The sequence below is a fragment of the Aedes aegypti genome, chromosome 2 (genome assembly GCF_002204515.2).
Source record: "Aedes aegypti strain LVP_AGWG chromosome 2, AaegL5.0 Primary Assembly, whole genome shotgun sequence".
Taxonomy (NCBI): domain Eukaryota; kingdom Metazoa; phylum Arthropoda; class Insecta; order Diptera; family Culicidae; genus Aedes; species Aedes aegypti.
This window is the reverse complement of record NC_035108.1, coordinates 37027572-37171750: the sequence shown is the minus strand read 5'-3', so window position 1 is coordinate 37171750 and position 144179 is coordinate 37027572. Positions and strand designations below refer to the sequence as shown.

The 144179-nt window shown below is 36.4% G+C and overlaps 7 protein-coding genes across 8 annotated transcripts; 4 read left to right on the top strand and 3 right to left on the bottom strand.

Annotated features, from left to right (window-relative positions):
• The first annotated feature begins 6015 nt into the window (after positions 1-6015).
• On the top strand, positions 6016-14226 carry LOC5574844 (60S ribosomal protein L14). The gene is made up of 4 exons (XM_021840567.1): positions 6016-6111; positions 6558-6659; positions 6876-7070; positions 13873-14226. The coding sequence occupies exons 1-4, from the start codon at positions 6109-6111 to the stop codon at positions 14107-14109; spliced, it is 537 nt and encodes a 178-aa protein (XP_021696259.1). The 5' UTR covers positions 6016-6108; the 3' UTR covers positions 14110-14226.
• A 9211-nt stretch (positions 14227-23437) lies between these two features.
• LOC5574845 (clavesin-1) lies at positions 23438-24982 on the bottom strand. The gene is made up of 2 exons (XM_001661619.2): positions 24104-24982; positions 23438-24030 (listed from the first exon to the last, which is right to left on the bottom strand). Exons 1-2 carry the CDS (start codon positions 24788-24790, stop codon positions 23767-23769), a joined length of 951 nt encoding a protein of 316 aa, XP_001661669.2. The 5' UTR covers positions 24791-24982; the 3' UTR covers positions 23438-23766.
• Positions 24983-35781: 10799 nt separating this feature from the next.
• Positions 35782-37219, bottom strand: LOC5574846 (alpha-tocopherol transfer protein-like). Its single transcript, XM_001661618.2, has 2 exons — positions 36467-37219; positions 35782-36402 (listed from the first exon to the last, which is right to left on the bottom strand). Exons 1-2 carry the CDS (start codon positions 36848-36850, stop codon positions 36127-36129), a joined length of 660 nt encoding a protein of 219 aa, XP_001661668.2. The 5' UTR covers positions 36851-37219; the 3' UTR covers positions 35782-36126.
• A 759-nt stretch (positions 37220-37978) lies between these two features.
• Positions 37979-39631, bottom strand: LOC5574847 (clavesin-2). The gene is made up of 2 exons (XM_001661617.2): positions 38765-39631; positions 37979-38692 (listed from the first exon to the last, which is right to left on the bottom strand). Exons 1-2 carry the CDS (start codon positions 39491-39493, stop codon positions 38459-38461), a joined length of 963 nt encoding a protein of 320 aa, XP_001661667.2. The 5' UTR covers positions 39494-39631; the 3' UTR covers positions 37979-38458.
• A 12649-nt stretch (positions 39632-52280) lies between these two features.
• On the top strand, positions 52281-61182 carry LOC5574849 (clavesin-2). The gene is made up of 2 exons (XM_021840566.1): positions 52281-53158; positions 60746-61182. The coding sequence occupies exons 1-2, from the start codon at positions 52439-52441 to the stop codon at positions 61007-61009; spliced, it is 984 nt and encodes a 327-aa protein (XP_021696258.1). The 5' UTR covers positions 52281-52438; the 3' UTR covers positions 61010-61182.
• A 9859-nt stretch (positions 61183-71041) lies between these two features.
• Positions 71042-92059, top strand: LOC5570361 (retinaldehyde-binding protein 1). Of its 2 annotated transcripts, none has more exons than XM_021840564.1 (2): positions 71042-71866; positions 91726-92059. In XM_021840564.1, exons 1-2 carry the CDS (start codon positions 71150-71152, stop codon positions 91993-91995), a joined length of 987 nt encoding a protein of 328 aa, XP_021696256.1. In that variant the 5' UTR covers positions 71042-71149; the 3' UTR covers positions 91996-92059. The 2 variants fall into 2 exon arrangements, with proteins under 2 accessions (XP_021696256.1, XP_021696257.1); XM_021840565.1 differs by lacking the exon at positions 71042-71866 and adding an exon at positions 79161-79919.
• Positions 92060-113902: 21843 nt separating this feature from the next.
• LOC5574840 (alpha-tocopherol transfer protein-like) lies at positions 113903-140136 on the top strand. The gene is made up of 2 exons (XM_001661613.2): positions 113903-114877; positions 139219-140136. The coding sequence occupies exons 1-2, from the start codon at positions 114161-114163 to the stop codon at positions 139495-139497; spliced, it is 996 nt and encodes a 331-aa protein (XP_001661663.1). The 5' UTR covers positions 113903-114160; the 3' UTR covers positions 139498-140136.
• The last annotated feature ends 4043 nt before the right edge of the window (positions 140137-144179 follow it).

Sequence of the window (144179 nt, the reverse complement as noted above, 5' to 3'; positions counted from 1 at the left end):
ATAACATTTACACATTGGCTTCAAAAATATCAAAATTGTAAATTAAATCAACAGAACACTTGTGAAACCTACACGCAAAGAAAATATTATACTAGATGGCTTAAATACTATTCTAAAATCATATTCGATCTATTCACTCATTGCGATGCATTTTAGTAAATTAAGCTTGGTTAGTATAAACGAATTTTATATTGGTAAACGATTATTCGGGAATTATGAATCAAATGCTTAATGCCCTTAAACCCTGTGATATGAATAAAAATAGCCATTTTTTAATAACTGTAAACAAAGCAAGAAAAATTCAACAATGTGGATTTTTGCATGTATCTCATTTATTTCGATATTAATCATATCCAGTTCTGTCTTGTTTTGCTGCCTATTCGATTCGATTAAAATTTATTTTCCGCATCATTGCCGCAGTTGCTTCCATCTTACTCACGCCGACTGGAATGGATGAGGTCTTCCATCAAATTAACTGGAAAAATTTGACAAAATTGTGACGAAATTCCGAACTGAATACGACAAACGAACTTACCTTCATTCGCGATATTACCAATTCCATATTTTCCTTTCAAGTACTGAGATCTTCACCGCTTCCTGAGGCAGCTTTCCTGGGGAAAATGCCCTTCAAAAATGGTGTTTCCGATGCGAGCCAAACACGGCACAATCGCGAAAAGACCGGCTTCGTGGCTGCGGGGGATGATTTAGAATCGGCATTTTCTTAAACACATTTCTGTTTTTTTTTATCAACGAGTTCAACTTAAGCCACAAACTACGAAATTCGAAATGACACAATACTTTGATTAACAAGAGAAACTTGCTAGAATGTGTTTTATTAACGGAAAATTCTAAATAACACGGTGTGACGGAGACTGAACTGAACAAAATGGCTTATATAAGTCCGAAGAGTAGCGTGATTCGCTACATAAGCACAGCAAAAAATAAATCGCGGATAAGCAAGGTAAGGTATTGTAAGGAAGATAATAAGGTGCAATCAAATAATCTATTAATGCAATATTTAATGGTAAGCAGGCTTTGAGAAATGTGAACATGGAAACAAACAAACAAACAACCTTTCAGTTATTGCTCTAATTTTGGATCGCACAGACGTCTCTCAATTTACTACAATGGCGTAGTTGGTAGGTCAAAGTTTAAAAAAATAGAAAATATCTAGCAAAAATGGGTTTTCTGATAGGCAAAGACAGAAATCCCATAAGATGACTTAAATAAGTAGTCTCCGACGGACATGGGCGGAAATGAAATGACGGATTCTGATAACAAAAAAACAGACATTCGTAGAAAGAAAGGTCTCTGATGGACAAAGACAGAGTACCGAGAACTGGATTCTGACGGAAATGGGCAGAAATCCACAACAAAACTGGCCTCTCAGTAGACAGAGTGCGTTTACGGGCAAAAAAAAATCAAGGTAAAAGTCCCATAATTTGAGCGAGTGAAGAGACTGCAATCCCGAGTAAAAATAGTAGTAGTTCGAGTTTCATGTTCAGCAAGCTAATTGATATGAAGTTATGTTGGCATGAAGCTAACTAATGATAAACTAATGAAAGCATGCACTTCTAGCAGCGAAATAGAAGTTGTAGAAGCAATCAGAGTGAATTTGTTTGTATCTCTAAGAGACTAGGTCTACGTAGTGTGTAAAATCCCGTAACCTCTGGGTATCATTATAAGTCTATAGCTGTTCTATACTTTGGACTTAATTCAGTTGTTCACGAAGATCTCACAGCTATGTTTTAGTTGGCTGTTCATTTATAGACCGGAACCACGTTATTTACATAAGAGATAAATCATTTATGAATATTGAACTGTTTTCGATAAAAGTCAATACTGACCTTTGCGAACAATATCAATTAGCAATAAGCAGAAAGTTCAAATTTGGACATGACGGAAATTTTATGGGAAGAAAATATTATCAATGCAGAATACAACGATGAGCTCTTAAAAATACGAAATGTTTTGATTTCGATGAATCAAAGATTTTCGAAACATAAGGCATATGCTGAAAGATAGTAAAATTGTACCTAATAGAAATGTGCGCCCTTGAAAGCATGATAGTTGCCATCATTTATGAAGTTTAATGCACAGACTTTTGAAAGGCATTTGATTAATGGCCCTAACTTAAGGCTGTTGATTTATATTTGCTTTAAGACGTCCAATTTCAGTTGAATCCTGAACGCATTGATGCTCTGTGCTAGAGTTGGTCTTGTAAAATTAGTAAATTTAAACGCTTCGTAAACGAAGAATGAGGTCGACATTACTGTTTGCGTTGTGCTACTACAAACACCAATAAATCGGTGGTCCAACGAGCGAATGGAAAACAATTTTGAATTGATATGCTTTTCTATGCCATTTGTGCAACACAATTATCTAACTTATACAATCAACAAGCCTTAAATCGCGTCTCTCGCATTGTAGATTTCCAGGGGATAAAGAGTTGCTCTACATCATTTATTTTATTTGATTGATAGCAGTTCTGGTTATCGATGCTGTTCAGGATTCAAGTGGTCATAATTGTTTACTCAAAAAGCTCTTGCCGTGTCTTCGGTGGAAACGTAACGGATCAAAATTATCAAAAATCCTGATGCAAAAAAAAGCTGTCTATTTATTAAATAGGAGTTTGAAATAAACGCAAGAGTTTTTCAAATAGTCTTCAACTGTTAACAAAAAAAATCTGTGTCTTATCTATTGTACAATGAAGGAAATATGAATATTTCTTGCTATGCTCTCCTTATTTAGTAGACAGTAGAGAATCAACTTGAAGCATACATTAGGGTTATGCAATCCTGCATCCTAAATGATGAAAAGCATTTGTTGAATTGAAATGTTGAATTAAAGTGAAATTGCAAAGCATTCATGATATCGATAGAAAGGGTTATTACTTCAAAGTTATTGAAAAAGTGCAAAATAACTTTTAAAATGCCAGAAGAGTAGGCTGTCGATCAAATTAGTATAATGATATAATGCTAGTGGTTACTTCGGTATTCTCCGTGAATATTTTTGGTGGCCTCAGTTAACTAAAAAAGCAGGTGATTGCGTCAGCCAGCAAGAACTCTTTCTAATGATCTATGAGATGTCTATCTAATTTATACTGATGTCACAAATGTTGGCTATATGCCAAATTTTGAGTTATGGGGATATCCATTAATAATCCAAAATGTTATTAGGCTACCAATTAAAAGATCAAATCACGAGTTGAGTAATCCATTGAAATTAGAATTATGAAACCGTATTTATACTCCACAGAATCCAGAATATCTGAAATAAATTAAGTGCATACATTATAAATAAAAAAAAATGACACATTTAATTCAATTAAAAAAGAGTAGATAGAAAGGAGAATGTAAGGAAGATAATAAGGTGCAATCAAATAATCTATTAATGCAATATTTAATGGTAAGCAGGCTTTGAGAAATGTGAACATGGAAACAGACAAACAAACAACCTTTCAGTTATTGCTCTAATTTTGGATCGCACAGACGTCTCTCAATTTACTACAGGTATAAAGTATAATAAGCCGGTGAATAATGTTTAAGCTTTCCAAAGATTAAAGGAGTAAAATATTGAAAAAGGCATATATCGTACACTAACTAGTATTTTCGTTTTTCTCCTTGTACGAATGCAAGAGGATGTACGTTACAAGAACATACATTAAACGCAATAATAGCGCTCAGAATAGGCATTCATAAAAAAGTTTAGAGGTGGCAATATGATAAAATATGTCTAAAATTTAAGCTAAGTTCACCTAAAATCTTAACATGAGTATATAAGGCATAAATCAGGTGGTGTCCAAAATAGATTACGGTTTTTGTTCAGTTGATATAATTTGGCCATCTGACGAAACGCACTGGAATGTCGCATGCATATACATGTTATATACACATCCAATAAGCGAAAAAAAATCATAAGTCACATGTAAACTCTTCAAACATTATGATATGATCTTCTTTTTAAGAAATTGAATAGATAGTGAGATAACGCCCCTGTCCAAATTATATTCACATGAGGGTGTCCAAAATGTATATTTGATGTCCGAAATGTATAACAGACAGGCAATTAAAAAAACGCTATTTTGGCACCTATTGCTACAGTTTGTAAGCTTTTTCTCTCCAGAAACTCAGAAAACAATGATACATTAAGCATATAAGTATCATAACATAATAATATATTAGTATCTAAGGCAGCTAATCGATCGCCGTTTTCAGACATATCCTTAGCCTGTCCAAAATACATAATTTACCCTATAGATCGTTGCACGCCTGACCTAGCCTCGAAACTCCATATAAAAAAATATCAACATTTCCAGCAGTGAATGTCAACTCCATATAAAAATTATCTAAACAATTCCAGCAGTGAGTGTCAAAGAGCAGGATAGTCAATAGATTACCTGCTTTGATCTTGTCCACAGTTGTTTGTTTTCTCATTTTATTTTGTATTGGGAATTGCATCTAACTTCAAATATCTTGTAAATGAAAGCTTTAATCGAAAAAATATTTGGTAGGCGTGATAGCCATCATCATCGAGCACAACCGGTACCAAATATTTTTTTTCGAAAATGGTTCCCAATTTTGAGAAATAATTCGTTAGATGTATTTCGCCATACAAATATTTTTCGGGTTACCTTTTAGCGATTTTCCGTGCATAGACACTAGCGCATGTGCGTTACGGTGTGACGTGTAGCAAATCAGGGCATGCATATAACCCATTGAGCGTGATGAAAGAGGGACAGAGCAGGAGAATTTTTCGTGACGTCACCATGCACTCTTCTATAGTGGTTATTATTATGTATGGCGCCAAAAATTCTCGCGCTGGTGATCTCAACAAACGCTTGTAGATCGTCGCAGTTTATTCAAATCGATTTGGTGACTTCTGCGCGTTCATGCCTTGGACAATCAGGAATAATCGCACAGAAGACACCAAAACGATTTGAAGTAGCTGCGGCGATCTACAAGTTTTTTAAGAAGTTTTAAAAACCGCCGTCGCGATAAATAATCGCGCAATGCACAGCAGTGATCCTTTATAGATAGATAAGCGGAAATAAAATGGAATGATTTGTCAACAGACCAGCAGTGTTGCCACATTTTTTTCCGATTCTCATCTGTGTTTTCGGCTGAAAAAATCTTGTTTATCTTAAAGCTAAGTATGCTGTTCAGCTCAAGAAAAGTGCACTTGAAAATTTGAGGTATGGCTTCGTTCTATAATCACTTTAAACCAAAGACAAATTAAAGACCTCCATGTCCCTTGCAGTTACCCAAAATTTCATGGCTCATAAGGTAATCTAGAATGCCGTTCAAAGTGTACTGCGATCTGTCAAACGTGGGTACCTTTTGCACTACCGAGGGACCAAATGCAGTACTAAAAGTGGTACCCAATCTGAGCCCGAGTGGGACGGACCTGCTTAAACTATTCATTTCAATAACAAATCAGCCTTCCCGGTGCGTGGGAAATTTCTCCCCGGGAATGCTCAAGGAAAGCCAATGACACAAGGTTAACATAAATTTCATTTCAAATGGAGATCGATAAGAAAATTTCATGTCCATTTTTCGAAGTAAAGCGAAGTATTCACTTCAACAAAAAAGTAATCGCCTATCTCGATGCGTGGGAAATTTCTTGCAAGAAATGCTCAAGAAAAGCATTTTTCTTTGATCGCAGTACGCAGTTGCAAAGAAATGTCAATTCAAATGGGACTCAATGTAGAAAACTTCTTGCCCATTTCTTGGGCAGAATTTTTTTTTTCTGTTGAAGTGCATACTTCGCTTTTGATGCATGGGAAATTTCTGCAAGGAATCGATCAAGAATGAGCTTTTTTTCTGATCGCAGTACGCAGTTGAAAAGAACTGTCAGTTCAAATGGGAGTCGCTGTAGAAATTTTCTGTAAGGAATCGGCGAGAAATTTCTTTAACGATTCCTGTTCAGCAGCAAATCAGACTTTGAGTTTTGTTTTCAGTGCATTTGCATACAGCCGAAAAGGCTTTTCTCCATTCGACAGCCCCTCTCGCAAGCTTCAGCGCGAAACCAAACGTCACCCGGCTGCCGTCGTTCGAATCCGTTAGGTTGGCAGCAATCATCAACCATTCTCTTTCTTTCCGGTCCAAAATGGTAAGCGAGCAAGTTCTGCGGTCGATTCGCTCGTACCAAAATTGTGTCGAAAATGGATGAAAAGCGGTTCGAGCTGAAGTGTAACCGATTCCGTTGTGAAGAAACTGCGCCGGAATGCTGGAAAACCGGAGTCGTGTGATGGAGTTTGGGGGAATTTAGGTGAAAATTCGGTGTTGAGAGTTCTGATTGTGATTTCTGTGTGATAGAGCCTTCCACATGTGTTTACCTGTCAAAGTGAGACTGACCAAGCTGGAAGCGGATTCCTCGGTTGAAAGTTGAAAATCCGCGTAAGCTGTTTGAATTTAGTTAAACCGGGACCGGTTTTGGCAGATCTTCACAACGGAAATCGACGATGCGTGTTGGAATACGAGCAAATTGTGACGCGAATCTGCTGAAAGGGAAAACGGTTATATTGACCCTATTGTGTTATTGTCCTTTGATTGCAGACCTTCACACGTTTTGTGGAGACTGGCCGCGTGGCCAAATGCGCCAGTGGAAAATACAAGGGAAAACTTGTCGCTATCGTCAATGTGATTGACCAAAATCGGGTAAGTTATCTTAAGCTTAATTTCGTTGCGATTGTTAGCCTTAAATCTCTCTAGCGTGATGAAGTATTCCCACAGAGGAAACTAGAAGATTAGGAAGAGCCGCCTGATTCATGTTTGAAGACAAATCTTCCAGTACTGAAACCCGTACCGTAAAGGCTTCCTTAGAAGTTCCGTACGTTGGATGGTCGAACTGACGGGTTTCTGCTTCCCTTGTAGGTGCTCATCGATGGCCCAACCACCGGAGTTCCCCGCCAGCAGTACCCCGTGAACCACCTGCACCTGACCAAGTACCGGGTGAAGTTCCCGTACACCGCCAAGTCCAAGGTGGTCCGCAAGGCGCTGGAAGCGTACAACCTGAAGGAGAAATTCTCGACCACCAGATGGCAGGAACGCGCCGCCGCCAAGGCTAAGGTAAGAATCGGGCCCAAGTGTTATTTTACAAGTTTGAGGAGCGAAATTCAAATGATGAACCACTTAATAATAATTTCATTGATAGGAAAGGCCGACTGATTCACACATGAAGCCACTTAATTCTGAAACTGTTCAGAGAAAGTAGCAATCTTTAGTTCTATTCGATCAGTTTGATATTGCACGCGATAACTGACCCGCGTTTTGTATTAAAAATATCCATATAACAAAAAAAAAATGACCGCGATAATCGCCACTTATGCTAACACGGGAGGTCCCTAATATCTATTTTAACCAAAATGATCTCTAAGGCCACATTTATCCTTATTCTGCTTGCCGCGAATGGGATAAAATTGTAGGCTCCAGAGGCTTGTGTTGTGCGACTTTTCCACAGATATTTTTAGCATGATTTTTGGACCCCAGGAATTACACTGATTTTGTTAACAAAAGTGTTCAAAGCACTAACAAAAAACTACACTGCCCATAAACGCATAATTGTCACATGTGAATAGCAAATCCAGCAAACATGGGACTGACATGCGTTTATGGTATATCTTCATTCTGTGGTATCAGTTTGAATTTTCATCAGTTGGTTCACTTGTACGAGTTTACTGAATTTAAGTCCCGGGCAAAGAGGACAACTAAAAATTTAAGCATATTTGTACAGAAAGTATGATAACTTTCAAAATAAAATTTTGAAGGTTTGGCGAGCCACATATTTTTTTTTTACGATTGTTCAATCTTCTAACTAGTCATGAAATTCACGCCAAAACCAATGTTTTTTTGGAATTATGAATTTGCAACCAAAAGTGTCCGAGCATCCCTAACCTCTGTAGTACTTCGAAACATTTGTCGAGTGATTTCTTAAGTAAAATATCCATGAAATATTCAAAGGTTTATAATAGGTTTCACATATATTGATCCAACAAATTTGGAAAACTTCCACGATATATCCTTCACTGAGCCAGAAATTGCGTACGAATTTCATAAGAGAACGCTTGTGAATTGATTTCTTGACTGGTTTTCTCTCTTTCATAAGATTCTTATGAAACACAAAACGTCCGATATTCACAAGAAATTCTTGTCGTTATCATTAGTGATCTTATGAATATCTTTATTTTCCTTAATTCAAAGAGCGATTCTCTAAATACATAATGGTCCTAAAGAATTCCATAATTGATATCTATGATCCTTCATAAGAGTATCTTATGATATTATGCCTATTTGTATTATGAACGCAATGATCGATGGAAGTTCACAAGTTTTTCTTATGAGTCTCATTAGATGCTTCTTATGTATTTATTCCAAAAGAATTTCGTATGAAATTCTTACGTGGTTTTTGATAGGAAGTCGACTGTTTTTCACAAGTGTTACTAATCATTGTCATAGGCGCGCTTATGAATCTCAATCGTGAATATTTTGTTATTAGCATCTCTCCACGTAATCCATAAGATTTTCGTATAAAATTGTTTAGAAAATCGCACTCCATTAGATTGTCTTATGAATGCCAATGATCAATGCGTTTGATATTCAAAAAGAGTTTCTTATGGAATTCTATCTGTCTATGTAATGTGTTATTTCATAAGTCTGTTGTGGAATATTATAAGATTCTCGAATGAAGAACAAAATACTTCTTATGTCGTTATTCCATAAGAATTTCTTATGTATCTCATACGTTACGTTTCCTCAGTGTAGAGACTTCCCTGGAAAATTCCTTGAATACATCCTGGAAAATTTCTCAAACGATCCTTGATTACTGAACACACTACGTTTGAACCAAACGATTATAACAATCGAATATTCATCGTTTGAGATGAGTACCTATTTCTTTCGCCCTGACAGCTGTAGGAATGCTGTGGTTAGCTATTTTGTTTACCAAACTTTGAATGGTTCGTCGCTTCAAGCGTCTACATTATTTTCTTCTACTTGAAAATTTTTCATATTAATTGAAAATATTTTATTTATAAGCATGTTTATAAATCTTTGTTTGTATCTCACAAATAATTGTTCATCAGTTTATCATGATTTAATCGCTTATCAAAGTGAATTCTGTGATCCATTGATCCTCCCCATTAACAAACATCCCTCCCAGTAATATTTGTGGAGATCCCACCTCACTGTTATTGACCCTGTTTAAATAGAGACACTGAATTATACACACTGAAGACGATTATTGCCAATCCCAGCCGAACTTCTAGTTGATGCTTTGTAAATCTTCACTGGCTTTGGTCAATCACGGAATAGCAACCATTGATATGTGTAGTCAGTCTAAGCTAAGCTGTGCGCTGAACTAATAAGCTATGTTGTTTTAATGAAAATGTATCATTATTTTTAAAAATATAATGATATAATACCCTTCTTTCAGTCAAATCGCAAAATTTGAACAAACGATATATTTAATTTTGCACAAAATATTGATGCACCCTTCTTTCAGTCTTCTTTAGCTAATGCTAGAGGTAAAATGTTCCAAGGAGAGCCTATCCAGGTTTTTTAAAAGGGATCGTTCAAATATTACTAACGATAATGTGCCAATGTTTACCAACACAGGAAAAGTTCTAGAAAATTGCCAGACGAAGTCCAGAAAATCGCTGCGCACGTGGTGATCGATCTTTGTCATATTCTGTTCAAGTGATGATAAACTGATGTTGCGGAATAAAATTGTTGCAACAAGAATAGGAGATGACAATGTCTTTGTTGCTGCGTGTTGGGTGACAATTTATTCACTGCTTGCAATAAAAAAAAAATTTTTTGGTCATTTATGAAAAGAAATTTAAAAGTTGCGGCAACAAATCTGATTTCCGTTTTTTTATTTACCCTTATAGTAGTGCTTCGGTGTATGGCCAAACAAAATCGTACTTGAAGTCGTTTGGAATAGTAAAAATTTTCGTAATTAACTTTTTTTTTGCTTATAATGAAACCGGGAATATTTTTGAAACTCCGGGAAAAAACCGGGAGAAAACCGGGAATTCGAAATTGACTTTTCACTGGCCACCCTGCCATTTGACATAATGATCATTCAGTGACTAGTGACTAGTGATGTATCGAACATGAGCTGAGCATGTTTCATAGTCGCGGCACGTTCAGAATCCTTCAAGTTCTTAGATCGATTTCTTCAACAGATGTTTCCACTAATTCTTCCATAGATTCCTCCTGCTGTTAAACCACCAGATCTTGCTGAGTTTCTCACAGGAATCCTTCCAATTCATTTCAGACTGTTTGAGGAAATTAGTTCGTTTGTTTCTCGAATTTCTCCAAGATTTGCAGTACCTATATCTATTGAGAACTCTTTCAGGAATTTCTCAACAACAGGGATTATATTCGCATATTTTTCAAACATTAGAGTTAGAGTTCAAACGTTACTTCGGAATTTTTATCAGGAGCTTACTTACAAATATGGCCAGTTTATTTTTCTAAGATTAGGGTAACCAATATATTTTGGACCCCCTGGGCCGTTTTCCTGCAAATTTCCCAGTTTGAATCGAAAGACCAACTCAATTTGCATGCCATTTAGAAAGATTGGATTATTCCGAACTTGCATCAACCTTTTGTGCATGGAAAATGTGTTTATTTTATCTGAAAATAATTTAATTTAATCGGTTCATCCAATCCATGCAACCATTACAACACGTTACACACAGAAATTGAAGCCGTCAGAAATTTTTCAAATGTAAACAAAAACTTTTTTCAAATTTCTGAACTAAGAGCGAAGAGTTCTTTGGTTTTCCATTGTCAATCGATTAATTAGACTACGGGCAAGCATATTATACAACCAGTGTCGTGGACTTTGACGCCAAACGATAAAAAATGCTGGGGGTCCAAAATATATACTTTGAGGGTCCAAAATGTATTGTTGTGTCCTACAGGACCGTTTGGGCATTTTTATCTTATTTGGGCATTTTCATCTCGTAGATGAAGTTTTTCTCTACATTTTATCATGTTCTTTAACTTGGTTACGCTGTGCAATTGATTAATCGGAACAAAAAACTAAAATCACTTCCTTAGGGGGTCCAAAATACGACTGTTACCCTATACCGGGTACCCCCGTTGGTTTGACCACATTTAATCTGAACACTTTTTAATCTGTACCCCGCTAATTTGCACATCGTTCAGATTAAAAATGATTCAAACGTCATTTAGCTCATGGAACGGAGTGAAGTGAGATGGAACGCTGTGGAACGGAACGCATAATCAAAACAAAACAGTGAAAGAGGTAACCAGAAACACGTTTCTAGGGTGACTAAATGTTCAAATTAAAAATGACCCCCGCTGGTTTGCATGAGGTACCGTTCAAATTAGCAGGGGTGCACGGTACTCAGGAAGTTCTCCTCTTCTGAAGATCATAATATTCCTCAACAAAATTTCGTTGGGAATTCCAGAAAATCCTTGGAAGCTAAAATTTCCGGAATTGGGTTTGAAGGTATCTGCCCGATAATTCATTGACAGTTTGTGAGATTACTTGGAGATACTCATTGAAAACTTTTTGAGGAGTTCCTCCGAGTTCTGCTAGAGGCCCGACAAATTCAAGAGGTACCGTCAACGTACCAGTATCCGTCTATGTTCCAGTAGTCCACCCTCTCGTAACACATTTTGCATGGATTTTTTTAAATTTTATATGAGCTGTAACATCTCAAGGACACGCCCACCCATTCACTTCAGCGTTATGAAATTTGTGCATGGGCTCTAAGTACGGTATTTTTATCTTTATTAACGAGATTTTTAGCCCTGAGCTAGTCCATCTCGGGACCAACGGCTTTACTTCCCTTCCAAAGGTTTTACTTCCCTTCCAAAGGAAGTCGTCACCATAACTGTTTAACATCACAAATGACTATCTCAGAGATGGGATTCGATTCCAGGTCCACGGCGTGAGTTCTAACCACTACACCAGGCCCGTCCCCTTAAGTACGACGTGCTGCTTTCATTCATGGTGATGATAATCACATCAAATGTCAGAAAAATTAGATACAAAATTAGGTCGAAAAGCTATCGGACAACATGAACACTTTCGTGAAATTTAGTGAATACAATATTTTACAATTTTACAATTTTCTGATTACTTTGTCGAAAAAAAGAATCTTCCACAAAAAAGGAATTTCAGGGAAAATATTAGAAAAAAATACTGAAGAAATATTGGAGAAACAAGCGGAAAAATACGATAGGGAATTAAAAAAGGAATTTTCGATAAATCTCTTGAAATTCCTCGATATGATTCTCTAAAAAAGTTCTTGGGTTTCTTTTTTATGGTGATGAACGTATGCGCTAAAAATCACCTTAATAAAGGAAAAAAAAAGTTCTTTGGTAATGGCTGGAATTTTACCTTGAAAAAGAAATATTGAAAATACAAGAAAAAAGCCCTTCCACTACAAGCATCTTGATAATGTTGCGTCTTATATTCAAACAATTGTATAACCAGAAAGCGGAAAATGTCAAAAATTGTTGTTTTTTTTCCAGATATTTGTGAAATTATATCTGAGATAGTTTGAAAAACTTTCGCAACCTAAATTCACTTTTGATCGCCAATACGAGTGCATCCTCTTTTATTTGACACTTGAAACCTTCAAATGAGTATGATCAATATGTAATCTAACGCAAAGCTAAAATGCGAAGATGGCGCTGTCCTAGAATAGTGATTAGCGCATCCTAGTCGAAGTAACTTGTGATAACTTTGTAAGAAAAATCGCCACAATCATTTTACTGATATTGACAATTTCAAGCACAGGGAAGCGTAAACATTCATTTGAATTTGCAAACCTTCCCTTCATCATATCATCTGGTCTTGAATAAATGCCCAAGAAAAAGATATCTGACAGGTGTATTTGAGTAAAGTAAAAGCTTTTGCTCAGTTTATTCATACGATCTAAAACATACCTACCAAACCAACAAAATTGAGTCGACACCCTGTTTCTCAAACAATGTCTAATGTAAAATGTCCATGAATTATTCAAAATTCCATTTGATGTTTTACAACAGCAATTATGCCTGGAATTCCCCGACCAACCAACACAAATTTTCAGATTCTGCAATGTTTTTCAAAAAATACTTTCAGAAAATCTTGCCAGATGTTATCGAGGGTTTTCTTTTTTTGTTTTTTTTTCTAATTAACTTTGCAATTTATCTAAAAACTCCTCGACGACTCTCCAAATTCCAGGAAAGATTCTTTGAGAAATTCTTGCAAGAGTTCTGCGAAATCTACTACAGAAATTTTATCGAAGTTTACTGATTTCTTATAAAAATACCCGAATTATTTAAGAAATATTTTGCAACAATCCTGGAAGAATTTTAATACGAATCTTTGGAGTGATATTTTAAAGTATTCCCAGAATAGCCTCAGGCTACAAACCTCGTTATTAAAGATAGTAATAATAATGGATCTTCCATAAACCACGTGGACATTTCTGGGAACCCCCGGAGGCCTGGTCAATTTTACTAACAATCCAAGATAAATGACCGCCTGGTTTATTGACAGCCTAGTGGGGTATCCTGGGTTTATTCACAAATTTCATAACGCCAAAAATGGTAATTTTTAACACCTAATCCACCCCTCTAATAATGCATTTTGTTAGAATATTTTCCAAAAAGAAGAAACATTGGGAGAATACCTTAATTCTCGTCTATTAGTCAAAAATTCTATGAAATTAATTAAATTAAATTATTTGATAATTTTATAAAAAATCAAACAATTATCTGTTAAACAGAAAGATTAAGATTGCTACTATCTCAACGCTATTCCTTCGCTCAATCCCAATTGCAGCTAACCGAACAGCAACTAACCCAATGCATTTTATCTTTTGTCTCTCCCTCCCAACAGCGTTGCAATCTGACCGACTTCGATCGGTTCAAGCTGCGTCTGGCCCGTTCCGAGCGCAACCGCATCGTCAGCGCCCAGTTCAAGAAGCTGAAGAAGGAGGTCGTCAACAACGGTATGCTGTTCGGCAAGCCAGTCAAGGGCACGAAGCCACTGCCGAAGCGACGCAACCCCATCCCGAAGAAGGAGGGCAAGAAGAAGCGCGTCCGGAAGAACAAGAAGGCCCCGGCCAAGAAGTGAACAACTTCTTACCGCTGAGTGGAAGGGGGTGTTTTACTATTACGTGCGGATGTGTGTACTGAAGAAATGGGAGAATATACATAATTGCTAAAAAGTAAACAAACTAGTTACGCTTAATATAGGATGAAATAAGTGTTATTATTCGAAACCAAAATGCGGAATATCTTTCCATTTCCACCGTCTCGTCTCGCGCAGCGTCGAAGTTTGTCGTCTGATTCGATTTCTAGGGAGCTAAAAGATAAAGAGGTTTAACAATTGACAGGGCTGGTAGCAGGTCACTTTTTAGAGGATTGCATTGGTCTCTATTTTTTATGAAAGGTCTCTACAAGTCTATATTTATGACTAAAATGGTCTCTAAAATCTCGTTCTTCCTTATTTCGCTTGCAGTGAATTCCGATGCAAAATTTTACAAGCTCCAGAGAAACCTTTAGAAACTATTACGCGGTTATTCAACTAAATTTTCAAAATATCTTGTCAGATATCTCGAGGAAAACCTTCAGGAATTATCCTAATGATTTCTCCAGTGATTTTATCTGGAATACTTTTATGGATCGAAGAAATTCTAAAGATTCAATTCCTCCGGAATGCCAGCGATTTTTCGAAGGTTGTCAGTTTAAGAAGCAAAGAAACTTGCTCCAAGAAATCTTTGAACACATTAACTGTAGTAGCAGTCAATTCTCCATACCTCGATACCTATCGAGCTACAGAACACAAAACTAGTGCAAATGCGATTCAAGGGATCATCAAGGAAGCCATGAAAATCAATTTTCATTGTGGTTCTCTAACTCGATATCGAGACACCGAATATCAAGTAAGGGAGAGTTGACTGTACTTCCAGTAATTTCCCTGATTTCCTCATTGATTACTGTGGATCTTTTTTTAAGATTATTCTAGGTTGTCCTTATTCCAACGCCAATCCTTCATTAGAATTCTTCATCTTTTACTCCAGGAGATCTTTCAAACTTTCCTATATAGGGTAGATGTACCAATAGTGGAGTTTAGCAATTTTAGTGATATTTCTTCAGTTTTAAAGCAATTTGAACGCTCTTTTCAACTATTCCGTGTATCAACAAGCCAAGACGTCGATTGTCAGTGTCGGTTCTGTGGCTAATGTTATAAAATCAGTGAAAACGGCACTACCGCAACTATAGGAACACCCACAACTAAGTGAACACTTACCCTACAAAACAGTCTTCCAAGATAATTCTCCAAGCTTCATTGAGTTTTTGAAGAAATTCGCGCAGTGATTTTTCCCTGGATACATTATAAAAATTCCTACGCCTACAAAAGTCAGGATACATCCTTGAGAAATATATCTAAGAATTCTTCTTCTTGGCATTAACGTCCTCACTGGGACGTTCTTCTTCACAATTTCTTTGTCAGCTCGAAGGTTGAAGTGTGCTCTCGACCTCCGTATCTCAATATCTAGTTAGAGAACCATAGTAAAATTTAGTGTTCATGGCTGCCTCGATGGCCCCTTGAATCGCAACCTATTTGCACTGGTTTAGTATTCTGTACACGATTTCCCTAACTCGATGGTCCCTTCACTATCGAATCGATCCTATAACATTTCCCCGAATACCACTACCCCGAAAACCATCACCCCGAAAGTCAATACCCCGAATGGTCAAGTATCCCGAGAACCATTACCCCGAATAGTCCGTTACCCCGAATATCATTTCCCCGAATTTTCTTGGCACGAAAATTTCAAAATGAAGATACGACAAATTAATCCCATTTACCTATTTCATAGAATTTTGATTTTCATATGAATTCATGTTCTTCATGTTATCAAAGATTTATTATTCTTTTAATCAACAGTTATTCTTCATGGGCCAAGTGAGAACCCAAATCTTACTCACAGGCGTGTATTGGATTTTGTGAGAATGGTTGTGTTCACAGCAATAAATCATTTTTCGAACTGATGATAATGCTGACATGTTAATATTAGATACCTTTCCCGCCCTCTTTCAAAAGCGTTATATTATTTGGTAATGCCTAATTATATTCTTATATTGCTGGAGGCAATGCGAATTCAACATATTCTAAAATGGCATTAGACAACGGTCAGATGAAAATGTTAACTAATATTATACTGACCACTATTTCAAAAGTACATCGCTAAAGAACAGCCTATGAAAAAAGAAGAAAAAATCACTGTTTAAAACGTCAATAATTATGATGCCAACAATCACTTTGCTAGTGAGCGGTTCCACAGAAAATGACGACTTTTTTCCCAAATTTCATTTTTATATTTTTTGATTTGGATGAAATTTTGCACATGCTTTCTTTATGCCCAAAAATGCCTTTTTGCATCATCGGCTCGCCATTTTGACTCTAGCCTTACTTTTGAGAAGGGCCTAAGAAAAAAAGCCTTAATAATTTTCAAAAAAATATAACTTAGAAACGGTTTGTCCGATCAGTTTGGTGCCTTCCGCAAAGTTTTAGGTTATTGTTGGGACTATCTGGAAAAAATATACACTGTAAAAAAAATGTTGTATTTTTTTATATATCGAAAATAAAGCTTAAAAATCAATTTTCTCAAAAATCTTATTTTTTATATGTTAAAGTAGACAAAAAATTAAGTCTTTTGCACAGTGGGTCAAGATGGAGAAATCATGGACAAAAAAGTTATGATTTTTTAGAAGTCAGTAAGGCTAGAGTCAAAATGGCGAGCCGATGATGCAAAAAGGCATTTTTGGGCATAAAGAAAGCATGTGCAAAAGTTCATCCAAATCAAAAAATACAAAAGTAAACCGACATTCGAATTCGAATGGAACCGCTCTAGTGCAACTTCCGAAAGAATAGCCAAACACTAAAAGAAGGACAAATCTCTTGTTGGAAATTGTAATACTGACAAGATGTAATACAGACCAGTAATGCAGGGGCTTATTTTCATTTATTTTCTGAAGTCACTGTCAACTTTGAATTTCGCTCAAGACAATTTTGTCAGTTGATTTTTTTACCGCTATCGCTCAAACTTCAACTCAAACGGTAGAACTCGAAAGAACAGCCTATAAATCAAAGAAGGAATAATCATTGATTAAAATTTTTACACTGGGGTGGTGTTTGATATCTTAAAGGTGGTTATTTTCGGGAAAGTAGGAAACCAGACCCCATTCTTGGCTCACTTCGGAAGTGGGGTTTTTTAAAAGCTAGAGCGCTCATATTTGGCCACAATATGCATCGTACTGAAACGCTTTTTACAGCAATGTTTCAGACAATTCTACCGAGAAAAACCCCCATGCCAAAGTGAATCAGGGAAGAGCCCAAATGGTTCTGCACCCTATGTTTCAACAAAAAATAGGTTGTAGAGTTTTAGTATACTTTGTTTTGACTGTGCATACTTGGTTAAACTCATTAAACAAGATTAAAATACATAACGCGAGATAATGCTCAATCAGCATTTACTTATCTGTGTTTGTTGAATATTTACCATAGCATTCGTTGTCGTCCCATGTTACAGTATTCGATATGCAGAAGGAGAAAACCTTATCTGCGTAATTTTTTAAAACTGAAGAAACGATTCTCCGGAAATTCATATGCTCTGAAGGCCGGGAAAGTTCGCAATGTAATGAGCAAATTGAAAGATTATTTATGCTGCGGATGGGACCTTTTTCCCAATATATTTGAATGGATGACCAACTTCTGACACAAATGCTTCAGTTAAGTTTTCAGGAAAGGCAAAACAATATTATAGCCTTATAGCCTTACAACACTGAACAGAATAAATTGCCCACGGGTCGCTTTTCATATTAAAAGATCAAACTTGGAGACCTGGGTCTTGGCTTTTAGTGGGCTTTTTGTAATTTGCACTGAAATTCATAAATAAGCTCTCACTCACTTCAGCAGAAAATTCATGATATTTCCAACACAATTTTTTTTGTCATCGTATGTTTCGCATCGTGTGAAAATTGTCTTAACTTTCACTTTTACAAAATTTTTACTAAATAATATAGTTCTAAAAACAAGTTTGAATTATTGATCAATTTCGCAAAATAGTGGAATGAACAGTTTTATTTTTGTGTTTTTGTTAAATTTGGAGATTTATTATTACTCAAAAGATTGATTTTTTAAAGCTGCTTATTTCCGGCTATCCTATGTATTTCCAAGTTAGGATGTTAATTTTAAGTCAATCCAAGTACTAGAAGCCGAGATTCAATCCTCCAAACTCGACCATTTTGTTTTGATAAAACGACCAACTTGTACTATATTTTGTTCAGTACTATATTGTAGTACAACCTTTCATTAACCTCTTCAGGGGTCTAAGAATTTAAAGAAAAAATAGAATAAGAATGTTACTGTTCAAACCACTGAAACTCAGAGTGTTAATACGAGCCTAAATTACTGATCCATAATAGTAGAATGATAATGAACTACAAATATATATATACAAGATAAGCCTTATATTTTTTCGGCTTTGGGGGGGGGGTTGTTTGACCCCCAAAACCCCCCTTGGTTGCGCCACTGTTTCCAGCACTTTATAAGGCCTCCAAGGACCGAAAGTTTTGTTGTTTATGGTTAATTCTGTTGCTGTTTGTTTTTTGTACCCTACATTTATGAAAAAGCGAATTATAAATTAGATCCCAGTTATTTGGTTAACATTTTCACTGTCCGGCCATAGAAGACTTGCAATGATTTACAAAAAAGGTGGCTTTTCATTGGAATTCTACATTTTCTAATAAATTTTGCATTGTGATTGATGCAAAACTTACTGAATTCAACGTACGGAGACTATTCAGCTTAAATTATAAGAAACATTTGTGGCTACACTTGTATAAAATTTAATCGTTTCACATTTTTTTGGTAGATTGTATCAGAGTGAAACTTTTAACAGCTATTGAGCTATTGTTTGTTTCCGTTTAGACATGAAAACGTCATAGTTTGTATAGGGAAAATGTACCAGTTATTTTTAATATGTTTGAATGTTTAAACATCTTTATCTTACTCCTAAAACAAACAAAACTTTTATAAATGTGAATAAATTTAAGTTATCACGTATGGCGAAATAGGGAACCACTATGGCCATAACTGGTACACCTACCCTACACTACAAAAATGTGTTTTGGTATAATCCTGGAATGAGGCTCTGCACTGTTTTGATTTTGTGTTGAATTTTGACGTTTACTGGCCTTGTTGTTTACTAATTTCATGGAAAAGTAAAAGAGAGGGATTGATTTTTGTGCAGAGGCTCATCACGGATAAATAATTTCACACTAAAATGCTTAAAAGTTATACTAAAACCATATTCGGTCTATTCACCCCTTGGAATGCATATAATCGCTTTATACTTTCATAAGTATAATCGGCGTTTAAGATGCATAATGCTTAATGACGCTTAAATGATTATGATCCCGATACGGTTTTGTTTACTTATCAGACTCAAACCAGAACAAAGGAAGGATCGAAATTCAAATAGCTGAAATTTGTCCTCTTTTTCACTCCTTCCTTGACTCCTTCTCACAGACGATGAAGTTTTCCCAGTTAACTTTAATAATAACACGGAAGCTGAAAGTTCTACCACTTTTCATTATGAAAAATCACAAGAAACTAGCAAGAACTTTATTTTTTCTAAAAACGTGTGTTATCCTGCAACAGAAACTTTTAAAAATATCACCAAGTCCAAGGTGTAACACAAGGTAGCTAAAAATCATTGAAATTTATATTTTTCGAAAATGCATGGTAAGGTATAAAATAATAAGCTTTGACATGCTTAATATCCAAAAAAGTGAGAAATGTAATAATTGTTATTCTAATAAGCATTTCCAAAGTTCTCCGTTCTTAATATTGCGCAGTTCCCACCTTATTGGACCCCGCACTTCAGAAGTGCGGGCGGGTTCATAAGTGCGGAAACGTAAAACCCTTTGTTTTCGCCGTTGGCGGGCAAGAAAAGGCAGTGAATCGGTTTCGCGCCAACGAAAATTGTTTACGTTTTATCAAAAGCATGTGCTCTCAGCAGGGTTGCTAGTTTGTTTGTTTCATTTGTTTCACGAAAACTTGCTTGTAAAACATTTGTAAAAGTATGTCAGCCATTTGAAATAGGCTTGTTCGATTATAATTAATTGTGACAATGATGCAGTCAAGTGCAAATCTGCATTTGGATAGCAAAACCAGTGTAATTTGTCGCGTAAATGTACATTTGAAGAACTTTCCATTTGCTTAGAAACATATTGGAACCACTGCTTGGTGACCTTCGAAGTGCGATACACAACTTTCCCAATAATCCATTTATCAAAGCAAAGCACAATATCATTATTCGTTTTTGGAAAATTCAAACTGTCCGGCCATAGAGGACTTCCCCTTATTGCTACAATAGTAATCAAAAAGTACACGAAGAAGTTTTCTGACAAGTTTACGTTTATTATTTTAATGAAAAAAAAGGCTTTGAAAATAATGAAAAATGTCCAAACTGACTGCCCGTTAGCAAAAATGCTAAGGGAGTACCTCATCACTTTAGACATTTAAAGCAAATTAAAAAGAAAATATTTCAGATTTTTAGTACGTAGACACTAGTTCATTTATCGAGTAATCATAACTGGTGAAGTGCAAGTTATTTTTTCTTCACATTCTTATTTTTAGATGCGCTCAGTAAGGAACCATTTTTCAACTATGCTCCTCACTATGCGCAGCAGTTTTAAAACGTTATGTTCAACATACAATCAACCCTCCATAAGTCGACATTGGTTCCCTTCGTCAACTCATCGACACCATCGAGGTATGGAATAGAAATGCTTTGGAAAATTGTTTGAGGGGACCATCATAGTATGGAAAGATTGAAAAATGACGTCCACCATTTTTTTGGGATTTCTACACTTTACTCCCTCCCTTTCCTGTCGCGCTTTTTACGATAATCCAACATTATGCGTGACGCACTCAAAGGATTTACCCTTATTTATTTTTTTCGACCCGAATCTGAGACAATAATTTAATGCCAAATCCGGACCCGATCCGAACCAAAGGAAACTATGTTTTTTTTTCTAGTGAAAATGTATTAACATTCAAAGCTTATTTTCCTTTACACGCCAATGGTGAACGCAAATAGAAAAAAGTTTGCCCGCTTTAGACTTCAGAAAACTTTTTTACATATTTTGCAAACCATATGATGATTTCGATAATTTTGAGAGTTACACTTAATGGCGTTCAGTAACAGTAACTATCACGGATTAAATTATAGATAAAATTCACGTCGCTTAGTAAGCTTCTAATTAAAAAATATGCAATAAAAATCATTACTTAGTGAAGCTTTTATATTTTCCCTTGTACATAAGATCAATAAGTATTTGCTCCCAAAATTTCAGAGCATTGTGTTTTTGTTTTCAATTAATTACAACTGATTGAAATTTCTCCTGTCCTTCGGTTCAGAAAGGGGTATGGGCGCGTTCTACCAACTCGGTCGAGGCAGATTTATTGTGTGAACAAGTTACAACATGAACGTTCTAAAGTTCCAGAATGAAGTGTTATGCTTGTGGTGAGCACTTGAAGATGGGAGGGAAGGTCATTGCTTCATGTTCACGCTTTACTTATACTTCTCTAAAAAGTTCTATAAATAATCGATCCTGAGCTTAACTATTTAAATTAACAGTTGCAAATACAATAGTCGTTCTGAGCTTACCAACATGTCGTCGCGATAATTTTATTCTAATGATCTTTTATCTAGGTATATCCGTCGAACCATTCTGAATGGCCGTGTGAGAATATCACCAAGAACTTATCACATGCAATATTGTCCTACATTTAAACATAAAGGTTTTCGCTCTTTTGGATTCATTTCTTGTTGTTGATAATCAGTTTCAAGTATTGTTATCGTGGGAATCCAAAGAGCGAATTTTGTATGACTTCAGTGTAGGCCAATACTGCAATAAAGCATGTAACAATTACCAACATTTCTTCTCCTTATCCTTTTTTTCATATCTAACCCGCCATTACTACGAGGAACAATTCATCGGAGAGGAAGGATATCCCCTATCATGGCAGCGTAATGGCAGAGAAACAATGAGTACAATTTCCTTTAATCATTTTTATTGCTAATTGCGGTAAATCAGATTAACTAATTATTTAACTAATAACAAACTTGTTCCACAGAGATATTTACAAAACACCACACATAATCCCTTCTTCCCCAAATCCTTAGGCAAAACACTTCACTACCGCTACATGTAACACTGATTCCATGTTCTTTTGACCTTGCATCATTCATACGTGTAGTGGAAGTCTTGAATAGAAGCAAAACTTAAAGAACCCCAGGTCAAAGATGTTGCGTTGCCTACTTCCCTAACTCCAAAACCCCGGTGTGTTATGGAAGGTGTGAATTTTTAAACTTATGCTGGAGACTTGGCCCCTGATCCCTTGTACATCATTCAAATAAAATAAAAATTAATTACAACTGATTGAAATTTGAAAAGCCTTAAGTGCGCAGAGTATGGGGCCTTCATGCTACTTTTGCATGCTGAAAAACACACTAAAACCTGCATAACTTTTTCTTAATGGATTTTGCTGAAATTTTCAGAAGTTCCCGAAAAATTTAGTTGATCATGGTAAACAAATGAATTCCCAAACAGATTTTACACTGCAAAATTAAAGAAAAATGTTACTAACGCAACCTAGCGGACGAATTCCCAAACAGATTTTTCACTGCCAGATAGCCCTCGTTTGTCTGAATAACTTTTCTAGTTCATCAGAATCTTTAGATATAGAACGTTGAAGAAAAAGTGTTATTAGCACCACGTAGTGGACGAATTCCCAAACAGATAGCCCTTGTTCTACTGAACATTTTTGCCAAAAACACCAACCTTCTAGCTCATCAGGATCCTGAGATATCCGTTGAAAGGATGATGTGGCCAATTTTGGTACCCCAAGACAAACCGAAATAACTCCGGAACCACTTGGACCATATTTCCAAAACTTTCAGACCTTAAACAAGAAGATTTTTTTAAGTCTTCGCGAAAGATTCTAAACATTTTATATAAACTTAATCTTCAGTTTTTGATAAAAATTTGAATATATTGTCACCTTTCGTGCTTCCCACGATTTGAACGTGATCGCGCCTCTGGATGAAACTAAGTCTTTTTGATGTTAAAATGCAACTCAACCAACACAAAGAACATAATAGTATCTCTGGAACCAGATGACCAAACAGAAAAATTAGCACAGAATCAAAAAAATACTAAAATTGTTAATAAATTATGCAAAAATACTTCAAAACAAAATAATTATCACGAATTAATTAGGTATTTATTTGGAATTAAAAAAAATGCTTACGTCTGAGGCATTGATAGTTCATGATTAATGTTGTTTATGAATAACTTTCGGAATAATCATTAACACTCTGTTTATCCATCAAGCAAATCTAATGTTCTGTATTAACCCCTAGAAATTTAACAGTACTTAAAATTAATTTTTTCAGATCCGTTGACTTGTTTCGGATCTAAATCCTGGCCAAGAATAATGTTAAGGTTTTGTTTATTACGGATTATGTCGTGACCCTACCAACAAAAATCGTATATGATGTTACTATCATGGACATTCTTGTTATATGCAACATGTTGCATGCAAAATGCGTATATGAACTTTAGGATCCACTTTTAAGTGACAACAAAGACGATCTTCTAGTTAGCTGGAAAAAATATGATAGTAAATATCCATAACTTTAAATTCCGTTTAGTCCACGTTTAGCTTTCGGAACGTGCCAACCATCCCGGAGTCGATTTCCGCATTGGAAGCCGCGGAATCCTTTCCCCATAGATGGGCGTAATGTTCAACATCTATGTCCATGTCATCTAAACCTAGCAGAAAGTCACGTCGCTCTTCCAGTTTCTGCCGCATTTGCCTATTCAAAGCATCCACATCGATTGGACCGCCGTATTCTTTGGGCCAGAGAGATTCCTGCAGGTGCTGTTTCGCTTCTAGAACCGTTGCATGGCACTGAAAAAAAAGGTGAATCAAAGTTGTATTGGCAATGCGCTATCTGTTGAATAATCAAGATTAGAAAACACACCATGATTCTCTCGCGTAGCTTTGCAGTGAGAAAGGTCAGTGCAAAGTTGACGATGGTCAACGCAAACTTTGGCATATTGATTCCATGAATTTGTCGAATTCGTAAAGGCATGGTTTTTGTGAGCATCTGCATGATTGCACTGATTTCCGACAAACCGAAAATTCCCAAAAATTTCAGCGACATGTCGGTATGATCTTCCCAAACGCGCACACCGGCGATTTGAAATTCTTCATCTTCACTCAAAACCTCCAACATCATCATCACAAATCGTAGAATCGTCGTACTGGTGTTCACTTCCGGATTATACCGATTAATGCGAACCAGTATGATGGTCCTACCGTCTTCATCGCGACCAATTGCCGTCAACGGAGTATCCGAGAGAATTTCCTGCATTTCAGGGTCACGCGGGTCCAGCTTTTGAAACCAATGTGGGAATCGTTTTCGCGCAACCAAATACCGCTCAATAGCTTCTCCGGCCTGATGGACTGCAAACTTTCGGAATCGAAGGAATTTGAGCAAGAATTTGGAATCGGTACGACAGTTTTTGATATAGGGGTTTTTCTCGATCCAATCCTTAAGCTGTTCCATGGCCTGTTGTCGTACGTTGTCATCTTCCCGAAGTTCGTCCTTAGCCAGGTTTCGAAACTGATCGGAAAGCTCAAACTTGTACTGATCAATATTGGTCATTGCAAAGCTTTTGAATATAACAACTGATCATTAGATGCGGACCAACACGAAGTAACAACCGCTTTTCGCTTATTACAACGACGTACTAAGAGCCAGATGGGATTTAACTAATCCGCACTTGCACTGAGCGATCGCGAGTATTTCCCCATCGAAGGAGATCAAGTAATCGAGAGTTATAGAAGCCATCGGGTAATCGTAGTGTGGGGGCGATCAGGGGTAGTCCAGTGGCGCTCACGGCCGTAGCAAGGATTTCCAATTGGAAGCTACGAGCGACATCAAACTTGTTTTACGAATTTTAAAGATGCAAAACGATCATTATGCGCATCCTCTTCGTGCTTTTTGCATGAAATGTTAAACTATGAAGATCATTCATATCTTTTTTTCACAGATAGCAAAGTAGAGTCCGAAACGCGTCTTGGTTTTATTTGTTGGGGGAGGGGCGGGGTGAGATTGGAAAGGGCCTAAACAAAATGCTTATAAAATTCATACAAAGTATTTATCAAAATTTTTTTCAGAGACATCTTTAAGATAAAATAAGAATTACTTCCAGATTATAATTACTGAAGTACATATAAGAATTGCTTAATGGATTTCTTCAGAAATTCCTCTAAAAAAGTAAGGATAAATTTTCCAGGAACTTCTCAGAACTTTTTTAAAGTATAATTTGAAAGAATTCACCAGAATTTCAACCAGAGTTATCGCTATAGATTTTACAAAGAATTTTTCGAAAATTCATCGAGCATTATGGAATTTCTTCTATAAATACTTCCGAAACTTTTTCAGCAACTCCTCCAGATTTGTCCAGGATTTTTACTCAGAATATTCCTTGCAGAAACTTGTCCAATCCAAAAAGTGATACTTATTTTGGTGGATATCCTACAGTGTATTTTTTGGTTTGTTAAGGGGTGAATACTCATGAGCCAAGCATAGCATAGCATAGACTGACGGTACATGTCAATGGTTGCTAGTCAGTGATTGATCGGAACTGTTAGCATTGGAGCGGTTCCATTTGAATTCGAATGTCGGTTTACTTTTGTATTTTTTGATTTGGATGAAATTTTGCACAAGGTTTCTTTATGCCCAAAAATGCCTTTTTGCACCATTTTGACTCTAACCTTACTTTTGAGAAGGGCCTAAGAAAAAAAAACCCTTAATAATTTTCAAAAAATTATAACTTAAAAACGGTTTGTCCGATCAGTTTGGTGTCTTCCGCAAAGTTTTAGGTTATTGTTGGGACTATCTGGAAAAAAATATACACTGTAAAAACGTTGTAATTTTTTATATATCGAAAATAAAGCTTAAAAATCAATTTTCTCAAAAATCGTATTTTTGATTTTTTTTATTTTTTTATATGTTAAAGTAGACAAAAAATGAAGTCTTTTGCACAGTGGGTCAAGATGGAGAAATCATGGACAAAAATGTTATGGTTTTTTAAAAAAAGGTGAATTTGTTGAAAATGGTCATAATAAACTTTTCAAATGTTTCGGGTAGCAATTAGCAAAATTTTCTCATATACCTTTTTTGTTGAAAATTTTGCGTACTTTCATAAAATCGGGTCGAAAAGCATTCAAAAAGTTTATTTAGACCATATTGAAAAATCAACCTTTTTTAAAAAATCATAACTTTTTTGTCCATGATTTCTCCATCTTGACCCACTGTGCAAAAGACTTCATTTTTTGTCTACTTTAACATATAAAAAAAATAAAAAAATCAAAAATACGATTTTTGAGAAAATTGATTTTTAAGCTTTATTTTCGATATATAAAAAATTACAACGTTTTTACAGTGTATATTTTTTTCCAGATAGTCCCAACAATAACCTAAAACTTTGCGGAAGACTCCAAACTGATCGGACAAACCGTTTCTAAGTTATATTATAATGACCGAAAATTGAAAATTATATCATAATTTTGTATTAAAATCGCTGTATCTTTAAAACGGTAAAAGTTAGTCTGATTTTTCCGTATACCTTTTTTGTTTTAAATTTTGTGTACTTTCATAACCTTTTTTTAAAAAATCATAACTTTTTTGTCCATGATTTCTCCATCTTGAAACCACTGTGCAAAAGACTTCATTTTTTGTCTACTTTAACATATAAAAAAATAAAAAAAATCAAAAATACGATTTTTGAGAAAATTGATTATTAAGCTTTATTATTGATATATAAAAAATTACAACATTTTTTTTTTACAGTGTATATTTTTTCCAGATAGTCCCAACAATAACCTAAAACTTTGCGGAAGGTACCAAACTGATCGGACAAACCGTTTCTAAGTTATAATTTTTTGACACTTATTAAGGATTTTTATCTTAGGCCCTTCTCAAAAGTAAGGCTAGAGTCAAAATGGCGAGCCGATAATGCAAAAAGGCATTTTTGGGCATAAAGAAAGCATGTGCAAAATTTCATCCAAATAAAAAAATATAAAAATGAAATTTGGGAAAAAAGTCGTCATTTTCTGTGGAACCGCTCATTGCACTTCGATCCAAATGAATGAGGGATGGGACTTTCCGCTTACTCTCGAAGTGCACATTTTAGTAGCTTTCAGCAGCACAGTCAGCTGGGATGGGGAAGGAATATTATTGTGTAGTGATTGTCACTTTTAGAGACCGAGAATACCTCTGCATCTCCAGAATCATCAAGGGAAAGGTGTTGATTAGTGAGGAAGGAAAAAGACCTGGGAGTCTACTTTGGTCGGTTAAGGATGGTACACAAATTGTGTCACGCTAAATTTCAACTTTTTTGAACCCCTCTTCCCCCTTTGTCACATTTTTTTTTGTATGAGTCCTCCAAAATTTTTGTAAGGCTTGTCACGCTTGGCTTGACTCCCTCCCCCCCTAGAAGCGTGACGTAATTTGTGCATGACCCCCTATGCGATCGAAATAAATAATAAATAAATACGAGTATTACTTTAAACTAATTTTGATATTTTATCTCATAACGTAACATAATGATAAAAAGTGTTATCATAAGCATGAAACGAGCTCGCCAGTCGGCAATCCATCTTCGAATGAAAATTAATATCTTTTCGCACTCGCACTACGTGAACCGAACACGATAGGTTTTGTTGCCGCCGCTCATCCCACAGAAACATGCAACGGAATCGAAAGACTGGTGTTTAGAAAAACCTAAATGAAGCATTAGATGAAGTCATGAAAAAAAATGTCTGAAATAACTATGGAAAAGTGTAAATTTGTGGAAAAAAATCATGTTTGAATATTTGGAAGAATCCTAAGAAAACAATTTTTTTTATCTATGGATATAATTCTTATATGAAATCAAATTACATCACAAGATTCTTCTGGCTCATTTCTTATATTATTTTTCCCTAAGATTTCATGAAAGATGCCGAGATCTTATACAGAGTTTTTTTTTAAGAGAACAGCAGGAAAAAATCCTAGGTTAATTCTTGTAAAAATCTCTGATCGAATACATCAGAGTTGCCTGGAGTAATTTCTGCAGGAATCGATTTTTGGTTTTTCCGAGAGGAAAGTTCGAAAATATTTACAGTACAAATTCCTATGAAAATTCCAATAATCGGAAGTATTCTGCAAATGTATATAAGCACAAGGCAACGCTTAATTCTCTGACAACGCCTCTCGTGCTCCCCCTAGCTAGGGCCTAGTTACGGTCATGGTGGCGCTTATCTCAATCGCATATTCTGTTTAACTTTTAGCGTGTCGGCCTGAGCAGATCAGACTACGAGCCGGGCTGCCATGACAATCCCAGATGCACTTGAACTATCAACGCACATGAGTCCGTTCATTCACAATGTCTGCGATTCAGTGTTACATCAATTGTAACAATAGAAAATGTTTTCGGTAATGATTATAATAATTTATTCTATGTGGAAATCGAACTGCTCTGCATTGAATCGAGTCATTAGTGTGGCGGGAATAAGTTGTCATAACGATTTTGCGTTTATTAGGCGTCGTGTCCTTCATGTTTGAAACTGCGCATCGTAATTAGACATTTATTGATATATCTACATAATATTCATTATTTGCTATAACTTCCATGGTTTTATCCACGTTTCGATCTATGATGTACAATGATTTATGAGCTGGCGCTTTCGATTTAAGGTTTGCAGGGAATACTCGGTTCCAATGTATTTAGAATCAACATTCTGGTATGCTTTAATTGTATAAATTAGTTCATCACGTTCAATCAAGCCAGAATGTGAAAAGTTCTAGTTGATATCGTATCGAACTCGATTGCAGAAGGTCACAAACCTGGGGTGACCCGTGGACCCTTTGAGCTTATTTTTTCTCCCATACAGAGCTGGGCCAGTATAATCTAATATGCTTCAAATAATTATATTTGTTATAATTAAAGATAGTTTTGATCCTTGATAGTTTAATTTTTAAATTTTGTTTATTTAAGGCATGTTTAACTGAATTTAGTTAGCGAATTACTGTGAAAAATACAGAATCTCCATACAATATTGCTTATTGGGAAAAAGACGGGGTTGGTGGTCTAATGGCTATCGCTTCTGCTTTGCAAGCAGAAGGTCGTGGGTTCAATCCCAGGCCCGTCCCTTTCACATATTTGTAACACTCTTTCTAATAGCTGTCTTTCTCTATCTCTCTGCGTCATTATGGCGCAAACATCATCGCTAGAATTGAATATATCAAATCATATCGACTTAACCGCTTACCACAGTGGTATCCATACGGTCGAATACCTCATTCATCACTAAAGCACTCCTACCTCCAAGGTAGCTGTGGGAAATGCAGGAGATTCTCCGGTTTTCTAGTAACAACAGCTAACTAATTAACTTCCTTCCTCTCCCCGGTGGACATAAGGACGTGGCCGGCGCCGTTATCAATCGAAAAATATCAAGGATAGTGTGATTGTATATTGAAGATGGAAAAAAGCTAAAACCCAAGCTTCATCTGAGTGGTTCTCTGTGCAATATCACTATCCTGATTGATCACGGAGTAGCAACTACGAAGTGTATGTTCCATCAGTTGATCGTTGATCGATCGACAATATTGCTTATTGGGAAAAATGTTGGCATATATATTTTGGAACTGCTGGGACATTTTCCAACAAATTTCTCCATTCAAATCGAAAGATCAACTTCAATTCGCAAGTTATTTGGAAAGATGGGACTGTTTCACACTTGCAATAACCGTTTGTACATAGACAATGTCTTTATTTTAACTAAAATTTATTTAATACGATCGGTTCTTCCATACAACCGTTACAACACGTTTCATACAGAAATTGAGCCCGACAGAAATTTTTCAAATGCCAACACTATTTTTTATCCGTTTTTTGTTAATCGATTGATTAGACATGCGCGAGCATTTCAAACCAATAGTTTCTTTAACTTTCAAAATGTATTGGATGTCCAAAATTGTAAAAAACAGTGCTTCATAATTGAACTACTTTCGAAGTATTTTGGACTATGTATTATAGTAGATAAAGCTTGGGTCGAATAGCGTCGAAACATGATTTGCGAGTTTTAGCGTGTTTCAAAATAAATGGGAGCACGCTACAATATCTGTTACCTAAAGAAAAATGAAACGAGAGAAGTAGCGACAAGAATAGCCGTTCAAAGAAATATCTCGCAGAGAGCGTTCTCCTACGATTTGAGGATTTGTATTGTGTTCGGGTCGATATGCATGCTTCGCCGTCGTGCCAGTAAAGAGCGAGAGGCTTAGCGCGAAATCGGCCTCGGGTGATTGGCAAACGTACCGTATGTATGGGTTTGTTCACAAATTTCATAACGCCAAAAATGGTCATTTTCGACACCCACCCACCCTAAGGACACCCACCCACCACCTTCAGCGTTATGAAATTTATGAATGGGCCCTATGTATTGTCGCACCGCCACCAAACCGGATCGCGCCAGTGAGATTCGCGACGCGCCTCAACTCGCGCGATTTTGAAATCAGTTTTTTAGTGTGGCGCTGCATTCTTACGATTTTTATGAACACTGCGCACTATTCACATATTAGCTGCGACGCACGGGGCCCGAGAAAACAATAATTATAAATAAATGTTGGTCTTGATTTCTACCGGATACATAATATAATATGCGATCATCGAGAGAAGGGTGGCGATCGAGAGCGTACGAACTACTACACCGGTGAGGATTATATGAGAACGCATTAGTAGGGAACGAATATCAAGAGTGTAGTGGAAACAGGGAACGATTTAAACTGCGATTACCTCGTGTCGGAAAGAAATCGGTTGATTTTCGGGGGGAAAAAACGAGGTCAGACCAGAACGCGTTAATCGGAACGTAGGGTCTGTAAAGGTTCTGAGCCACCACGACCGATGTGGGGTATTTAGAGGTGCGGGCGAACATTAAATTAGTATTTGTGATAACATCAGTTTTGAAGTGGTAGATGTGCAATGCCAACCTCGTCACTGACGTCACTTTTGGAAAGCTGCGAACAAAATTTGTTGCAGCCTTGTCATCACCATCAGCTGATCGTTTTGTTTACATCTTATTCGTGACTAGTGGATACGAGTAACTGACACTGAAGAAGACTGCAAGTGGTGGTCGAAATACGCGTATCTCTCAAAGGTAGGTAAGCTCTTGTATGAAAATCAACAAAATAATAATGATCATGTCACACATTTTTCGATTACTTCCATTGAGATAAGACCTTACCGAAGATTGTTTAATAAGCGATATGTCCATGCCAATTGGGTTTTTAATTTGTATTGATTTTTTTGAGTCCGGAGGAGCAAAGGGAAAGTGGAAAAGCCAGTAAAAACGTTCTACAATTTTACTGACTAAGTCGGTAATTTCCATCACACGTTTTTGTCTCAAGCACCAAAATACTGCTATTAACTTAATCAAGGGTTGCTATTTCCAATACAAGAGAAAAGAAAAATTTTGTATAGAGACTGCAGTATGTTGAAAAAATCGATTTAACCTAAATGTAATCGTGCACTTTTAACCCAATTATATCTAAAATGTAAGTTAGAGTCATATTCTGCATGCATGGTGGATTAAATTACAAAAAGGTTTGATAAATCATACCTTAAATTTCATGTAAAAGTCAATGAAAATAGCGATTTATACAATACAATTTTGGTGACCTAAAGCTAAAAATTGTGACGTTCTGGAACATTTCTGAGAACGGCGTCAGATTCAACAACCCAAAATCTACTGGAGACACATAATTTGATCTTTGGGACACCGAGAAATGCCATTTTTGTTACGCTGTGTAATCGTAAACAAATACCAAAAAATCCGTAGTTGAAAAACCCAGTAACATTTCACCAAAGTCGGTAATCTAAATTGACTGTAGAGGCTCTAAAATACGACCGTTACCCTACTTCACGTTTCAATGCGTATTTCCATAATTTCTCGAAAACTTATTCAAAAAGGCTCAAATCAGAAAAATAAACAAACTTACTTCATCAATCCTACACGCAGCGAACTGGACTATCGAAGTTCTTACATTTTGCCTTATGAAAGGTGGAAAGATTATTACAATGCGAACGCTTTATGTATCGTTCTAGCATCACTCCACATCAAGGCGTCGATAGGCGCGTGGTATACGCCCGGGCCTATAGATCGCAATGTTCTTGGTTCGATTCCAGGTTGCCGCATGAACATTTTTTTTTGTTTTCTAATTTTGGTTCCATAAGACAAAATTATGAATTCCAACCCGATTCCTTGTGGCGAAAGTGTACGTGTTTCGCAGACGAAATTCTACACGTTCCGCTTAAACCAACTCGATTTTTCATTTTCAGATCGTTTAATTTCAGGATTTACAAAACGGCGTAAATAAGATTTTCAACTTCTGCAACCTAACCACCCATGCAACCAAAAGTTCTGGTATAACTTAACAATCGAACTCAGAAGTTCGCAATTAGAATAGATCTAGTTCCGTGGAACTTTATTGCTGATTAATAAGATCGCATGTATGTCAACGGTACTTAATGCTCAAAGATGTACCGATTATAATATTAGAAACCTGAAAGTCCAAACAAAGATCGTTTAAAGTACAAACCGAACTTGACGTGAACTTTTTTGTAACATGACAGAAAATAGCTCAAACTTATCAATAAATTTATTTCAAGCGTTCGCTACTCTTCTAATCAATTGTCTGGAATTCAATTAAAGCACTTCACGACAACTCAACAATTTAATGATTTCTTGGCCGTAACTCTCCTAAAAACATTGGATCTGCTCTATATAACAGCCGTACGTTATCTGCAGCGTACTGCCAGAAATTGAGGCGGATTGATTAACACAAGACTGTTTTGAAGTCATTATCACTTTTGTATAATAAATCATTTCAACGTACCTGTTTTCAGCTGTTTAGTTTAGAAATCTCGATCGAAGCATTTTTGACCATCTGGGAGCTGGGGATTTTTTTTTATTTCCGTACGGGTTTGGGCCGAAAGGTCTCAGATTTTCATGAAACTTTTTCCACTGGCAGAGCTCATCAATATATGAATAAAAAAAATTGAGAAAAATTCAGGGTCGCCTATTTTCCCAGAAAACTCAGTTGGATTTTTTTTGTTTTCCACTGACACTACTTACTTTGTAAAATCCTAACTCAAGAACGAAGCATAATAGAAACAAAGTTTTTTTGTTTATGAAAATGAAAGCAAATTTTCTCAGGAATAAAAAAAAAAATATTAACTGGAAAAAGTTTTCCACAAAATTTTCCACCGTTGAGAAAATTCGTAAAGAAAAGCCGGAAAAACTATGTTCCAATTAGTGGAAAACTTTCAAAATAATATTTTTGAGAAGGTAATTCAATAAGATTTAATCGGACCATATAAGCCTTTTCTTTGGAAACCCATATTTCAATCGAAGCATCGAAAAAACAAAGATTTTTTATCGAAGCAATTGCAAATTTCCTAAAACATCTGAAAAAAAGATATGGGATTGGTTTTAATGAAGTATAGGTCGGAATATCATTAAAACCAATCCCATATCTTTTTTCATAAAAAATTACACCGCTAAGAAAAATTGAAAAAAAAAATTGTTTCTGCCTCAATTTTTCATTACACTGAAAAGGGATTCTTTCTTTTCTATGGAACAAATAAGATTATAATCATTTTTTTTATATTATTTACTCAATTATTCAGTATATAACTTACATTTTCATCTTAATACTATCTATTTTTTCAACCGGGAAGATTGTCTTTGGTTGCTAACGCTAGAAGATTTTCGTTTCTTTGTATTATTAAGAACAAAGCATGCTGTACACTCAGAAACGCGGGAAGTCACAAAATGACTAAATTTTAGTAATTTGTGACTATTTTCTATCTGCTTCTCTTTTATCCTGCAGGGAATTTTATTCCTATTTGTCAATTCACCCTGGTTGAAGCATCGCTAAGCATGAACCCAGTCGAAATGACAGTTAGTGTGAAAATTTACAGCAGAATGAAAGAGAGGCAGATAGAAAATAGTCATTAATGCATAAACTTTAGTAATTTTGTGACTATTTTTATTTCTCAGTGTATTTTCTTGGTTTTCATGTGCATCTGAGAATTCACTAGCAAAAATGCTTCGTTCGTCTTTTGGTATAAATGAATGATATTTTTTTGTTTCAGGAATTGGAACAAGGTTAGAAAATCTTTCCTGAAGAAATTTTTCAGCCTCTAAATAGTCATTTTCAGTTGCATAGACACAGCCCAGTTGAAAAATTGTTTAGCGTTATTAATTTCTGCTGACTTTCTAATACTAGCATCTCTAGCCATTCGCTTAATGTTGCCACCGATACCATCACAAGGACCTTTTCCGTGTGAGGTTGGGAAAAAGTGCCATTCTGCTTTAATTTTAAAAGCATTTTCATGGTTACATACATTTTTGAAATTTGACATTAAGCGAATGGCTAGAGATGCTAGTATTAGAAAGTCAGCAGAAATTAATAACGCCAAACAATTTTTCGATAATTCATTAGTTTGGTATCAGGAAAGCAAGTTAATAATTATTTTCAAAATTTTATTTTGAATCCTCTGTACAGTATAATACCACAGCTAGTTCGTTCCCGTTTATTACATGTTTTGTATGTTTAATTCATCTTTTTTGTAGAAGGAACAGTCACGTATCTGGTTTCAAGGGGTGTTGGGTTAGTATAAGATTTGTAGATACAAGGTTAGTAAATGCTATTGAAATAAGATAATTGTTAAATTTGAATGGCAAAAAGTGCGAAAAGGTTACAACCAAGTTGTGGGCTTATGAGCACAACATAGAAAGATAATTGGGTTAGCAGGAGCATTACTAGCAACAGGCAGTAACAATCCTCTATCCACTATTGAGAAATTAGGGGAAGAGATGAAAGATTGATTTCCAGTGTCTAACAAAGATTAAATAAAGAGCCGAGTAGCGTAGTGACTACACTTTCGCCTTACAAAGCGATTAGAATTGTCTAGTCCCTCGAAGATGCACCACGGAGCAATGTAGAACAATGCAGAGCACAGTTTACATCCTCCGCAATGATCGTAGCACAGAAAAACCGACGTGGCAGCCATCATAACTACCAATTCAAAATATAGTTGTGCGAACAACAAAAACGATACGAGGGCCGCAAGTGAGCCGTTGAGTAACTACAAAATACTATAAATCTTGCGTTCAATATCATAAGGGCGTATCTGCAGTGATCAAATTTCTCTTTTGCTAATTACATGCGCGGGTGACTGTTTTTGGCTGTTATTCTTGATTTAGTAGATAGTTCTCATCGTCCCTTGTCATATTGAATCGAACATTTTTTAGTAAAATTGATTGAACTTCGTATATTAGTCGATTGGGAAAGTCGACAAAAAGAAGTCGATCTTTGCAGACACTTGTATGATACTAAACCTGAGAATTGTGCCCTATTTTACTCTACGATGAAAATAACTCTAGTGTTACGTCTGTTTGTCTTCATAGGTAGCAGTCGAATTCGTTTTTGACCCTATGTTGGAACTGGTGATTCCCGTTCTGAATCACAGTTTCAACCTCAACCCGTTTCAACGGTTCGACCGAACTACAATTTGCTTGACGTTGGTTTTTTATGTGTTGATCCCAGTTCTTAAAAACGAAAATGACACAAATCAACATTACAATAATCGGCAAATCTAACCAAGACAAAACGAACGATGGACATCAATATGAATAAATGAAGAGACTGGTATCCGTTAAATTTAGTAGAAGTGTATTATCAAGACCTTCCGTGCTTTGCCTATGAATTCGTCCTCTTGGCTGGTGTGATGTATCCTACCAGAATCCCGTCAAGGATACGCCTATCTCGTCAAGGACCACTGTATACCTCTGGCCATTCCGGCCATTAACGTAAAGAATGCCAATGATTACACGAAGCACGCAATTCGCCAGTTTATTCAACTTGATTTCAATAAATTTACAACCTACTTAATCAACATTCAGCTTTCGGAAGCTTCCCACTACTCCGAAGGTATCCCTCGTACCGCAAGCACCATCCCCAGACGGACCTCCGTCTTTCCACAACGTTGCGTACTTGGACTGATCAACTTCCATTTGATCCAGTCCCAAAATGATATCACGATTTTTGGTCAAACGTTCTCGAAGCTGCTTCTTGAAGTCGGCTATGGGAGCTTCTCCACCGTACTCCTTGGGTAACATGGACTGCGCCACCATTTTCGTCAGCGACTCCATGGTACGATGACACTGCATCGGGAATGGTGAACATTAATAATCAAGAACACATTATCACTTAATTCTCTGTACTAACATGCACTCGAGCTTTTAGTTTTGCACTTGCGAACCCCAAACACAACTCCGCAACAGCCACCGCATACCTCGGTAGATTCACCGCGTGTACTTCTTTGATCCTCATCGGAATGGTGTGGTTCACAGCGTCTACGAAATTCTTGATATCCGTCAAGGACCATTGAGCGACGTGACTCATCGTCAACCCGGTATCCTCGAACACGTAAACGCACCCTGCGACCTGCATCTTCTCCTCCTCGTAGTAACTTTCCAATATCATCATCATCATCCGGATTTGGTCAACGTTGTTGAACCGCTCCACTTTGAAATTGCCCATCTTGATCATGATCACTAATCGTCCTCGATCGTCGTATCCTAGCGGCAAAATGGGCCAGTCGTCGATCATCTCATCCACCCAAGGTTCGCTCACGTCCAACTTTTGGAACCATTCAGCGAACTTTTGTCGGAGCACTAGATAACGTCCCAGATTTTCACACGCGGCCACATGATTGAACTTCCGCACTCTTAAGAATCTCAACAGAAACGATCCATCCGGTCGACACTTTAGGATGGCAGGGTTTTTTCGCGATCCACTCACGCATTTGGCGCAAAGCTTGCGTACGAATCTCTTCGGATTCGTGAAGCTCTTTTTGAGCTATTTTCCGATACGACTCGGAGAGGGAAAATTCGTAGTCTTCGTATACAGTGGGACATTTTTCCACCCCCGGTGGCTTCATGATGCGTTAACGGATGCTGCCGGAATGAGACTGATTAAATGTGCAAAACAACAGAGCAAGTGCAAATCTGTATGCGCATTAGAGCCGAAACCGGTTTTGGCTTTTTCCACTGTGAACGATCGTTGTTTTCATAGGATGCACATGTTTAATCAGGGTTAATTGTATTAACTGCATTACGTGTCTATGTTTGTATGTATTTTACAAGTGTAATAGGTAATTAAATACCTAGCAACAGTAAAGATGCTTTTGTTTAAGGCTTAAACTTTAGGCGGACATATGGTAGCTTAATTTTCTTCTTTTCCTTTGAAATAGTTGGGGGGAGGGAGTTTAGTTTGGTGACCCCTCTCATAGTCTCCTAGAAAATTTTCATGATATTGAATATGAAATAAAAAAAAATGATATTTTTTTTTTGCTTTAATGATGCACCGTTGGGGAATATTTTGAAGCATGTGAATATCCCTTACAAAACAGCTCAAAACCTTCAAATTACTTTAAATTTCGATTCCCTCGTTAGAATATTTTCAAATTCAAGGAGGAGATGCTTGTATATAGATCTTTCAAATGGTAGGTGTCAAATTCTTTGGCATTTTTTTTTTTTCGTTAATATTGGTTTTAGACATCAATCAATCAACATTGAAGTTCGGAATATCGATAATTTGATACGATTGTTAAAAGCAAATTTCTTAAGTGTTTGCAGCGTGTACCTTTGCAACACATTTCAAACAGAAGCTTCAGATATTTTGTAAAGAATCTTATGGACATTCAGGATTATTTGAAAAAGGTAAAAAATACATAAAAACTATTCAACCGTGATTATCTTTTTTTCTAGTATAATCAATATTTATTTTACGTTCATCGATTCTGAGTATTGAAAAGTACCTACCTGAACATCATATCAAAATTCAAACAATAAAATTGAATTATTAAACTTATAAATATGAGTCACGATTGCCAATCCGTTCCTTGAATTCAAAACTTTGATCAGTTGAAGATTTTAGATCATTCAAATAGATTACAATTTGTTTATAGTGCATATTTTCATTCTCTGTAAACGTTTTCATTTCACATCACTTTAAGTATGCTTATCGAGCTCAAAAGGAGTGTAAACTATAGATTTTTTTGTTCAAGAGTCGGAAGCTTAGACGAATTGTAGTATCAAACTATTCATTATAAAAATTGAGTCGCATTACGATTTGAATATAGAACAACTATCAACAATTAATTCAGCGATTGAAATCTGTGTAAATTCACTGGCCGGTTGTTAGCAAACAATTAAATCAGTCAATTTCCATCCCAAACTCCACGTCCTCGTCTTTGCCCTGGTTCCAGAACCCAGCATAGGGCGCTCCATCGATCTCCAGCTCGTCCAGTAGCAACAAAACTTCCCTGCTGGCCGCCAACCGATCCCTCAAACGCTCGGTAACTTCCCTTGCACACTGCGTGCCACCGTATTCCACCGGCAACAGTTGCACATCCAGCAGCTTGAGGGCGTCCGACAGGTTTGCGTGAAACTGTTGAATAAATCAGTCCGATACATTATCTAGAAACATCACTCGTCAATCTAACAACACACAACAACATACATTGATTCTACGTTTCATCTCGGCACTGGCAAAATTGAGGATGAGATCACCGATTGCTGCTCCAATGCGCGGTAGACCGATCAGGTGCACCTCCTGGACACGTACGGGAAGTGCATGCTTCAAACATTCCATGAAGTTACGAATGTCGGACAGCTTGAACAACGTGAAATGGGCCATTGTGGCGTCCTGACAGTCGATGATCGCCACACCTCCGCCAATTTGAACCTGTTCATCGTCATAGAACGCCTCCATTGCCATATGCGTAAATCGCCCCAAGTGATGGCAGGTGTACTTGGTGGCATCGAAGTTGCGAACCTTGACCAGAGCGATCATTCGTCCGTGCTTGTCAACTCCAAGCGGAAGAGCCCCTTCCGTAGCCAGCAGCTGCTTCATGTACTTGTCCTCGGGGTCCAAAGTCTCGAACCAAATTCGGAACACTTGTCGCATCGAGAGGTATCGCTCCAGGGTTTCGCATGCTTCCGCCAAATTGTACTTTCGCGCCCTCAAAAACCGTAAGAGAAAGGTTGGATCTGTTCGACACTTTCGAATGTGCGGGTGAGTGGCGATCCATTCCCGCATATTTTGTAAGGCCTGTTCCCGGATTGCGTCATCTTCTCCCAGCTGATCTTTGGCGTGACTTCGTTCGCGATCTGTTAGATTACAACTGTAGGGTTGATATTCCTTGGGACACTTTTCCACACTGTAACCGACTGATTCCTTACTGGCCATGGCGACGACGATGACGAATGGTGCAGCGCGCGTGGTTCAATGTGAACTGTAGTTGTATGAAGGAAAGCTCGCTGCCCGTGGAAAAGGCGATTTCAACGCGGAAGAAACGACGAGTAGGTAGATATGTCTCTGTACCGTAACACGGGGTATCATTGATAACAGTATAAATATTGAAGTTTTCTCGAAAATTGATTTTTGTTCATGCCCATTTTTTCAACTTTTCGAAACAATAATTTTGCATGATTATGGGGCCATCCACATGAATTCTGCAAACGATTCAAGCGAGGAAAATACTGTTTGTTAATACAGTCATCTCTCCCTTACTCGATATTGAAGGGACCATCGAATTAGGGAGGTATCGAGATACAGAACACATTTTTTTCAATTTTTGAAATTTGATTATTTTGAAAAAGTACATTCAAAATAGTAAATTAAACATGAAAAATAGTAAATTTTTAGTACATTTAACAACGTGACACTTTTTGCGTAGCCTTCAAAAATTCAATTTTTTATCACCCTGAAATAACTTGTCAATCTTCATTTTATTATCACTATAATCATTATTATCAAATTTATGAAATTTAATAACATTTGGTGAAAATTTGAAAATTTTCATGGAAATATCGAGTTAGAGAGGTAGACTTGCATAGGAAACTGAAACAGATCGCATCGAGTAAGGGAACATCGAGTTAGAGAGGTATCAACTTACAGAGGGATCAAAGTATGCTAGATTGAAGGGACCGCGTATTCCATCGAGTTAGGGGAAATATCGAGATACAGAATATCGAGTAAGGGAGCGTTAACTGTACTTATTTATTTAACAAAAAATTGGAAGAGCGAAAACCCCTTTGAGTGATTTCTGTAGAAATCTCTCTCAAAGAAGCACAAAACCTCTTCATATTTTCCAAAATGTTATAATGTGAATATATAATTTATAGGATCCAACGGACATAAACCATAACAGGGCACTATGGGCCAGAAATCAAAATTTCGCGATTAAAGTCCAAAAACCTATTTTCAATAAAATGAATTATTGAGATGAATTACTCATTATTGAGAACATGTGTGATTGTATACTAACTATCTTATTTGATTAATTACATTATTTTATTGCACTTTATGGGACTCAATATTGTCTCAACTGTAAAACTAAAATTTCACCCTATCTTAAGAAAATTTGGTTTAAGGGGAAAAATGGCAAGAAAAATTATTGTGGAAAGCAAATTAAGTGATTTTCACATGTCTAGTATAAAAATAACGTTAATTTCAAATTTTAGCATTAATTTTACAATGTACCAGTAATATTCACTATATTTTTCTATTTCACCTTAAAAGTTAAGGTATTCCTCCGTATTCGGCTTGCAACCAGTATGAGGTGGAAGCCTAGACTCCACGCTTTCATGTGCTACCAAAAGTTTTTGCATCCGCAAATATGCTGAGATATATCGGTTTAAGTACATGCGATAATTTAGTCGATTTTTTAACACCATATTTTTAACTTCACTGCTGTTCATACAATCACAAATTAAATAAGTTTGATTGGAAAAAACAACTAAAGCAGTCATACTCCACTTGTTTTGAGCAAGTTTCCGTTCATGAGCTAGGTGACATCCTGAAATCTGGGTTAAGTCGGTTGAAAAATTACAAACGTTAATTGTTTTGCTATTTTTCTTCGAGGCCATTGTATGGATTTGTATGGTATGATAAGACCATAACAGAGGAATCTGTTTGAGGTTTGCGTTATAGGGACTAATGCGTGGTTTCTGGACAACATCCAGGTAAAAATAAAAGATTTTTGAAGAAATATGAAACGGCTGAGATTGTTATGTGGCTATGTATTTTGTTCAAATCGCAGCGTCTTAATTTTAATATAGACATTTAGTAGAAATTTTCTAAAAACGATTATACAAACTCTGCTGATTATTTTTCAACCAGGATTAAATCATTGGTATTGCTGTGTGCGTTTGAAATGCAAATATCAAATGCGGGAACACCAAACGCGGTAAGATTTGTCACAAGAAATGCGATGTCAAAGATAGATTTTTCTTGCTAGGGCGGCGGTGATTTATAGAATCGTTGCTAGGTGTCCTTTGATTGTTTTGTGTTACCGCATTTGGAGGACGTTTAGTCAAGATTTGTACCTCAAATGCAAACAGCAATATAATATTTTACAAAATTTATAAACATTAAGTAGAAACATCGAAAATTTGCCCATTTTTAAGTTTGATGGCTCACATAGAGTGAATTGATTTTCCCTTATAGATTATAAAAGAATTAGGCAACCTCCTGTACTATCTTCATAAACTACGTTGGAATATCAGAAAAATACAGTGTAAAAGATTGAAAGAAAATAAAAATAGAAAAACAGCACCAAATGGCCATCAACGAAGTACGTTAAAAAATCGTTTGGATCCTTTTAAATTCCTGCCAGAAATGTCGGCTATTTAAGCGTAATGTTGTCGGGAGAATATTACTATTACAAAACAATAATCTTATTCCGTCGAAAGGAAATAAAGATTTTTAATTCTACTTGATTTATTTCAATTTAAAATCAATCAAATACGATATCTGGACAAAAATTTTATATTTAGGCTATATATTTTGTAAAACGATATATTTTATAAATTTATTATTATTTGATTATTTTATTAATTGGCCAAAAACAAAGTGGCCAAAGACATTCTATATGGAGAATGTCGGTCCCCAAGCAACATCGGAATATCTTCAAAACTAGATCACCAATGATTATTGTCGACACGGATTCTTAAACTAGAAGAGTTGTTTGAGGTATTGTGAAAAAATGGTGCAAAAATAGAATGGAAAAAATAGAAATGGTGCGAGAAACAAAAAAGTTTGAAAATTTTATAAGCGGTAAAAAATAATTAACCTCTCTATTAATTAACATATTTTCCCAAACACTCATAACCCTTACAAATATTTTCAATTCAATTTAAAATGTCATCTATCACAACGATAACCGATAACATTAAGTTTGTGTGCCGATAAATACGATTGCACTATTGAAAATCTATCACACATAGTCAGAACAAGCAAATAATGACAGTTAAATATCGAACCTCAAACGAATCGGTCACGCGTTGTTTTGTACTCTGCTACTTTGTCTCAAAACTTATCACAATCAACTTTGAATTGATCCGTAAAAAGTAGACTGCTTCTGTCTGTCTGTTCTGTACTGTCGTTATGTTGATTTGAATAACATTTTTTTAAACCAATCAAAATCAAAATGCCTGCTTATTTACGAAATAATGTTTTAAGTCTTTCAAATATAGAAAAATAGCAGTCGAAAAGAGTCGCCCGACCGAGAAATTAGCTAAATAGAAAATCGATGAAGCGAAATCGATGATACTGATCGCGAGAACGTATTTTTTATTTTCCTTGTACATTATACACAAAAGTTAATAATATTGAGTCAAATGTTGTACTGTGCTCATACAATTGTTTAAGTGTGATTTACAAGTTTGAACCATTTAAGGAATTGTAGACTTATTATAAATTATTTAAACAAATAGTAAAAATGTTCGATTTTTCTTATCCGAAGAAACATTGCACATATTTTCAAATCTTTAAAAATATTCAATTTCTTTGTAGATATACATTATAAGTGTCATATTTCGATTGAAATTTACATTTTATTGATTTTTTATAATTTGAAACATTTGAAAATGTTGAGAACACCGCCACAAACATGGTGTAAAATATGGATATGATGATGCATTTCTTGAAACTCTCATATTTTTTTCTAATATCATTTTATTGCATCACAAGAAATCGCCAAAGATGCTTACATGTAAGCATTTTCCTAAGAAAATTCTACATTGTATGCAGAAATCCTGTTGTTTCGAGGGAATAAATAAACATAAAAATGTGTATGACTAAACAGTCTTTAGCGAACCCAATCTTAGTAAAAAAAACATCTTGGTTTACATCGTTCACGAAATTATGTAAGGCATAAATATTTCATCAATAACCTGTGTACGTTTATACAATTCAGTGTTATTTAACATGTGTTATTACTATCGGAAAAAAATAACCCCATCCCTTGAGTGTTTTTCTGGGTAAGCCACTGCTATGACTATAATATTAAGATTCAAAATCATGAAATTCTTCAACACTTGGAGGATATTTGAATCTTGTTACGCAAATATCGAGTTGGAGAGGTAAACTTGTTAATTAACTTTCTAGCTGTTCAGTGAAATACCTATAAGTAAACTTGCATGAGAAATAAAAACAGTTAACATCGAGCTAGAGAGCATCAAATTAGTGTTGTCAAATATGTGAAATATGTCTTGAAAATCTGAATGTTATCATAATTTGAATATATTACCCAATACTAACAAGATAAAATGCCTTTTATTTGATAATAAGCATTTTTGGCAACACTGCCAACTCTTGATTGGTTAGAGTAGATCTATTGTATACAATGAATGAATTGAAAATATAATAAAAAAATGTAAAAAAACCGACAATACTGTTTTGTGAACTATTCATTCTAATGTCTCTTGTATGTTTACTTCTGAATCATGATTTTATAACTTAGGGGCCGTCCATAAATGACGTAGCATTTTTTCACTGATTTTTTACATCCCCCTCCCCCTCGTAGCATTTCATCACAAATGTTGATACCCCCCTTGGAAAATACGTAGCATATCAAGCACCCCCCCCCCCCCCCCAATAATTTGTTTAATTGTTTTCCTCAAAAATGTGGCTAAAACGAAAATCAGACGAACAATAGTTTGATATACTGAGCTGCTCTAAAGCATTTTTTTTCTACCTTCATTACGATATTTAAGATAACCTTTTCGTCATGAGTGACTATCTCGGGAATGGGCTTTGATCCCAGGTTCTCGGCGTTAGAGGAATGAGTTCTAACCACTACACCTGACACTTCCCAGTCAAAATTCATTTGGAAAACAGTTTTAAACAGAATTATTTCTTGTTTAAGTAACATAATTTTACTTTCCAGTTTCATAAAGGTTAAATTTAATTTGTAGTACTTTTGCTGTTGATAGCATTAAAACATGAAACAAGTTTACAGCTAAAAAGGTAGAAATAATGTGAGAATTGAGTGGTTCAGATAATTGATTGTGCAATAAACAAACACTCGAATTTGATGTCCTCATTATTCTCCAAGCTATTCCACCATGAACGATGATATATCAACACAAATCGATGAGTTGCTTGGGTGGAAATCTTCTACGACGTTGAACACATTATTCACTGAATACATATCTTGTTTTACTGTGATGATATTAATATTCGCCTAAATAAGCATATTTTATTCTTTTGAAGAACTAAACCTCCAACAGAAAATAAATATTACACTAAAACGGTTCATGCTATGTCTTGATAACAAAATGAAAAGCAATGTGTTTCATGTCGATAAAGCATTGTTTTATAGTTGACTTCAAATTGTGTGTTCATTAATTGATAAATTTAGACACGAGTATCATATCATATTCACATTTGTTTTCACATTAGGGAAATTTAAAAATTCACAAAAAAAATTGTAATCTTAGTGTATGATATTTTTGAAGCTGGAACATCATATTAAAACCCGTGAAGAATAAAAAGAAGTGATAAAAAACTGTTTGTCAATTATTTTTTTCAGCGCTACTATTTTTACCGACAAGATTCAAAATGCTACGTCCACTAGTTGGGACGCCTCCCTCCCCCTCGTCACACATCGTCACAAATTCGTGAAGAACTCCCTCCCCCCTAAAATGCTACGTCATTTATGGACGACCCCTTAAAAACGCAATTTCTCTGGATTTGCTCAATATACCGTTCTGATTCAAATTCCGGACAGCTTCAAATTCCGGACACTCAACTTTGTATGGGAAAGGTTTCACTTGAAATGTTTCAAAATTTGCCCTTCAAAAGATCCCATTTTAAAGACTCGTTTTAACATGATTTTTGCATAGCAATCCATGAAAATTTACAATTCTCAACTAGTGTTTACGTTTTTCTAATGGCTGGTAGTGTTTGTTTAACGATTTAACTTTTCCAACTTTGCTTTTCACGAGCTGTCCGGAATTTGAATCAAAGCGTCCGGAATAAGAAGCAAAAGTGAGGTGGTGTCCGGAATAGGAATCATGAAGAGAGCACACATTTCTATTTATTTGAATTTATTGAAGTTGTGGAATTCAAATCTTCACCTACCATTCGAAAGGTAAGTGTCCTGTTAGCATGATAACGCTGAGGAATCGTAAACATTGATTTAATTCATATGCTTTTAGGTGGTTCACACTTCAAGGAGGCCTTAAGTGTCCGTAATATGAATCAAAACGGTACCTCAGAGAGGAATGAAAATTTTTAAATAAGAAAATACTCATAAAGCAAAAAATTGATATGAAGTTTTTAAAATTAAAAATAAGTATATTTGGTATCGTTTTATTATTTTTTCCTTCAAAATAGCTGAAGGTCGGGGGGTCCGATCAAGAGTTCCTCCGAGGATTGGAAAAATGGATATGATTTCCAAAAGTGATATTATGACAATAGATTATTGTACAGTGGGATTTCGTTTTTGGCATGCTCCATTTTTGGCAACATTTTTGAATACCATGAACATTAGTAAATTTCTGTTAATTTTATTGTGACTTTTGTTTTAGTCATTTGAAAAGCAAGTTATCTTCACGCCTACTGCATGTCACAGCTCCACCTTCGTCGATATTCCCCCTAATCGCACCAAAAGCTAGGGCTACCGTGCGTGATTATTGAATTCAAGATGTTTCTATGTTTGCTACGCTTTATAAAGCCGTTTACTAGAGTTTAAAAATCTTTTCTAAGGCATTCACACTCCAGCCCACATGAGCCCACACAGCCCACATGAGTCTGCCGGTAGTTGATATGATCAATAAAAACCATTTTTCTTTAAATTTGGAGCAACTCGTTTGAACAAACCACAAGCTTCTACTCAAAAGCAACATAAAAGTTAAGTTCACTGTTCTTGTTATTGCATGGATGTAGTTGCTTGTGAAGAATCATACAGCAACTACATTGTTTCTCAATAGGATCATCAAAGCGTGCGATTGAGAGTGTCTGTTGGATTAGTGGTTTGTTCTCCAGTAGCTACTAGAAAAAAATAAGCGTCAGCTCGAACAGGGGTTCCATTCTTATTTTCGATAATGAATTGCGCTATAGTTGATGAATTTGAACATACTCCAATAAATGTGGGAGAGACTGCAATAAATCGGAAGCCTTTCCATGTAGAAACAAAAAAGTTATACCTTAGGAAACCATAATTCGGGTTTCGCTCTTCTTGAGGATACGGAACGAAATCTGGGTATTCTCAAAGAAATGTTTTTTGCGGGTCCCTTAGAATGTTTAGTCAGTTTTTTTTTGTGAATGCTGCGCGATTTCTAGTGGTGTTTTGAGTATTTTTGGTAAAATCTTGAAGATTCTGAACAGGTTTCCTGAGGAATTTAAAGATTACTAGCGGTAGTCTGGAAGTTCCTAATAGACTTTGAAGAATTTCCATTGGGGACTTGAGAATTTTTAGCAATACTGCAGTGGAATCGTAGAATGCCCTCAAAATTTTTAGCGAGCGTTTGGACAGACGTCAAATCATATGTGAATTCTAAACAAGATCCCGAGAGCTTAAAGTAAGATCCTGTCGATTCCTAGCTAACTAATTTAGTTTCCTAGTCCCTGTGGATTATTAATGACCTCCTGAAGATTAATATCGGGCTCTTGGGGTATCATAGCGAGACCTGGCGAATTACCGTTGATATAGCATGATTGCTTTATACTATACAAGCTCAACTTCGAAAACACAGTAAAACACATTTCAAATTAAAGTGGTCAGAAGCTTATTTGTGTATTGTTCGAAATTAAGGTTCACAGTTATGGATCATGAGGGCCTCATATCATCAACCGCATGGTGATCTCCATTGTTCTATACTATTTTGATATCATTTCCCTTTGAATTCAACATAACATCCATATTATTATGCAAATTCCCATTGAAGGGTTGTTCAAAGGGGGCGTTATTCATAATCAATTTTAGAATTTTCGAAAGCAGTTTTTTTCGTTAAAAATTTACAAAGTTTAAATGAAAATATGTCGTCTGTGTTCTATTTTCCAACCGAAACACAGTGAACATATTTTCAGTAAAGAAATTTTAGTTTTTAGCAGAAAAACTGCCTTTGCAGTTTCGATGATTGCGATTGCGGAATCTTAAAAGTTAAATGAAACAAAAAAAAAATTAATATTTGTACTGTTTCGAAGTCTGGTCATCATTTGGTTGCATAACAATGATTTAAGAACATCCTAATGGTGATTTAGGAATTAAAAATGGGTTCCGATTTTGGCACGTCATCATTTTAACGGAAATTCAATGTTTCCATATTCCATTATACTTTTTTCCAATTGTGGGCCAGGTTTTTATAATTTTGTAATGATATTTTTATGGTTCTGCTCACACATTGCGATTTTTACTGAAAGCTTAGATTTATCATAATTACGACCCAAGTCAAGTCATTGCAAGTTGTCTAAGCGTGCATTTTTCTTTCAAATAATTGTCAATATTTTTATAATAAAAATTAAAAAAGCAAATGACTTAGACATGAGCCATGGGGTAGGCCCTTGTAGCTATTTCTGGAACTTGTCAGTTGACCGAGGGTTAAGCTTATGTGTTTTTCTGATAACAAATTGCACAGGAAATTATGCAGTATTACAGGCAGTCCAATATTGTGAAGGTTTTTTTTTACAATATTTGTATGGAAGCGGAATTTAAATTGTTCCTTATATCTAAAAAAAGAATATTAGCTTGTTTATTGTTATTTAAAATCTCAATGAATAATCTAGTTATAATGCCAACTGGTGCATTTTTTCCTCTAAAACAAGATTGAGAAAGATTCATTCTAAATTCATAATCTTTTACATAACTCTATTCAAGTATTTGATGCAGATGATTTATTTACGCAATATTCTGTGTGATGTGTGTTGTCAAATACGAGTAATATCTATTACAATTTGCTGTAGTTTTCAAAGATTTTATTTTCCCAAAACTAAACTTTACTATACTTGGCGTTTTTGGGCCCACTTCAAGAGATCTAATCCGGCCCCCCATCAACCGAAACTAAACTTAGATAGTATCTTTGGGAGGACATGGTCTGCTTTTTGATCATCCTTTTCTTGACATCCGAAAATGTCCACCTTTTCAAATTAATCGAATATTCAATTTAGCTTTCTGATTACTAAATCGTAAGAATCTCTAGCTAATAATGTTTGAAACCAAACAAACCCATCAAGTTTGTTCTCTAAAAGTCAGAACTGTACTGAAGCGGGAATTGAACCCACACTCCTTGACACGATGCGGCTAAATGCTTAACAACACTGACCGCACGGCCACGAAGCCCACAGTTTGTTTGGTATCAGAGGATGGAAGATGTCTTAAAGAACGTGTTTTTGAGAACATGGCTTAGGAAGCAATTGCCTCTTAGGAATTTATTGTACCATTTTTTTGTCGAGGTATAATAAAAAAAAATATACAGAGGTCTATTTATAATTTTTTTTTCAGAAAGAAGTTTGTTCCTTTTGTGAGATACAGCTAATATCAAAACTTTCTTATAGATTTTGAGCAAAACAGAGCAGCTTATCACAGTTATATGAAGGTTTCCAAAATGAGCCATTTATTCTTAAATGTGTTTAACTCTTCAGTACTCTGTTTTATCATATGACATGGGCGAATGTACGTTTAAGGCCGTTAAACTTGGATTGAGAACTTTTGTTTAACGCATTGCCATTATTCAAAGGTCTTATGATTGATTTATAAAAAATATATTTTCTTGTGGTTGCAAATCCCATGAAACTTCAGGTTTCCCTATAAAATCTATGATGGCCTTCAAATGCAATCTGTAATTTCTTTACAAAAATATATTATTGTGAAGGAGATGTCTAAGAAATTTCTGAGTTATGGTAGTTGAGGTGAGCAAAAAATTGTTAAAAATGAAGGAATCCTTAGAAACGGTTTTAATCATAACTACCTACGGGTACATTGGTTTGACCATCCGAAAGCAATTTCTTCACAGGAGCTTTCGAATGAGCTTTAATTTGAATATTTTGAAAGACCAAGTTGCTGTCAAAAGATTATGGTCTGGTCTCAGCGAGAATTACTCACTGTAACGATTTATATTTTACTGATATTTCAGCTTTCTGTCAAGAAAGTTTACATGGATCATCAATGTTATTCCAACCGAGCTAAAGAAAAAAAGATTGCTTAAGGCGAAGTAGACCATCATTGAATTTTGTACGCGTAGTTGATGATTGTTGCTAATTTATCGCACGATTTCGAATCAAAGAAAATTAGTTGGTTGTGCACTGACACAGCTGAAAAATTATCAGCATACAGCGCGGACAGTAATACTTTTTCAAGTCAATTTAAACTACCGTTTGGACTCATATTCCGAACACTTAAGGCCAACAGTGACTTCAAATGCATCTGATTGGCAAAAATTGGCTGATACTTGCTTAAATTTTAATTTCTTCGCAAAGTTTAACTGTTAGCTGTTGGTTGTATCAATAATAATGTTGATTTAATTAGTTTTGGTATTGTTTTTACGTAAAAGTATGGAACAACATTTTGATTCAAATGCCGAACACTGTGTTTATTCTGTCTCATATTCCGAACACCTTGATTCAAATTCCGAACAGCACGAATAAATCGGAATCAAATGAATAATTTCACAAATTAATTTATCTGAGCTTGTTCTACTGGTCTCAAACTTGAGAGTCATCACTACTCACGCGGTAAAAAATTATATTGGAAACGTTGAAATTGAATTGCAATTGACTACCATTTCCTTGTTATTTGGTGACATATTTCAGCGAAACATTTCAACCAAATCGCCATACAAAAACCGAGTGTTCGGAATTTGAGTCTGTTCGGAATTTGAGACAAAACGGTATCAAGACTGGGTTTTATCACTTTGAAATTGCAAGCTAAAAAGTCATCGTTGTTTCCAAAATGAATCACAGGCTACTTAGCCTTAAAACATTTTCATAAACCATTCTTTCAGAAAACAAAATACTGTAAATAGTCACAAGTAGTGGTTATATTTTTACTATAACAGTACTCTTTTAATAGAAAACATGCAACATTTTTAAATGAAATTTAGGGACCAAAAAAAAAAACAAATCAACGCTACCTCGGATCACGGTAACAACAACAGACTTACGATTCACAGTGTGAGCGTTCCGTTATCATGTTGCTTGTTTGTAGGTACTGAATGTGGGTAAGCTAAGAACCGGCTCCAGTGCAGTTGTAACCTCGTGCTGATGTTTTCGCTTTTACTTTTAAATCGCATTGCTGCGGTTGCAGTCTACTCTGTGTGTAATTTATTACATGAAGTGCATCGTGAAGGTGGAAGCAAGCCGAATGATTGACGCGTATGATTTATGCACAAATAGTGAAATAATGATTAGGAACTTATTACATTTTGTATATGTAATTTATTGATAATGCAGCTGGCTCGAGGGTTTCCTTAGCCTAGTGGTTAGAGTCCGCCGCTACAAAGTAGTCATTATGAAGGTGTCTGGATTCGATGCTCGGTCGGTACAGCATCTATCCGTAATGGAAATTTCCTTGACTTCCCTGGGCATAGAGTATCATCGTACCTGCCACACGATATACGAATGCGAAAATGGCGACTTAGGCAAAGAAAGTTCTCAGTTAATAACTGTGGAAGTGTTCATTGAACACTAAGCTGAGCAGCAGGCTCTGTCCCAGTGAGGACGTTAATGCCAAGAAGAAGAAGTAGAAGAATTCCTTTAAAAGTTTGAAGTTTGACTCATTCAAAGGTTCATAACGAATCACCTTATTCTGGCACTTTTGATCAGTAAAGATACTCTTTAAATAGTTTGCAATTGCTCTCGGTATTGAAAGTTCATAGAGAGACTGATATGACTTCCAGGTTAAAGTACTGGAATTAGAACACATCACGATATGTGAATATCGTTTTGATTATCAATCATCATTGAACAACCTCTATGGAGTATCGATCATGTTGAAAACGGAGAGGGAATATGAATATTAGATAACAGAAACTAGAGGTGGATGTGCAGCGATATGAAACAAAATCAGGATTATTATAAATCTATGCAAACTACGAATTTTCTAAAAATCGGGATTATTATCTGTAAAACAATAATTTACTAGCCCCCCTCCCCTAGGTTCCGTCCAGAAAAAAAATCCTAGCTACGCCAATGCTTCAAGTAGAATTTGTATAAGGTTTCTAAATCAATGAAATATGTAGTCCACAGGTCAATCTCAAAAAAACAGCTGTTCTTCGAAGCTCTTTTTTTTAAATCTATAGGCACAACTTGTTAAACACATCATAAATGTATTGGTAACTCATTCCATTATATAAACATTTTATGTAAAAGGCTACTTGAGGTTCTATTTTTTAATAGTAATCTTATTGTAAATATTTATGAGTCATCTCCGATTTCAACATGATCAAGCATCGACCAACCCGTTAGGGTTGTTCAGTGATGAGTGATGACTAGAACGATGTTCACATACCGTGATGTGTTCTAGTTTCAATCACCGTTCAATTTTGTTTCCACCATCCAAACTAAATTGCATGAACTGAATTAAGTATTGTCAAAATGGTGTTTGGAATTAGGACACCTTACGGTAAACGATCACAATCGTAACCAAACACTCCATCTAAATGGGTTGAGCCCGTGTCAAACGATACGCAAATTTCCCTCAATTTCAATGCTCCAAGTTGCAATTGTGGGAACCAAAGTGCGTCGATGCCACTACTGGTTGCTCACGGATTCACTCATAGCTCAATGCAACACATTTCGTCGAGCCTGGTTGGAAAACCAGTACCTATCGTCCAGTAATTGCAGTAATTATTAAAATAAGTAAAGATAGCTCTCCAGTACCAGTCGAAAGGCCGAACGGAACGGATTGAAATGACATCGTCGGTGTTCAACGTTGAAAAAAGTCCACCTAGCTATGAGCCGTACCAGTTCAAGCTCTCGGACAAGTTTCGCAAATTGGCCCTCGAGGAACTACGGGAGGATGATGATATTCGTGAACAATCGTTGACTCAGATGAGGGAATGGATCGCCAAACATCCGTACATTAGGAAGTGCCGAACGGACGCTCCCTTTTTGTTGAGGTTTTTGCGATTCAGGAAATTTTCGGTGCCGCAGGCTCAGGAAGCTCTGGAACGATACATGGCAATGCGGCAGACATTTCCCGAATGGTTCCAGAAGCTGGACCCACGTGATGCTCCAATGCGGATACCACTGAGAGATGAAGTATTTACGGTTCTGGGACAAGATGATGCAGGTCGAAAAGTCGTTTTTATTCGCTACGGACTGTTCGACGTCGAAAGGTTGACACCGATGGAAATGTTCCGGTACACAATGATGTTTATTGAGCTGATGCTGGATGACGAAGAGCTGCAGATCGGTGGGTTTAGGGTTTGGGTGGATTATACCGAGAGTGTGATGAAGCATTATGGGATGTGGGGCATTGGCGATTTGAAACTGCTGATGGATGCCGTGAACAAGACCATGCCAATCCGGATACGGGAAATTCAGGGAGCGAAGTTGCCAAAGTTTGCTGTTACTATTGCAAATCTGCTGCTGTCGTTTGGCAGTGCCAAGTTTCGTGAGCGCATTGTGGTAAGTTGTGGTGGAGTGCTGCTGCTACAGAACTGTGGACAAGGGCTCCAATAAAATCATCGAACCTTTACAGTAGGCTTACCAAATGGTATCCTTTGTCCTCCTTTTTGATCATATGTCCTCCGTCCTCCTTTCGGCTGAAAATGTTCTCCTTTTCTAATGTAATGGAATAATCAAAGCTACATTCACTTTACTTTATACTTTACTTTATTGCTTCCAGAAAAATATTAGGAATAGCATATTTTCCACATTTTGTAAATTTAAAATTTTTAAATATTTTCAATACTTTCGAAGTGTATAAGGATTAGTATTATTGATTTCCTTTCTAGATAATATTTAATAAGCATTTAAAAGGATACTTTTGTTGCCTCGGTTTCGTCATATCGCTGAATATGTTTAGTCAAAGGCGATATTTGCTGTCTGGGGATCATTGAACTGCTAAAATGCGTTTAAGCTTAAAAATATTAAAAAAAATAACAAATCTGACGAATATAATAACACCCTTCATTTGATTTTAAGACATTAGAAAAAGTTATAAAAATTCAACATTTTATTCCAACAAGCTTATCTGTAACAGAGTTTATTTATTTAACATAATACAATCTCCATACAAATTTACACGTTTCAGAAAAAAAGTTCGAAAATTACCTTTCTACCTTTTTAAATTCGTTCAACAAACCACAAATTAAAACTCTGTTGTGTTAAAGAAAGAAGAAAATTATTATTATTTGTTTTTAAGTACCATAAATCGTATTTTTGATAAGGTACCGTGGGGTAAGTGGATACAGAAAAATCAATAGTCAACTTCATTGTTATGTACAGCTAAAGTGAATGATGTTATTCAAACTTTTTTCTGTGCATAGCTAATGAGGGACTAATATACTTCAAATCATCGATTTTTTCGATTTTTCTGATTGTTATGTATTGAGTATGAGGGACTTATAAATTTGTGCCAAATGATCCACTTGCCCTACCATGGTGGGGAAAGTGGATCACCAATAGAAAAAAAAATCGGTTCTCAAAACAAATGTGATGTAATTATGTAAAGTAAGGATAATATGGGGGCCCAGATAGCCGTAGCGGTAAACGCGCAGCTATTCAGCATGACCATGCTGAGGGTCGTGGGTTCGAATCCCGCTGGTCGAGGATCTTTTCGTAAAGGAAATTTTCTGGATTCCCAGGGCATAGAGTATCTTCGTACCTGCCACACGATATACACATGCAAAAATGGTCAATCGGCAAAGAAAGCTCTCAATTAATAACTGTGGAAGTGCTCTTAAGAACACTAATCTGAGAAGCAGGCTTTGTCCCAGTTGGGATGTAATGCCAGAAAGAAGAAGAAGGATAATATTACTCTCGTTCTTATTATTGGTGCTAGTAATGGTACATTTCGAAACTTTAAAATTAAAAAATATCTTTATTTAATCAAAATATATTCAAAAATATGTATACATTATTGACACTAATTCGCACAACAAAAAAACATTGTAACAAGAATAATTTGGAGAAAATTCATCCATTTATACACATTATTTATACTGAAGTATTGTAGGATTATTTCAAACGATGTTTTCGAAAAACACTCGTAGTTTGAAAATATTAGTTACATTTATTTTTGAATAACAAACTGAAATCTTTTTATTCTATTTATGAATATGTTTGTATCATCTGTCTAGAATAATTTATATGGTCAAATAAGGTACGATAATATGCTTTCAATTGGAGAATTAGTATATTTTGCTCTTCTGCAACTCAGCTTAGATAAACCACGAAAAGTTTCGTGTGAGTTTTGAAATTATTATTATTTTATATTTTTTTTATACTAGAAGGGTTAAAAAAAACTTTTAGGTGGTTTAATTTAAATTCTCTATGGTAAATTTGACAAATTTAAGCTGGGAATGAAAAAAATAAAGGAAAACAACATTTGCGAATATTAAAACTTATTAAAATTCTCGTAAGCAATCTGCCAATAAATGATAATAACACTTGATCCACTTACCCCACCCCATTAACAAGTAGGGGTAAGTGTACCATGTACAATATATCTGTATTTATTTATAAAAATCACATATTTTTCATTGTGACACATTCAATTAGAACTGAAATGCTCACCATGGGTCGAAAAAACTAATAGAATTCGATTTGAGACAGAGATACAATGGATTTTTGATTGATGGAAAACAATTTTGAAATTATTTAATTTCTACACCTAACAAGTTTACTTGTGTTAGTGTATGTGTAGTACCAGTTTTGCAATAGTATCAGTGTGGACGTAAGAAAATAACCTAAAACGAAGCAATGGTGCGAAAATAGTCAACATATTCAAGTATTTATGCTTAATATTGACGAATGATCCACTTACCCCACTGATACACTTCCCCCACTGTACCTTAATGTGGGTAACTTTGATAGTACGAGACCCGCAACATAATAAACTAAATAATTCTAATTATCAGTTAAGTAAAACGAATACAAAAGTAAAGAGTATTTATATGGTACTTTATGTGCGAACTGTTTTCGTTCGAATTGAGAGCATTTGAGTCTTTCTATTCAAATATGATAAATTGATGAGATTTTAGCATTTGTGAAACGCTTACAAACCATCTGTTCTACGATCACTATTTGATGAAGTTACAATGAGTACATCACTCACTCTTGGTAGTCTAGCTATAGTAGAATATGAATTCGGTCTCAAATCTCTTATCGAAAAGCAGTTTTACAAATTTGATAACAGTAAAGTCATTAATTTCTATCACAGTTGGGGGTGCGAAGCTGTCCAAAATTGAACAAAACGTATTGTGTTTCGAGCGTTTGTTTTCACATGAATATGCCATATTTCAATGAACTACTAATATTTTGTTGGTAATTGTGCATTTTTTGTAAGGTACCGCATGTGTATAACGATTTTTTTTTGAGAGTAATACATAAAAATGTATAAAGAAAATCATTTGTATACATTTTCTATAATCGAAAATAAGCATTCTAAAACATATCCTTCGTCCAAATCGAGGGTTGCACGTCTTGGCAAACTACCCCCAGTCCATTCCATTGTCCGAATTTATTCTAAATGTGAAATAAATAATTTATTTTCCCTATAATTATCCCGAATGAAATATTCCCGAAGGACTTTTTCCTGAAAACTATTCCCCCGAATGAACTGTTTCCCCGAATGTGCTGTTTCCCCGAAAGGTTTTTTCATAGACATATTCCATATTTCGTTTAATTATCGATATAATATGCTTAATTTCAATATTGATTATCGCTTCAAATGAACGTGTCTCTTATGAATGATTAGAGTCGAAAAACGACAGCCGAGATATTACGGTTGGATAAAAATTGGTGACAGTTTTTATTGACTGGTCTGCTTTGGAAGTTATGTTAAAAATAGGTTTGAAATTTAAAAATCGTCATAAAATGCAGAAATTGTAGAGGGTTAGTTTTGAAAGAATATTCAAGAAGTGAGACATAATTCATCTAAATGAAATCTGGCTAAACGGACAATGGCAGAATTATGAAATAGAGTTTGAGTGGTCGGATTCAAAATTAGTTTGTTTAGGAAGCATCTAAGAGACTGCGGCATTGTAAGATTGGGAAATTGTGTCGAGGTTATTATTTGACCACGTTGGTAGTTTGTGTTTCATAAATCATTAGTAGAAGTTTTAGTATTTTATAATAACTAATATCGTAAAATTTGATAGTTTTCTTTTTCACAAACATCCCTTCTTTAAACATAGGCTGTTCTTCCTCATTTTACTGGTCTAACTATCACTGGCATAAAAATAGTTGACAGTTTTAAAGTTAGTCTGGTCTTCTTATTATCGTAGACAATTCTTTGAAGTATTGTTGCATTAATATATTTTGTTTGCAGCTACTAACGATATCAGCAGAAATGTTACCTTCTTTCAATAGAAGGCTGTCCTTCATAAATAGATAAATCAATAAAAATTAATAGAGCTTGTATATCATTTTTCTTGTTGTAATTAAATGCTGTTTCTTTAAGTTTCATTTTTAAAGAGATTGACACAGATTATAATTATTTGATCCAACATTTTTAAAGCTTCATTTAGCTTAAAGTAAAGACATTTTTTAAATAAGTTAGATAGATTGATAGATAGAAAATCTTTATTTGAGTGACCCTTTTACTTACTGTCTTTCCAGTCACTTTTTAAATAAGTAAATTCCTTTCTATCTCAGTAGAGTTCTGTTTGATCTTTCGACCTTGACGCTTGCTTTTGCCGGAGCGAGCGACGAGGGCAGGATCAAACATGTCGCGCGTCGATCTCGTAAGTGAAAAAGTGGCGTGATCGGGGAGTTCGGTTGGAGTAAGTTAAAAAGTGCTGCGATCGGTTCGTTCTTTTTGATCTTTCGACGACCTTGACGCTTGCTCCTGGGCAGTGCGTCAAGAAAGCCCGAGCTGTCGTCCGTGTTTTTTTTTCGGGTCGCGCGCCTATTTTTTTTTTCTGAGTGCTAGCCGAGCAAACGAGTGAAGCTGAAAGTGGATTGTGGCTGCTCAGTCAAGGATAACGGATCAATTGGTGAGCTCGTTTCATGCTACTATTTCTAATCTATAAAATATGTATGACTGCACATTTAATCGTTACAATGGTGGGATGTAAATATGATGTTTCAACAAACTATGGATGGTTCGTCACTGTGAGTGTCGACACAAACTCTGATTCATGATTTATTTATGTTTAACATTTTTTTTTTTCAGAACACCCCTTATATTCCTTTATTTTTGTAATTAAAAAAAACTTTGAATGGTTCGACACTACAAGTGTAGACTTGCGAAAGGTTCACTTTATTCAACAAACTTTGGATGGTTCGCCACTGTAAGTGTCGGCATAAGAATAAGAGTGTTCTATGATGTTCCAGCCAATCGAGTTTTTGTTTTTTTTTTCAAATTAGTAAGATAACACATGCTTACGTCCTGACAGCTGTAGGAATGTTACATTTAGATATTTGTTCAACAAACTTTGAATGGTTCGTCACCTCAAGTGTCGGCATAATTTTCCTCTACATAGAAATTATATGAACAATTATATTTACGTATAAGCATGTATATATCTCACAAATCATTGTTTATCATGATCTAATCGCTTATCAAAGTGAATCCTTTGACCCAACGATCCTCCCCATTAACAAACATCCCTCCCAGTAACCTTTGTGGAGATGCAGAGGCAAACACGGTCTCCAAATAGCAAAGGTTACACACTAACATTCCTTCCCTCAATCCCACCTGACTGCAAGGACGTGGCCGGCGCTGTTATTGACCTTGTATAAATAGAGGCACTGAATTATGCACACTGAAGAAGATTATGGCCAATCCCAGCTGAACTTCTAGTTGATTCTTTGTGCATTTTCACTGACTTCGGTCAATCACGGAATAGCAACCATTGATATATGTAGACTGACTAAGCTAAGCTAAGCTAAGTAAATTCCTTTCTATCTCAGTAATAATTATAAGCAATTTGAGTGCTCCCTGTTTGTAACATAAACAAACATATCTGTTAAACTAGTAGAAACTGAGTAAGACTTGATTGGCTTAGTGTAGTTAAAGCTTTATTTATATTTTTTTTTCATAGATCTGATGCTTCGGGTCTATTGCCAGTTTTTCAGGCGAGTCCTGACCTAATATCTTTCCCAGTCTCCAACTCCGTATCACGTATGAGAGCGTCGCTTAGTCGGTGGCTTTTCATTAAATAAGTTCTAACTTAACATATCCTTCCCCTATCCCAAGTTACGGCAAAGATAGACGTGGCCTGTAATAGCAATATTCATGGTTTTGATATTCTTGTTTCAGATTAGATCACGATTAATTCCCAATCCTTGTTCCTGAAAGCATTATTGATGAGACTATCAACCAAAAAAACATGAATGTAGCTAGTATCCAATCTACGTAGTATGACGTAACAACACTACCCTATATAACCCTTATAACCTTTTATGCCACACTAAATATTATTAAAACAAAAATATGTTTAACCTAAAGGGCATATTGCATAAAAACCGTTTGGTCGAATAATGTATCTTTACAAAATAATGCGAAAAAAGATTAAAAGAGCGGCCGATAGTCAAAGAAGGGAAAACAAAGAATTGAATTTTGGTCAGTTTAGTGCCAATAATTAATGGAACAGTAGAACTAAAAAGAATAGCCTATTATTCTTAGAAGGCAAAATTCGGCCAAACTTCATTTCGACCAAATGTTCATTACCCTAATATCTATATGCCAAACATACCGCTCATTATGTGCTCTCTTTTTCATAGTGGACTATATTATTTTGAGTTTAATAGGCGTGGCACACATGTTACACATGGCTTTTAAATCAAATTAAACAAATTTTCATCTAAACATACAACAGTTAACACGTTTAACACTTTATGGCAGCATAATCATGAATAGTTTTCTGTATGTAAAGTACATTGCGATTTTTCGGGGAAATGGCACATTCGGGAAAATAGTTTTCGGGGAAGTAGTTCATTTGGGAAACCGTCACTCAGGAAAATTGCATTCGGGGAAATGGTTTTCGGGGAAAAGTCGGACAATCTGGTTGCCCTATTTAGGAATCAAGGTTAAAATGTAGCTGGTTCTGGCAGTCCATACGATCAAGTTAAGAAGTGCCACGGAGCATAAGTGATCCATAGAGCACGATTTTAAAAACCGCTGTAGTGTTAATAGTTGCAATCGATACTTCATTAAAATTACATATAAATATTCAAAATATTTGAATAATCAGATTACTCTTTGGACTATTGTCACTCTCTAGGCCTAAAATAACCTTGAACGACGGTACTTACTAACTTGAACGAATCGTTTTTGAACAATTTGTTCCAACCCCTCTGTAAAGGCAAATTCCAAGCAGCACACATGCTATAATTGAGGCAGATTAACTATTATATGACCAGATCTAACCATATATTAGTTCATATGCCATAATTGTAACATGTTTGTTACTCGGGATGTACGACGGTATCACATACTATACTGCAACCACGTATTTTCATAATATAAATCTATATATCTGAAACGACATATCCTTTAACAGTGAAAGAAAATCAAGTTATGGATATTAACTAGAGATGGTCGGGTTTCACATTTTTCAAACCCGAACCCGACCCGAACCCGACCCGAAACCCGAAAAAGTTTTCTAAGAAATCCCGAATAAAACACGAATTTTAAAAGATGATAATTTCATCGTTTCTGATGCATAGGGAAGGTTTTAGTTTGTCACTCTGTTCACAATTCTCACCAAACCCGACACAAACCCGACTAAACCCGAATTTTTTTAAGCCAGAACCCGACCCGTAGCCGATAATTTTGTAGCCTTCAAACCCGACCCGAACCCTAAAATTTTTAAATTTTCACCCGGCGGGTTCGGGTCGGGTTTCGGGTTTGAAAACCCTGAATATTCACTACACCAGGTGGTTCCGAATTCACAGATTTTGATTTTAGCGTCAAAATAAAAAATAAGGTATTATAAATCGATCGTTCAGCACCGGTCCTGTATTCAATCTAGGAACGTGACATCTGATTTTCTATAGCAAAAGACTGCAAATTTATTCATACATATTATAATTTCTTTCTAGTGCCACGCTACAGTGCTGGAATCGAAGAAGCACTTCGATCAGTCACTTTGGCCAAAACAGTACGGTGGACCGCACGACACAACCGAAAAGGCCAAAAACCTGAAGAAGTTGCTTGAGGAGAAGCGTGATTGCATCCTTGCGCTGGATGATATGGAAATCGATATCGAGCTCTACAAATCGTTCTGGGGACAATCGAACCAAAATTCGAACAGCGATATCGACATAGGAATTGCGGGTTGTTTCAGGAAGCTGAATGTGGATTGACGTGGGTGTTATGTGCTATTCTTGAATTGTCATTGCATGTAGTTGTTATTTGGTTCTGTTTTAAGAAGTTTACCAGCATTTTTATTTCCGCAATGTTCAATAAAATGGAACAAATACAATCAATCAACAGGGGTAAATCATAAATAAAGTATTTGAAACAATATTATCACAAAGTTGCTGACGGTTGTTTCACTTCTTATTTGACAACTTCACTGCTTACTTACAGACGCTCGTTTCCGTGTCTTGTGCTTCAGATTCAGCCGTTTTCTTCCAAATTATCCTAATCATAGTCTTCTTAGTGGCTCAAATTTTAGAATGAAGGTTCTTACATTCACTTTAAATGAGTTCAGCTTTGATCTGGATCATACCACTTCTAATGTTCATCGTTAGTTGGAATTAAATTCAATTTTCATTTACAAGTATCTCATTAAAAAGCTTGAAAATTTATTAGAATTATACGATGATTTCTAGTTAGTTATCAAATTCGTCAAATTGTCCGGCCAGTCTTGAAACAGGAGATAATAGAATTTTTACAATTTTTCATTTCGTAAAAGGTCTTGCTGGGATTGAATCATCTGTTTAGTAAACTGTACCCAACCAGAATTAAATCTGAATGCTCTAACTTCGAATTCCAGCTTCCAGAGTTTACGATAACGCTGAATTGTCCATTAGGTTTCTCGAATTTCATTACTTTGGTGTAATGACACGTAGAGTAAAGGCTCATTCAAAAATGTCATAAAGCTGGAATGGGTGGGTGAGTGTCTTCAGGCTATTACGGATCATACGAAAACTGTGAATTAATAATAAAACCTTACAATGAAGTCACCGATCGGTTAACATTAATCTTTGAAACATCCTGAACATATTGTTCCTAAAATAAAAAATTGTTAGACAAGTAATACAGGTCGGACTCGATTATCCGGAGTATTGATTTTTTTTCACTCCGGATAATCAAACCCTCCGGATAATCGAATCACTAAGAAAAAAATTGGTATCTTTGATAACTTAAATTTAAACTATCTTTTTTTCGTTATTTTATTTATATGATGCGGGGGCGTGGTCAGAAATTATTTCTAGGAACAGTAGAAGTCTTGTCTTTACAGAAAAACAAAAAAAAAAAAAAATTTTTTTTTAAACTTTTCCGTTTATTCTTCTACAGGGTTCATTAATACTATTCTCTAGATATTCTCACAAATCTTTTGAATATTATTGCTGTTTGCGTTTGAAGTGCAAATCCAGTCTAATTGGGCTTCAAATGCGGTAACACGAAGTAACCAAAGGATACTTAGCATCCATGATTTATATCACCGCCAATCTAGCAAAGAAAGCCAATCTTGGACTTTGCCTTCCTTGTTAAAAATCTTACCACGTTTGGTGTTCCCGCATTTGAAATATGCGTTTCAAACGCACACATCAATACTTCAGAAGTTTCGCTTGTCTTTTCTTCAGGTATTTCGTTAGCAATTACTCAAGAGTTGTGCTGGGATTCTGTTTTTATTCTAAAATTATTCTTCTATAAATCTTTTCTGATTTATTTTGATATTCTCAAAAAAAAAATATCCACGGACATGATTACCATAATTCTAACAGTATTTTTTCCCAGGAATTACTTCACGTATTTATCTGGAGATTTTTCCAAGAAAACATCCAAGGTTCCGATTGTAAACTTCTTTGGGGAATTGTCTATTTCAATTCAATTTCCAATTTCAATTTCTTGCTATTCAGAAACTTTATAAATATTTATGAAATTCACGTTTCACAACTCTTTCATTAGAAAATTGTTGCCAGCGTCTAATCTGGAACCTTCCATGAATTGCAAAGCTTTCTAGTATTTTTCGCGTACATCTTCTACCAAAACTTTTTACTCATAACGCAATTTGCTGTTGATTATTATAGAGTAAGTTTTTATCTTATTATATTTTTTAAATTTCGTAACGTATAAGCTTTTATTCAGATATTTCAGCTGTGTTGAGAGCTATTTTTTACTTAATAAACTAATTCAATATGAAGTTTGATTTGTTTTTTTTTTCTCTAACAATTTCCATGGTATAGCGATCATAAGAAAAAATATGGTTATGGTCTGCCGTGGTTTCAGAGGAGTAAAGGGAAAAGTATCACTTTCGAAGAAAAAAAAAATAAAAAAAGATATATATACATTCAACTCTTTCTTACACGCAAACAAATTTTGTAGTATAATCTACTGAATCCATGGTATAATTGAGAACTGCACCAATAATTTTCAACCGACTACAAAATCTGTTAAGTTTACTATAATCTGGTAAAAATCACTGACCAGTGCAGTAAAAGTGACCATGTCCATAGTAGTCTCGACTACATAGCATTGTATTTCAATCCGTGATACTCACCTTACACCACAGTGGTCAAAAATACAATGCCAAACTTGTCAAATCAAGAATGTTTCTAGTCATAAATGCTGCAACTGTGGTTAATTAAACCGAAAATATTTTCTTGTGTGGTGATGTTGACTATGTTCTGGTAGAGTTAACAGATTAGTGTAGTCGGTTGAAAATCATTGGTGCAGTTCTTAATTTTACCATGGATTCAGTAGTTTCTACTATAAAATTCATTTCAGTGTACTCGTTATTGACGGGATCATCGAGTTAGGGAGGTATCGCATATTTTTAATTTTTTTACTCTTCATTATTTTGACAAAATACATAAGAATAGTAATTTTATCGTGAAAACTAATACGATTTTACTGTTGACACGAATGCACCCCTATGGTGTAAAGTGTCATCAATAAAAATATATACAATTGGGTCCAACAATTTTTAATGAAATCTTGTTTTTATTATTTAAAAAAAAAGAGCATGTTACTGCAACTACTTTAGCAATTTTTCCCGTTCAAATAACGGCTAAATCATGTTTAAACTTTAATTTAAAAATTTTGTTCATAAATGAACCTTGACACTTTTGATCATGTTTGACGTTCGCTTAGTCGACAAAAATACCACAGGGGTTTTAGTTTTAACACTGGGGTTGTTCCTAACTGCCTGGGGGCCCAGATAGCCGTAGCGGTAAACGCGCAGCTATTCAGCAAGACCAAGCTGAGGGTCGTGGGTTCGAATCCCACCGGTCGAGGATCTTTTCGGGTTGGAAATTTTCTCGACTTCCCAGGGCATAGAGTATCTTCGTACCTGCCACACGAAATACGCATGCAAAAATGGTCATTGGCATAGTAAGCTCTCAGTTAATAACTGTGGAAGTGCTCATAAGAACACTAAGCTGAGAAGCAGGCTCTGTCCCAGTGGGGACGTAACGCCAGAAAGAAGAAGAAGAAGTTGTTCCTAACTGACATTTCGGAAGGGACACGGAAAACAAAATATACCCAAATTTTGAGTTTAATCCAAGGGGTGTGACAAAATCTAAAGAAACATGAAAAAATGTTTTTTAGACTTAAACCAACGAAAAACATTAAAAAATTGATTAAACATGTGTTTTTGGTCTAAACTTAAGCCACAGACAAACAGACGTAACACTTAGAACAAATTTCTTCAAAATCCATCGCCCAGTTTACATCATCATCATCTGGTGAGCATGTTGCACGAAAAGGTGTTTCGTGCAACAAGGCCGGCAGATGGCGCTAGTGTGAAACGTCAAACGCGAAGAAAAACGATGCGCGCACCTCTGGTTGTGAGATTTGTAACATAGCGAATTTGAAATGATTGTTAGACGAGTGGTCGATTGAAATTTCGTCAGTGTTACGTCTGTTTGTCTGTGCTTAACCCGTATAGAGCGCTGCATATGACGAGCCTAACCTCACTTATTTGACAGCTGCTGGTCCTGTTGTTTACGTTTCGGACTTAGTCGTTTTTTCCATCATTTTTTCATCTTCGCATTTCTATCACCAGCATGCTGATGGTGACGATTTTCTACGGTAGGAAGATAGAATAATACGATCCGTGGGTATCTGCAGTGGATTTGACCTCTCCTCGCAGCAAACTTTCACGAAATTAAGAATGATTCGAAAAAAGTACTAAGTCCAAACTGTAAACAACAGGACCAGTACCTGTCAAAATTGATGCGTGACGTCACAGTGCAGTGAAGTATAGGCCTGAATGAAAGAAAAATTACTAAAATTCTCACCGCTCAGCGAGGACTTAACGGATTTAAATAATTTTTTGTCAGTATACTGGCACACATATCTAGTTTCTAAAAGTGGCCAAAGGATTTCGGGAATGTTCATGTGTCGGGAGTTATTCAGGTGGGTTACTGGGTCAGGTCGGCTGAAAAGGGTGCTGTACTTCTGTGCCCCTGGAGGTAGGCAAATTTCAAGTTACTGATAATTTCCTGAATCGGCTATAATGTGACCACTATATCAAGGAATTTTAAGAAAAACGCATCAGCGTAAACCTGTAGAGAAACGATTGAATTGGATAACCTTGTGTCCTGCATTTGTTTGACCCTTGAAATAACAATTTTGGATCCCCAGGATGCCTCAAATTTACGACAAACTGGCCAATTTGTAACTAAACATATGTGTCAAGCCCATGGGAACGTATTTTAGTAAATTATTATGTTTAATCTCTATTGTTAGAGAATTGAAATGGTTAAGTATCCAACAAATCTATAGCCGATTCTTTAGAGAATTAAGCCCGAGTGGTCACATCCAGTACATTCTAAACGGTGCTTACCTCTTCATTTATAATGTTCAATATCAGATCTTAATGATTTATGCAAATGAAAATGATTGCCATTGCAAATAAATAAAGACAACTTGGCGTGTCCCAAAAAATAGCCCTTTTTTACCCGACTTGACCCAGTGATCCATCAGAATATCTCCGATCACAGGAACATTCCCGAGATCCCTTGGCCACTTTAAGGAACTAGATATGTGGGCCAGTATACTGACAAAATATTATTTGAATCCGTTTAGTATTCGCTCTTAAAAATTTGAGCTGAGGATTCGTTCTATAATCACCTTAAATCCAGCAGGTCAAAATGTCTTCCTTCCAAGAATAAGCCTACTTACATTACACCGCACATCGACGAAGATGTTTATATTGCGCCTGAAGCTATGCGATTGTGTGGCATACAACTTAAGAGGTGCTTGCAACTTTTCAAACAAGGCAAATTTTTTTTTCTACTCTTCCGTTGGTAGGGTATTCCTATCAATCATGGACCCTCTAACAGTCAGAATTTATTCTTGTCGTTATTTTCTCGTAATTTCATATACAATGTTTAGGGCATAAATAATTAAACCCCTATCTGTCAATTTTCTGTTTAGATTTAGTTTATATAACAAGCGTGTGCTAGAATAAGGGCGTGAGTCACATGATCGATTTCTCTTCATCGATCCTCTTTTCTGTGAATTAAGGTGGCAAGACTCAAGTTTGTCGGCATTTTTTCAGGACGCAAGATTGCATCGCTGTTAAGTGGTCTGGAGTGAAAAAATGCCAACACACCTGCATCTTGTCACCTTTATTGACAGAAGAGTGGATAGATGAAGAGAAATCGATCATGCGTCTTACGCCCTTATTCTAGCACGCGCTTGATATTGTTGGTCACATACACGGACACAAAAAATAAGTTCTTCAAACTCAAGTTTGGTAAACTGCATTTAGTTTTTACCCATGGTTGGGTTGTTTTGCCTCTCTCGCAACTCTCGCAAATAAGCCAAATTTGGGTTGTTTCTAGTTTACCCAACTTTAAGTTGTTTTAACCCACTACGGAGACTTCGAAAGCTAACGCTGGGTAGATTTTTTTTGTACTGAGTTGTTTTTTTTTTGTTCGCTTTTGTCAAATGAAAAGTATCTAATGATAGCTATATGTCAGTCAATCCAAATTTCGGTTATCCCACAGAAGAGCCGAATTGCGTCAAAACAAATCAAAGTTGGGTTGATTTGTGGCTCCATGTAGGCCTTTTTAATTGACAGGTCTGTCTCACGGTGTGGTGAAATTCACTAAAGCTAGCTTAATAAACAAAAAAAAAAATTGTGCAATATTAAAAAAATCTTTCATTGGCAAAAAATTAAATAAGTCTATTTTTGTGTTTTTGCCTTTTTTGGTTTATAAAATGATATTAGAGTAACACTAATTGAACAATTTGAAAAGTTGAAGAGCAATTTGACAAATCTTTAAGACGAATGGATCCAAGCATATTGAGTATAATTTTCTAAGTACACTCACATAATATGCCCAGCTCATGGTGGTATGCCGCATTTCATATAATAAAAAAATTCGCTTTTCACTTTAGAATAGTAATGTATTCATACGAACGCGTTAAATTCTTCTTTCTGGTAACATGTTCAAAACCATAAGTTAAGGAGAACGCAATGTTTTCTGTAGTGATCACAAATTATAATCGTTTTTTACATTAGGTGTCTACATGGTTTCCATATCTACGAAATTGATAATAATAGCTGAATCAGTACTTTTATATCGATGAAGAAAAAGAAATTGAGACACATGCGTTACACAGGCAGTATATGGCTTGTTAATGAGTTTATTCGCAGAAGTCATTAGAGAGGGGTCACAGTGGTCAACAGTGAATGGCTTATATAGTTGGTTAAAAGCTCAACATGATACAAATTTTGTACATTCACATATCTACTCATATATTTCACATTGCGAACATCATATGTGGGATTTGAAGTGCCTGATTTCAAATAACAGGGCAAGATTACGTTGGATCGACAAGGTGTCATAGGATGAAGAATAAATGCGGCGATGATAGTAAATCGATCCGATGTTATCCCATACGACTTCATACATATGGAAGGCACTGTTATCAGGCTATCAAAGAAATCATGGAAATTGTTTTGAAATCTTATGTTTTCTGTAAAAAATTCTTACTTTTTCTGTATATGTTACGATATTTTACAATAATTGTGTAAGCTGAACTTTCGGATGTATACGCATCGGCCTCACTCTGCGTAAAAGTCTTGTTTATCTTTCACTATTTAAAAAAAAATGAAAACAACAAGGCAGGAGTGAAACAGTCATACAAAATCGTACCTAATTTGACAACATAATATTTCTCGCGCTAAGTGTCATACAAATCGATGAAGAGAAATAAACCATTGGCGTTATGCTTTTATGATACTGACCTCAAGATTTGCAAGATGGGCAAAACTATACGTGGAATTGTTTCGAGATGAGCTTAGCCTTCTGCTGAATATCAAATTACAGTCGACTCTTTACAACTCGATATACTCTATAACTCGATGGATATTTCTATAACTCGATATCTATTTTAAAATCTTCCTTATTCTGGAAAACTTTGGACTAAATCTTGTTTGTAGGTTAGTAAATAAATGCAAGTTGTAGTTAAAGTTGAAATCAAGATAATTAAAAAAAAATGATAAGTAAAAATAACGTGATTTTTTGAGCCTATCGAAAAAAGTTTACAAACCATAGTTTGTAAAATACTATAAACAAAACAATATTGCTTTCCTACATAGGTGATTATATTTGTACTGGAAAGACAGAAATTTGTTCCTTCAATTTTTAGATTTTTTTTCGGTATATTCTATAACTCGATAACTCTATAAGTCGATGGTTCTTTGAATATCGAGTTATGGAAAGTCGACTGTTTCAAATTTTAAAATAAATAAAAAATAGTGATTCCTTTTCCTTAACCCAAAATTGATATTACACTGTAACCTCAATTTACGATCTAGATAGGGAGTTCGTATATTGAATTGGTTTGTAAAATGAGGGAGTATAGTTCGTAAAACGAGGTGTTGCCTCTCAGAGTCTACAAGTAAACAATTTTTTTTTCAATATTTTGTGAAATTATGCTTTTAAAGTAGTCTAAGCATTGATTATTAGGTTCTTAATTAGGCTTAAATGTGAGCAAATTTAGGAATTCCAATAGTTTGGAGTTTGAGCATATGATTCTACATGAGTAAATGGAGATCATTTCCAAGTAGAAGAATATCTCAAAATTCTGTGACCTTGAAGATTTTTATATTTTGAAAAATCATTTGTTTCGTCAAGATCACCGTCAAGCATACAAATTTAAAATTGTTGGTTTCGCCTAAAAAATAATATCTCTATATTTTGCAATTATTTTTGGAAAATTATAACACAATTTTAATACAGATTTCTAAAAAAGGCTTTCTTTTTATAATTTTATATGATACAAAAAGAGAAATGTTGGTCTTTTGGCTCAATGGAATTGGCAATGAAAATCTGCCATTAACCAACCCACCATACACCAGTCGATTAACAATTTCAAATTAACATTCAACCAAATTAATGCTCATCAAGGATTAAGCAAGAACGCGTCATTTGAAGGCCAAACCACCGTTAGAAACCAATTGCAACAGTCACCGAACGGGTACAGTTGCGGTAAAATAAGTGCCAACAGGCCAACAGATCAGGGGCCTCCCTTAGCCTAGTGGTAACGTCTGCGGCTACAAAGCAATGTCATGCTGAAAGTGTCTAGGTTCGCTCAGCCCAGGTTTTTTTTTTTGAAAAGGGAGTTTCCTTGACTTCCTTAGGCACAAACCCTCAGACCTTCTACACGATAAACGAGTGCGAGAATGACAACTTTACAAAGAAAGCTCTCAGTTAATAACTGTGGAAGTGCTCATTGAACACTAAGCTGAGCAGGCTCTGTCCCAGTAGGGATGTAGTGCCAACAAACAAGAAGAAAAAATCCAACAGATCGTCAATTTGATCTAATGATCTGAAGATTGAAAAAAACGAAAAAGAATAAAAACAACAAACGAAAGGGAAAAGCATCACCAATGCGTTTGAGAGGAGGTGATTCACTTGCTACAGGTTATGTCATCTGCTCCAATGAAGACAATTTCGTCGATTGAGATTGCACCCCGTAACAGTAACCTACAGTATAGTAGCAAGCCCGATTGAATTCAACCGCTTTCAAGGCCAGAACTGAGGCTCGTTGGTGCGGAGAAACCGAGCCGCTAGTGACATGTGTAGTTAAATCTGAAATGAGGCTGAAACTGGTAGATATACCTACCCAGAAATGCAAAGGCGGTGGCCCTAAGCCTAGAGGAACTACAACTTACGAGCGACGACAACGCTTTGAATAGATGATTGCTGATCTCGATGGTAATTAATTGTCGTTTGGGTCCCGTCCATATATAACGTAATGGATGGGTAGAGCGCCGACAAAGTAATGGGTCAGTCATTAAACTGATTTATAGGTTCTCCATGCAAAACTGTTTATGGATGAAAGTTATTGGGAATAATACGAAAGTCACGTAATTTATGCATGCCTTGCCAGGTGTAAAGTTGTTTAAGCCGTGCTTGTAAAATATATCGCGTGCTGCTGAAGTCTTTTGAGACTGGGTGGTACCACTATTGGTTATTTGATTCCCACTGTATGAGATTCAAAGAAAAGGCAGTCCGATTGCACACCAAAAAATACGAGCGGTACTACCTATTCAGATTTTAAGCATAATGTAGTTCAAGCACAAAATGAATTGGGGCTAGCTGTTTTAACTTAATGAATTAGCAACGTTTGGTACATCCACGATATGTAAGTACAACAAATGATATTTATGCAGATTCTTCGATAAAGATCAGCAATTTGGGCGAAATGTATTTTTGATTCTTCATAACAGCGCAGACAGCTGTTCATGCTGAAAACTTGATCGATTGATCATTACCAAGTTTTCAACTAAAAAAGTTCTCTATATTTGTGCTCTTGAAAGTTTGAGGTATTATTTCGATTCAATAATCTTCATCTTGAAAATTTATATTGATATAGTGACCTAGTTCCTGAAAAGCGACCTTGTACCAGAGTTGGCACAGGAACTCTACAAAATGTTTTTCAGTTTCTTTTTCACTAAAATTTCAAAGCTATTCACCTTAACCTTGTACCTTACTCAGAATGCTGATAATATGGAGCAACTTTTTAATTGTACGTTTTGGAATTGCACACCCAACATTTGCTCAATAATCATGGTATTTTAAGATGCAAAACTCTACACTAAGAACTACGAAGCATTAACCGGTTCTAAAGGTATGCAGTGCAGTTTGCCTATTAGGCTTCTATTCGATTCCAGTCACCTTACAACCTCACATTAAACTAATTCTTCGATCAACGGGCGTGGAAGACTTGTTTCGGTTGCACTTGATTGTGCGCAGTTCGAGTTAGTCGTTCGATACCCTTCCACTAGTTAAAGGATCCTCACTCAAGTCATGTCTTTACCGATTCTCAGTATGGATAAATGCCCTCGGCAGTACGATTCTTACCAGAGCACATTGACCCCAGCCTTACTCGCCAAAGCAAAGGAACACCTACACGAAGATGAGTGCACGCGAGATCCATCTCTCGTCCAAATGCGAGAATTCATAGCCAAACACCCCCAAATTCAACGTTGCCGTACGGATGCCTTGTTCCTGTTGCGTTTTCTTAGGGCGCGAAAGTTCAACGTGACCGCCGCGTGTGAAATGCTAGAAAATTATCTCCGGTGCTTCCAACAGTGGTCCCATTGCTTCAGAATAAAAGATCCCTTCGAAACGTACGAAAAGTTAATCGATGCGGCCTATCTAGTTCCCCTGGGTTACACTTCCGGGGGACAGTTTGTTCTGCTGTATCGTCCGGCTTGTCTGGATCTGAGTTGGATGAGACCGGCACACGTGATGAAATTGGGAGCGGTATTGGCCGAGTGCTATTGCGACGAAGAGGAACTGCAAGTTGGAGGCATGGAACTTATTAGTGATTATCAAGGGGTGACGGTCGCCAATCTTGGAATGTGGACCATAATGGACCTGAAGCTGCTGATGGATGCAACAACCAAGGCAATGCCGATAAGAACGAAGCGTGTGCACATTTCGGGTTTGCCAAGGTTCGGTGCAGCTTTAGTTAGTACCTGCCTGGCGATGATACCGTTGAAGAATCAGCAGAAAGTCGTGGTAAGTGCGGTTACTGCAATATTACTGGATTTGACAGCAAATTATCTTTCATGATAACTAACTGAGAACTACCCCAGAAGATCATTTGGAATCAAACTGTTGAACCTATGATGATAACAAATCTTCGAGATATTTAGTGGAATTCCTGTAAACAAAATGAAAATTCGGTTTAGCACCATTTAATACTATTCAATTGAAACTATTTCTTAATTTATGATCTTGTCCTAAAAGCCATTGGTAGCCAAGTGTGTAGTTTTTTTTTGCTTCTGAGCAACGGAATGAATTTACAGGTAATTAAAAAATGCTACTATGAGGAGATTTTCCTGTATCTCCCTGTGGTGATAGTTTTTAACTTGATTCCTTCTATTGTCTAAAAATAATGAGCTACACACTCGATTACCACTGGCTTATACTGCCCATAACTGCATATTTGTAACCTTCGACAAAAGTAGGCATTGAGTAAATGGAATACAAAGTGTGCATTTTTTGGCAGTATGGGAAGAAACCAACATTTCAAAAAATTACCAGGAACTCAAAAGTGCCTATTTGAGGCTGATATTTTGTACAACTCATGTCGAATACTAGGTGAATAGTCAGAAAACAAATCTGATAGAAATTTCATTGCTATTACATTACGAGGCTCATTTATAATCTCAATGTGACTGTTATGCGGTTATAATTACCAATGTGACAAAACAACTTGGTATTTTTTTGAATTTTCTATAAAAAAAAAACTCACAGATTTAAGCAAGTTGATCGAAAGTATTTATCATTTGATGACACTCCATGGTATCAACTCCAATTTGTCAAAATTGTCAAATGTGACTGTTATGCAGTTATGGGCAGTATAGGACGAGATCATAAGTTATGCGAAAACTTGTATCCTTAAACATATATGCGTTTTTCGTCTTAAAATTTAAGGTAGCTGAGTCCAATATACAACACTGAAGACGACTTTACAGCTGAGATCGAAATACGCGTATCTGTCAAAGCGGTTTTCAGATCATGCACCCCGGAGTACTTGGTGCTCCGTGAAGAGAGTTCCGTAGAACTTCTTAACTTTTTTACTGGTAATCTTAAAATATTTCAAATTAGACTTATGTGAAACAAAATATACTAATTTTATTTAAATTCAAAACTATACGATTATTTTCAACTTATCCAATACGAAACATTTTTAACATCTATGCACATAATCCATTCCTAAAAATTAAAGCAAGTCAAGTGGGCTTAAGACTCCATTGAAGCTATGCTTAATGTTAAATTGAAATACATTTATTTAACGATTCAACCAAGAAAATATCAAATGAATAAACTACTAATAAATGAGACAGAAAATCCCTCAAATGTAAAAAATCTGTAGAAGAAAAAAAAACACCGTTAGCACGTACTTCTATGAGCATTTCATAAACAGCTTTTTCCCGTGATTTTCCGACCAAATGTAAGTAACTTGCAGTAGAGGACTAACAAAGATGTTTGATCTAAGAAAGCATTTTTGAAGAACAGCTATTCCGCCATACGCAACTATCTATGTGGTTGTCACAAAATCTAAATCACAATAATAAGCTGGTGAGAATGTTGCACGAAATACTGCAGATGTGCGTGCCTCTGGTAGTGAGGATTGAAATGACTCTATGACACTCCCCCGAACGCCACTACCCCGAATGGGTCATTACCTCGAACGTCACTACCCGGCTCCATCCCATTATCCCGAACGCCATTACCCCGAACGCCACTACCCCGAAAGCCATTACCCCGAATGGGTCATTACCCCGAATAGTATGAGATACAGTACAGTATCTTGTTTTGCGTGCAAAAATGCGTCGGTAAAATGTTCATCATATATTTATTCTTTCGAAATATCTTGATGGCAACTACTTTCTTCTCATTCTTTCTGAGACAGTGCCTGTTTATCAGCTCAGTGGGACCCACCCCTCGTACTTTTTTTTTGTATGGAAATTCTTCATATTGTGAATGGGCTGTAACATTTTGAGGACAACCACCCAAAAACTTTTTTGCTCCCTTCAGCGTTACGAAATTTGTGAATGGGCATTAATAAAATAAGCCTTTTATTGACTGAAAGGAATTCGAATCCATAACTCTCAATATGGTGTTGCTTGAAAGATGCGTAATCACCGGTATTTGGACTTGTTGGTGGTGTTCATATTTCAATTTTGTTTTTGAACAAATATTTTTCTTTCTTATAAATATAGGTTGTGTCATAGCATCACGTTGTTACAGTGATCATTCACGTCATAGCTGCAAACATTTCACCAGAAATTTGCCCTTCTTTTTTAAATAGGCTGTTCTTTCACGTTTTTGTTGGATAAGCTTGTCAGTAATATTTCCATATAGAACAGCTTTTTATAAAGGAATATATCTTGAAGGCATTCACTAAAGTGATTCCTGCTATAATTCTAATCGGAAATTTTCCCTTTCTTTTATCTTCTTGTATTAAAACAGACAGGTCTCTTATGGATTAACTCACCATTTTTCTGCCATTATCATTTCTTCATTATCTTGAATCACAAAAATTTTTTTTTTGTGGTTATCTCACAGATATTCAAATTAATGATCCCACAAATCAACAAAAGTTCTTACTGTTGCGTCAATCAGAGGCCGCCGATTTTTCTAACATGTACATGTGTACAAGTGCAATAGCAATATTAGGTTGGTTTTAAGGCGGGTTCCATAGAACAACTTTTGCAGCGACTATCTCAGGGTAAACTTCCATTAACATTGTTTACGAAACAAAATCTTTAAGAAGATCTTAATCTTAATGCCCGACACCTATAAAATGAGTAAAAGAAGTGGCTACCGACGTCCAATAAGAGGCTTTACTACATCCTAATTTTGTACATATTAAGCTATCCTTCTCGATTCTACCCCATTACCCCGAATCCCATTACCCTGAATGCCATTAACCCGAACGCCATTACCCCGAATTCCAAAACCCCGAATGATCCATCACCCCGAATGACATTACCCCGAATTCCAATATCATGGGGAAATGTCATCAATATCATCATGTGAAGATAATTGTAAATTCGGGGAAAAAGCATTCGGGGTGATGGAATTCGGGGTAATGGTACATTGGGGGTAATGGAATTCGGGGTGGTGGCATTCTGGGAAATGGCATTCGGGGTAATGGGGTAGAATTATCCTTCTCATAATAAATTCACCCTTCTTTTCGAAATAGGCTGTTCTTCAGACCATTGCAATGTGGCTGTGTGAATCTTCCCAAAATTAGAGGACAAAACTTAGTGTGTAAAAATTATTTGCTGAACAACTAGCTGCTTTTTTATCTTCTAATATTTGAAAAATACATTTTTGAGCCAAACTCGTGAAAAACTCAAAAGGAATCGTACAATTATATCCTCACTCTCTAACTAGAATATGTATCAAAATGTTATCCATTCGGGGTAATGGCGTTCGGGGTAGTGACCAATTCGGGGTAGTGGCGTTCGGGGTAGTGGCGTTCGGGGTAATGACCCATTCGGGGTAATGGCTTTCGGGGTAGTGGCGTTCGGGGTAGTGGCGTTCGGGGTAGTGGCGTTCGGGGTAGTGTCATAGAATCCACTACCCCGAATAGGTTTCTACCTGAACGCTATTACCCCGAAAGCATATTGTTTTGAAATTGATAATTGGGGAGTATTGTGGTGTGGAATTTTAATTAACTAGATATTTATAATTGGTATGGAACTTTGGTATGGAACTTAAACAGCCAAAACGCTGAATACGCAATAAGATCATGCTGAGGGTTACAGATTCAAATCAGACGGTTGAGGATTATTCAGAGTTTGATGGAGTTTGATGATGGATTGACAAAGCAGGCTTTCAGTTAATAGCTGTGGAGGTGCTCATAATATTAAACTAAGAGGAAGATTTTGATCCAGTGAAGATGTAATGTCAGAAATATGGAAAAGTGCTATTCCTGTGTCTAACAATTGGAAGAAAGATTGGGTATATTGCTTATTAATTAATTAATTTGACTCATTTAATGATTCGCTAGCACTATAGTTATCACGGCATTATGATTTTAATATGCTCAACAGCAATGCTTCATGAAGAGCCTACAAGAACAGTTTATTAGGGAAAATTTCATATGAGAATAAAAACTATGAAATTCCCAATAATCATTAAATCCTCAACTGCAACCTAGTTTTCGTGCTCACATTTTTTTTACAGTAATAGCAATTAATATTCATCATGATGAATTAATATTCATCATGAGAAAAATGGGCTAAAAGTCTAACGCTTTGTAACTTTCCAACTCGTTAAAATTCAATACTTCTACACAGCTTTGTGTTACTTTCACACTTTATAATGTGAAGTGATAATCATGAAAAATCATAATCCAAACCTCTGATAGAACCATTTTTTGATGTGTGAGTTGGTTTACTCTGACCGAACAATTTCTAGCAAAATAAAAGTCATTTAATGCATGTCTCTAAGATGAACAGATTATCACCATCCATCAACATCAGTATCGTAAATTCTTCAATAATCCATATCGTCAATCCCGGAATCAGTGGCATTTTGATAGTTTGAAAATTAAGGTTTTGTAGGGTCCGGGCATTGAAGACCAGAAATATCCAAATATGCGTTCAGTCAGAGTGGACCAAGTGAAAATATTGAGTACCGACTATAATATACTACTCCAACAAGCGTGTTCTAGAACATTCCATACATACCCCATAAAACTATCATAAACTTCTATTGCACTCTGAATTTGACTCAAAAAAAAAAAAAATGCAATAATCAATCAGTTTGATGCTTACCAACACTTGGTCTGCTCTGTCTGCACAGAAATTGTTGCAATTTCTGATCACCCATCCAGATATGTTAAATGGCCAAAAATCAAAATCAAATGCTTCGATTTAAGTAATATCTATGAATTTCTATTGATGGATAAGTAGAAGAATCATTCGATGTCGAAAAATCCGACAAATCTCTTGAAATGTTTTTCATTTCCTCGTATTCCTAAGCCTAAGTAGTATCTAAATTTTTCCTCTTCTCACTAAAAGAAAACTTCTTTGTTTGACCATAACTTCATGAATACTCAGCTGATTCCAGATCTTTTTACATGCTTTAAATCGAATTTAGTTGACAACAACAAATTAATTCAAAAAATTGTTTTGACATAGTTATCTGACAAACACTACAGAAAAACATGGTTTTTAATACAAAAACCGCAATACTTTGAATTGTTGATTTTTTTTTGTCAGAAATCACATTTTAACTATTTAACTGAAGTTTACAAAGCATCTTGTTTTAACTACGAGTTAAATAGTGCATATGTTTATTTGACAATTTCAAACATATTTTTGTTGTAAAATTTTATGTAACTTGCTTTTAAGACCTTTTTGAAGGTTCAATAGAACCATTTCAGCTCAAGTATTAACGTTTAGCTGACAAAAAATTGGAAAATTTATTATTTTTTATAAAAAATCATGTTTTTGGACAGTATCTCTCAATAAACTAAGTCAAAACTATTTTAAAAATAATTTGGTGTACACACAGTTTCAAAACTACCAGAATTGTTTCAAAATCATGTAAAAATATTTGGAATTGGTTAATTATTCATGAAGTTATGGTCAAACAAAAGGTTTTTTTTTAGTAAAAAGAAAAACAATTTGGAAATAAAACTACTTTTAATTAAGACGAGTTTTGATTTTAGACAAATTTTGAATTCTACAAACTTCTCATACATTTAAATTTGAACAGAATGATGCTAAGAGCTTCAAAATGGGTTAGAAAATAACAAAGTTATAAAAACTTCAATGAAGGTCATTTTTCAAAGCTTGAAAATTGACTTTCAAGTCGCTTGCGCAACCTGCAAATCTTGATATTTTTGGCTCAAAATTTGAGGTTTCCCATTTTATGTGACTTGAATTCAGAAGAGCATTTGAATTTTTGGTTATGAGAGCTTTCGAAAAATAAGCCGCACCCTAATGTGCATCTCTTAGACAAAGGCCGCTTGAAGGAATCTTCTTCTGATCTTCTGATGTGACACCACCAGCTATTCAGTAGAGATGGTCGGGTCTCCGGTTTTCAAACCCGAATCCCGACCCGAACCGGTACCCGACGGGTTCGGGTCGGGTTCGGGTTTGAAAATTTTCATTTTTTCGTGTTCGGGTTCGAGTCGGGTTCTAAGGCCAAAATATTATCGGGTACGGGTCGGGTTCGGGCTTGAAAAAAGTCGGGTTTGGGTCGGGTTTGGTGAGAATTGTTCACAAAGTAACAACCTGAATGCTTCCCCATGCATCAGAAACGACTAATTTATCACCTTTTCGAACGGGGGGTGGCCCATTTCGCATACGGTTGTTTCGCATAATGGACGTTTAGCATAAAGTGGTTCCTTACAAGAACAGGTATCATTTTAAAGAAGGCATATAATTCTCATTATGCCAAACGTCCTTATGCGAATCGTCCTTATGCGAATCGTCCTTATGCGAAACGTCTTTATGAGAAATGTCCCACCCCCTTTTCAAACTCAGGTTCCATTCAGGTTTTTCTTAGAAAACTTTTTCGGGCTCGAGCCGGGTTCGGGTTTGAAAAATGTGAAACCCGACCATCTCTACTATTCAGTTATATCTTTAGTGGGATTCAATACGTTTCGATCTTTCGATCTGAAGCGCGATTCAGCCCAAGGTTTTATTCCACAGTAGCATCACTTCCTTCGGTTAACAAGTCTGGTGACGGTGCAGCATAGTTTGTCGACTTCTTACAATTTCTCAAATATATAACATTGCGTTTATGTGGATTTAAACAAAGATTTGAATTGCAATAATGGGAAATTAGATCAGACTCAGCCATTAATCATTATCGCAATTCAATCTTATCTAAGATCCATTTTCACGTTATATTATCTCGAGTTTACTAATTCGAATCCCATGTGAAAACATTTCATTCTCATTAAACGAACACTAGACTTATAGGGTAAACGTGATAATTTTTGACCTTCATGAATTTCGTTGTATTCCTAGTAAAATTTGCGGAGAAAATCTGCGAAGAGCTTTAAAATTGTCAATATTACCCTAGGATATAGAACACATTGTCAATCCAACGAAGAACGTGTTATATTAAATCTGAATCGTTACATCATATCACACGTAACGCAGGCAGCGGTAGCCATAGTTTATCAGCTGCCGACAATCATTATACCTACCTATTCAGATCTCGTATCGCCTTGTCGAGCGCAAAATTGATGTGCGTTTTTTTTCTCTCCGCCCTCGCCGCACTTATCTACATGCACAAAGCACTAGAGGAGTCGAGAAGTACTTCTATCTTATTGCAATGTTAGTTTTTCGCGTAACTTTCCAACGATCGGTTCGCAATGAGAATGGCAGTGGTGCCGGGAATGGAGAAGAAACCCTTATTCTACGATGAGTACAAAACCACTCTGGGACCGGAAGACCTTCGGAAGGCAAAAGTTGAACTCCACGAGGATGATAACAGCCGGGAACCAGCATTGGCTCAGATACGAGAATACATCGCCAAACATCCGCAGATTGTCCGATGTCGAACAGATTCCATATTCCTGCTGAGGTTTCTAAGGGCACGCAAATTCAACGTTCAAGCAGCGTGTCAAATGCTTGATGACTGGCTGATTACCGGTTGGAAAGCCAAGGACTTCTTCAGGTTTAAACCAAACGAATGGGATCGTTTCCTAGACCAGGCACTTATAGTCCCGGTGGGTCCAGATGAAAAAGGTCGAATGGTTATCATCTGCCGATATGGTCTTTTTGACGCCGAAACGGTTACCGCAGAAGATCAAATTCAACTTCTTACATTGGTGCTCGAGTCGTTTATCGACACAGAAACGTATCAAATCAACGGTATGGTAGTGGTGCTTGACTTTCAAGGGGCTAAAATGGCTCACTTTGGCATGTGGACCATTCCGAAGTTGAAGACACTAATGTCAGCCACTAACGATATCCTTCCGTTGCGATTGAAGGAAATTCATTTGATACAACTGCCCAAGTACGCATGCGTTCTATTGGACTTTTGCCTTTCCGTCATGAAACCAAAGCTGCAGCAGCGAATAAAGGTAAGCGGGTTGGGTGGGCGCATGGGTGTAGCCAGAATTCTCACCAGGGTGGCAAGCGTGTAAAGAAGAAGCCAAAACTTGTGGTTGCTAGAACTATGAAATGTTTTACTTAAGGTGAAGCGGCGTGTAACTCAAAGAATCATTAGAATCATCATTGATGTAACAGTAGTAGTGTCGCCTTTCTATGTATATTTTCAAAACAAACAAACAAAAAATATAACATTTGTGTTAAGCATGTTTTTATGTAAACACATGGAAAATTTAGAAGATTGACGAGTATTGGAAATCAAAATCAACTGTTCAATAGTACATATCAAAAGAAAACATTACAATTTAATGAAAGGGAACGGAATTTCTCTGTTTTTTATTGGATTTATCGCATATTTTTGTTATGCATCGGTATGGTTTATGTTTGCAAGGGATGACGGTGTTGCCAGGTGATTGTTGACAGATTTTTCTAGCAATTGTTATATGCTTGTTTTCGGAACATTTGCTGCATATTATAAAAACTTATCATTTTGCAAATAGTTTTCCATCACAAGATCACTGATTTATAAAAATTTTAATGATTTTTGTGATCAATCCACATTAAATGCTATGATTTTACAGATAGCAACTCGGACATCACTGCGCTCAACGATCGCGATGATTGTGCACACACGATAGACGCGTCCCGACGCATCCCGACGCATCGCACTGTAGAGCTTTTCAATTATTTTGGGTGGTCCAAATTGATAAACACTTGGTATGATTTTATGCTTCGTAGAGATGGTTTCTTTAATTTGAGAGAATCGAAAAACAAACAACGTATGAGTTTCAAGTTTCTGTGCTTTGCCCAACCTTTCCGCTCTGAAAATTAATACAACAGAAAAAAAGTTGAATATTTTAGACTATAAACACAGGCATGTCTCAGTGTGCGGTGGCGGCGTCGATTCGCAATAAGTGAAAACCATCGCCATAATTGTTTTGAGTGATGCGGTTGATAAAACTTTATAAATATTGAAATCCCGGTGGAAATGTGTTCCTTTAAGGAAAGTGAATAAAAGATTTGTTTAGTGGATGTGTAGTGAACGCAATATGGAATCCAAAACACAAATGCTTGCCGCTGAATCACAATAGAAAAGGTAAGCACCTTCTATTTACAAGTGTAGTTGTGTGAGGCAATGAAATGCGGCATGAAATCGAAGATATTTTTTTAGAATATAAATCTCATGTATATTGTCGCTAAATTGATAATGCTGTATCTGGAAGTGTTGATTGAATATTGAAATACCACCTGAAGCATTTTTCTTCGCATAAATTATCCATTTAATCAGGTGATAAGCAGTTATATTTCATCGATGGTGCAAATGCCAATACTATCATAACAATATGTTAATGATTTTGGAAGAAGCCATTTTGTGATGACGCACCAAAAGGCCTTAATATGATATGAGGGATCGAATTAACCCGATCCAACAGAAGGACGAATAAGTCGTAAACAGTTCGGTACTGTCAAAAGCTGACTACAAACTCGATGCGAAAACTTCAGCTGGCAGCTATTACCGCTAGCATAGAAGTGTTTTCATTTAAGATGTTCTTCTTTCGGCACCGACAGTTTATTGAACTAACACTACAGAATTCATCCTTCTTCAAGAATAAACAGGATAAATTGTTAGAAATTTGTTATCAATGCATGCTAACTGTAGTTCACTATTGTTTTCAATTTCGGCCAAACGGCATTCGGCTAGATAGCATTCGGCCAAATGACCCTTTCGGCCAAATGGCGTTCGGCCAAACGGCATTTAGCCAAATGGCATTCGGCCAAATGATTATTTAATTTTTTGCCGATGAAAGATTTTCTAATATTCCACAATCTATTTTTGACTACCAAGGCTAACTTTTAGTGAAAAACGATCGGATGTTCGGAATTTCAATACCTAATGTATGTTTGCTCTCCTGGATCGTGAAACCCGCTATGTTACCACCAGTGGTTGTATGTTGGTATCAGGTATCAGAAGGCCGGCTCCAAAGGCACGTTCCCCACCAGTTGGGAGATTTGTGCCATCGCCATATTTGAGCCTATTTCATCATCTACCCGATGGGAGAGGAAAGGGAAGGGAAAGATGGGAGGAAATAGGAGTGGGGTCCCTTGAAGAGGGAAGATCGCATAAGCGAAATGAGAGCATGTAGCTCCATACCACAATGGGTTCGAACAGCGCCCTAAAAAGGGCACTGCAAAACGCATGAGCGTAAAGAGAGCCTATAGCTCATTACCACAGCGGGTTAAGAATAACAGGATGTCCTGAAGATTCAGGCTTCTGTATTCAGTTTCACTTAATAAGTGTTTACCAAGTAATTGGAATCGCATTTGCGCAAAAACTGGATACGAAGTTCCATAATCGGAGTCACAACTATCACACACAAATGAGTCACGCTGAATATTTGCCATGTAATAGTTGAGTCGGCAGTGGCCTGTCAACGCTCTGACCAAGAGACTGCAATTCTGCTTTGACAGATTTGTTAAATACTTCGTCACCTTTGGAGATGGCTCAGTAATGTACAATTTTGTTTGACGACACGACTCCAAACTATTCCAATATTGCTTGTGCTGAGTTGCCGCCCAAGAGTTTATCTGAAGCTTCACCCAGCACTTCGAAATTGGAATAGCCGGCTCAGGACCAATGAAGTCATGCGATGCTCCATCGCGAGCTAGCTCATCAGCCAATTCATTTCCAGCGATGGAAGAATGGCCAGGTACCCATACAAGGTTTACAGAGTTGACTGAATTCAGTTCCTCAATTTGAGTTCGACATGCGATAACAAGCTTCGACCTTGAGTTGGCCGAAGCGAGAGCTTTTATAGCAGCCTGACTATCTGAACAGAAGTATATGACTTTACCCATTACGCGCTGTTGAAGTGCTGATTGCACTCCACACATAAGAGCAAATATTTCCGCCTGAAAAACGGTGCAGTTTCTACCAAGTGAGTAAAACTGATTCAGCCTTAGCTCACGAGAATATACTCCTGCACCAGCTCTACCTTCAAGAAGGGAGCCATCAGTGTAACATACTATATTGTTTGATATACTTCTTTCCAAATAGCCAGACGTCCACTCTTCCCGTGAAGGGAATTGTGTGGTAAATGTCCTGTAAGGAAAGTTACAAGCAATTGTGAGATCACTTGGAGCAAGGACAATTTTGTCCCAATTCACCAAAAGTGGAAACAACGAAGTGTGTGTAGATCTACGATTCACTGGATTTTTCTCCAGTAGATCCAGTTCCCATAAACGGTAAGAGCAAGAAAGTGCTTCTTGTTTAAGATATATGTGTAGTGGCGCAACGTCGAAAAGGGCCTCGAGCGCTGCTGTGGGAGTTGTAGAGAACGCACCAGACATCGCCATCAAGCACATCCTTTGGAGATGGCCCAATTTTGATTGGATTGTTCTCACTTCGCCCTTTTGCCACCACACAAGACATCCATATGCCAATATTGGTTGAACAACTGTTGTGTAAATCCATTTGATATATTTGGGTTTGAGGCCCCAAGTTTTACCAAAGGTTCGCCGGCATTGACCGAAGGCCATGCAAGCTTTTTTGACTCTGAAATCAATGTGAGGTGTCCATGAAAGTTTGGAATCTAGAATGACTCCGACATACTTTACTTGATCAGTCACATTAATCTCAGTGCCAAAAAGACGTAAAGGTCGAATTCCATCGCGGTTTCGTCTTTCCGTAAACAGAACATGATGTTTTATTCGGGTTAACCGAAAGGCCATATTGGCGACACCAACTCTCGACTACCTGAAGAGCACTTTGCATCAGGTCGAATAGGGTGCTTATGCACATACCAACTATCAGAGCTAGATAGTCGTCGGCAAATCCATAAGTTGGAAAACCGCAATTATTGAGTTGCCTCAATAGCGTATCTGCTACGAGATTCCACAAAAGTGGTGACAAGACTCCCCCTTGGGGGCATCCGCAAACACTCAATTTTCGAATCGCTGCTTGACGCAATGTCGAGAAGAGATGTCGGTTTTTTAGCATTTGATGAATCCAATTGGTAATCATTGTAGGTAGCCCATGGTTTCGTGCGGCTTCCAATATGGCATCGAAAGACACGTTATCAAAGGCACCCTCAATATCCAAGAAAACACCCAAGCACGATTGCTTCTGAGCGAATGCTTTCTCGATATCGTATACAACTTTGTGTAAAAGAGTCACAGTGGACTTTCCAGATTGGTAAGCATGTTGATTCACATGAAGAGGCATGTTTGCCAAATAAACATCACGGATGTGATGATCGATAATGCGTTCCAGACATTTCAGAAGAAAAGAGGTCAGACTGATTGGTCTAAAACTCTTCGCTTCCTCATACGACGCACGTCCTCCTTTTGGGATAAACTTTACAGTAATATCACGCCAGGATTTGGGAATGTACCCGGTAGCAAAACTGCTTACAAGTAGCTTTTTCAAAACATGTTTGATAGACTCAAATCCCTTTTGGAGCAGAACAGGATAAATCCCATCCGCTCCTGGAGATTTGAAAGGAGCAAAACTATTAAGTGCCCATTGAATCGATTCAGTTTTTACGATACTGCGAGCCGAGGCCAGAGACTCGTAACTACATGAAAAGACATTTGGTTCATCCGTAGATGCTATGTCCACACATCCGGGGAAGTGTGTATTGAATAAACATTCTAAAACTTCTTCATCGGAAGAAGTAAAGTCACCATTAGGTAAGCGAATTTCGTTCACTTGGAAATCCTTAGATTTTGCAAGAATTTTGTTCAACCGACTGACTTCACTCAAACTGGAAACATTTGTACAAAGGTTTTTCCAGCCGGATCGTTCAGCAGAACGAAGAGCCTTCTTGTAAGCCTTGCGAGCTGACTTGAACGACTCTGATCCAGCTGAACGGCGTCTGTTCCAACTCCTTCTACATTGTTTCCTGAGTCTAGTCAGATCGGAATTCCACCATGGGGTCCCTCTTGTAGTCTTTACAGACCGCAGAGGACATGCTTCTTCAAAAGCTTCCATAATGTAGGATGTTGTAGTATCAACGGCATCATCCAGATCACTTGGATTTTCAATGGACGGAGAATATCCATGAAATTTGATCGCAACCAATTCAATATAGAGTTCCCAGTTTGTTGACCGGGGATTCCTAAAACGCAAAGTCTGCGCAGTTACATTTGAATGTTCAAAGAAGATGTAGCGATGATCAGATAATGATTCCTCATCTGATACATGCCAATTCGTCAACTCGTGACTGATTCTATTCGAGCAGAGCGTTATGTCTAACACTTCTTCTCTATTAGAAACCATGAAGGTTGGGCGATTGCCTATGTTAAGTAATCCAAGGTCTGTACTACTTAAGTATTCCATCAGACTGGAGCCTCTCAAATTGATATCCGAGCTGCCCCAGATGATGTGATGAGCATTGGCATCACTGCCCACAATCAGCGGAAGGCCTTTTGTTACGCAGTGTACGACAACTCGTTTGAAGTCATCCGTTGGGGATGGTTCATCATGTGGTAAATATACCGAACAATAGACGTATTTTCTGTTGAGGTCACCAACAGAAACATCGATTGTGACAGCACATACATCTCTGGTAGTTAACTCAGAAATGAGTGTAGCAACGATTGCTTTATTAACGAGCACGCATGCGCGGGGCATGGAGCGCGAGTTTGCCATTTCAAGCTTGCTAAAAGTAGCAAAAACTGGGTCCACAAGGTTACCTAGATAGAAGTTCCCTCTACGAAAGTAGGGTTCTTGAACTAGCGCCACTTGGGCTGCACCATTTTGCATGAGTCTGCAAAGATTGATCGTTGCTGTTCTTTTATGCTGAAGATTGATCTGAGCTAACCTAACCGTAGCCACTACCCAAACTAGGCAGGATTAAGCTTTTTGCAATCTCAGCACGAAAAAGACCAGCAACGAAAAAACCAGATCGGTATCTATTTAAAGTCGCCAAAGGCGAAAGAGCACAGAATACACTGTGTAAAACGCATAATGCGAATCCATATAGGTGATAATTTAAATTGAATGTCAACATGTTCATAATCCCACCCTTATTAAGCCTCAGGATAGAGACTGAAGAAGGGCAGCCGATTATCTCGGAGAAACACAAGGTCACCTGCACCATTGCTCCGGGTAGCACAGGAAGGACTCAATACTGTGGAGGGCGCCCTGGTACCCCACAGGCTCCGTTTGCGGTTAGGTTTTATTTAGACCCCCCTAACCATTCATTCTTAGGCACGGTACGCATCACACCATAAATTAGGGGTCACCTGTGAGGTGGACTTTTACCACCGGAACAGGCAGTCCGTAGTGTTAATTCTTAGCCAGTTGAAACAACCGCTACCGACACTACGCGGCTATCTAGGCTGCTCGGGAAAAGGAGGTTAATATTGATGATTAACTCCTGACATGCCCAAGCAGCCAGAGACTGGATCCTGGATCGTGAAACCCGCTATGTTACCACCAGTGGTTGTATGTTACACTTGGAGCAATGAACGGTAGCTTTACGATGGCCAGCAAAGACAAAATTTTCCCTATCTGGGAACCAATGGTGTAATGCTTCGTTTGCTTCCGTGCGATGGACCCGACTTAGATCTGACGCCTAAACTTGGAGAAACTCTGTTTTCACGTGTCGATAATTCCACGATTCAACTGCATCAATAATATCCGGATAACAAAACTGGCACTCTGATTGTGTGAACCGAGTGTCGTTCTTTTACACAACAGCGAATGCTAAAAGCTGTATCTCTTCCGATCGGAATCATCAAACAGTCACATTTCTTCGGAAAAGCTGCTCAGTAAGAATGACTGCTCACACTAGAGTTTGGTCCATATACTTAAATGTCAAACTTTGACTTACATTAAATGCAGAAAATCATCAAAAAAATGAATATTAATAAACTAAATTTCTTGAATTTGACGGATGAAAAAAAAGTAAGGACAAGTTTTGATCAATAAATTTATCCGGAGATCCTCTGGATGAATTGATAATTTTTAAAAAAATCGATGACAAAATTCTTGAAGCAACAGTTTCTGGACCAACTATTGGAGAAATGACTATAAGAACACATTGCGAATTTTCTTGAGAAACTCCTTTGTAAAATCAATGGAGGTATAGCTTCGCCATAAAATTTATTAACAAATTCAAGCATTTCATGGGATGTTCTTTTTTGTGGATTAGTTCTTGCAAAAATTTATTTGCTTCTTTGGATTATTAATATATAACTTGAGTATCTCTTGGCTTTATTCATTATGGAATCCTGGAAACATTTCAACATATATTAAGTATTTTCCTGAAAGAATCACATAAGCGATTCTTGGAAAAGTTCCATTAGGAATATTTGAAGAAAAAATCCAGCTAACATTTCTTGAAAAATCCCTGATTAGAGAATACTTTGAAATGTTTTATGGAAATTCATAGAATCCTTCAAGAATATATAAAAAATCTTCAAAAGCATTTGTAATAGAAATTTTTAATATATTTCCAAAATTTCTATAGGATTCTCTTGCAAATTACGGAGCGGAAATCTTTGTAAACATATCTGATGAAATCACCGTTTTGACTCATATTCCGAACACTTGAGGCCAACAGTGACTGCAAATGCATCTGATAGGAATAAGTTAGTCGTTATTTGTGAAAATTTTTGTTTCTTCGGAAAGTCTAACTGTTAGCTGTTGGGTGTGCCAATAAAATTGTTTATTACAACTTGTTTAGTGTTTTTTTTAACATTTTGATTCAAATGCCGAACACTGTGTTCATTCTGTCTCATATTCTTAACACGTTACTTCAAATTCCGAACAGCACGAATAAATCGTATTCAAATGAATATTTTCGCAAATAACTTTATCTGAGCTAGTTTTACTACTCTCGAACTAGAGAATCATCACTACTGCCAAGGTATAAAATAGTTTGGAAGACATTTAAATTGAATTACTGCCACTTCCTTGTTATTTAAAGAAACATTTCAGTGATACATTTCAACCCAATCGCCATACAAAAGCCGAGTGTTCGGAATATGAGTCTGTTCGGAATTTGAGACAAAACGGTATCTAGAAAACTCTTGGTTCTAGATGCAAAATTATTCTTGAATATCTGAAGGATGCTCATGAGATACACAGTCACATGCAGTAACGATCACTGAAAAGAGCCTTTGTGCCAGAAATGGACTGAGAACGTCGCTCAAGTAAAGCCTAGGTCGAAACAAGTCCAATTCACAGTCAGAGGAGTGAGCAATAAGCAACAATTTCTGCTCAACGACATTCACACCGTGAACGAGCTCACTTTGTCATAGCAGAGTCTCAACTACTAAGAACTGTCTCAACGTTATCTTCAGGGTTTGCCGATTGTCAGTTACATGAAAGCCGTTCCGCGTCTACTGATAGGCGTTAATCTCTCAACTATCACACCAGTGAATGTTCTAGTGAACAGAAGCTACATAATGTAGTGAAAGATTATTTTGCGATGGAAAATGCAGGGGTCACACCACCAATAATTTTGGCATCAGAAGAAGACAAGCGTGCCAGGGCCATCATGGAGGAAGCAACTATCCGTATCGAGGAGCGGTTTGAAAACGGGTCTACTGTGGAGGTATGAAAACATCGAGTTTTCAGACAGCTACAACATGGCGGTGAAACGATTTGAATTTCTGGAGCGAAAGTTGTTACGGGATCCCGAGTTAGCAACCAACTTGAAGAAACAGATAGCAGAGTACCAGCAGAAAGGCTACGCACATAGAGCGACAGAAGAGGAATTAATTCGATACACAATACGTTAAAAACAAGAACACTGAAGAGTTCGCTGTTCACTATCCACAAGCAGCCGAAGAAATTTTGAACAACCACTACGTGATTGATTATCTCAGTACTATGAGTCGGTAGCTATGAGAGTGATGAAGAAGCAGAACGGGTGACACGTGAAGTTCGTTCCATACACAGAAAAAAAAATCCGTTCTCGTATTCGTGAACAGCAGACTGAACTTACCAAAAATCACAGATATACGTAGACGAAATCTACGGCGGGAAGAATAGTAAAATGTCCTGAGAAAGGCTCACCGAAATTTGTAAGTTACGTTTGCAACTTAAAATACCCTATCTAATGTTATACAAAACTTTTAGCTCAAAGCTGTACGCGCTCCACAAATTCAAGTTTGCATTTTGCTAAAATCGTCGGAAAGAGCTCAATTTGCTTTAGGAACAATATTAAAATTTAGAGATAACGTAAGCGAATTGAAGAACAATTTTCAAGTTTTCAACTATGGCCTTCAGTGAAATTCCCACAATATTGTTATTTTTCAACCAAACTAAAATTTTCCCGCACCAATTTCTTCAAAATTGAATTTATAAAAAGCTCGAAGAACATCAAATTTATTAAAAGCTATAGTAAGTGTATGCTAAAGTCAAGATGAATTAACCCGGATAGGCCTGAGTGAAAGAAAAAATACTAAAACTCTCACCGCTCAGCGAATACTTAACGGATTTCAATTATTTTTTGTCAGTATACTGGTTCACATATCTAGTTTCTATAAGTGGTCATAGGATCTCGGGCATGTTCATGTGGCCGAAGTTATCGCGGTGGATCACTGGGTCAGGTCGGGTGACAAGGGTTCTGTGCTTCTGTGCCCCTGGAGGTAGGCAAATTTCAAGTCACAGATAATTTCCAGAATCGGCTATAATGTGGCCACTATATCCCGGAGTTTTAAGAAAAACGCATCAACGTAAACCTTCTGATAATCTATTAAATTGAATAATTATGTCAACTGCATTTGATTGATCCTACAAATGACCATTTCCGAGTGCCCGGGATGCCCCAAATTTATGATAAAATGCACAATTAGTATCCCAACATCTGTGACAAGCTTATGGGAACGCATTTTAGTGAAGTAGGGTAAGTGTTCCCTTAGTTGTGGGTATTCCTATAGTTGTGGTAGTGCCGTTTTCACTGATTTTATTACACTAGCCACAGAACCGACACTGCCAATCGACGTATTGGCTTGTTGATGCACGGAATAGTTGAAAAGAGCGTTCAAGTTGCTTTAAAACTGATGAAATATCACTAAAATTGCTAAAACCTTACTTGCTTGTACCAATAGTTGCGGTAAAGTGTTCCTATAGTGGAGAAAACCACGGATACCGCAACTATAGGAACACAAATTAAAAATATACCGCAACTAAAGGAACAGTGTGCCAATAGTGGAGGTATTATTTTTCACTGACATGCCGTGGATTACTGCGATGAAATATTTTTTCTCATTAAGTCAATGGTCGTTACTTCCCGTTACAACATTAACATGTCCATTAATCGTGCTTGTTGAATTTAGGCGATTGAATGAAGTTCAACAGTGCTTAGTACCTCCACTATTGGTACATCTGCCCTATTATGTTCGATCTATACTTTTAGAGATTTGAAACGGTTTAGTACCTAACAAATCTAGAGCCGGTTCTTTAGGGCATTAAGTCCGAGTGGCCACATCCAGAACATTCTGAACGGTGCAATACTCTTCATTTATAATGTTGAATATCAGATCTTAATCATTTATGCAAATTAAAATTGTTGCCATTGGAAATAAATTAAGATAACTTGGCATGTCCCAAAAAACGCTTTTTTCAACCGACTTGACCCAGTGACCCACAGCAATAACTCCGGCTACAGGAGTATTCCCGAGTTCCTCAGACCACTTCTAGAAACTAGATATGCGCACCAGTATACTGACAAAAAAATATTTGAATCCGTTAAGTATTTGCTGAGTGGTAAGGATTTTAATACTTTTGCTTTCACTCAGGCCTATACGGGTCAAAGCTAAACCTTAAATTTTCTTTAGCACAAATCTGAAGATCTAAACAACCGTTCAGACTGAAAGTTTGTTCGATTGGTCACCACCAGCGAGTGAGCAATCGATCAAGTTCTCAACTCAAACGGTTGTCTAATTTTCTAATTTTGTGCTCTTCGAAGATTTGAGGTTTGGCATCAAATGTTCTTCTCATTTTACTTTGTTTGACCATTACTTTATGAATTGTCAACCGATTTCAAATCTTTAACATGCTTTCGAAGACAATTTGATTGTTTTCAAACAGTGTTAATAAAAATATAGTTAATATGGTTTTGACTTATTTATTTAACAAAAACTGTCGAAAGGTATGAATTTTTAACAATAAACTGCCCCTCTCTTGCTACACCCACCTGAGGGAAGTAGAAAACGACGATTTTCGCATCAGAGGCCATTGCAATCAAACCGTGAAAAATGTGATGCCGTTTTGTGCGTGATATGATCATTTTCTAACACGGTTGCCTGCTGCCATTAGTTGACTGGTCCACTGCGCTCTATTAGCAAGTGTCTGCTTTGGCTGTGAATTTATGCCACCTTGCCTTTCGACCGCGAACGAGAGAGCCGTCACATCATAGCTACAACACGCAAGGGTTACGCTCTACGTTCACGGTCACGGTTGTAGTCTTTATCGGTAATGAATGCTTGTGATGGGAACTTTCTGCCCGGAAGGCGGTAGCGTGAGATAGAAACGTGAAACAAATGCAGGGAGATGATGCCTATTGCCATTTGTGTTAGGTTAAGATAGGAGATAGAATCTGTTTAGAAGTATTATTGAAAGTAGACATTGACATCTACGGTGTCCCGTCAGACCATTATTATATAAAAGAAAATTCATCGAACTTATTAATCGATTCCTGAAGCCATGCTGCACATTTACCGCTACGGCTATCTAGTGAGGCATAGCTATAATACTTGATTATATTAGGTGTGAAATAATAGATATAAATTCTAACCATGCCTCTTATCTCTTTCTTTTAGTTTCATAAAACCACGGACGAGTTGAAGGCAGCCGTAGATAATTCCATCCTGCCGACCATCTACGGAGGTTCCTTGTCATTGGAAGAAGCCAATGATCGATTCCGCAAACGGGTCGCACAGGAACGTGACCGTATACTGTTGATCAATGAGTTCGACTTGGATGTTACAATGCCGAGCCCAAATGCCAAGAACAGTCATGGAGCCGGATTGCAGAGTGACCTGGCTGATGAAGCCGTTATTGGCAGTTTTCGAAAGTTAAACGTTGATTAAGTGGTTGTTTTTTAGTGTAATTTTGTGTAACTTAAGATGGTGTATAGAAATCATGTAAAAGTTTGTTGTGAATCGCTTATTAATCCGATAATTCCTCACGGTGTGCCTGAAATCGTTGAAGATATATTATTTGAGCATTTTCATCGTGTATTTAAAAATATTTCCAAGAAGGAAATATATTTCATCCCAAGATAGTAACTCAAATATAGTAGTAGGGATGTTTCAAAAGAAACACCAATAATTCAAAAACTTTGGTTTCACATGAAGAACAAAGTTGTTGTTTTATACGCCTATGAATGATGATAGCAACTCCACCACAAGCTCCATCCAGTCGATCGTTACGATAAACAAAAACGTTTGGATCTCTTTTGAGTTTGGATCTAGGTTTCAAATAAGTTTCAGTAATAACTGCTTTATGTATGTTATTAGCTATTAGAAAATTAAATACCTCGTCCTCTTTACCATTCAAAGAACGAGCATTCCAATTCAAAATATTTATAAAAAATATTTGGAGCCATTACAGAATCGTAATCTAATAACAATTTTATTAGAAAATTTTACTCCAACTTGGACTGTTTCATCCATACCCAAGTAACAGCTTTTCAGCTCTTTGATAGCCCTTTATTAGCACGGAGGGCTAATTAAAACGCTATCAGGTTACTAGGTTAGTGGTTGCATTAAACATTTGTATCTATTGTTTAGTGAAAAAACAATATCAGAGGGAGATATGTTACTAGAAGTAGGTACATTTTCTGTTGATTTTCTGTGGGGATTTTCCGTTGATGAAGAGACTGGATAGAAGTTTCCTGTGGCGATATAAGCATGGGTATTTGACACAATTCGAACCGTTACCCGTAGGAAGGAAATTTGAAGGAGAGGAACTGAAATTATGTACGTCAACATTAGCATACGAATTTTCTTTTGTATTTTCATTCGATTCTAAAAGGTTTGAACGGCTACCCAACAGAATAAAATTAGCTTGTGAATGAGCATGTTTATAATTTACCTGGGAGCTATTGATATTAATCAAACGATCGGTAACTGAAAAATGAGAATTTTTGGACATTCTGCCTCTTGATTCTCGGTTACGCACATCGTTGCCCTTCATCTGCCTAGTACGAGTCACAACGATTCGTTTGCGCGAAGGGCAATCCCAAATGTTAGACTTATGGTTGCCCCCGCAATTAGTGTATGAAAAGTTCTAGGTATCTTCCTCCACTAGACAGACGTGAGAAGAACCTCCGCAAAGCTTGTATTTAGTATCCACGTGTCAATGTTTGGTACCGTAATCCGGGGTAAAATTAATCACTGGGCGATTTTGATCAAGTCGGTACCAAACAGCGTTTCCTTTCAAGGGTACTTAATGTTTCTATGATAACACGCATGTATGTTCTAGTTTATAGATGTCTAATTATAATTTTCCACTTTTCATGTGTATGAAGATCCGTTTTGCATCAAAATATTTGCAGTTTTCGAAGGTGACAAGGAAGAGAAGAAATTGCCTATGTTCAAATGTATTTTTCAGATCTACAAAATTTAATTTTGCAAGAAAATGACGAAATACACGAGATCTAATAATTTTGACATCGTTTTTTGACTCAGAAGACCCAAATTTATTAGATGAAATTTTTTTTATTCTAAACCCTGTTTTGTTAAAACAAACCCAGTGTGTACATAAAATGATTCATATAAATGAATTACTACTGATTTCGTCAAAATGATTTTTACAATATTTGAATTCTAAAGGATAACAGAACAAAACAAAATGTAAAATAGTGATCAATTCGCCCCCGGATTACGGTACCTAAAAATTCAATCCTATGAAATTTGATCGGTGGATAGAGTGACCGGTTGAAAATAAAAAAGGTTTATCAAATGGTGCAAAGTTCAACGATGATCAAGTTTATTTGTTCTACTGCTCGATTATGGCAATGTTATCTAATTTGCTATTTCACATGAATTTGCAAGTATAAAACTTTTGAAAAAAATACTTGTATTGAATAAGCATAAATTGTTATAATCCAGTGGTTCTACGACGCACAATACATCTATCAAGTTGCGTTTTGGTGACCACCATTCCGGTTCCAACTCCAATAAATGGACAACCTTGACGCATGTGATACACCCAAAATACGCAGACGCATTCTTTAACAAAAGGTGTTCGTATCTTGCAGATTGTCTAATCTAATTCATTAACCTTCCACTGCGTAAAGTCGAGCTTCGGATCGCCCAAATAGCGTCTAAGATGTGACCAGCTGCGTTTACAGTGTGCCGTTTTCCGTCAGACAGAGACGGCATTTGCATTCTCGTTTACGATCTATATGTCCACTACACTACAAGAAATGGTAAACACACGATGCAGTTCACCACCAAACATCCCTCCCACTAAATTCCTCGAGCAAAGACTTGGGATTGTTCACCGTAGAGAACAGGTTTTCCCGCCGTGCCTCGCTTCCGCAGACAACAAGACAACCAGAATTGGAAATCGTTGTAACGGATTCGGGTGTAAATAGGCAGGTACACATGTATCGAACGTACTAAAGTTCAAAAGTCACACAGAAAGAACGATTTTGGCGAGCAAGCGCAAAAGGAAATTATGCCATCTTCCAAATGCGGATTGGCTTTTTGGCGGGGTCAGCTCGTAAAGTAGTTAATCAGATCAAGGTGAACCGGGGTTCGTCACCAACGACAGCATGACGAAGGTTCGTCGTCTGTTTCGTTACTGTCACTTTTGTGTATAATTTTATTGAAACTAACATTTTCGGTCCGGCTGGTTTGAGCTTTGATTCCTACGACACGCGCGAAGCTAACGGAAATTGGAAATGTCCATGAGTGATCACTAATTTGGTTCTTGAACTTCAAGGAAAAGGGAGATTCATGCGTTCAAGGCTATTGTTATCTAACTGCTAGACTATCGTATGCTGACGTGATTCTGAACAGATCGATTCTGGAAGGTTCGTGACATAATTGCTCAAAGAGCAAGAAAGGCGATTGGATTGTACCAGGAATTGTTTATAAAGCAAGGAAACATTGAACTGGATTGAATTGTGAAAAGGTGTAAAATAAAAATAGATTTTGAAAAGCCAAGCTGAGCAATTCAAACAAAACAGGAAGCCTGACGAGTGAAGTTAGAAACAAAATTGCATAACACATGATTTCATGTATCTAAATGACTAGAAAGGTACATCGTTTTGTTTTCTTCCTTCTACTACATTATATAAAGTGGACCAAAGTGTGATTAATTGATTTCTAGCTCAATTCAAATCAAATATTATGAACGGTATTTAATTGAGAGACATCCATTCCACAAATTATAGAAATCGCTTGATGTTTGAAAAATAATTTTCGCTAACAGTTAAGAGGGAGATAAATTTAATTTTCGTCCCAATAATATTACGGACAACTTCTAATCCCGGATACTACTCGGTAACATTGAACACAAAATGTTACAGTTTTTGTCGGTCAAAAGTTCTTACTTTCGTAGCTCATTTTATTAAGCATTTTCCACAGAAATGTATGCAATATAATATCCAACTGCGTTACTCGAGTCCGCGATTACAAAGCAAAGCCATGCCATAAAGAAGAAGAAGAAGAAGAAGAAGAAGAAGAAGATATTTTGTAATCTGGGATTCCTCTCGAAATTCAATCGAAGATTTCTTCGTGGAATTATTCAGGAATATTCGAAAGTTTTATCAATGATTTTTTTTCAGAAACGTCTGTAAATATTTCGGGGAAGTCTTTTAAGGATTTCTCTAAATACTGAAAAGCTTCACGAATTTTCCTCAGTATTAATCCAAAAACTACGTTTTTGTCTATTTACATTTATATGCTGCTCAATCCTCTATCGATCCACACGGACAGAATTGTTGAAAGCTTTTTGGTATCGTTTTTAAAACGCTTCGAACAGGTCTTGTAAGTGTGATTATTGTCGGCAGCCTCGTTTTCTTCGGCAGCCTTTCCCATAAGAACTGCACACGAATCTCTTCGGCAGTTCCGAATTAGCCGCATTTTGAGCAGAATTCATTTGGATTGGTCACATTTTTGGCGAAATTGTTTGTACAGTCTCGGAAATCTCGTCAGTGGGAAGCTGACAGAACAAAGAATCATCTGAATGTTTTCATTGGTGTGTTTTGATAGAAAAATGCTGTGTATTCGGCGTTTAAAATATGGTTGGCGATAATAATCGATTGGTACCGAATCCGTAAATAACCCTGTTATTCCATTGCATTCATCCAAAATTATCTCAAGGAATTGTTCTCTGCATTCTTCCAGACAGTGATGGAAAGTTGCGAATGATTTTGATCACAAACTGATAGTGTACTGTAGAATTGATGGTTAAACAATTAATTTGTTTATCACAACCGTAATAAATCACACCTTGCTCGGTTACTCGCGAGTAAATGTTCTCGAACTTGTTGCTACTTCTTTTGGCATATTCTCCCGAGCAGACGGGTGCGAACTTACTCACACCAAGCCTTTTCGCGAGTCTGTCGTGTTTGTTATGCGTTTACTCTCGTGAGCTGCTTTGTAATGCGAACTTTTCCACCACTGCCTCCAGATGCTTTCTCCAGGAATATGAAAAAAAAAACTCGAGGAAAACTATTGGGCATACTTCTAAATATTTACCCGAAAATTTCTAAAATGTTTCATCGTGGATTTAGTTTCAAGATTTTTTCAGAAGTTGCGCTAGAGATTTGTTCAATAATTTTTCCAGCTTTTTTTTTTAGATAGCACCGTCGATCGACAGTCCCTAACGATCGATGGTGCTATCTTAAAAAAAAGACAACATGGTCATATTTATCATTTCAGACTCAATATCCTCCTCGTGGTCATTTTTCCATAAAACGAAATAAAAGTTGTTTGGACCGTGGTCATTGAACATACCCTCTGCCCTCCCCTCATAAATAACCACGTGGTTTATGGACGATCTTTTACGGGCTTCTTCCTGAATTTTAGTTAGACATTATTCAAAAGTTCTTTAAGTTTATTTTTTTTTAAGAAAGTCACTTAAAAATTAACTGAAATCCATTAAGAATTTTGTTTTTACATAATTTTTTTATTTTGTTTAAACGTTATTGCAGGGATTTCATCATTAAATCTTTTAGTGAGAGATTTTATTTGAAATTACTACAAAAATATTCTGTAAAAAACAAGATTTTTTCGTAAACTGTTAATAATCTTCCAATACTGTACTGTAAAAAAAGATTGTCCGGCTTTTCCCCGAATGATTTCTTCCCGAAGGATTTTCTCCTGAAAACTATTTCCCCGAATAAACTGTTTCCTCGAAAGCTTTTTCCAAAGAAATTTTTTATTTATTATATTTTAAATTATCAGGGTAATAGACTTGCTAAACAATTTGATAATCACTTCAAACCAATGATTCTCTCATGAACGACTTGAATCGACAAACGAAAGATGAGATATGTGGATTGGAAATTGATAACAGTTTTTACTGGCAGGTCTGCTTTTAAGAGGCACGGACACCGTCTTCAGCCATTGAGCTGCACAGACTGTAACTTAACACCAGGCAATGGACAAGCATGCTCCAGAGACACAGCCGAGAAACATTCCTGACGAAAAGTTTCAACGGCTGAGGCGGGAATCAAACTTATACCCAGTGATATAATGCACAACCGCACGGCTACGAGGTCCACTTGAAAATATGTTAAACAAAAATTAAGTTCGGTATTTTATTATGTTTGTCTGAACATAATTCATCTTAATAAAACGGCAACGGCATAATAATGAAATAAAATTTGACTGGCGGAAAACAGTTAGCAGGAAAATGAGATCTTTACTAAATAAAAACTTCGAAAGCATAAATGAGTCATTATTAGTTGATTTGAGACGTATCTGACAGTTCAGAACACCGATCATTACATTCGATCATTACTTCCGCGTTACTAGATTATGTTTCGTAAAATATTAGCAAATGGTTAATTTTTTGAACAATCGAACAGAAAGCACAATCAATGATGTAAAAATGGCTTGTTTTAATTTTCTAAACATTTCTTCTATAGGACATAGGTTGTTCTTCCTTATATTACTAGTCTAATAATCAGTTGACAATTTTAAAGCTAGTCTAGCCTTCTTATCACTGTAGGCAGTTCTTTGAAGCTTTGCTATTGTACCGTGAGGGACCGAAATCCGTACACTTGACCTAACAACAAGCCTAATTATCATTATTTTGCTATTTAAATGGCTAAATATGCAATATTTAATGGACAAATCTAATCAAAATAAGTTATAAGTTGCTGGTAATGCCAACTGTATATAAGTAGGCCATGATTTATTTTTAAATAGATGTTCAACTGGTTTTACAATTTCTTCATCCAGCAATGGACCAATGTAAGAGTTCACTAATTTGACGTTTGAGCGATGCCGAATTCACTAGTTGCCATGGTCACGTAAATAACACGGCACCGCTCAAACGTCAAATAGTGAACTCGGTCCATGGCGAACGGCAATGATTCAAAACGAATCGATATCGATCACTCTCGAAAATCGCTGTTTGGTTGACAGGGAAGCATTTTTTTTCTAATTAATTAGTGTTTATTAGCATTTTGAGTATTCATTACTAACATGCTCACTGTATTTGTCAGTTTCGACTAGATGACCTATTTAGAAACGTTTAAGCAAAATTTCTTCTATCTAAGATATCAAAAAGATATTTATATGGAAAACTGATATTGTTTGTCATAATTCAATGAAGAAGATTGTTGTCTTTTAAAAGTAGAAGAAATTCTTGAGGTTTAATTATGTAGTGCAAGATATACCGTGGTGAATTAAAATCCATACGGTACCAATGGACCAATGCACGCGTTCACTCCTTGACGTTTGAGCGGTGCCGTGTTATTTATGTGACCATAGTAACCGGTGAATTCGGCACCGCTCAAACGTCATAATAGTGAACTCGTGCAAAGGTCCATACTGGGACACTCTGATAATATTCATTAATTTCAGCTCAATTTGAATGTTAATATGTTTGAATTTTATCCTTACTCTTTACATTAAACACTAAAGATTATTAGCTATCATTTCAATCTAGTCAACATTGCCAAATAATTATTAAAAATAACAATAAGTTAGTTATTTCTGTCGGACGTCCTTCTATCGCGGTTTGTTTTTATCCAAGTTTAATGATCTCGGAATGCACGAGCCAAGGCACGAGAAACGTTTATTTAAACCAAAAGTGTACGAAATATATTTTTGTGGAGTGTTTTGAACAAAATTAAATGCAGAGTGATACTTTTGATGTTCGGTAACACTACTTGTGTGAAAAATGATGCAAATGTGTATTTAACGGTGTATAAAGAGACTGTCTGGAATTAAGAGCCAGTGATTTTGAATCCGGACAGCGTATGGAAGACCTACATTTCACTAGTGAAAGTGTTTTTGTCTTGGAAGATAAAATAAGAAAGGACTTAAAAAATATACATAAACAAAATTGTGAGTTATCCGACGTTAATAGGCTCGAACTACATGCGCTTCGGTTCAGGTAATTAAAACACTAATAATAGTTGCGTTTTGCTTTTTGTGATGCTCTTTGTGACTTTATGGGGAAATACATTCATCGAATTAATATAAAAATTATATTTAAACAAGTTTGTGAGGTTTTCTTGAAAAGATATACAAATATTTCATATTATATCATACGTGCCCGGATTTCGATCCGAAAGTGTCTGGATTTAAAAACATCATATGCATTAGGTGTCCGGATTTAAAGACAAGATGGACTCCAATATTTTATTGATTTACTTGTTAAAATCATGAATAATTCCAAAAAATCCATAACTTTGAATAATATCTGAAGTGTAAGAATGTGTTACGTAACAAGGCATAAAGAAACTTCTAACTACTTCTAACTAAACATACTTAAATCGTAGTTTGAACATCCATGTCGTCTTAAGCGTCAGGGTTTTGATGCAGCATGGTAATAGATTCTAAAGATCAATGGACTCATTGTAGCTACTATCACTAAGTATACTGAATAAAATTACGTTTTACCTTGTGGACAAGCATGATGACGTTTTGCTGAATAAAGCAGTTTTGCCAAATAATACGAAACAATGTGAAAGAACAGCCTATTATTAGAAGAGAAAATTCAAATTGAAATATTATCAGCTAATTGCGACTAAATATTGGGACAGTAAAATATCAAGAATGACCTATTATTCTAAGAAGGCAAAATTAAACCGAATGTTCATTCGGCCTAATGTCCGCTTTTTTCTTCAAACTACCACAAAAAAAAGTCTAAGTTATTTCGAGTCAAACGCACGTTGCACATTAATTTGAACATCGGTCACTTTAAACACATGGATTTTATGACAAACTATTCAATTTTCATCTAATCTTACATCAGCTAGCACGTTTAACACTTTTTGGCAGCATGATCATGAATTGCTTTCAGTATACCAATTACATTACGATTTTTTTCCGGGAAATGGTACATTCGGGAAAATAGTTTTCGGAGAAATAGTTCATTCGGGAAAACGTCATTCGAGGAAATAGCAATCGGGAAAATAGTATTCGAGGAAATGTCGGACAATCGTAAAAAAAAACTTTCCAGTAGTTTTGATCGTAAAGAGATGTAATATTTGCAACATCTAAATTTTGAAGCATTGTGGATGCTTAGGGTTGTATGTGTTCGGAAGAATTTTGAACGGAAATTCTAGAGATCTTTATATGATTCAATGTTTTTAAGCTATTTCTGTAAAAGTTTCTAGATAACCTTTGAAACAACCCAAAATCAACAACATGAAAATGAAAATTTAATTTTCTTGAACAATTTCCGGTAGAAAATCTCCTGATGGAACAGTCGAACATATATCACGGAATTGTCGAAAGCATTTATGGTAATACATCTGAAGGTAATTCGTTCCAATATGTCATGTGCAATTTACATCATTATTGATACAAATAATTGACGAAATCCATGAAAATGCGTGTATGAATGCGTGCGTACGAACACCCAGTGCACATGCGATCCGAGAGATTATCGAGGTAGCCATGAAAATCAACTTTTAGTATAGTTCTCTTACACGATATCGATATATGGAATATCGACTAAAGAAGAGTTAACTGTAATTCTAAATCCAAAAAAGTTTAATTGTCATCAAAACAGATGCATAAGGTACAACAAGATGGATAGTGATACAAACTCAAGAAAGAAAATTGCTATGATAATCACGGGGGGCAACATTCTTGTAACCTTTTAAACTCGTGATTGGCGAGTTGTTAAAAAAAATCAAATTCGTTTGTTGTTTATTATTTGACAATGAGACAATGTTTACCTAACCTGAAGAAAGTTCTCGAAAATTACAACTCAAAATCGATTAATTGATACGTACATAATGGGCGATCATTGAGTCTGTTCAAGTTGTGATAAACTGTTGTTGCGGAATGAGATTGTAGCAACAAGAATCTTGGTCTTGGTTGCCAATCGATTTACTGGTAGAATTTTAAACTAAAAAGTAATTGGGAGATGATTACTTTTCATGGATCACCATAGTAAACTTACAAAGTTGGTGTTTTTGGAAAAGTTCCTCAATATTCAACAAAGAACAAGTTTCTTAAACATATCAAATGGCCAACTTGCGAAGCAAAGCAGTTGAAAAAAATATTTCGATATTGTGTGGGACCACCCCAATGTCAAAGAATGTCAAAATATAGTCTGTTTTTTTTCGAAGATTCCTTTATTTCAAAACATCATCTTCAAAGTGGATATCTCATTATCCTCATAATTTTGTGATCTCGCCCAATGCGGACTGCCAGTAGATCCAGTGGATATTGTTAATTTTTCCAGACCAGTGTTCCTGAGCTCATCTGCTTATGTGCGTTTTCTAAATACTTTTAAAGCATACCGCAGACCGCAAGTTATTTGAGGACTTATTTTAAAAACTTTCAATGAAAATGCAAAAATGTTTTTTTTTTCATCAACACGTCGGCGAATTCTGTGGGACATTTCGGGCTCCCTTGTAGAACAATATCGTGATCAAAACAATGCCGAAAGTCAGAGTTCAAATATGTAGGTATGCGTTGGGATTCCTTGAATCCACTACAACACTTAGCTAGCTATCTCCTTAATAGGACTTAGACGACATTGCTTCAAAGGAACCAAAACGTCACCAATAAACTGATTCGAAGAGTTTTCAAGAAGCAAGAAAATTATCGCCATTTGAAGGAATTTTTAAATTTATGGTTTACCAAAGCTTTACGAATTCAAGATTTGCAAAACTTTAGGGTCTGATTTAAACAGACTTCGAGTTTACCCTGAGCTGACAGTCAATATTTAAAAAATCCCGATAATCATTGAAATACCCTACAGGAAAGTTGTCCATTTTTTTCATAAGCATAAAGGAATACAGCCAACTCTACCTTACTCGCTATTCTGTATGTCGATATCGAGTTAGAGAATTATAGTAAAAGTTGGTTTTCATGGCATTTTTTTGGTTTTCTGCAAGAAGTTTTACGAAATACCGGTTTTTTGGTTGTGTCCTATAATGAATTATTTCAAAATCGAGAAAAATGTATCGAGTGGGCTTCATTCTCGTGCTGTTGCATTGACTTTGAGATCGCATGACATTCTGCCCAGGTTATGCCTATTGCATCACAAAACCCCACACAGTGTATTACCCAATAGCAAAACTTCTATTCCAAAACACGTGTGTGGTCATGCCGTGGCCCACAAAAACCCCGATCAGCTGTGTGCTAATCGAGTCAACTCGTGAATCTTGTTCTTTTCTCGAGTTCTTCTACCCGAATGGAGGGGAAAACCACTTCACCACCCGTTGCGACCCGAAAACTCTTTCACGTTTGGCAAGTGTGATGCTCCGGAGAAGAAGAACCCCCTCATAGCTGCTACATGTAGAGTCAAGCCCACACGGGCCGGTTGCAATTTTTCCTGTTCAATTTTCGTTTTCGCTCTACTCGGCGACGACAGCGTTAAGGGTATACGATATTTCGAATAAGTCCGGCACATGCCGTTCGAATCGAAATTCCACGGAATCCAATGCGGCAAACTTTAGTTGTCTAAGGGTCAATTTCGTCGAAATTTTTCGATTACAAACAGAATAAAACAGAACTTTGTATAATATTGAGCTGAACTCATACCAAAAAATTGTTTTGAGATAAAATAAAGTTGTTTTAACATATCATGATATTTTTTTGTTCAAACTACCTACCTTGATGGCTACAGTGATACTTCTCCAGTTGCCCCGAACGTTCCGAACATATTCGTGGTCTTCCCTTCGCTTACCTCTACCTCTACCTCCATGCTAAATATACACCTAATACAACTCGTTATTTATGCGTTTGCGCCACACACCATTTTCTAGTTTCCCACCGAGTATTGTCCGCAGCACTTTACGCTCGAAAACACCATAGGCTTTCCGGTCTGCCTCTTTCAACATCCACGCATCGTGCCCGTAGAAAGCCACTGGAATAGCCAATGTTCTATACAGGACGAATTGTGTTTCCGTTTGCAAGTTGCGGGACCTAAGCTGGATACGTAGTCCGTAAAAGGCACTATTCGCAGCGGCAACACATTTTTTCACTTCGTGTGAAACATCGTTGACACATGTTATAAGTGTTCCACATTCTTCAACAACTTCAAATACATCCCATTAAACACTTCCTCAGCACCTACACCAGCAAGCGTACCTCTATCTCTACCTGCAACCATGTACTTCGTTTCGGTAGAATTGGTCAGGCTTATCCTCGCTGTTTGACTCTTCAGAGGCACGAAGGCCTTCTCCACTGACCTGCAATCGATTATGATAAGGACGATGTCGTCCGCAATGCCAAGGGGCATGTGCGACCGTGTGATGATAATATCGTTGCTCTGTTTTATATTTTATCTCTGTTGCCACCAAGGTTCAAAATAATCGTATCGGTGAACACTCATCTCGATTTTTTGGCCGATAAGGATAACAAATCTCAACGCGCCTTGTTTGATCGCTTCGGTCACGAACACAGCTGTCATATTTTTGCAGCTGTGAGCTTTCGTCGGTTTCAGCATGGACCTATGCACGGGTTCACTATTTGACGTTTTAGTGTTGCCGTGTTATTTATGTGGCCATGGCAACGAGTGAATTCGGCACCGCTCAAACGTCAAATAAGTTAACTCGTGCATTGGTCCATTGCCCGTAACAAAAAAGCTCTCGGACATTCATTCTAGTTCATTCAATTGTCAAAACTATCGGTCTCTCAATCGGCAATAACAAACGTTTATTCTCAGTGAAAATCTGGAACTGATTATCGCGGTTCCTTTTTTCACATAATCAGGTGATAATTAGTTGCCATGAGTAAAAACGGACAGTTTTTTTAGAGATAGGTATTGGCAGCGTTACTGAAATATTGACTGGCCCGCTTGATAGATACTGTAACCAATACTTGAACGACAAATACCCGAATGCGATATTCACCCAAATGGGGTCCCTAGTTATTCTAGATACAATCATTTTGGTTCCACCATAATCAGAAATCTTACCGGGACCTTGATTTTATGGACTTTGAGTAGATTTTCTGAATACCGTCGATGGGGGTGACAATGGGTCTAGGGGGTGAGATTGGGTCAAAACGGAAAAATATGTTTTGTGAAATATTTCAGCTTATAACGCTGATTTTACTAAAATTAATAATTCATATGTTAGGGAACATATTATTACACATAATTCATAACAATATACATTTTTAGAAATAGTAGTTTTTGTTTACTACATCAATAAACTTGCATGTTGAAACTAGATAAAATTTACAACATTAAATTTCTCCTGTACAAAGTATCACGCATGTACTCTAGCCTCTTTTGTTGTATTAGTAGAATGTTGAAAGTCTTTTCATTACACATCACAGGTATTTTCCGGAATCTGTTTGATTTTCCCACAAAAAAATCATTTTTTCGGTACGATGTCTAAAACATTGAAAATGGGGGTGAGATTGGGTCAAGCAAGAACGATAGTAAATGAAATTCCAAATCCACTTTTTTGACATTTTACGGTGCCCGGTGTTCTCTTTTTTCATTAAGGGGACACGGGAGACCGTGTTATTTTCCCTATCTTTTGTCTCACTCTAACAATTATCATCAAAACTTTGCCGAAGCAAATCTCGAGTTTTAGTTAACCGATGAAGCTGAAAATTTAATCGATTGTGCACCACATATATAGAATATAGTGATAAATTTTTCACGTCCATATATGGAGTGGTACTTGAGATCTGCTTCTTCAAATGGATAGGACGATTATAATGACGTCCCGTGCGGCCTTAAGATTTGTTTATTCTTTCTAAATACAGCATCTCCGAAACATCAAACAAGTCTACTTGAGTATTCCGTGCATTGAATAACAATGCAACTGTGTTTCGTGCGCAGTAACATCGTAAATGATTATTTATCAGTGTTTTCATATTATAGAAACATCTCATGGAAGTACAAATGAGTTGGATCGCTGAAATACTGGGATCATGACGTCAACTTCTGCCTGAAATTTATTGATCGTGGAATGTCGCACCGAAATTTAACTATTTGCGAAGGTTTAAAATAATCACTGTTTCAGTACACCTTTGGGGAAACTGAATGGGCTTTATAGCAATGGGGATGAGACTTTGAAGACAATTTGAGGGAAAAACCAAGAAAATTTATGTAAACTTGACGATAAATGTTGGGTTTACATATTTTTACTCATAGCTCTTCAATTTTCAGTATAATCTTTCTTTTAAGTGGGTTTATCATACTAGTGAAACATCTTAGATATCTCTTTGTCTTGTTTGCATCGTTTTTTGTCAATATTTTTTAGTTGTGAATGGTTTTGAAATCATATTAAATCATATTCTCAAAAACAAGTTATTTCAATTACAGTGACCCAATGTCACCCCCTCTATGGGGTGAGATTGGCTCATTTTTCATTCACTTGTGGTGCCGCTGTAAATAAATATTTGTATTTAATTTTTTGAACAGTTGTTAATGTACCATCAAAGTACTTACACACCAAATTTGAAGTTTATTGGATTTAAATTGCGATAGTTATTCAAAAAATAAATCGCACATATCCCTTTTTGACCCATTGTCACCCCCAACGACGGTAATTCAATGTGATTCATTGATAACTGGCTGGTTTTGTTCAATGCATCAAATATTCAGAGTGGTTGGCTGTTTGGTTATTTAGATTGATTCTATAAGAAATACCCGAATACCATTTACCCAGAACATTTTCCTGAATTATTTTATTATAGTCTATCAGACACGATCGCCCAAAATTGAAACTCCTGCTTCATAAGAATCCTTTCTAGTGCCAAATCGGGTCTTTTTTAATTAAACGAATCATGAGCTTACAAATAGTTTTATTGTCAACATGTCAGTAGACTAATTCCCGTTTTTGAAGTGACAACGCGGTCTTCAGCTATATTTGCGTATTGGTGCTTTCATCGAAAATTCACCCTTCTTTTAATAAGTTACTATTGTAAACGCAATGGCTTTTAACCTGCTTATATTTTCAATATGAAATTTAACATCTTTTAAATTGTTTGCTGTTATTTTCGAATTATGCTCTCAAATCTACTATTTACATAATAGACTTTTTTCAGCAGATATACCCGCCTAGTTTTTTAAACAGAAGAGCCTGTTTTTGATTGGTGCTGATATCATAATAATGATACCACAGCTGATAAGTAGTAATTATCATTTTTGATATACTTAACTGGATATGATTACATTTTCAGTATTACCTTATGCCAATATACGGAAATTTTCAAGAGCCTTAATCTAGTTAACCAAATAGCCGATCACGCATAATATGTGACGTATTGAACATAACCAGCCAGTAATCAATGTATTAAATTAATTTTAGGACGATATTGAACTCGAGTGTTATTACCAAGTTTCAGAAAGTCATACTACAGGTAAGATTTCTGTATTATAGCGAATCACAGGAGACCTCATTCGGGTGATTGTCGCTTTGGGTGAATGTAGCATTCGGGTAAATGCCGCATTCCGGTTAGTGTTGCATTCGGGTAAATGTCGTTCGGTTATTTGTCTTTCGGGTGAATCGTTTTCGGGAATTTGTTACAGAATCATTTATATTGATGCGGGCATACCACAGGAATGAGTCAACTTGGATCTGTTATCAACCACACTATTTGTTGGTACATGATTCGTTCAAATGAAACGGAATCAAATGACCAAAAATCTAAATTTTTAGTTTTGAAAATTTCTTATGAAGCAGTAACAATTTAAGTTTTACGAATTACCTCCAGGGTGCTATAAATAAACGCCCATAAAACCACGGTCAAGGCATTGTTGCCTTCATTGCATCCCCCAAAACCTCTTGTAGATTAGAACGTGACTAGTAAATTCCAATTTCCGAATCTACTTTTAATGTTTGATTAGTAATTGGCAAGAAATAGCCTGCAATATGCTCGAAACGACTGCGCCTTGTGTTACTGGTGAAATTTTCATTATGAGTGATAATCAGAATGACTGCTGAAAATCATCACGATAGAATCGGTTCATCATATTCCTATCGATCAATATTCTATACCCAATGAATATTCAGAAGGAGTTCATTCATCTGTCTCATAAATAAACAAAGAAGCTTTCATTCTCAGCATGAACATTCACATCATTTGACAATGAACCTAATCTTGCAGCTGTTGTGAAAATCATCACGAATCAGCAACCTTGGTTCCCACACTTTCGAGGAACTGCACTAAACCACGCCAGATCTTCTAATAGCACCCTCGAGTGCAATGTTGAACAGTAATTTCGAAAGTGCGTCTCCCTGCTTTAATCCGTATAACTTGACAGAACTTCATTTCGAATCATCCAGATTCGCACGTATCAGCCTAATTTGTACCGCCGGTAAACCATGTTCAGACAGTATCTGTCACAGCTTATTTCTTTTCACTGAATAGCACACCACCTTGAAATCAGATGGTGAGTCTGTTATTCTCCCGGAATTTATATACGATCATTAGCAAGGTATACTTTTGCCTTTCTTGGTTGGTGAAGAGTCTTACCAGGGTTGCGCTACCTACGTCATGCTAGAGGGGCTGCCTCCTCGATGCTGACGTTTGTTCTTTACATGATGACCACGGTCATAGCGATCACAACCATCCATCTTTATCAGGGCTTTGGACCTTTATATGTGATTCTCAATAGTTTCCAATTCTTTCGGACATGCTACTATGGTGAACCGTCATACGTTTCGACCATTCCACACAACGTAGGCCCCCTTCCTCGGACGTAACATTGGTGCCGTGACCAGAATCGTTCACGGGCCACTCCCTCCTCAACGAAACATTGGTCCAACCAATGTTTTGTCCAGGGTTGACCAGGCCCTACGTTGTGTTTCTTTATTGGTCCCGAAGGGGCAGACGAATAACGAATAAACTACTTTAACGCTTACTGATTTATTACTTCCGACAAGAGGCAGTGCTCCTGCTTGTTAGGGAAACGATACGAAACGATTACAGTCATAACTTATAAGAAGACTTGAATTAGAGTCGAAACGTCGGGAGAAATCTAAAACAGTCGTTTTGATTACCCATGACTGCAGCACCGAAACTAGTAGCTCCAAGCAATCCAAAGGCTTCTAGTTCCATATGCTGGCACTTGTGGACCAGTTTAGTTCCTATGACCGTAGTTATTCCGGTGTCCTCCTGGGTCAGATTGAGTAAAAAATAGATCAACTTCCTTTTCTGAACAGATTTGCCATAATTAATTGTGTTTAAACCCCTCTAATTTAACACACAACGTAAATTATGTATCCTCGGCTATTATGATATCGTGTGGCAACCGACTGCGGTCAAGGTCACCTTATGGTCCTCCGGAAGATCCGAAACATTCGCAAAAGTGGACATTTCTTGAAAATTAAGCTAAAGAGCTGGGATTTTTTTAAACAACTTGCAATGACGAGCTTCTAGATAGTATACCATCGTTGCTTTGGCATCATCTCGTGTGGGCATTTCTCAATCCTCCGGAAAATCCGAAACATCCGTAAAAGTGGACATTTCCAAAATATGACCTAGAGAGCTTTTTTTTTTTCAAAGTGCTTGCAATGAGCTTCAAAAAAAGTATACCATCGTTACGTCAGTATTATCTTGAATGGCCATTTTTTGGTTCTCTGGAAGGTCCGGAAGATTCGGAACATTCGTAAAACTGGACATATCCTGTAAGCTGACCTAGAGAACTGGAACATTTTTTTTTAAACGACTTGCAGTGATGAGCTTTAAATTAGTATACCCACGTTGCCTTGGTATAACCATGAGTGGACATTTCTTGGTGCTCCGGAAAATCCAGAACATCCGTAAAAATGAACATATGCTGACAACACGGCATAAAAATTAACAAGGCAGGCTCTTTACTGATGTAAACATCAAGTTTGATTGTAAACATGTGACGTCACTTCTTTCGTACCATATACCTTCCGGAGCACTAGATCATTTTTTTCGCAAATTTGTTCGAGGTGGATAGGAATGACGTCGACAAATAGCTGTCAGTTTTCGGAATATATCACCTTCTTAATATTAGTACACCGTGTGCTGACAATTGACTAACAGAGCTGCGATTTCTTCCCAATAATTTGCATGCGTAGTTTCAGCATCGTATAAATGTCGTCTCTGTCGTCTGATCCTATATGGGAGTTTTGTGGTCCTTCGGAAGATCCGGAACATCCGGAACATCCGGAAAAATTGAAATTCCTTGAAAATTGGGTTTGAGAGCTGCGATTTTTTCAAACCACTTTTATCTTTTACATTTATTAAGTAGGCTTAAGCGCCATCAGGCATAACGCATCCGATATCATTGGATTTGATTTAAAAATTCATACATATTGCTTCTTAACAAACTAAGTAAAAACTATGGGGAACCTCGGTTGGGTTGAGGATTTCAAACGGCTTGTAGTGATGTCCACGTGGTTATACCATCATGACCTCCGTAATATCTTGAATTGCCTTTTTTGTCCTCTGGAAGATCCGGAGCATCTGTAAAAATGGACATAAACGGGATGGGGAAGTGGATTAAGTATTATTATCTTATATTGGCAGACCGCTTACGCGTATTCGAATAAGTCTGAAAAAGGAAGTCAAGGAAATTATCAATGCAATAAGATTCTCGACCGAAGAAATTCTAACACACTACCAAAGACAAATTAAAGACCTTCATGTTCCTTGCAGTTGCCCAAAATTTTATGGCTCATAAGGTAATCTAGAATGCCGTGAAAGTGTACTGCGATCTGTCAAACTTGGGTACCTTTTGCACTACCGAGGGACCGAATGCAGTACTAGAAGTGGTACCCAATCTGAGTCCGAGTGGGACGGATCTGACACTACCCTCAATATGGTCTTGTTGAATAGCTACGTGCTCACCGCTATTTAGGCTCCTTGGTAAGTAGTGATCATACTTTTTTTTAACAAAGAAAAATCCATTCTACTTAACATAGGTTATGCAACAAAATTACGTTGTTACACTGATCATCTTGCTGATCATTCATGTCATAGCTGCAAGCATTTTATTTAAAATTTGCTTTTCTTTCTCAAATAACTCGACGTTGGAAAAGCTAGTGACTATTTTTTTTATTTTATATGGAACAACTTATCATTTTGAAAGCACGCGATCTTTAAAGCTTTAGTTTACATTAATCTTTTCATAATTTTTATAATATTTTTTTTTCTGCTATTATCTACTTCCCAGGTAATCATAAGCCATATGTATATCGGGTCCAATCCATTATAAACCACCCATATACTGCTACAGTTAACACTCCATTACTCGATATTCTGTACCTCGATATCGAGTTAGAGAACCATAGTAAAAGTTATTTTTCATGGCTAACTCGATGGTCCCTTGGATCGCAGTAGCACTGGTTTTGTGTTTTGTAACTCGATACCTCCCTAACACGATGGTCCCTTCAATATTGAGTTAGGGAGAGTTGACTGTATTTAACTGCTTATTGGCATCATATCAGCCGTAAATTTTTGCCAGAATACGGCTTATTGGTTACCTGGGTTGTGTTAAAACTGTCAGATCTCCTTCAGTAAGCATCATTTCTCCATTGTCTTGAGTCGAACATAGCTAATTTTTGTGATTATCTTATCGAAATTCAGCTGTATGATCTCACACAAACCAACGAAAGTTTTTACTGTAGCGGCGATCAGAGGCCACCGTGCTTCTATCGTTGTGTAGAAGGATAAACGAGTGCATTAGTGTTTCTACGCCACGGTAACGATTGTCTATCAGGTTAATATTTGAGTGGGTTTTATAGAACAACAGGGTGATCATCCATTGCCATCGTGTAAAAAAAAATAATCTTTTGGGAGCTCCTGTGGCCGGTAGGGGAACTGGGGGTAATATGCCCATAGGGGGCAAAACGCGCCACCCTCGATTTGGGCGAACGGTGTGTTATAGAATACTTTTTTCCACCCTAGTTTATAGAAAATTGATAAAAATGCTACACTTAATATATTTTTATAAGTTTTTCTCAAGAAAATCGTAAAAAACGTATAAAAACGTATTTCGCTATTTTCGTTGCAATTTTGTGCGATCTTCAAGGTCAAATTTCAGGTCGATAAATAACCAAATTTGGGGCCCAGATAGCCGTAGCGGTAAACGCGCAGCTATTCAGCATGACCATGCTGAGGGTTGTGGGTTCGAATCCCACCGGTCGAGGATCTTTTCGGGTTGGAAATTTTCTCGACTTCCCTGGGCATAGAGTATCATCGTACCTCCCACACGACATACGCATGCAAAAATGGTCAATCGGGAAAGAAAGCTCTCAGTTAATAACTGTGGAAGTGCTTATAAGAACACTAATCTGAGAAGCAGGCTTTGACCCAGTTGGGACGTAACGCCAGAAAGAAGAAGAAGAAATAACCAAATTTCTGAAACTATCGCCCAGAGCCAACTTGTGCATTGTCAAAGATTGTATAACATGCTTAAAATATGTTGAATTTGTACTATAAAAGCTTATTGAAGGACTTAAACTTTAATCAACTCGTGGGGCAAAACGCCCACCTCAATTTCATAACACCAAAACAAATTGAATTCAAATTCTACCAAACGTAGGGTAACTGGGGGTAAAACGCGCCCTCTAAGGAAGGAAGCGTTTTTAGCTATGAAGAACATTATTAAAAGCCTTTTTTAATTCATTATCACATAGACAAACATGTTTGCTATCAAATAGTAGAAACAACCATCCATTTTCTTTTATCTGGAGTTAATAAATCAATTTTTATAAAATGCTTGCTTATCTGCATTTTTATTTTTTTCGGGGTAAAACGCGCCACTTGATCTTGGCGTTAGTCGTTCGCGCTCACGCATGCGCAATCATGCTTGCAAATACGTTGCATACATAAGGGCGTTTAATCAGATGTTATTGTTCGATTATAGTATACATGCTGATTCTAAAAATGTGCATTTGTAAGGTTCAAATTGGCACGTAACTACAGCTTGGCATTACGTTAGCTGGAATTTGAATTCATACGGCTGTTTTAGTGTTATGAAATAGGTGTGGCCGTTTTGCCCCACGAGTTGATTAAAGTTTAAGTCCTTCAATACGCTTTTCAAGGATAAATTCAACACTTTTTTCGCATGGAATACGAACTATGGGAGTGCACAAGTCGATTCTCGGTGATGTTTTCAAAAGTTTTGTTGTTTATCGGCCTGGAAAATGGCCTTGAAAATAACACAAAATTACAACGAAAACAGCGAAAAACGTTTTTTCGAGTTTTTCACGATTTTTGCCAGGAAAACACTTACAAATATATATAGAGAAGCATTTTAATACATTTTCCCTTATCTCGGGTGAAAAACAGCGTCCCAAAGCACGTCGTTCGTTCAAAACAAGGGTGGCGCGTTTTACCCCAACGGCGCATTTTACACCCAGTTCCCCTAATGCCATATTGAAGTTACGCGCAATATGGAACCTTATAAATGTACATTTTTCGCATCAGCATGTTATTGAACTACTATTATTGAACAATAACATCTGAACAAACGCCCGGATGTATGCAACCTATAAACAAGCATGATGGTGTGCGTACGTTTACAGCATGGTTAACGCCGAACTATCGTTTTACCCCGCAAAAACTGAAGGAAAAAGCCAAACGAAACTTAAGAATTATTTAATGAAAATCTAGTTCCTTCTAATAATTGAAAAATTGTCTTAGGTCGAGCCTGTTTAATGTCGTTTAATGCTCATAAAGAACCGTACAACTATCTCTCTACCTTCTAATGGGAATTAATCTCAAAATGATATGTATTCGGCGTAGTGGCGTTCGAGCTAATGATCAATTCGGGGTTTTTGGCTTTTAGAATAATAACGTTCGAGGTAATGGCATTCGGGGTAGTGGCTTTTGGAGTAGTGTTATAGATTTCCATCTATCTGAATGCTTAAAATAGTTATTTTTTGCAATTTCTCATCGTAATAAGCTGATTTTCATCACGTCAATCTATCATGTTTCGAAGTGTGCAACAATTGGGTTTTGGCAAGGGCTTATGAATGTGAAAAATAAGTGAATCAAATCAATTAAAAAGCACAAAAATCGATGGGTATTCTGATTGCCGAATATATTTTCTAGTTTTGAGCGAAATTTAGTTTAAGTTTAATGGATTCTGATATATATGACAGCCAAATTACTGACGCTACTTCCTTAACCGTGTAATAATTGGCAATTTACCCGATGGGTTCGTTTTCCGATACGGCTCATATAACCATACCGAAAGGAATATTTCATTTTTTATTGCAAGTCATAGAATTCAGGTGAAGGATTAACAGAGACAATTTTCAAGCATTTCGTGAAATTAAATTATTGAAAAAGTGAAATTGTATTCCACAGAAGAAAATATAAATTTAGTTACGTTTTTAAATTCCGTTCCGTGTTCGATTTTGTTTACCGAAATATTTTAATATTTCGTTTCTTCATTACAGGTCTAAGAAATTCCGCGTATCGTGTCGTTTCGTATTGACATCAAAAATTATCCACATCGCATACCCTTAGCCAACGTGGTTGTCTTCGAAGCATAGAAACCCACATTCGAACGGTTACCCCTGCAAGACAAGGCGCGCCAATAGAGGTTGCGATCTGTGGTTGGTGACTGCAGGCACAAGTGACTTGCTGGCGGAAAACGCTAGCCATAGAGCGGTAGTTGAGTTTCGATCGTCACCGCGTCAAGATGACAGTGTCCTACGGTGTGGAGAAATGTCCCAAGCAGTTCGACGAGTATCGGACCACTCTGTCCAAGACGTACCTGGAGATGGCCAAGGAGCAACTCCGCGAGGATGATACTTTGAGGGAGCAAGCTTTGGAAGCGATGCGCACCTGGATTGCGAAACATCCTTACATCCGGAGGTGTCGTACGGATTCGCTGTTTTTGCTGAGATTTTTGCGACAACGGAAATTCTCGATCCCCCTCGCATGTGAAACTCTGGAGCGGTACCTAGCTATGCGACAAACGTTTCCTCACTGGTTCCAGAATCTGAATCCGGAGCAGGAGGACATGCGAGACTTGGCAGCAGATGGAGTCTTCCAGGCGCTGGGATTCGACAGCAAAGGACGCATCGTCATTCTGATCAAGTCGCGGAACTTCAACGTGGAAAAATATACCCTTCTGCATCTGATTCGCTATCTGCACATGTACATGGAAATCCTTTCGTGCGACGAGCGAATTCAGGTGGCCGGAATAGTGCTGATTGTGGACTGTTTCGAAACCACGATGATGCACTTTACCCTGTTCAATTTGAGTGATATGAAAAACATGATGCCGTACATAAACCATCTGCTGCCTGTGCGTTGCAAGGAGATTCACGTGCTGCGGCTGCCCAAGATGAGCGTTACCCTGGTGGACATTCTGTTCACGTTTGTGAGCGCCAAGATCAAGCATCGATTCTTCGTGAGTATCTTCAACCCTCCCTCTATCTCTCGTGTGTGTGTTTTTGGCATTAATTTGCATTCGAAAGTGTGTCGCAGAAGGATGTCTTCTATCGAACCGCCGCCAAGATCGGCAAGAGGTGATTAATTCCGTGCGGTTGTGAAAGATGGTTCGTTTGCCGAAAAGGTTCATTTTTACGAGCTTTGTGAGCAAATGCTGAATCTCGTTTGTGGCGAAGCAAGTGTTACATCAGAGGGAGATCATGTTATGATCAATTCCGTTTCGGTTTGAGTAGAAAATGGATGGCGAAATGTTGAGATCATGGCATGTGAAGTAACTAAGTGTGGTTTTTCAATATGATCCGGTATTTTGATTGAGTGTATGGGACCCTCCGGTATTTTGTGAATGAATTGCCTCAAGTTTATTATTTATAAGCATTGTTTGAAACACGACTGACGATGCAACTTGATAGTCCACAAAAGAACAGTATCATATTGTTAACCACATAGTTTCCAAATGCCATAAAAGGACAAAATCAAAAACTCTTAGCTAAAAGCTGTGAAAGTATTTAGGGGAATTTATGTATTTTCGGCAGCGTAAGCTGAGTCACGCCCTCTATGTAATTTTCTCGGACATAAGCAGACAAATTAGGTGTTTATCTGTTTACATTTATGTGCTGCTCAATGTTCTATTGATTTACACCGCCAGACCTGATAAAACATTTTTGGAAACGTTTCGAACGTCTCATGTAAGTGTGACTATTGTTGGCAGCCTTTCCCATAAGAACGACAGACAAAAGTGTTTGGCAGCTCCAAATCAGCAGCATTTTGAAGCGCATTCACTTGAACTGATGGCATCTCTGGCGAAATAGTTTGCTCAGTCTCGAAAATCTCGTCAGCGGGAAGCTGACAGAACAAAGAATCATATGAATGTGCTTTGATAGAAAAATACTGGGAATTCAATGTTTCAATTTGGATTGCCGATAACAGTCGAGTGGTGCCGAAGCCGTAAATTACCCCATATAATATTGAACTGAAAAACAGGATCCATTCCAGTTCAAATTTGAATCAACTTATAGTAAAATAATTCTTTTTTTTTTTTTGAAAAAGATCACTAGTGATTCAGTACGACCCACTAGTAATTGTGTAAAAGTGGAACTAAATTACATATTTTAGCTCTACAAATATCTGTTTTTACGTATTCAAATGATTCAGATGATAAATAAAAAAATCAAAATCGTAGAATTCAGTATAATACTTTTTATTTCTGCAGTTTCTGTAAAAAGATAAGCAAATACTTTTTTTTTTCTATCAATATGTTTTGAACATAGATTACAATATTCAACACTTTACTATTTTTGATAATGTAAGAAATCAATAAGATCCAAATAAAGTTCAATTTTTTATTGTTCGTCCTTCGCACAATAACGAGTGGGTCGTATTCAGTCGCGTGCAACTATTGTATGCGTGTCCAGCATCAAAGTAAAGCAGAGGGCGTATTTATGGTGTATTTAAGTGATGAAATGGTTTTAGGTTTTCCCTTCATACAGCGATATGTTGAATGCAGATTGGTAATAAAATTTGACCTTACTGTTGAGTGGAGCCGCAGGCAGAGCAAGACTCAAGCAAGGATTGGTGGCTACCTACATACATACATACATACAAATGGTTTTAGGTTTTCGTTAAAGCGTTCAATTGATTCAGAAGGGTTTCTATTGTGTTTTGTGTTTTGTAAAGCAATCGTTTACCATTTCAGTGTCAAAAGTTTCCTCAGCATTATTTTATGAGAATAAGAAAACAATTTGTTTCACGAGACGAAATTCCCAATCACCAGGTTTCTTTATTATTTTGTGATAACCAAGCTCTCATGACCACTTTTTTCAATAAGATTTGATCAAATATTTCATACTGGACGTATTTTATGAAGAAGTAAAATTTGATGAATACAGTCAAACCTCCATGAGTCGATATCTGAAGGGACCATAGACTCATGGACATATCGAGTCGTGGAAACTAATCCATTCGAAAGTTGTTTTGAAGGGGCCATCATAGAAACCATGAAGTTTTGTTTCTAGTATGATTCCATGAGTCGGTATCGAGCCATGGAATATCGACTCATGGAATTATCACTGTATAGCAAATATTCATAGAGTAAAGAGGGGCAATAGTTCGAGTGGAGCAAGAGTTTGCTTTCGAAATTTCTAGCTCAATAAAATAAAAGTTGTAAATGTCATTGGGGCCCAGATAGCCGCAGCGGTAAACGCGCAGCTATTCAGCAAGACCAAGCTGAGGGCCGTGGGTTCGAATCCCACCGGTCGAGGATCTTTTCGTGAAGGAAATTTTCTCGACTTCCCAGGGCATAGAGTATCATCGTACCTGCCACACGATATACACAAGCAAAAATGGTCAAATGACACAGAAAGCTCTCAGTTAATAACTGTGGGAGTGCTCATAAGAACACTAAGCTGAGTAGCAGGCTCTGTCCCAGTTGGGATGTGACGTCAGAAAGAAGAAGAAGTAATTGTCATGGTTGTTCGGATGCTCTTCAAGTAAGAGACTTTCACTCCTAATATTATAAAAATCGATTGAGATTTGAAAAAGTTTTCGCTATTTGTTGTTTTCAGACTTGACAATCTTTTTCGACTTTCTACCCAAGGATGTTACTAGGTCTATCATAAGGATGCTTTGAGGTGTAAAAGTTTTTGCATAACTGCTTGGAAAACATTTTTGGCCTATAGTTGGTCGAAAGTTTGAATCAGTGCGCCACCAAATTACACATTTTTCAAAGCTCTAAAAGTCTTTCATAAACTACTTTGATAAGAAATTTGAATTGAAAACGCTAGAGCCAGAAAACCAGTTTTGTTCAGACCACCCTATGTCACCGTAGGAATTACAAAAAAACTTTTTTTGGCAAAGTTGCTTGAAATTGAATGGACTACATCTTTGCCGAAGCATGTATACTATTATTTCTACAAATAAGAAAGTTAGTTACACAATTTCTATGAAAACGTGGTCCACCCTAATTTTCAATAATATCAAACATATCAAACAAGGGGCTTAACTAATACAAACAACTTTGTAGAAGACCGTTTTCGTCTAATGTTTCATTCTAAAGCTCAAAATGCATCTTTTCGCGTAAAACTGCTTTCTGGACCATAGTGGAATGTTGCAGCAATAGGTTTAGATTTGAATAAACATTAAAATATCTTATTTTTCTTCCTGGCGTTAGTGTTTTCCTGAGCATTTGCGTAGTTATTAATTGGGAGCTGCAAGTGTCCTATGCTCACCTTTACTCACACTTCAAGATAACCCTTGAGTGATTCGACGGAACAAAACAGGCCTCGCAAAGTTTGGATGAAACTCTTTTTGGTGGAATTTTCCTGTGTTGTTTTTTGTTGCTTGTGTTATGTTATGTTGAGGAGCATTATCAAGCCTGCCCTTAACACCTTGAAGTCTTTAACGAATATGACAAACGATTAACAATTATTGGCAACACATGATTAAAGAAAAAAATCCAAATTGAAAAACTTCCAGCATGATTTACTCATTGAGCTCATTGACAGTGGCGGTCAAAATACGCGTATCTGTCTTAGGATACACATTCTAGTGGGACTAGAATCTAGTTTTTATTTACTTATGATGTATCGTTTGAAGAGTTAAAAATGTAACCTTCAATGCTTGCCATTTTTGGGCATTTGTTCAATTTGTTCGCCTGTATTTTTCTACTACGTATATTACATTACATCGCACTTAGAAATCGACCGTTTGTCCTCGACCCATTCACCTAGCTTCCACCCAAACACCTCATTTGCTGTACCCACTTCAGTACAAGTGCCTCCTTTGGTCAAGTTTCATGCAGCCTAAAAGAAAACAACTTTTAATAAATCATCCCCAGCGGTCGTGTCTTGCCCCCAACTTGAATTCTCCCACCCCGAGAATCAAAGCAAAAAATAACCACATCATTTGCTGTGTTGAGAAACCGATCGACCAGCTTCTCCAATTGCTAGAGGCAACATTAAGTAAATGATCTGCTGCTCCTGTGCTATTGCTTATTGTCTGCCAATTCACTTGAACGCACTTTTCAACTGCAATGCAGCAAAACACCTTCGACCTACTGCCCAAAGCATGGAAGCTTGGCAGCCAAGCCAAGTAATGGCACGGAATTTAAATGTTACCGAAACCGATGCTTAAGGTGTTGCAGTTTTCAGACGACCACACAGATGATGGTTTCTTTTTGAAGAGCCTCGAGGCTGGTCTCGTCTGGCTTCAATGGTTGCCGCAAGCTCTCTCTGTATGTCAACGACGTCAGTAGACATTGCCAAAGAATCCTCTCGATTGGCTTTTGCTCCACCGTCGAATTCAAATCCACTCACGGCGTGGAGAACGAACATGGGCGAAACAAGACATTTTTGGAAGGGAGTGCACGACCTTCTCAGATCTCGCACTCTGCATCATGATCAACCTTTGTTGACAATCAAGAGAACGTTTTCGATAATTCCTGGGAGACTGAATTTTAAGAATTGGGAATTATTATTAAAAAATTCAAAAATATGAAAGCTCCTGGCGTTAATGGAATTTTCTACATCCTCATCAAGAAACTTCAAGAAAGTAGCTTATCATTCTTAGTTGATATATTTAACAAATGTTTTCAATAAGCATATTTTCCTTACAAATGTAAAAATGCTAAGGTTGTACCAATTTTAAAACCAGACAAAAATCCTGCAGAAGTCTCTAACTATCTTCCAATCAGTTTGCTTTCCTCCATCAGTAAACTTTTCGAAAAGGTCATTTTGAACAGAATGATGGTCCACATCAATGAAAATTTAATTTTTGCTAATGAACAGTTTGCATTCCGCCATGGACATTTGACCACTCATCAACTTTTACGTGTAACAAATTTGATTCGTTCCAACAAATCTGAAGGCTATACTACTGGCCTTGCTCTTCTAGACATAGAAAAAGTATACGACAGTGTTTGGCATGAAGGTTTGATCGTAAAATTAAAAAAAAAGTTTAATTTTCCAACATACATTATTAGAATAATTCAAAGTTATCTGTCAAATCATACACTTCAGGTTAATTATCAGAATTCCAGGTCTAAAACACTTTCTGTAAGAGCTGGTGTTCCTCAAGGCAGCATTTTGGGTCCAATATTATACAATATTTTCACATCTGACTTACCTGAGTCACATCAGAGATGTCAAAAATCCTTGTTTGCCGATGACACAGGCCTATCCGCCAAAGGGCGAAGTCTGCATGTTATCTGTAGACGATTGCAAAAACAAATTTAGATATTTTTTCTTCATACTTGCAAAAATGGAAGATTTCTCCCAAAACTCAACTAATAATATTCCCACATAAATCATAAGCTCTTTATTTGAAACCTTTAAGAAGACATGTTGTCACGATGAGAGGAGTTCCAATAAATTGGTCAGATGAAGTTAACCCTCTAATACCCAACCCCGCCTTTAGACGTGCACTTTAGGGTACACTTTGGAATTTTGTGTATTTTTTCGTAACTCGGAAATCAAGATGATTTTATTTTTGGCTTGAACCTTGACTCATAACACGCATATAAGGAAAGTTTTTTATGACTTTTGAAACTTTTTTGTATTTTTGAAAATTGTTGGAAAAATTGTATTCTTATATAACCTTCAAATGCCTGGGGTTCACTAAACGTGTAATATAAAAAATCGTACCTTTTATATTTTTCTACGATCAACCTATCACATAGAAAGAGCTTGGGGGTATTAAAATATTTTCAAATCTGTTTTTCCGTTAGTTACACGAAAGAAAAAAATAAAAATTAAATATTTTCAAAAGTTTCGTAAAAACTTAAATTTTTATTATTGCCAAAAACCAATAACCAGGAGTGGCTTCCAGAAAAAAAAATGAAAAAGGATAGGGATGTTCAAAAATAAAAATTATAAAAATCAAAAACCAAAATTCATAAATTCACGAATAAAAATAAATATTTGTCCAAAACGTGTTTAGAACGATTTTAGATACCGTCAAACGGGGCTTCTTTTGACATTATTTCCACATTCTTTAACTTTGAGGATTTGTAACTCTTAGAATTATGGATAGATGTTGATAATTTTTGCCTATTTTTAAGTAGTATATGTACGTAACAAATGTGCAAAATATGAGGCAAATCCATCAAGAAATAACAAAAATGCTTGAATAGCGAAAAAAGTGTGTCCTTCAAGACAAAAAAGGGGCTACTTTGGACATTTTCACAATTTGCTAATGAAATGATTTTTCCTTATAACTTTCAAACTGATTCAATAAATTGTCGTCCACTGTGATGTTATGGAACGTTTTTCATTGATAAACTTAATGTAGAAAATTGCAAAGCTAGAATCAATTACACATATATAACAAATTTCAACGAAACATGCCATTCACTATTCTCATTTTGCAGTATGAAACTTAAATTTTCATCTTCCTCTTAAATTTAACTATCAGTTACGAATGCTCGATTTTCAAGTTGACATAAACGAACGACGTAACTACTAGGAACTGCGATGATAAATGAATTATGTACAAAAACTCTTTTTTTTCTATTCTTACTGTTATATGAACGATATGTTGAAGAATCACATTAATACCAGTAACTAATTTAATACCAGTAAGTAATTTTCATTAAAAACGCAATCTATGAAGTAAAGTTTAGCAAGATTGTAAAGAAGTAAGTTTGCTTTTGTAATATGCTTTTAGCTTCTTAGCAGGTTAGAGCTGGCTTAAGATTAGTTTAATGTGATTGCAACTACAAATTCATGTAAAATATGACGAAAAATAGTTTTTTAGATATTATGTTGTGAATTTGGCATTGGTACGTATTGAAATATATGTGTTTTATATCTATTCACTTTTACAAACATTTATTTTATTTTTTTAAGTTGTAAAATACACAAATCAAAACATTATAATGAAATAAAAGTCGCGAAAATAAGACCTTTGATCAATTATTTTAATAAAACAACAATTTTAAGCAAAACAAATCACAAGATTTTCATGAAACATGACGATTCGATAGTTTTGTGATGCTCCCAATAAGTTTCCAAGACATGGGTAAAATTCAAACAATGTTTGTATAGCCAATGTTTTATACCTTGTTTATATTTATTCGGGCTTTTTTGAAATGTTTTCTTGTTTATCCTGTTATTGTTGATGTTGTTCTAAGAAAAAATCATGCCTAGTGGTAGAGCATATATTGGTTAATAAAAGTGCTGAAGACACAAAATTGCTCAGATCAATATTTACGCTGTTAATAAATACAAAAGGTGAGTGTCCAAAGTAGCCCCTGGAATCAAAAGTAGCCCCGTCCGACGGTAACGAAAAATTATATTTAGATCGAAAATATAAATTTGGGTATTAGAGGGTTAAGTATCTAGTGCTCATGCTGGACAAGAATTTAACTTTCAAAAATCACATTTTTTTTTTATCTTATCATTTATTTAGCAGGCTCAAGCGCTCTTAGGCATTACGGAACCGGATTCTATTGATTTATTTTACAAAATCATATTTGCTTCTTATTATCTAGGTTAGTTTTGGGGAACCGTAAAACTCGCGGTTTGGTCGAGGTTAAGGAGAACAATCATTTTTGGAAGGGATGGGAATTTTGGGTTTACTTGTTGATCTTCAACAGCAGCATATTGTAGTGGCGTTATTGGTGCTGATCAACGCAGAGTGGACATGACGACAACCTGTAACGGTACAAACAAACGGGTTTCGAGGGAAACAAGGTGGACATCCAAAAAACGGGAAGGGGTAAACGAGGTGGACAAGCGGAACAAAAAGCATATTATCAAACAAAAACGTCGATTTGCTTCAGAAACTTGTAAACAAGTAACATGTAGTCAAAGTCCAGTCTACCCAACACATCTCTAATGTCTTCCTTGTCTGGTTTTCCTCGGGCCCTGAGAGATATACATAGATTTGATCTGGCAATTCCGTATTCGGGACAGTACCAGACAACATGGTTGATGTCTTGGTAACCAGCTCCACAACCACATCGATTGTTATCTGCGAGCCCTATTCGATAGAGATGCGAGCCTAACGAGTAGTGGTTGGACATCAGCCGACACATTATCTTGATAAAGTCGCGACTCATGTTCATCCCTTTAAACCACGACTTCTTTGACAGAAAAATCACATTGACAAATGTAATAAATATGTAAAATGTCTCTTTCCCCTTATTAATAGAAAATCAATTCTTTGCCTTAAGAACAAGCTTTTGATACCTACCTACAAGCTTTTGATATTCAAACAAATTTTCAGGCCAGCCATGTTGTATGCTGTTCCAATATGGACTAGCTGTTGTAATACCACGAAGAAAGCTCTGCAGAGAATTCAAAATAAAATATTGAAAATGATTCTGAAGCTTCCTCCCTGGTATAGTACCAATGAGTTACATAGAATATCCAATGTTGAAACATTGGAACAAATGTCAAATAAAATAATTAATAATTTCAGACAAAAATCGTTACAATAGAACCACGATTAATGCGTTATGGGGCTGTCCATTAATCACGTAAGACAATTTTCGGGGTTTTTCAAGCCCCCCTCCCCCCATGGTAAGATTTTTTGTATGAAAATGAAAAATAAATTGTATGGCAAGTAAGAAATTTCAGACCCCCCCCTACCCCCCTAAATACCCTTACGTAATTAATGGATCACCCCTATATATTTAGGTTAAGTAAATTGAAAACGTGTTTTTTTTTTTCTCTTATAAGCAGGTGAAATCAACTCACCTGTAAAAAATCCGAACTGCTACGGCAAATGAAATGTAATATGTTGTTAACAAAATGTTAATAAAACCTCAAATTTGTTTTACCAAATTAGGATGATAGTGTTGTCTAAAAACACAGAACACCTAGATATAAGGAAATAAAGGAAATGTTATGTTTTAATAAAAATTTTGGGTTTGTGAAATTTCGCTAGACAAGAAATATTAGTTTGATATCTATATATAAATAAAAATGGAATGGTGTTTGTATGTCACGAAATGGCTTGAGAACGGGATATTGAAAATTCTCTCATAGTTATGATCCTGAAGTGCTCTGACGTGTTTGCGTGCATAAAGATCTCTGGATATTTACTGGAAAAGTTGTAAAAACAAGATTCAACGGAACTATAATTTTGAATGGGACGTTTCATGGCATTTTTCAATAGCCTACTTGATAGCAAGACGAAGTTTGCCAGGACCACTAGTAGCTAATAAAATCTGATTTTTTTCAAGTGATTAACTTAGAAGATACATTTATTTAATTGAGATCATAAAAACTTTTGAAAATTTTATCTAGATTTTAACTTTTAATAATTTGTATGGAGAAAAGTGTTTTTTTTTTAATTTAGTGGGGTGTTAAGGAATTATCTTTTCTACTTTTTCCGAGTTATCAAACTCGTTCGATATATGCCGTTTTTTTATAAGGGGAAAATCTGCAAATAGATCCTTTGAGAAAGTAACTCAGGGAATGCGGGGATGACGCACCAAGGACGACCCGCTAAAACCAGCCTATGCACTGTGCTTGAGCAATTATTTTAGTTCGAGTTAAAAAAACACAAAACTAATGCCACTGCGATCCAAAGGACTATCGAGTTAGCCATGAAAATTAACTTTTTCTATGGTTCTCTAACTCGATATCGAGTTACGGAATATCGAGTAAGGGAGAGTTAACTGTAGTTCATTGTTCGCGTAGTACAGTGATATTATGTGTTTATTATATCTAACCAATTAAAACTTTTCTTTTAGTAATGATTCGGATATAGAATGATTATTTTATTTGGAAATGGCTTTTGAGTTTTGAAGCCATTGATCCTTTCAGTGGTAACCTATGAAGTGGTAAACAATAATAATATCTTGTCATTTCTGAGCTCTTTTTGAGGAACTTCGCGGCCTCGTCGGGCACTAACCGCATTGTGTTATAGAGTGTGCGTTAGATTTCCGTTCCATGCTGAAAAACTTTTCTTCAGTATTTTTTCGACCATGCCACTGAGTGCTGCATGCAAATAAGTAGTTTAATGTGGTGTTTTATTTATAGGACGAATTGGCCATTTCTCCTATTAAAACCAAAACCAATCATCTTTATGTGATAGGTTATTTAGGAAGTTGCTCTGCATAGTTTCTATGATTCGATTCTTATAATATATAAGTATAAAATCATATAAGTATAAAATCATTGCAAAACAATTTTACGATGTATTGATAGTTCCCAAATAGCATTAATAACTATGAAAGTTTTAGCAATTAAAATAAAACGATATGCGTTTGCAGAAGTTCAAAGTTCAATATTATCGATGTAGTATCTGATTAAGGTTGAACATAACGTATGAAATTTAACGAAATCATTAAAGTTATCGACCAGAGAGATTTTGTTTTGTTGTTGGCAAAATATGGTTTTATTTGCGAAAGTCAAATTCCTTAACTCCCTATTTCGAATTTCTATCAAAAATAGGATCCTTATCATTGTATTTGGTTTTTGATATAGACGTATATGGTAAGGTTGTCCTATGTTCAATTATTGACATACAAGAAGTTGCTCAAAATTCGAGTTGAAATAATTTTTCATCCCTTTACACCCCATTTTATGGTAATTATTGAAGAAATTGAACAAATTTGCCGAACATGCCAAGTTAAGTCTGTAGAACGTCGCAGTAAAAAGTAAGATTGTGGCGTCACCTGTGTAGACGATTTTCGAATTATCCATTTATGTCATTATATATTCCATGTGTTATAACAAAAAACTTTATGGAAGACACTAAATGCCGGAACTTCTTCGTTATGGAGTTATTAATTTTGTCCCGCCAGATTATATTCCTGGCCCATAGTGCAACGATACTATTGGTGGTGGATTCCGTCGTATTGCTTGATTTATCGAAACATTTTAGGTAAAAAACACGCCGCAAAACACCATGGATTTTTGTTGTGTTGCTTAGACACTTGCAGAAAGGAATTGACGAATGACTAACACACTAATAGAGTTCTTCGATAAACTGTCTTAGGGGTCATGCACAAATTACGTCACGCTCTAAAGTGGGGATGGGGGTCAGGCATAGCGTGACAAGTCTTGCAAAATTGCAAAATGCATGTTTATTGTACTATCATCAGTTGGTTGCTGGAAAGACATTTGACGATATGTCTTATGGAATCTTAAGGTGAAGATGAATCGAAGCCAATCCTGAAATTTTCGGAAGCATAAAACTAGACATTCGAACAGTGGTTCAGGTTTAAAACTTAATCGAAATCAATTATCATTATCAGTTTTCAACTTGATCCATTGTCTGGTTCTATAGAATCGTGCTTTTGAAAATTTGAGGTTGGTCTTCGATGCACCATCACCTTAAGAGACCTCAATGGATTCCTTTGGAGATCTTCAATTATTTGCAAGCCATATTCTTGCAAAATTACGAATAATCTCCTATGCAACACACATGATCTGCATGATCTTTGGTCTATTTTGTGAGATCAATTTTTGAAGAGATTTGTGCTCTCCTTGAGAGGATCTAGAATAATTGATTGCAAAATTATTTACTGAATACTGATATATTTTAGTTAAGAGAATTTCTGCAAGGAATCAACGAACAATTCCTTGAGTAATTCAATTTAAATAGCAAATCAGCCTTTATTTGAATTGCACTAAATTTCACATAAAATTGCAGAACCATACGGTAATTTTAAATTTTATCAAGGTGGTGCACGGTATCTTCAGTAGTTCCTCCCATGAGAACGAAACACATGTGTGTAAGAGAAAAAGAGTGATTTGAAATAAATGTGGCCATTTGCAACAAATGATTGCGTCCAACTGGAAACCATCACCTCAAGGTGTAATAAAAAACAGATTTCAAATACAGCAATCATTTCCAGCAACTTGAGAACCTAAGATGGATGTCTCCGTCGAATGTCGTCGGTTGGGTGGAATTTTCTGAAAAGTGTCCCATTTGGGTCAATGTCAGGCCACGATCTCGACAGTTGTCGGCGTAGTTACAGTCGTGAAGAGCCGGTACTTCAAAGTTGTTTCATTATTTGGTCATCCGAGCGCGACCGCGCACTCCAGATGAAGGTTAGAAGTGTTTATTTGGCGGTTGCTATTTCGCTGCAAGCGAAGAATGAAGGGTTTTGACATGGGTGACGAATTTCTTCTAGTGGGAGATGACGATGACAGCCACGGTCACCACGGCAAATGAATGGCATGGCGAGTCAAAAGTGTCGACTTGGGTTAATCGAGATTCAATTGACCAAGTGGTTGGATTTGCATTCTTGGCATTTACATAAAGTTGAGGATTTCATCACGCCTTGTATCTTAAATATTCGGTAACATTACTCATATTAATATGGTGTTTCAAAAGCATGAAAAATTTCTAAAATTAGTGCGACATTCGGGGAAAAGTATCATTTTAACCATTAAAGTCTCTCCCCAGCATTATTTCCATTTGGAGAACTCTTTGATTTTATCATTTATCGGCCAAGTGGATGAGTTCGTGCATCGGTGCTTTGAAATTTTGATGCAATATAAGTCGGATAGTGGAGCACCCAGCGACTATTGAAACTTGTTGCTAGTTTGGCGATGTCGATTCGATAAATTTCTGATTTTCTAAGATTCTCTTCGCAGCCATCCGATGGAAGTTTCGTTGAAGCACACAGAAAAATCGATATCGCTCGAAGTTATATAAGATCGCAGATTATCATCACCGTTTACTTGCTCTGTTTAGGGATTTTGGTATCAGATCCGTCCAAATGTGCGTTCAATGACTTCGGTGTTGAATGGCATAGTTTCATAGTATTCGATGAATTTCCTGATGAAAGTAAAGAGAATAAGCCGAATAGTTAAAATTGTAACGACTTCCCTGAGAATGTAGTATCTTCGTAGTTGCCAAATGACAAGTAAAGCTTTTAATCAATAACTGTATAAGTCTTCATAAGAATAATAAACTGAGAAGCAGGTTCTTCCCCAGTCGGGACGTAGCGCCAGAAAGAAGAAGAAAAAGAAGAAGAAGAAGAATAAGAAGAAGAAGAAGAAGAAGAAGAAGAAGAAGAAGAAGAAGAAAAAGAATATCAAAAATACAAAAATCAATTGAAAATTCTTGATGAACTTGCAAAAGAATTCGTGGAGAGATTCCTGAGAAAATTCATGAAGAATCATTTTGGATTATCTGGAGTAACTCAAGGCGATGAGTCAGCATATTTATTTCTTAGAAAATTTCTCAAGAGATTAGTCAGGAAGGTATAATCACAGATTTTAAGAGAATTCTCCACAAATTCTCAATTATTTGGGAGCTTTTGGCGAAAACTGAAGCTTCGGAGGACTCCAAGAATTATCGGAGAAGTTGCTAAGGGGTCGTCCATAAATGACGTAGCTTTTTAGGGGGGAGGGGGGGCTTTGCGAATTTGTGACGATGTGTGACGAGGGGGAGGGAGGGGTCCTAGCTAGTGGACGTAGCATTTTGAATCATGTCGGTGAAAAGAGACGCTGAAAAAATGGCATACAACTATTTTTATTGAACTTTTTTTTGTTGACTTATAGACTTGGATTATAAAATGATGATTGAGCTTCAAAAGATTCATATGACAAGATTGAATGAAATCTATGAAATTTTAGATTTTCTTGGTAAGTACAATCAAACAAATTCTATTAAGCTTTAAATAATTATGTGGATATTATATTATATTCGTGTCTAATCTAATGATTTTTTGAATAAACAAAATAAAAGTTCAATAAATTAATTAAACATCAATGCTTTAACGACTTGGAGAACATTGTTTTCCCATTTGTTGACAAGACATAAAGTCAACTGTTTTAGTGTTTTTCATATTTTCTGTTGGAGCCTCATTTCTTTAATAGAATGAAATATGCTCTTTTTGGCAAATAATACATTAAAACAAGATATACCAAGATTATTCCGTGAATTATGCATTCATTTCCACCCAATCAATTAATCTATTTGTTTTGATATATCAATGCCCTTGATCGAATAGCCTTAACATTAATGAAGACAACAGATTCGAGTTTTATAGAAATTGCTCCGTCATTCAATTTTCTTAATAACTCGCTAGTAAGATTATTTTTATCATTTAATTGTTCCATTAGAGGTTGTTTTTTTTTTCAGTTTGGGGAACGACAATGAAGTCCAGCTGAAGTGTTAATAGAGATGAATAATTTGTATAATAATCGCAAAAATTTTCCATATCTTGCCACTGATTGCTGGATTTTGATTGTGATAATAAAGATCCATTTCAAATTAATATATTTTGTTGATCATTTTCATTGAAATCTATTTCCTAACAACGAATGATTAAATAAACAATCCTCCAATATAACGAAATTTCTGTTCAATACATTATAAAATATATTGTACTCTAACTCGTCACTGTTAGCTTAATCAATCCAATCAAACAATTTAATTTTTATGTTTTCATTTTTTTATTGTAAACTTGTTTTTATGTATGGTAACAAAAGCAAAAGCAATACAATTTAGCATATATGGAGCAGGAAGCCAAAATTTTGTTACTTAAACAGGAAATATGTTTATTTAAAACTGTTTTCCAAATTACTTTTGAGCGCTACTGTATATCAAACTGTTATTCGTTAGATTATACTTACATTGTTATTAATTAATATAAAACTTTGTATTGAACTTTTGAATTCCGATTTTTTGTTTCAACCCAGTCGCTAAGAAAAACAAATAAAAAAAACTATAGAGGGGGGGGGGCGTTTGATATGCTACGTATTTTCCAAGGGGGAGTATCAGCATTTGTGACGAAATGCTACGAGGGGGGAGGGGGGTGTAAAAAATCGGTGAAAAAATGCTACGTCATTTATGGACGGTCCCTAATGATGCAATCATTTCATCAGAGTAAAGGCAACAGAAAATATTCTAAAAAAAATAACATAAGATTCATCGCCCGCCTAATTTTGGCAACATGGCAAAAAATTTGCATGCCATCTTAATAGAACGTGCCAAAATCGAACGGTTGATTCTTCAAAACTCATGACCACGAAATAAATTTGCATATATTTAAAATATGGATGGTAAGTCTCAAAAAAGGCCCGCAGAAAGATTGAGATTATCAGGATTGGGGACTCATTTTATTTTATATCTGCATTTCCGTGTTGCCAAAATCGAACAGTAAAGTTGCTGAAATCGAACCGTGCCAAAATGGAAAGAGGAACGGTGTTTCTTCCATTTTTTACGAGCTAACCATGATGGGGCAAGTGGATCATTTGGAGCTAATTTTTAATCAAAATAAGCAGAAAAATCAAAATAAATTACGATTTATTACAATATGAACTACATTAGTAGTATGTATTCACATGAACTGAACAGCAATACGAAGTTATCTATTGATTTTTCTGTATCCACTTACCCCGTCGTACCTTACGTTAGTAAAAGAAACCTGAATTTAGTACTACACCATTTAAGGCGAAGTAGGCCGTCATTGAAATTTGTTCGTGTCGTTAATGATTGTTACGAATTCATCTCACGATTTCGAATCAAAGAAAATCAGTTGGTTTTGCACTGACACAGCTGAAAAAGTATCAGCATACTTTATGCATGTTAGCGCATACAGTGATACTTTTTCAAGTCAATTTAAACTATCAAGACTAAGTTTTATCATTTTGAAATGCAAGCTGAAAAGTCATCATTGTTGCTAAAACGAATGACGGGCTACTTAGCCTTAATTAGAGTTTGTATGATTTGACATATGCATACGCGTATTTCGACCTCAATTGTAAGGCCGTCTGCAATGTCATGCTAGACTCGTGTAAAAGAATTGTTTTGAGATTGAGCTTTTATGCAAGTAGAATCGTCTGAAACTTGGCTAAGATTCATTTTCATACGACGAATCTTGTGGCCAATTATGGACCCTAAAGCTTTTGAAAAAGACACGTCTCTCTAATTCCAATAACAGAAAAACTCAAAACAAAAAATATAAAATCATAACGGAATTATAGGACTAATCGATGTAACGTGCACAACGATGAAAACCGATTTAAGACTAAATCAACAAGCACGTGCCAAAACGCAATCTTTCTGTGATAATTTTTGCCAAGGCTTAGTGTCTTTTCGCCAACATTATATCACCTAATGTAACCCCCTATGTTTGATCAGTCAATGAACCACCAATTTGGCAGGCTAAAAAAACAATCACCGTTCGACCCTCACCTTGCCGGGGATTTCTCACATTCGTGTCAATCCACGGTTCGTTTTGGGGCGCGACAAATTTTTCGCGCTAATGATTGTCTTAAATTAATTCGCCTAAAGCGCAAAACCGATGGAGGTACCAAGGATAATATGCACTGCCGGGGCGAAATGCCCGTTTTCGACTTCTCTGGGATAATCAACTTTTGAGTCAAAAACCATACGTAGATTGATGGGACGTTTTGAATGGCTCACACCCTGAGAAATTTGTATATGTACATAATTTGATTACCTCATTGATATAGATTGGCAAAAGGAAATCGCCGAAGTAGCATTGGTACCGGATGCGATTTTTTTTAAGAAAAATAAAACTAATTACATTGACGTTGCATTTTCGTTAATTTGTAGTATATCTTATTAATTATTGCCAATTTTGGTTACTAAGCTAAACTAAAGCTTAGTGAACATTACACAAGTTGCATTGTTACATTACCAAAAAGCTAACATATCATATGTTATCGTTTAAGTAGATTTTTCCCAGTGATTAATTAAATTGTTGAATTCACAATTAGCGGCCCCTCTATCAACTTTTAAATAGTGGCCATCATTTTGGATTGACTGTCTTCAAAGCAAGATGAAAGCGGATTATGATAAAAAAAACAATTGTTCGGGACACAAAACACGTGATTTCTGAATCACAATCTTTACTAATAATAAAAATCCAAATGAAAAACACTGCTAATTTGAATAGGTATTATTCAGAAAATCCAGGTATCAGGTGTTAATTTAATTCATATTCATTCGATATTTTACGAGCGCGTTAAGTTTGAGAAAGTAAAATGAATGATTTCACTACAAATTCGAATCTGAATGTTAAATTTAAGGCTAAGTAGCCCGTAATTCGTTTTAGCAACCATGACGACTTTTCAGCTTGCATTTCAAAATGATAAAACTCAGTCTTGATAGTTTATATTGACTCGTAAAAGTATCACTGTAGGCGCTAACATGCATAAAGTATGCTGATACTTTTTCAGCTGTGTCAGTGCAAAACCAACTGATTTTCTTTGATTCGAAATCGTGAGATGAATTCGTAACAATCATTAACGATACGAACAAATTTCAATGACGGCCTACTTCGCCTTAAGTTGTAATTGTGAAAAATTACGCGTTTAAAATCATATGCTTAACTTTTACTGATAGTTAATACGAAATGGTTGTTAGGTTTCAAAACTGTCATAAGGAAATATTTTGTTCAATGCCATTTCTGTTATTTTGTCGCATCCAACAAATTGTATAGCAGTCGCTATTGGGTCTTTCACGAATGTTTAGATTTATGTTATAATTTTGAAATCCCTCCAAAGCTAAGCTTCGTGGCCGTGCGGTTAGCGGCGTACATTGTTTAAAAACAAAATACATTTTTCCCTATTAGACTCAACGATTATCACAGTCCACAAGTCACACAAATGCGCATAGCAAGGTCTATTTAACTAGGTTGACTAATTGGACAACTGTCAAAAGTCTGAAACAACCAAGGGATTTCTAAGTAGCTTGTTTTCTGTTGCCTATTACAAAACGATAGCGGAGCTCACCCATACGAATGTGCACATCAACAAAGTAGCTGGTGCGAAAGTGGGGAAATGAACCACGGCACATAAATTCAACACATTACTTGCGTTTCATTCTAAAGAAATTGATTCACACTTCCTTTTTTTGTCTGTAATCTATGGTTTGATTATTCGAAGAAACATTTGCTTTTCTGCAGCTCATTACCACCATCAGCTTTAGCCGATTTCGTTGCGCTTCATGCATTTTGTACTGTTTTCTCTCGTAGGAAAAGGTAAACATCCGTAAAATATAGGTGTGTGAGTGGAATTTGACTCTGGAGTATAAATTATGCTCCCGATAAGGAGGCACAGCTAAAGCTGTCAAATTCGATACTGAAGAAATTGGACGCCATCCCTCTGGAAACAACCTATCTTATGACACACCTTGCTCTTGTATACATTTGCACTGCGAAATCGTGCGCGAGATTCTACTGTGATAATGAGAAATTCTGGATGAATCGAAATAGGTGTTACCAAGGGACTGGTAGATTGTGATATTTTCGTAGCCAGCATTGAAGCTGCGCAACACTGTGCATTGAGGCTAGCTGTCAGCTTGGGCCTTCGGCTTGAGCCTTGCAATGCTGGCTACGGCAGCATCGTGTTAGTTGGTATAGTGCTGCCAGTCCCTTGGGTGTTACAGTCGCAATAGTAACCTTCTTATGTAACGACCAAGGGGGAGGACAGCTTTGCTCTGAGCAGGCTATGCGCATCGAGTTGAGTTGTGTTTGTATCAATAGCTAACCACAATACATTTTAGTGATTAATAAAATGTTATACCTTTTAACGCTTGAGCTTACCTCCTCCCCTCAATCAAGCGTTACGTAATTAGTTGTAAAGCTGTCATGACACTGCAACAGAATAACAAAAATAATAAGAAGAGCGTTTTCGTAAAGCAAACGACCTCTGATTCGACACGAAACGAAAAATTTTCACTGCGGAAAAGCAACCTAACTTTTACGCACAGAGAAACAGACGTAACACTTAGAACAAATCGCGATCAAAATCATAGTCGCGAAAACATGTACGCCCAATGCTAAAAACACTGTAGGTGGCCGATAGACCAACAGGTGGCGGTAGTGTGTAAACGTCAAACACGAACAAAACCGACGCGAGCGCTGCTGGTGGTCGATTGACCACCTACCATAAATTCGAATCGATCGTTAAAAAGTTGGTCGATGGATAGCAGTGAGAGTGTGACGTCTGTTTGTCTGTGTTTTACGGTTGTCATGACAATGAGTGAGTTGAGTTGCTGAGTGTGGCTCAAAAGCAACTCACGATCTAGCTCAAGATCAGTAGGCTGTCCCACTCCTTGGTAACAACCAACAAGTTACATAAGGCACGAGTTTTTGCGCTTTTTGGATACATAGCAGTATTTTTTCATGTTGCAATGTATCCTTTATAGCTATTGAATATGTTGAGCAGTTGTTGCTGTGACTTACTTGTAACAATGTGTGCTGCTTGGGCATAGAGTAGCTGGCGATGGTTCGGAAGATTCTATTATATTTCATATGCAAGTAGTCAGACTAATATGTTATGAACATCAAGTACAATAAATTCCTAAGTAGCACAATTTGTTTCAACCCAAAAATAAAAATGTCTCTTAAAACTAACCTAAGTTGGCATTTGTTGACTTTTAATTGCACTGAATTGCAAAGCAAACACCGCAAGAGACGGAGCCTGTTGCAACATATCAAATACCGTTTGGACTCATCTTCCGAAAACTTAAGGAGAAGATGAATCGAAGCCAAACCAAGAACAAGAACATCCGTTTGAGCTGAAAACTTAATTGTTGGTGATGACGTTCCCGTCTCTTTTTAAGCATTATTCAACCCGGTTTCCATGTTCCGTGTTACCAGTAGATGAAATAAATTGCTGTCTTCTTGCTGATTTGATTTGACATGGGAAGATTGAGAAGTTTGTTAAAGCGCCATTGTTGAACGAGCTCCTTCCAAATGTGACGCTAGAAGAAACGTGAATAAATTTGCAAGCCAGCATGTTTCAAAGCTTGTAAACAAACGGAAAACATATGATTCGAAACGTCTTATAAAATGGCTAATTGTAGAGCTCTATCTTCGTCGGTCCTGGGCGATACTTCTCCAGTTGCTCCGAACGGTTAGGATCAGCCAGCGTATTCGTGGTCTTCCACGAAGTCGCCTACCTCTACCTGGTTCTCTGCTGAATATTATTTATCGCAATTCTTTCTTTCATCATTCGCATTGAGTGCCTAGCCTACTGAAGTTTGCCGTATTTCACACGCTTGATGATATTCCCATAGTTGTACACTTGATACAACTCATGATTCATGCGTCTGCATCACACACCATTTTCGAGATTCCTACCCAGTATTGTCCGCAGTACTTTGCGCTCGAAAACACCGAAGGCTTTCCGGTCTGCCTCTTTCAACGTTCACGCTTCGTGCTCGTAGAGAGCCATCGGAAGAATCAATGTTTTATACAGGGTGAATTTTGTTTCCGTTTGCAAGTTGTGGGACCTAAGCTGGTTACGTAGTCAGTAAAAGGTCCCGGGTTCCATCCTTCTGACGTCACGAACGAGGTTGATATCTCGTGTATGATCCGAACTCTTGATTTTGAACCATCCAACGTAGCACGTATCAACCTAATTAGTTTTGTCGGAAAACCATGTTCAGACATTATCTGCCACAGCTCATTTATTTTCACTGAGTCGTACGCCGCTTTGAAATCAATAAACAGATAGTGAATCTGCAAGCTATACTTCCGGAATTTATCTAGGAACATCTGGTCCGTTATCGAGTGGCCCTCAAGAAAACCAGCTTGGTATTCGCCGACGAAGGACTCCTCGGTATCAGTCTGTTGAAAAGGATGCACAACAGAATTGTGTACGCCGAATTCAGCAGGGAAATCCGGCTAACAATTTTCAGCTCGCTGATAGCATTTTTTAGCCTCCTTTATGGTCAGTGAGTGCATAGCTTGATTTTCATCATCAATGTTCTTCAATGCATCTCGCATCATTCCCATTTTAACCGTTCAACAGTTACTGAAAGTGCTCCTTCCGCCGTTTATCGGACACAAATTCCCTTCCTGATCATTGCACATGTCTCATGGAACTGATACAGTATTGTGCCGCGTGCCATTAACCGTTGCATAAAATCTCCGCATATAGTTCCGGTGCATGCTACCTAGTGCTTCAGCTAACAGCAAACTACCAACTTCGTGCTGCTTTTTCTTTCTCTAGTGGATTTGCTTTTCTTCGGCTCTCGCTGCCCTGTACCGCTCTCTGTTCTGTCGGGTACCGGCCACAAGCATACGGCTTCTGGCGACATTTTTCAGGTCTGTCACTCTCTTGCACTCTTCATCGAACCAGTCATTTCGTCTTCGGGGTTGACCAGTGCTAATCACTTCCCGCACCGCTGTTGTCACAGCTTCGTGGATAGGGTCCCACAGGGTGTCGTTTTCTCCAGAAACGTTTATTCTTTCCAACTGCTCGTCTAGCTGCTGGCGGTTCTGGGCAGCTACCCTATCAGTCGACAAGCGGATAATGAAGCGCAGCGTTTTGCATATTAATATCAAAATCTCATGAAATTACATTGCCGTTCCAATGAATTTGCATTACAACCCGTGTTTGAAGTTTAACATTACGACGATATTTACTACAAATGTTCTCTGAAAAGAGTAACGAAGTCAAGTTTATCGAGACTTTATCAAGATATATTCAATAAGGTTTCACTCAAAGTACATTTATTCAAAAGCAAAATCTCAAGCTGCAATTATATTTGAAGGATAGAAAAAAAGTTATTTGAAAAGATACAAGACTTTGAATTTTTAAAACTTAGTTCAAGCTCGCAAAAGTCCTTAACATGTTTTGTTGATTTACTGGTTTACCTTTTTTGGTCAATTCACTGGGATTCGATCCTACGATTTCACGCTTGTCGAGTACACCGCACTGCAAGATAGTTTAGAGATGACTTAGTTAACGAGCATTGATTTTATGTTATACTAAAAACTTTGCTCCTAGGATTTCTATTCTGCTGCGCAATTATTTGTGTTTTCACGCGAGTGTAATTGAACATTGAAAAGGTATTCTTCTTTCTCTTGCTTATGTGATGCATTCAAAATGAAGTTGAAAAGTTAGAAGAGATTTGTTGTCGATGGTCCAAGCATGAGCATGACAATCGTGTAGGATCGGACCATTGGAGGAAATAAACATTTCTATCTTTATTAAGGTGGAACAGTTTGGAATCAACTTCTAAGATTGTACTAAAACTTCAAAGGCACAAATCTCTCGAAGAAAGCTTCCGACAACAGTGCACTTTTTATTTTGACTTTGTGCACTGACAGAAAGCTTATAATAAGAAGATCAGAAACGTTTGCCAACTATTTATCCAGTTTAGTGCCTTTGAAAACGTAAGTAGGGGCACAAGTCGGCCATTGTGCCGGCCATCTTTGGATTCCGAGATGTTTTACCTTAACGAAAGATTTAGCCAAGCCATTTTTAGCCTTTCTGACTAACGGGAGTAGAGACATTACTTCAGAAGGAAGTGATCACTACAGTGCAACAAAACGGGGGGGTTCCGGTGGTCAAAAGTCCTCCCAGAGCAGAAAATTTTCATAAGAATTATCAAATATATTTTTGAAATTCAACTCTAAAATCCACAAACACCGAAGCAGTAAGTTGCATTATCAAGTATATTGTTGGGCTTTTTAATTTGAAAACCTTTGAGGAGTTAAAAAAATGTAGGTTTTTGAAAAGAAGTTAGTTTCAAACAAACATGCAGATATGTAGTCATATCAACTCTATGTTAAAAAACTGTTTGACGCAACATTAAATATGTTGAAAAATCTTTCAGTTTGCTCAGCATTTAGCCGATTTTTTAAATCTACAGAGAGTACGTGAATTTCCAGAGAAGCAATTCTTTAGTTTTTAATGATAACAAATAAGAATCTTAGAGAAGAGATGGGGGTTTTGCTGCTAAGTTCAAAATCATAAATTTTCATCTACAATCTGGAAGTGCTTCAATATCTGCAATGCTGATTTGCCTTCGACAAAATGCTAATGGTAGTCGCAATACTTCTTGTTGCGACTTGCGCTGAAAGATCCGGTTTGTTAAAAAACTAGAATACGTAGGTAAGGTACAAATAGTAATGAGTGATTGAACGTAGAGTGCCTGTAAACAAGAGTGACGTCTTGTTCCAGTTTTGTCAGGCCTCATGCTCGATTAGAACGCAGATTTGAATGGAAATGACAGTTCGCCGCTGTTCCAATTTAAACAATGACGCCACTTTTATTTAAATCCACTCTGATTGAACGCTATCAGGCTAATGCATGCGCGTGCATCCAAATGTAGTTTTCTAGCTTGGCAATTTTTTGAACAAACTACGTAATGTTTCAATCTCGATTACTTTTTCAAATCGAACTTTTACACGGTATTGATAAAATTAAGAAGTATCACAACATGTCTTCTAAAATTGTTTTCCCTTTTTTAACATTTTTTCGCCGTGTACACCGCATAAATTTTACATGCAATCAGTTCGCGGAACCCCAATACTAGGTAGTTCCTATCGTTTTCCACAAAAAATGATAAGTCGTTTCATTTAGTTACTTACGACGATTAGTGTTTTGTTTTGATTCCTGGTTAAGTCACTTTGTCTCTCCATATAACGGAGTGGTGAAAGTAATGATTAGGTTGCGAAAGTTGAAAATATTACTTACGCAATTTTGTGAATCCTGAAATTAAACGTGTTAAAAGTGAAAAATCGACTTGGTTTATAGCGCAACGTGTAGAATTTCGTCTGCAAAACACGTTGGATTAATAAAGCAAGTTTGTATACTTTTCCGTTTTAGTAAGTTTTCGAGAAATATAGATTTAAATGACCTACCGGGATACCCTTTTCTTACCATTCTAAATAATCGTAAAAACATAGGTAAAGTTGCTATTTCTATCCTTTTTCATGTTTATAATTAAGTTAGCTAAAGCTATTCTTAATTATTTGAATAAGTTTGAAAGCTAAGAACTTTCATTACAAGTAATTCAAATATTAAGGATAATTTTCCAGTGTTCATGTAAACACATTCATCGTATTAAAACTGGATTCTGAGCTTCAGTTTTCTGTTTCACTAATGCAATATTTATCCATATTATAATTATGTTATAGTTATTCCTCTTGAAAGGCAGAACACAGATTGGTAGCTTACGAAAATATTCGTTTCTCTTAGCAGTTTCGTGGCAGTACAAAGGCAATTGAGATGCTCAAACACCTAACCTAAACAGTCTGCTATATGTTCATTGATATTATATTCAATTAGAAGACTGATTTATGGTCAGTTTAAATGCTTATTGGTTACCAGGGCGAGGCAACATGCACTACAGAGGTAAAACGATCCATCTCAAAATAAACTAAAATCATGAAAGTTTGATCATATCAAGTCTTTGCCAACTAAATTATACACAATGGAAAAAATTGAATTTTCTGAAAATTAACGTCAAAACTTACTCAACACCATGTAGAGTGGACACAAATCAATTGTAATAAAACACTCCATACATCTTGTTTGGTCATGATTTCCGGCACATCTTTCCTAACTGATGCATTTCACCCTAAATCCCCCTACTAATCATTTTCTCCGCCTTCCTTCGCAGTTCCACAAAACCTTGATCGACGCCAAAAAGTACCTGGACAAGTCGCTGCTTCCGTCGGACCTCAACGGCACCAACGATTCGATGGAGTTGTCCATGGGCTTCCACAAACTGGTGCGTGACTCGGAAGACGAGCTGGCCGTGCTCGATCAGATGGAGATCGACGTCACCAAGTATTCGGCCCTGTGGAACCAGAACCATCCGGCGGCAGGTGGCTGCGGCAAGGAGAGTGAAATCGAAAGTGGAATGGTTGGCAGTTTCCGAAAATTGAATATTGATTAGATACCGCGTCCAAGGATTTCGCGTTAGGAGTTCAATGTGGTTGATGTAAATGAACATCGTATTCGATGTGATGTTTGCCGTGTGAAAGTGATCGTTATGTAAGAATGGTGTAAGAAAGGTGGGCAAAATCGAACTTGAGTGTAGAACCTCTCGGAAATTGGTGAACCATGAAGATGTGGTGAGGAGACGGAAGAAAGGCGGAGAATAGGAGGTCGAACAAGAGAGCGGCCACCGTTTGAATATTTTTGGTCAAAAACGTGTTTTACTACCCTCATTCCAATGACGTTTGACTTGCTCGTCACCGATCGACGACCGAAACCAAAAGGCAACAAATCCGTGATTTCGTAATAGTGGTGATCGTGTGTAGAAGTTCAGGTCGATGTGGATCTAAAACCTTAGCAGCTACTGCTACGGCTGTCAAAGAAAGTTCAACTCTGGGTGCCCACTTCTTGATTCTACACTGCGAATAGATAGTTGTCCAGCTGCACGTTAATGTGAGCCCGTGAAACCAGTTTTTCAAACTGTTTGTTAGAATGTAAGGAATTCCGTGTTATACGTACATGCATGATGTGCTTTAGTATTGTCTTAAGATATATAATATGAGAGTGAAAATAGAGTGAATTTTATTACAAATATCAATTAACTATCTCGTTTTATTTGATGCACCATTACATACACTTTTCGAGAGATAATTGATTGGCTCTGCTCCAAATCTTTTCCCAATGCTTACTTAAAGCTCGTTTATGTGGGAAAACCCAAACAAAATCGAAAGTGATCGTAATTTTACATAAAATTGAAGCAATCGAAACGTTTTTCTCGATCTGGATAGATCCAATTAGGACGGAAATAGAACGTGTGTGTCATAAGCATATCATTGTCAAACGATTTTCCTGTGTGAATTTCAATGTTATTATTTGGATATACTATGGCTTCTGTTCCAAGCCTTTAAAAATGGAAATATAAGTGATTAAGGAGAACTAATAAAATACATAATCTTGTAATTGATTTGAAGCTTATAATTGTTTTTTTTTTAACCTAAATATCTTTTTTTTCTGCAATCAAACTGTATGCGAAAGTCTTTTTTTTACGTGTTTCGTATACAAAAGATGTTTAGAGAAATGTACTGCAAGATATAATATCCGTGCAATACATCGACGTTGACATTTTATACACATTCGGAATTAGAAATATTTATGATCCAAGTAAAAATTCAACCATATTTCAAATCTTTATAGATTTTATCTTGATCCTGAACCTTTCTTAAGAACCTCTTAAGTAAGGTTTAACGCTTATGTTGCCTGCATTTTTATGAACGAAAATTTGGGACTCGAACAGTCATATTTGTTCTATTGAAATTTAGATAACAATGTACAACAATTTAAATAATAATCATATGTATTCCAAGTAAACTACTTGAAAACTGCTCGCTGCGTTACTTGTACTTGTAGGTATTGTTTTCAATAGCTACATACTTGAATTCGGAAATCAGCCTCGGTAAACGGATTCGCCGAGAACCCAACAGCTGATATCTCGGTAATTATTTGCCGAATCTTTTTACCGTGATCTAGATAAACGTCTACCGAATCTCGGTAACGTTCTTCGAGATCTCGGTAAAAAATAGGTCTGCCGAAATTTCGGTAAAATAAGTACCGATAATTTAAGTGTGTACGTTCCCATAAAATAATCATAGTTCCAGCAAAAAAAAAAGTCTATGGTGAGGATCCACAAAACTTCTGAAAAGTGTGTCATCGATATCTGATAGCTCCATAAAATTAATTTTGCAATCTTTCAAGACAAAATTAATGCTAGTAAAATCTTTTAGAAACAGTAAGCGTTGTAAAAAATATTTTCGGCTGGAAACGTTCAACTCTTTAACTTCCACGGAGGAAAAAAAGTTAAAAGACCAACCTCGACAACGCATATCTCCGTCGTTTTCTAAACGGTTTTAAAAATGTTTGCAGCAACGGAATTAGACAGTATTTGAAATCAATATTCATTTATTTTTTTTTTTTCTAAAGAGAGAATACCCAAAGTATTTTTTTTTACAAAACATACTTTTTTGTGTTATCTGGTACGGATTTGTGGTTTTCGTGGTAAAAAAAAAATAGTTCCAGAACCACAATTCAGAAATATAAATTTTCGATTACACTCAAAATATCTCCTCTTTTTTGGCATGAACGTCCCCACTGGGACAGAGCCGGCTACTCAGGGTAGTGTTCTAAGAGCACTTCCACAGTTGTTAACTGAGAGCTTTCTTTGCCAAACTTGCCATTTTCGCATTCGTATATCGTGTGGCAGGTACGATGATATTCTATGCCCTGGGAATCGAGACAATTTCCTTTACGAAAAGATCCTCGACCAGCGGGATTCGAACCCACATGGTCATGCTGAATAGCTGCGCGTTTACCGCTACGGTTATCTGGGCCCCTATATTGTTTTGTCACTTTAAATTTAATTAGACTTCTTTTTTTTTGTTTTTCATTTGTAAGCAAAATGTGTAAAAAAGCAATTTGCGTAGTTTTTGAAATAAAACAAGTTTAGGAAGAATTCATAAATTTTATTTTCTGGCCGAACCCTTGTCGAAAAAATACATGTAATTACCATGAATTTTTATTTATAGGAAAACAGTTTAAAACAAAAAGATTTCAACTAGGTTTTAGGTAATGAAATGTTGAGTGTTTTCCAAAACTTCTATTTCTGCTCAAACATATTTTCTAGACTTTTAGAATGAAATTTATGTTGAGAATATTTAAATGTCATCGCTTCAAGTTTGGATTTACTAGCAAATAATTTAAAAGAATGAGGGTTTTTTTTTTCAATTTTTTTAGCAAAATAAATTTTGAATGTAATTTGTAATTTTCATTTTACCATAGTTAACTTAACTTCTATAATCAAATGAATACAAAAAAATATGTAATCGCTTTGAATTTCGATTTAAATGCTAAGCTAAGCTCAAAATTAGTTTTTTTTAAGCAAAATAATTTTTTTTTTGTGCTAAAATATTATCACTGTTCTTGTACAACCAAATTTATTACTACGAACTACATGTCATTGCTTTCCAACTCGATTTATGGGCATACAGTTTTACAAAGTAAGTTTTTCAATATTTTTTATTGGTTAAATAATATTTAAATTATTTGCATAATTTACAGTCAGGTCTCCTAATAGGCGCTTCCACCCACTTCCCCTGTTGTCTTTCAATTGATTCTAGTAAAATTTGGTAGGTAATTAGCTCATACTATGACTCAGCCACAAAAAAAAAGCTTCACTCGATTGAAAACAGCTGAGAAATTACGGTGGGAGGAAAGTAGGTAGCAGCGTATTTTAGGAAGCTTGACTATACTATTTCTTCCCAAAGATAGTCACTGAATTTATACAAGTAAATTCATGCCAAAATAAATAAGGTAGGCATTGAATGAATGGAATATCAAGTGTGCATTCTATGGCAGTATGAGAAGATACTAAAATTTCTAAAAGTAATTTCAAAAGTGCATTTATTCATTGCTACTACATTACGAGGCTCATGTATAATCTCAATGTGAAAAAAAAAAATGTTTTTTCGAATTTTATCTTAGAATTCAGTAAGTTGTTCGAAAGTGTTCATCATTTGATGACTCTCCACGGTATTAACTCGAAATTGACAAAGTCTGACACGGTATTAACTCGAAAATAAAAAAAAAAAGGCATCACTAAATCTTTCAACATTCGAAAATACCGTTTTGACTCATATTCCGAACACTTAAGGCCAACAGTGACTTCAAATGCATCTGATTGGCATGAATTGGCAGGTATTTGTGTATATTTCAATTTCCTCGCAAAACCTAACTGTTAGCTGATGGGTGTACCGATAATAATGTTGATTTAATTAGTTTTAGTATTTTTTTTACATTAAAGTACGGCACAACATTTTGATTCAAATGCCGAACACTGTGTTCATTCTGTCTCATATTTCGAACACCTTGATTCAAATTCCGAACAGCTCGAATAAATCGTATTCAAATGAACAATTTCGCAAATAAATTAACTTAAGCTTGTTCTTCTGGTCTGAAACTTGAGAATCATCACTACTCCCGCGGTATAAATTATATTGGAGACGTTAAAATTGAATTGCAATTGACTGCCATTTCCTTGTTATTTGGTAATATATATCAGCGTAACATTTCAACCAAATCACCATACAAAAACCGAGTGTTCGGAATATGAGTCTGTTCGGAATTTGAGACAAAACGGTAAACATTTGACGTGTTCCACAAAAAAATGCACCGAAGGATCCCGAACATTTTTTTTTATTTTAAATTTTTGTTCTTTAAAGTAGATTATTTTTGAATGTAATCATGGTTAAAATCAGTTTAATTTCACTCAAGCTCGGGGATAGCTTTCATTTCAAAAGAAAGTTGATAGATCAAAGATGTACGAACTTGCATGATGTAATAGATAAAACTGTCCTATGTGATTTTCAATATCGTAAAATGGAAATATATCAATTCTAGCATATAACTGTTTCTTTTCAGAACACAATCACTTTCTTTTAGAATACAATAACTTTCTTCATCTTCTGTCTGGCATTACACACCTATTGGGATAAAGCCTGCTTGAAAGCTTAGTTATTTGGGCACTTATCCATTAATTGAGAACTTTGTAAGAAAAAAAAACTCTCATCCACTAAAATCGAACCATAATTA

Bases quoted from the DNA above. Each gene is read 5' to 3' on its own strand.
- LOC5574846 (XM_001661618.2), bottom strand. From the start codon at position 36,850: ATGATCGACGACTGGCCCATTTTGCCGCTAGGATACGACGATCGAGGA. The intron at 36,403-36,466 runs GTTAGTACAGAG...TTCCCGATGCAG, and splicing joins AACTAAAAGCTCGAGTGCAT to TGTCATCGTACCATGGAGTC.
- LOC5574845 (XM_001661619.2), bottom strand. From the start codon at position 24,790: ATGACCAATATTGATCAGTACAAGTTTGAGCTTTCCGATCAGTTTCGA. The intron at 24,031-24,103 runs GTGTGTTTTCTA...CTTTTTTTTCAG, and splicing joins AGCTACGCGAGAGAATCATG to TGCCATGCAACGGTTCTAGA.
- LOC5574840 (XM_001661613.2), top strand. From the start codon at position 114,161: ATGACAGTGTCCTACGGTGTGGAGAAATGTCCCAAGCAGTTCGACGAG. The intron at 114,878-139,218 runs GTGAGTATCTTC...CTTCCTTCGCAG, and splicing joins AGATCAAGCATCGATTCTTC to TTCCACAAAACCTTGATCGA.
- LOC5574844 (XM_021840567.1), top strand. The intron at 6,660-6,875 runs GTAAGTTATCTT...CTTCCCTTGTAG, and splicing joins ATGTGATTGACCAAAATCGG to GTGCTCATCGATGGCCCAAC. The intron at 7,071-13,872 runs GTAAGAATCGGG...CCCTCCCAACAG, and splicing joins GCGCCGCCGCCAAGGCTAAG to CGTTGCAATCTGACCGACTT.
- LOC5574849 (XM_021840566.1), top strand. From the start codon at position 52,439: ATGACATCGTCGGTGTTCAACGTTGAAAAAAGTCCACCTAGCTATGAG. The intron at 53,159-60,745 runs GTAAGTTGTGGT...ATTTCTTTCTAG, and splicing joins AGTTTCGTGAGCGCATTGTG to TGCCACGCTACAGTGCTGGA.
- LOC5574847 (XM_001661617.2), bottom strand. From the start codon at position 39,493: ATGGCCAGTAAGGAATCAGTCGGTTACAGTGTGGAAAAGTGTCCCAAG. The intron at 38,693-38,764 runs GTATGTTGTTGT...TTTATTCAACAG, and splicing joins AGATGAAACGTAGAATCAAT to TTTCACGCAAACCTGTCGGA.
- LOC5570361 (XM_021840564.1), top strand. From the start codon at position 71,150: ATGTCTTTACCGATTCTCAGTATGGATAAATGCCCTCGGCAGTACGAT. The intron at 71,867-91,725 runs GTAAGTGCGGTT...TCTTTCTTTTAG, and splicing joins AGAATCAGCAGAAAGTCGTG to TTTCATAAAACCACGGACGA.